This window comes from Solea solea, chromosome 1 (assembly GCF_958295425.1).
Source record: "Solea solea chromosome 1, fSolSol10.1, whole genome shotgun sequence".
NCBI lineage: Eukaryota > Metazoa > Chordata > Actinopteri > Pleuronectiformes > Soleidae > Solea > Solea solea.
In genome coordinates, this window is record NC_081134.1 from 45,953,196 (window position 1) to 46,076,534 (window position 123,339).

The window sequence follows — 123,339 nt, forward strand, 5'->3', positions numbered from 1 at the left end:
ACCATGTATAACATCAGTGTTTATTGGATTAACATGCTAATATTTGTCTATTATGGACGTCTGTTTGCTCGCACTCATGAATATTAACACTAACACTAATGCTGGGGCAGATAGGATCTTCATTAGCTTTGGAGGAATGCCACAGTAAAGGCCAAAGTGGATGGCAAGCAACTACTACCACTAGTGCATGTGATGTGATGTGATGGGATGTGACTTCACATCATATCCAGACTGGTTCAGACACAAACAATGGCAACTGCACAACGGCTCCTTTCAGAGCAGCAATGTGAGCGATAGTGTTGTAGTCAAGACCACCTAAACCGAGACCAAGTCAAGACCAAGACCACAGTGTATCGAGACCGAGACAAGACCAAGACCGAGGCAGAAAAAGTTGGACGTGGTCCCAGCCGTCTCCGTTAGCGTCGCTTTGCAGAATTTACACGTTGCGTTGTGTTTCCTTTTGGAGGTTTTTGTGGTTCAGGTAACCAAATTTTATTATAGATGAGTTGGCTGACATCTTCTCACGGCCTCGAGACCAAGACCGATCTCGAGTACTACAACACTTGTGAGTGATAGAATACAAGTGATGATAAGTTGGACCACTAACACTCGTAAAGACTCAAACTGTGTCCATGTGTCAACGTAAGTGTTAGTTCCTGGAGCAGCAGCCTGCCATTGTTCCTCAGCTATCATCAGTCTATGAACGCTCCTCTCTAGCACCAAGTTGTGGAGGAGTTCAGGCCAGTGTCAGCCAACAGTGAGCAAAGTCAAACGACTTACATGCACTGTTACACAATTTCACATAGATAGAGGAGAAGGGAACAGGGTAAAAACCTAAAACCTGAGGAGGTTTCTGCTGCTATACCACTCTGAACCACCACAGGGGAACTTTTCACTGCTACAGGCCTATAAACAACAAAAGCATTGGACAATGTGATGTGTGATGGTTTAGGTATGAGGATGAGATGGTTATGACCGGCAACTGCAACTTCCCCTAAAATATAAGGCAACTCCCTAACTTCCTCGGTTTATATAATATATAATTGCCTCGTCAGTTGTTGCTAAGGGGAAACTTGGACTGTAAGGTAACATTAGCAATTAAAACTTCTGATATCAATCAAAAACATTTACCTTTCACGTCTTTTAGCAGTGGTTTTAGTTGTTGGCCCTGAGGGATTCAACATGGCCTAAAATGAAAAGGACGTTTCAATTTCAACGTCGTGAGGGGACAAGAAGAGAGCACTGCTACATCTCTCTGTGTACAGCCGAGAAATTCTACAATTATTCACTAAATACTCTGCAGTAACTTCTGCAGACACTGACTGTAGAACATCTCTGCAGCGTTGGCTGATGGCTATTCAAAAATAGTCTGGCTGGTTAATTGAAAACCAAGACATGACTGGATATAAGTAATATAATCTGATTTCTACATAAAATAACATGACATATTTTCATATTTTCCAAAATCATGTGCTATGATATTGCACAGATGCAAAACGCTGTCAGAGCCGTCAGACCCCCGATTAGTTGATTTTTAGTCGAACTTTTTTTAGTCATTTCTAATCATACATGTAAAGCAATTCTCACTTAAAACATTTTAATTTTACCTCGCAGATGTGTCTCCAAACATAGCAAATCAGTAAACATCTCATTCACGCCGTTTGTTTTTGACTTTAAAAAAACACTTTGTCCTTTTCACAAGTCCTTTGGAGTGGAAGAAAAAACAAAAACACACATCAGGATGAAATAAAGTCAGGCCTGGATTGCTTTTAATCTGTCCTTTCCTGTTTTCTGTCTCCACTTAGACTTTTCTAACGCCTCACACATTTAACAGTTGAGCAGTTGAAGGACGTGCAGGACTAACAACAAAGCATAGTGCGATGTGCCAAGATCTGCTGCCAGCAGATAGACGTTCCCTTCGTGGTTTCAGCAGGTAGGCTAACTGAAGCAGAAAGCAGTTGTGCATGGTGTACTCTGCAAATTGCATGCATCTTGTCAAATCTGGTACATCTCTGTTAGAGGGGAAGAAAAGCTGTGTGTCACTGGACGATTTCAGAGGAAGATGTGGCTCGTGTTTGCGATACTGCAGTGAGAGGCAGCTTGTTTTCAGGGAAACTAGCTCTTAGCAGAGAATAATGCTGCTCCACTCTGATTAAAGGCAGACAGCACTGAATCTTTCATTGCAGCTTCAAAATGAACTTGTGTTGCGAGTGGCTTTGATGTAAACTTGCCTTTTTCTTTCCTTTTTTGAAAGGCATCAGTCACACAGATATGAAAACAGCCCAAAGTTGAGAAAGGAGAAATATTCCCCCATCAACAACTCTGGCAGAGTGATAATGATTAGCTCTGGAGAAGAATTCTCCTGAGGCGAGTGATTATGACACACTATGCAAACTATGACACCTCTTACCTGGAGCCCAAACAAAGACAACATCCAAACATATTTGGAGATGGCTGCTAAGACGAGTTTGAGTTGAAATGTTGTTTTTCCCTTCCCTCAGCAAGAGTGTGTGTTTATTATTCAGGTTGGAGACTTTGGGGGAAATTGGTTTTTGCTAATGAAAATGACTTCCTGTGAAAACAAATGAACAGTAAATGCCAGCCGCAGAGAGTTACATAGTTCTTGTTCCTGCTGGTTGCTCAAGTTGGATGAAAGCTTTGTGTATAAATCTTTTTTTGTCCTTTTCCCAGATTGTGAGCAGTGCTAAGCTTCCATGAGAGGAATAACCTGAAATAGAGGAACACTTCAATGTCGCCCTTTCCTCCTTCTCTTCAACGAGTGATTATACAATTGATTTTTTTTTTTTTTTCCCAGCCTTGGTTCCTGCTGTAGGAGCAGTAATAACAATTTATCTTGGCTCCTTGTTCCATTACAACAGAGCTGCAGAGAAACCAGAGGAAACGTGTTGTTTTATGATTTACGGAGGCTATTTGACCCATGCTGATTAGAGGGATCTACTGAATGTGATGATGTCTTTGGAGATAGACTATGAGCTTTGCTCTGTGATGGCGGTGAGAACATGGCTTTTCAGAGATGATGGAACGGGAGTCCCAGCTGATGGAAAAACACACATGACCTGCTCTGAGCGCTGATATACTGTACATCAGCTTTGCTGCAACATTTCAGCACTCGGCTCATTACGGTGTGATTTAACTTAAACTTGGAGGTCAGTGAGATGTAATCTCAGCAGTAATCCGTCATTCCCGAAAGTGCTTAAGAATCTAAGTTTTGCAGCATCACCAGTGAATCATGTAAACAGCCCCAGTCGTGCAGTATATTTGGCATGAATGAGATAAGAAGGGAGTTGCTTATTATCATGTGTCCTTACCCGCTGTAAGTTTTTGTGAGAGTGATGCCTGAAGGAAACTGCTGTGGCTGTTAAGGGGCCCCTGGTTATTTTTGATTGATTGGTGTTTATGGAGCCATTTAAGCATAACGGCAGCCTCTCTGCCTAACTCCACCAAATCCAGGTCCCTCTCCTGTGGCTAGTGATAATATTTAACTGCGGACCTTATCTTCTCTCCTCTACATCACCTCCCCACCAGCAAACGGGGGGGCATGCTAATTTCTGACACCGCTCTGCATGTAGCATGCTAATCCAGCTGTGGCCCAGCTGATTAAAGATGAATATCGATGGGATGGTAAACACAGGCATGCCCCACAGGCAGCTTTACCGATGACTACATCTGCACAGGACCATGTAAACGGTTACACGGCAGAATATAATATTACACATCTTCAGCGACAGGAGAACAAACAACAAGGGTGCCCATTTAACAGCATTTGATTGCAAAGTGTGCTCGGGTTTGGTGATAATATTCACAAAATCAGACAAGATCAATTATGTTCCAACAGTTTGAAATACAGCATGATGTGCAAAGGTATTACACCATCATCACGATTTGTTGTTTTAACAATGCTATAGATTAACAAGGGCTCCATTCTGACTTCACAGCTGCTTTCATATTGTCTCCATTTACTTCCCATTGCAACTTGCACCTACTGTATGTAAATACTGTTTTTTTAGTATTTTTTAGTCTTATAAAAAAAAAAGCCATCGCCTGTAAATGTGCACAACTGCTCTACGTGCCATAAATTGCCCATCGGGGACAAATAAAGTTCTTTGAATTTGTTTCTGTGAACAAAGCGAGTAATGTTGTGGAAACACTCAAAACTATCACTAACAAACGTAAATAGAAGTGTATTTCATGTAGTATTAAAAGTGGGAGGACGACATGAGGAAGTGGCCTCATATGAGGATATTTATAATTTGTTCTGGATGGTCTTAAGGTTTAGTTTCTACAAAATGAAATGAACAGACTGCTTAGTTATATCTGAATCATGAGAAAGCACAGTGCACCCAGGTTCCCTCACACATTAACAAATGTCTTGTTTGGCTGACAAAATATGCCGCCTTCAACTGATCGATAGTGGACCCCCTGCGCTCTCTCTGTAGACGGAGTCGTTACCGTTAAACTGAATGAGGAGCACAAAGATGGAAGAAATGATAACATGGAGGGACACGCTGTAAAATAAGAGCGGAAAAAAAGGGTTGCAATTCTGTGGAAGTGATGGTTGAATTTATTGTATGAATATTATCAGAGGCAAAGATTGTCTCTACAGTGCCTGGAGGGAAAGCCCAGCACTCTGCCCACATCACACCGGTGATACTTCTCTGTGTGGACCAGCCATGGGGGGCTAGACAGGAGAAATACTCAGTCTTACTCAGGTAGACTTAGTAAGACTGTATTTCTTACTAAGGTCCTAATGATTACTTAGACCTAATGAACCTAAATCGTCTGGTTCAAAATCAAACATGGTTCATTCCATTGCTACACTGAGAAACCATTAACAAACATGCATGCAAGTCAAAGTCTAAGAAAAGTCTAAAAACAACCTTTCTGGATCATGCAATCATTAAAGATGATTTCATGTTTAACAAACGCTTATGGCAACATCGTGTGATATACATGCATCTCCAAAAATGCAAGTAGGGGACACAGGTTTGCACTCCTGTGTGTGAGTAGTTTTTGGACAAAACTACCAGAACTCAGTTTGTAAATACTGTTAAGGTCATCAACTACTTGTGCATTAAATGGATAAACAGTCTGACCTCTCATAGCAAGCACCAATTCTGCAGTATAGGAATAATTGTATCAACTAGAATTAACAAATGTAAATGTTCTAGTTTTGATGACAGTGTTACAGTGAGTGTTTGTCATTTACATACATACATATAGCACATGTACTGTACGTAATGCACCTTTTTCTATCACACAACTGGGAAGACAAAGAAAAGAATCAGTCAATAGCAGAAAAAAGGCTTAATCAATATCTGATTACATTTAACTGTGCTTGATTTTAATAAAGCAAACAGTAAATAAGGTGTTTTATTATTTTTAGCATATCTGCATTCTCTTGCCATTTTTCATGAAAATTTCCATCACATCTTGAAGCCAAATCATATTTAATCTTTACAGCTATGACTTTTTTTTCATAATAATATGTAATGAACTCCTGGAATCAAACTCTCTTCAACAGAAGGTATTGACACACACCATACATCATGAACTGAGCACAGCTGGCCCATTTATCAAAGGTTTAGTATTGTTTATCAGCCACAGCATAGATGAAAATAGTCATTTTTCATTTTTGTAGATAGGCAAACATCTGAGAGGGGAGAGGCATGTATTCTACTTTATTGCTATGTCATGGACCCGGCACAGTGATTAACATGAACGTGTGAATAGACCAGAGGTGGCCAATAACTATTCATCTGCATCCTCTACCTAAGGTGAAGTCACTTTTTTCGACATTGTCAAATAAGCTAAATTCATATAACATAACATTTATTGTCGTCCTTCTGTTTACACTCAACATAGAAAACTAAACTTTGTGCTGATGTTAAAAGTGAAACTTTCACTTGTGGACGTGGTAGCTCCCACATTTCAGTTGTTCATGGATAATTAATTTTGGGGGGTTTACAATTTAGAAATGACAATTTGATTGTTCCAACATCTGTGTGGGACACAGCACTGAAACACGTGCTGCAGGGAGCTGTTGGTTTGAGAACCCTCTGTCCATTATTGCATCATGTCATTCATAGAACACGCAGAATGCAGACTTTGACGGACAGATTGTTGCCGAGTGTCTTCAAGGCTGGTCTTTTGAAACACATTAAAACCAGACAGGTAACATTAGTTAGGTATAATGTGTAATGACCAAAGCAAACATTGGCAAGCTACGCTAATGAGCATCCACTTTAAGTGTGTCCTAGAAATGCCAGTGAAGTGCTGTTATTGGGGCTTGAAGCGTGGACACAGTTTCCACAACAAATGGGATTAAATATATAAGTTATGGATAGAGTTGGGAATTGTAAGCGCGATCTTGGATCGATCATCACTACAAACTAACAAACAATCATCAATTATTTGTTGAGGGGAAAAATGTTTTCCAGGAATATAACTCATCTCACACAGTTGTAGCCATTTTGTCACATAAAATAAAGTTAGAACATGTCAGGTTTATACTTCTGCGACGCCTCCTCGCTGTAGCTACGGGAAGTTTCCCACTAGCGCGTCATTTATCAGACCTGTAGCTTTAGCTGTGGAGGCGACTAGGAAGAATAATAATATAAATCAGCTGACGGTCATGGACTCACTGAAAACACATCATTTCACCACAGGGAAAGTGGTCAGGTTTGGAGGTGAGCTCATAGAAGCCATGGCTGCAGGTCTATGTTGTTGTTGTTGTTAACATGAACATTCATGTGCATCATGTGCTGCATGAATCATCATGGTGTTATGGAGTCATGTCACAGATAGTTTGCAAAATAGGCTTGTGTTCGATTATAATTTGGAGTTTATTCTAAGTAAATAACTAACAGTGTAGCAGTGGTTAGAATCTTTTTTCATGGTTTAATCACAGGATTACTGCTCACCTCTCAGCACAAGCTCTTCAGAGGCAGCGACAAAAATGTTATCAATTTATCATTAATGAAGAAAAAAAGGTTGGTGGCAGGTAGGCTACAAAACATCCATATTTAAGACGGTCCCTGAGTTTGGCTTCTTCCTTCTTTATTAGTAAGTGCATGCTAACTTTACTCGCCGGTGTTGCATCAGAACTGAGCAATATTTGTTCAAACTTGAGGTTTGAAAAAAGTACCAGTCCTAGTATGGTCATGTGTGTAAGACATTTACTTTATAATAAAAAAAACTCAAATTTCAATGTAACTTTAAAAACATAAATAAATGTGTTTTCCCAGAACTCATTTGTTTCCTGATGAAGGTGACTTTGTTATTGTGGCTGTTCATTTTTCAGCTTGAACTTACTGTGAGACCATAAAGCTTTACTTTATGCCTCCCTTCTACCAATGTGCTCTCCATTAATCTAAAAGCAGCCACCCTCCAGATACCAGCTGGCATCTGGAACATGCCCTTCTGTTGGTGCTGGCAACTAAATTAGCAGGCTTTTGCTGTTAATTAGCCTCTCCACCACCAGGCCAATAAGCAGCAGCCTTGGCGCAGCATTGACACACTCAGGGCAACAGATCGCACTGGTCCATTTTCATTTTATATTCCACACTCCCACTTGCCGCACACATGCACGTCACGATCACCTGATGCCAAAATCTTTAGCCTCAGTTTGATGGAACAGGAAGGGGAGTGTTCAAAAATGTGTTCATGAATGTTGAAACATAATCCACTAAGCGATTTATTGATTGATTTATTCATTTGTGTTCTCCAGTCATGAACATTTCACAGGATTATACATTTTATAAAGTTAAAGTTTATAATTTTTCTGGTTTCTTTGTGTCATATAATAAAGAAATAACGGATAAGATCATTTTACTTTGTGGACAAAAGAAGACAGAGCATTATCCTTTTGAGGTTTGGGAGACATTTTATGGACCCAATGACTCCATGAAGAAAATAATAATCAGATTTTTAAAGTAATTTGTAGTCCTAACATGGACAGAAAAAAATAAACTGGGAGCAGTGGGATAAAGGAAAACACTGACAGCAGCTCATCCAACAGCTTCCACCACACTGTGACTGTAGTCACGTTGTCCATTTAAATGTTTATTGTACTGCTTATAAAAATGAATTCTGAAACTTCTAACGCTGTAAACTAATGACACCATATCGCGGAGCCCAAGGCCTCATCAAGCATGATCTCTGCATTTACTACCTTCACGTGCCGCCTCGGTGTCTCCTGCATGTCTCAGTGGGGTTGTAGAAAGTTGAGCTTGCGCACGAGCGGAAAACTTACACAGCTCCATTTTCATTAAGTGTCATTAGAAATTCAATTCCGAGTAAATGACTTTTTAGAATTTCACAGCAGTCCCTTAAGATGTTCTTGCATGACCCACTTTTGTCTCCAGCACCGGAGGCTTGTCTTCATCAGTACAGTTCATCAGAGTGTGGATTTCTCAGGCAAGCAAGCAAAGACTGCCGGGTTCACTGCAAGGAAATACGGCCGTTTGGTTTAAAACTCCCACTGTATTACTGTAACAGTATCGCAAGCTATTATTGGTTATAGCAATGCTGACTATTTTCATCTTGTGCAACCTGTGTGGAATATACATCAATGACATAGACAAAACCAGAACATTGAAAATGACACTATAACCCTGAGTAATAGTATACACTTCAGTTTAGTTATTTAAATGTTATTTAAATTATTTAAACGCACTGACAATGATTTTGTGTTTTTCCACTAATCCTGCAACACTGTAGTTGATACAGATTACAATCTATGACATCACGATGCTGATTAACAAACATGCCTCTCTGCTTCTGTTGATTGCTTGCGTCAGGTGTAAACACACCATATCAGCAGCGAAGCACGCAGAGATTACGTCCTGTGATCTGCTTCATCGGTTACTAGGAAGAAGACAAAAACAGCAGATTGGCCCTGATTCGCCTTCAGAAATAGGCAGAAGCAGAAGATTCTTCACTTATCTTTAAGTGTGACAGGAACACACTCACTGTCTGTGTGTCTGTCTGTGCAAACAAGACACGGTGAAGGTGATGGGCTACAAATCTGAGGCTCCACCTTTTTCAATTTTCCACTTCAGTGAGCATCCGATGAGAGCAGGGGACCACCCATTTCTTAGGAAATACCCCAAAGTGACATCACGTTTTGTAATACAACACATACTGTATGGACCGTTCAAAAAGGTGACATCACACAAGGGGATTTGTGACACTGATTAAGTCACATTGCAAAGATGGGGCCATAAACTATATTTAAGGTTGATCAAGGTCAGACGACACCATCTTTCAGCGTGTTACAACGGTCACTATGTCCGTATATATTAGGTGATCACAGAGCCGTAAATTTGTGTCGTGACCGAGAGACATGCCAGACCCATTCCGACATCATTATCAGGACTGATGTTATCATATTAAGGGGAAGAGAAGCTGGACCATGGGGCGGGGCAATCATTGGTTGATGTCACTAATGTGATGGAAAATGTCATAGAAGGCAGAAGAAAAAAATCAAACATGCTATACTTTATGTCAGAAGGTCAGGAGCCATCCCAGATCAGTCATTGATTTTGTTCTGTGAGGCATTACTCGGTTATTTAATTTAAAAAAAAATCAAGGTTGATCAATTTTATCACGTGTAATTCGTTCAAATTATTAATGTTACAATAAATTAAATAGCTATTGGATGGGGCTATAATTACGCTTAAAAGATGTACTGTATGTCTGACCCCAGCATTAGGTTGGACTCAAACGGAATTAAATCAATCATGCCTCCAAAAAAATAGCTCCATTCGAATCAATGACATTTAGAAATGTATTAATCCCAAACTGAGTTTATAAAGTGCACATCCTTGAACTGAAGGCCACTGCCCCTAGGTTGATTATACATCATCAGTTTTAAAGCCTGCTGGCTCCAACAGGTGGTCCTGTGCTGAGGAGCAGGTGACCCCCCACCCTCCTCTCTCTCCATGCTGTCAGTCACAGCAACAAAAGGTGACGTTAGGAGCAGAGCCTGCCATGATAGAAAGGGCATCTGCACAGTATGTACATCTTTTATTGGCTTCTACCCAGATCAGACAGACAGGCAGACACATGCAAATACAGCCCACTCAGTGGACAGTGGACACCTGGTCAAATGCAGGGTTTCTCTCTGGCCTGAAAACACCCAGCAGTCATTTATGAGCACATGGTGTCCTCCTGAGAGAAGAGGACAAATGGTGTGGACCTGAGGAGCAGAAGTGATTAAAGTACAACAGGTGCTAGACACCAGTGTCCTCAAGTCATCTTTGCAGACTTTCCCTATTTTGGATATTCTATCATTTATATCAATAACAGTAATATTAACTATATTAGCACTATGATCAACTTTACATATTAATCCTTAGGTCAATAGAGCAACAGCAGTGTTTCCCATTACCAGACTGTGGGGGCCTGCTATATTCTACTTTGTCCCACCAGTTTAAAAGGAACTGTGTTTTATTTTCTTTTTATTATTATTGTGTTCTCTGTGCTCTGTTGTTGTATTATATAGCTGTGCACATTGCAATCATTGCAATTTGCCCCATGCTCACTGACCCCCTCACATGCACCTTTAAATGTCCACACAGAGAGACAATAAAGCTCTCTTTATCTGGGGTCTGTTGCATGTGTTGTTGAACCCCCACTTCTAAAACTGATGAAACCAAACACTGGGAACAGAGCTGTTTAAGTCTTCATTACCACTTGACGTGCTTTGCACTACAGTTTTGCCATTCACCCTTTCACATGCACATTCATAGAGTGCGTCTGCAAGAAGTTCTACTCACATGCTGTTGGCACAACCACCAGGAGCAATTTGGGGTTAACCGTCTTGCCCAAGGACACAATGAGGCAAATAAATAGTGTGAACATGCTGAATTTCTCACAACCTTTCCCTGAAAATAATGCTGTGCTTCCAGGAAATGTGAAGATAGCCAATGTGTTTGAAAGCTGAAGAAGATGCATTGCTCAGGTCTGCAGAACAAAATAGTCTCCCCTGAGTGACAGTACAGACAACAGCAATCTCTCAGTACTAAAGCTGTAAAGTCCAAGTCGACTGGTCGATTTATGAGTGGATACGTTCTGGCTCGACTCAAATTCTGATTTCATACAGTCTATGGTTCATTTTATTTCATCTGGAGGAATATACCAAGTGCTAATGGAGGTGTTTTCAGAGCACCCGTTTCTTCAGAGAACACCCCCCTTGTTTTCAGTATTTTGGATTAGCCCAACCCACAAGAGACCGGTGGTTTTATTTCATTATAAGCTACAGTCAGTCGTCCTCTAACATCCACGTCAAAGACATCAGCAGTGTGGCAGAATTTTTACAAAAATAGATGGTGGGAAAAACGTTGAATGCAAAGTTTACCAGCAACAGTTTGTATATCACAGCTCGACTACAAACATGGCATATCATAAAAACGCTAAGCTGACTCGTCTGCGTTATGTTGCTCCGTCCATATCAGAATTGGCATATTTCAATGTTTTAGTCTAATAATCGTTGCAGCCGCTCAGTCTCGCTCTGTAATATATTTGTCAAATTATTGCCAATAACATTGTGTCCCAACATATTATATATGTATATATTCATATCGAGCGCGGTGTTGTTACTAAAATGAAGGAGAGCCATGAGAACAATTACGCAAACTCTTCTTGGACCTAAGAGAGAAACAAGAGAGATGTGTCGTCACCCTCCACCTAAGTAAATCCTGCCTAGATTAACCACTAACGGGTTGGGTTAGATGATTTATTGGTGAGATTGAGCTGCCATGGAGAAATATTACCAGCAGAAGGACATAAGATACTGGATTCTCTTAGCAGTTAGTGCTTAGTTCTAGATTTAGCTCAACAAAAGTGACATCATCCCCGCTCTTGTGTTGATCTGTGGCGACAGCATGTCAATCAAAGAATTGTGCGGTGAATCACCTTAATTGACATGTGGAAGCCTTGTGCAGTCGGCCTTTTTGAATAATGGTGACGGAATACATGTATTAACCAACAAATACTAACATTAACCAAACAAATAGGCTGAGTGATGAGCGCCGCAAATATTGACATGTTGGTACGTATTGTTGGTTCTAGTCTTTTCGTTGGATTTGTCAACCACTTAAATCTAGATAATAATGTCAGCTTGATCCTTTGAGCACCAGTGTAGATCAAGTCTTAAGCTCAACTGACTCAGACAACACTGTTTGGAAATGTATATTAAACCATAAAAATAAAGGCTGTGAGAAAACACCCCCATTTCCCCTTTATAGTACTCAGTTCATGTGGATTCAAATGTTCCCTGTGCCAATTTAGTCACAAAGGACAAGCCAAGAATACAAGTAACCCCAAAGACATCTGCACAAACTGGCCTCGTGTTGAAATTGTTATGTGATATATATTGAAACATCATCCATGAATAAGCTACGACATTTCCATATTCCATTCCTAAAGGAGAGAAAAAACACATTTGAATGAGGAAAGGACACATTGGGCATTCAATGTAAAGCAGGGAATGGAATAATCTAAGCTCAGTGACCATACAATCTTTGGGAAATAATAAGGTGACTGGAGTTGTAGGGTTGGCAGGGAAGGAGATTGGCAAGATTTTATCACATGAGAGAAAAGGCATATTAATCATAGTCCAGGCACAGCGGCAAGGAAAGAACTCAGGAAAGGTTAATGTGTGGAAACTTGTGTAATAATGCACACCGTCGGAATACTGAAATGGTATGTTAAATATGCAGCAAAGCAATCACTTCACTTTGTTACGTGTCATTGTGGCTAAGGCGAAGATACGCATATATTACTGGCAAGAAAATATGATGGGAAAACTGTTCACCATCTGCCAAGCAGAATGAATTCAACAATAGAAAGTGAATTGTTTGTATGTGGGAAGCTCAGCTGGTTAAGGCTGTCAGTTTGAATCTGAATCAGTCTCTCCTGCATGTCATCCAATTTCTCTCATTTCCAACTTTGCATAGACAAATATTCTCAAACATCATCTTAATCATCAACAACAGCCGACACTCGAGGCAAATAAAGCAACACAAGCACAGGAGAGACAAAGTGAGAACTATTTTCAAACCCATCTCTGACTCACTTATGAACTTGATAATGACAATAATGAGCCACTGTAGAAGGCACAAAAGAACAGCTGTCACAAAATAAGTTCAAACTTGAGGGATTCAGTTCAGATTTCTTGACAGCCCAGAAGGCTACAGACTTAATATCTCTGTTTTGTCAGCTGACCCTCCCTCATACTCAGAGAGCCACTGTTCACACTAATGACTGCAGATCATAATGAAGAGCAGCAACACAACTGTTCACTCATCAAAATGTACGGTTCTGAAACGGACGAGAAAAACAGCGGGAAGAAAGATCACAGGAAAACAAAATTCTATCAAGATAAACAACATCAACTAATTAACATATGCTTCTATTTTGTATTGTGTCAGACAGACCATAAATGAAATTATAAGGAGAGCGGATAGTTTCCATATCTTGAACAATTCCAGTCATTTTAAAACCAACATAGAAGTTCTGTATCACATGGGTCACAGGGAGCATGTGCAGTCTGTGAATGAAGGTTGACAAATGTTCAACGTGAACAAACTCATTCAGGAAACACCTGGACACCAATTATTATAGACATTGTCAATGCAAATCTGAGCCTCCTGACATCAGCAGAACGATTGTTTTTCTTTTCTGTGGTGAAAAGGTGTCGTAATGAACATTCACAACAACAATCCTCACCTTCATACACAGTGTTGTGCTACATCAATCAGGACTGTGGGCACTAATGGAGCTTCAGTGGCCATCAGAGAAGGGGATTGACAGATGAGAGGAAAACTGTGCAAACAACCCCGTGTGTACACACACAGACACACACAGACACACACAGACACACACTTCCCTCAGTCTGCATGTAAGTAATGATGACGTCTTATGAGAAGCACTGACAATCCACCCACAACACTGAGGCTCACAGATATGAAAAAGATACGAGAAATAAAGTGTGGGAAAGAGGAAATGTTATCTACTTAATGTTTTTTTCAATGAAAACATTACTGGCAATTTTAGGGAGGCAAACTATTTCATTAGATCTCTATTAATCACAGTAATTTGCCATTATGCATCCCAGGAGTGTAAGTAGCCAGTTAACCCTCCATCTCTTTTGCTCCTGCTATCCTGCAAACTACGACTATATTGGTGGGCATCATTTCCAAATCAATCCCGGGAGTTTTCATTGATTCTCAGTGAGGGTTGATTATCCCCAACTGTTCAGAGTACTTTGAACTGGTATCTCATACAAACACACATTTTCATTTTGCCAGTGGCATGAGTGACTATCTGGAGGCTTACACTTGCTGTTCGTAGCCATGTGTCATATTAGGGTTTGTAAAAAGTGACAGAAAACTTTCTGTGGATTTACCATCTTGTTCTTTGTTGTTCGATTAATGCGACATTAAGTCAACGCTTCAGATGGGACGGCACCAGTGCTGCCTTTGTTAGATACTGTGCCTGCTAAAATGATTTTTAAACTGTTCTGAGTACATTTTTGTTTTTTTACATTTATGCGTATTACTGGCTTTTAGGATTCATTTAGGATAAGTCACTCAAGTCAGTCACAAATGAAACATAAATATGATCGATATCAACAACAAAACTTAAATGATACAATTTGAAGACCCCATTTAATTAAACAAATGTATACTTTAATGCCATTATTGACAATCAGCAGGACTCCAACCACCTCAACCTACAATATTTCCTCTGTTGTTTCCAATAAATAATTCCTACAGCCATAAGAGGAATTTGTCTCTTGTATGTAAACACGATTTGGGAATTTGCTCAGACCATTTTTAAAGTCAACATACAGTAAACACAATTATTTGGGCCAAAATATAAAAAAATAATAATAATCTACACAAAGTGATATTTGTGAGTCATCAATTTGTTTTCAAGCAGACGAAGTGTTTGCATCACTGATTCCTGCCCCAATCCACTTCATCATTACACTCCTTTAATTACTTTGGTAAATATTCATGTACGATCACAGCAAGAGCAATCTTCTGATTTACTTGATGCATGATGAGTCAGATGTTGAGTCCCCTGCCACTAAAGCAGCTTAATCAAGTGTTCTAGCTAAGGGTCATAAATGTACTCTGTTTATGTGCCAGGGTGCTTCTCTGCTCCCCTGGGGTATTTACACTGCAGCATCAGAGCAGAAATGACTTTTGAAATTGCCCAATACAACACAGCCTAGACAGTTCGATTGGAATTGAGTTGTAATGCTTTGTTTTGATGCTATACTTTAATGCATTTTTGCTGTGAAAACCTGATATATTCCCATTATAACCATAATGGTTATTATTATGCAGAACACATTACTACTAATGAATCTACAGCACTGTGTTATTTAAAACAGTGTGCACTATAGAGCATGAGCATAGCTGAACTGTATAATAACACTGCATCATTATACACTTGTCTAATGTCTGTATTAAAAAAGGCCTGTCAATCAATTTGAGAGCATCTGGTTAAAGATGTTTTGTGCCGAGAAAAAGACGGATTCCTTTCACCTTATGTGCATATTAGTCACACTTCTCACCACACACACACAAGATGGTGATGAATGTTTCCCAATAAAAATAACATTAACATAAGAACAAAAGCCAGCTATTATAATGTGATGGCTATGTGCAGGGCGCCATATCGACTGCATACATCTATTAATAAACACCTTTTCACCAATTATTTGGTCAGTATTGAGATTGTGGAGAAAATGCTAATTAGACTGCCCTGTAAGACAAAACCTTAGTTTATTAATGATTTTTTTTATGAGGGACAATCCATAAAATACATTTATGGCTGAACGATTTTGATTTTCACATAATAGACGTACAGGTATGATGATATTTCAGTGCATTTTAAAAGTTGTGAAAAAGTTCTTGTTTTGATATGAAACAATATATAGTTCACAATGAATGTATAACATCATATTTGAAGCAAAATTAATCAATCATTTATCATTAATCAATGGGGGGGCCTGCGGGCTGCAAATTTGAGACCTCTGGCTAAGTGGAAACAAGCAACAAACCATCTCTTCTGCAAAAACCATTTACTGAGACTAGTGCATTGACACAGTGGAATTATAATCCAGAGGCTCAAGCAGAAAAGCAGTGTCATCTGACAGAGATTTAAACCTGGCTCAATGACATCTGGCAGCTTACCGTGTCAGCCAATCAAATACATGCAAGACGTGTGCCAGGTAGACTCATCAAAATATTACATCCTAACAAGATTCACACCACAGTATGTTAAAAATCTATATAGGCTCCTGATCTTAGCAGAAACAAGCCAAGAAAACGTGATGAACTGTAAAGCAACAACTCACCACTTTGTGTGTCAAAATCTGTGTTGTGTCTCCCATTATGTGCATATTAGAAGTGATAATAATAATAATAATAATAATAATAAGAAGAAGAAGAATAATGATGATGTGAAGAGGCTTCTGTCTGCACAACAACAATCGTTTACCTCCCTACAGCAACACAATCCTGCCATCTATTAGAGACCCAGGTGTGCAATGAGGCAACAGGGAACCCACACAAAAACATGGCAACTTCTTATGAAGACATATGGCCTGAAAGTCACACAAGTTAGTCTTCATACAACAACAGAACAAAACTGCCAAACCAAAAGAAACCATTTTGAGAAGAGAAGAGAAGCATAAGCTCAGCCAGTGCAGCAAAGCGAATCACAATTAAACACAGATAAAAAAGACAATTTGGCTGATAATAAGCACATAAGCAGAAGACACTCACCTGAGCTCAGCATCAGTTTGGACAGAATCCACACATCTCACAGGCAGCCAGGAGGTTTGAGACAGCAGACATGGCAACATGGCTCTTCCTCCACCAAGTCCTGATCCAGGCACAGTATTAAACTGGGAAATACTATATGTGGAGCAAAATTAGTAAGCTACCATATTTCAATGCAGTTTTTCAAATGTTAACATAAACAAGCTACATAATTATAATAAAGTCCTAATAAGGTCACAGAATTCAACTGTTAGCTTGTTTGAGAAATTTGAGTCACAGAATTAGCCACAAATGTAACAAAAAAGCAAAAAATGAATAAATAAATAAATAAAAGCCACCACATTTCAATGGGTGCATTAATTGCAGTGTTGGGAGGTTAGTTCTTTTATAAATAAGATAAAGATAACTAATTGCACTGATTAGTCACAGCCATGTTAACTCATTAACTGCAGTCTTACAGTGGTGGACAGTAGGCACTTTGTTTAAAGTGGTCACTGCAGTTACTTACCTCTGTAAATCACGACATTTGCACTTTATAAACCGGTGAATCATCAAAGTTCGCTCGGTGGTGACGCAGTTTCAGGTGCTGCTGAACTTTGATTTGATTGACAGGGGAGAGGCGGTGCTTGAAAAAAAAGAAAGAACCAATCCAAGGAGTAGCATCCAGCTGCAGTCCCGGAAATCAACACCCTGGCGTGACGGAAGTTGTTGTTTTTTTAAAAAAAAAACTTTGTTTAAACACCGAAACAGAGAAGAAGAAGAAGAAACAAAGAGAAACCTAGAAACTAGCTTCGTCTAAATAAAGTTATAATAAGCATTATTTATTTATTATACATAAATAAAATCTAAACTTCTGAGGTACCTTCCGTCACACCACAGTACTTCCGTCACGCCAGGGCGTTGTTCTCCGGGGCTGCAGCTGGACAAGGACAAGACAACCGCTGCTTAGCATGAATAGATCCTTTCCGGTCAAAATGATGACAAAATAAAATATGATGCATAAATGTAATGTTCGCAGAGAAGTGACATTATACCTTTGTTTAATTAATTAAATAAATAAATAAATAAATAAATAACAAATAATAAAATAATAGAGCATTCCACATTGTGCAAGGACTTCCTTTAAATATGGATGGCATTGCAGCACAGGTGTGACTGATTACTTTCTCTATGGCTCTGTGAGAGAGTCAGAGATGGACAAAACACAGAGAACGATACAGAGTTAACAGCGAGTTCTCACGTCATGAACTTACCTGTGTAGCACACAAAAGACGCCTGTGAAAGGAGAAATATGGCCTTGTGTCTCAGGAACAGCAAGATTAGTAAATCAGTTGTGTGTGGGCATTACCCAATGTTTAGACAGTAAGTGTTTGAACTAAACTATGCAAAAAATATGAGGAAGAAGTGTTATTTTCCATTACACTAACATTTGCAATAAAACAACTATTTGGTATATTTGGTAGGAAGATAATGTCATTTTTTAATGATTCTTTTTCTTTCCACCCGTGGCTGTAGTCAGTTTAGAGTTTACAATTAACCCAATCAATGGGGAGCAATTGGGACTGGCTACCTTGCTCATAGGTACCCCAGCCCTTGACCTGTCAGGATCCAAACCAGCCAAGTTCTCTTTCCACTAGGCTTTCTTTGAAATAATGAACAGTAAAAAGTTTGAGAAACAATAAATAAACTACAGAAGTTTTTGTCAACACACTTTAAAGCATGATTTTCATCAGCACAGCTAAATGAATTTTCAGATCATCAACAAAAATCTAATCATTTCTTTCTTGGGTCATAAAACATTCCTGGAAAATATCATCAGAATCTATGGTTGACTTTCACAGACAGACAAAAATAAACCTTCTTGTGGTGGTAATAATATTTTTTATTATCAGAACTTTACATTTGAATGTTTGCTTCTGTGGTCTCCGACTCTCAGGCCCCCGAGGCCTGGACCATGTGTATGTATTGATGGTGTCACTGACAAGGCTCGGCTTACTGATACACTTACATAATCATCTCTACAAATGAGCTTTTTATTCCATTCATTTGTTTTGCCAGTGAATCTTATACTTTTTATGGATGCTGCAGTTTCTACTGAGATTGTGTTCACATGCAGGTAATTATTTCTTCCACAGGAAATAAGGACAGACAGCCTTAGGGATGATGCTTGCTCAGCAGTAGAGCATGTCAAAGGTTGTGGGTTTGATTCCCGGCCTTGCTTGTCTACATTCTGGTGTGTCCTTGAGCAAGGCATTTAACCCTGCGTTGCTCCTGATGGCTGTGCTGGCAGCGTGTTGATGGCGCTGAAAGATGTGTGATAGAAAACTGTGCTGCACTTGGAGTGAATGGCTTTAAATGGTCGATATAAAAACAGACCATTTACCAGTTAGTGCCTTCCTGTTGTGTGTTTGGCATAATTGTTAACAACTGTTGTAAATATCAGTCTTTGGACACTTTAATCAGCCAATCAGAGTAACATGCAGTACGTTCAATAAGACGGATTCTTTTTATACAATCACATGATATTAGTGGACAGTTTTTAAGCCTCATTTTCTTTCGTTTAACATCTGTATGGATTAAACACCACTGTTACGGCCTCTGCCGTTAATAACACAACATAATCATTGTCACTCCATCTGATACAGGAGTGAAGGGATCAGCATATGGGGAAGTTGATGTTTCCTCTTTCCTGTCCCTTAAAGTCATTAACGGATGTCATCGCCCTCATAACTTTGAAGAGAGGCTTAGCTCATTATGGTCCATAATCCAATCTAAGCTCCCTGAATTGGCAGCACAATGACATATCAATATTGTCCTTGGTTACACCTCTGCCTGTAAGTGAGCACTAGCGTTGTGTCGTTTTTTCGGTATATTTAATATAACAAATATGAAAGACAAACCATGCTCACCAAAAGCCATGAATGACGGAAATGAGGATGTTTTGTTCAGAATGTGTTTAAATTCACCTATAATTTTTTCTTGGCCCATAATATATGTATTTAACACAATTCTGAGAAATGTCCACCATAAAACGGACAAAGAAATGTAACTCACCACCGCAGCAACAATTACATGGATAATGGATATATATATATATACTGTATATATATATATATATATATATATATATATATATACTTGCCTCCCTCTGTGTAAAATATGACCCCTTTTATGGCTCTGGTCATAGATCCACCACTGAATAAACATAGTTTTTACACCACTGAATATAAGTGAATTTAACGTATTTTATTAGGCCAAAATCATTTAATTACATTCCAGGAAGTCCCATGTGAGTCAAAAAGCAGATATATGCTTGAGAGATTGTTGTTGTTGATGTTTATTCTGCAGGAATCATTCAAAAATGTCAACTTTTTATGAGTATTTACTTGCTAATAGATAGTTTAATTGCTCTAAACAAACGATATCTTTCTGAAACACACTTTGACAGAGCCCAGTGCCTGCATCCTTGAACAATGACGAGATTCCAGAGAGGACAGAATTAAAATTCAAAGGCAAAGCAGTTCATTTTAGTTCCAGGAACCACTGTGTGAAAAACACTTGACTGATTTTAATCACATTTTTTTTTCAGCTTAGAGCACAGGGTGACTTCAGAAAAAGCTGGTGGTGATTTTTCACTGTGTTTTCATAGTGCAACAGCACCATCTAGCAGGTTTGTGTAGGTACTGAAGCCATTGGATATTCACTCTTACAGCACAGGCTTCGCAGCAGTTCTGGAACAGCAAACATTTATTTGCAGAATAGGCTTTTACGAGGAGTATTTATTTCCCTGTCTGTTATAAGCTACACCTCATTCAGTCAGGATTATTGCTGTCGACACATGTCTGCACCACGCTGCTGTAAGGCTGCCAAACCAGGAGGAATGGCCCATGGGATGTGGCAGGCGTTTGGTAAATATAAAAAAATGCTCTCTCGGTGAATCATTGCATTATCCTTGTCCAAAACAAAAACTAGAGTGTAAACAAAATTTGCATTAAAATAAATCTTGGAGAAAGATTTGACCTTGCGTTGAAGTTATAAAGCAATCACATTTATTGCCTACAGCTTTATAATGAACAGATTTAAGTAAACACATAACTATAGAACACAATGACAGGTGTTGTTGCCGGAGACGTGAGCAGTTTTAACTCAACTCGCAGCCTGGAACTCAACTTTCTTTGATGAACTGCATTAATTAGACAGCTGCAAAACATATTGTAGCTCATTTATTACACAGCATGATACTCTGTGAAAGATTCAGGCCTAAACACATAAATCACATGATGTTTGGTGGGTTAACAGCCGGTTTTCCTCTCTAACACAAGCTGCAGGTGAGTAACACTAATGTTACAGACTTGATTCATGCTTTTATTTTTGATGATCAGGTATAATAAGATGCAAAAGGTACATTTACTGAACAAAAGTACATGATTAACGAGCATTTACTACATTTTTGTGTCGGGAGAGTTCAAATTAGAGAGAATTATCTCTGTTTTTCTTGTCAAAACAACAATTTCCATGGTCAGTAACAAAATTTTACAATGAAAAATAAACTTTACTCCTGAGATTCATTGACCGTCCTGCAATAGAAGCTGGGGAACAAAGCGATTGATGCTAACCATAAAGTGAGACACAGGTTTTATTATTCGGAGTCTAGACACATCTGACACGCCTGTGCTTCGTCTCTATTGACGTACATTCCCACTCAGGGGTAAGATGTTGAAATCCAAGTGCTCGTGCTTCGCTGCTTTTTACACAAATAAAAGCAAAGTGGAGACACTGACCCTTACTCCACCATGTCAGTAGCTCTGGGATCTTCCCTCCATCATGTCGCTCTAATGAAGCCATTTATATAAATGACAAATGTGACCATCCTCTCTCTGTCTCCTTCATCAACTCCACACACAGCTGGTATTCAGGGCGTGTGTGTATCTGTGTATCTGTGTGTGTGTGTGTGTGAGTGTGTGTGTGTGTGTGTGTGTGAGAGAGAGAGAGAGCATGATTAAAAATGCATAGCATCTCTGCAAACAGTGTCCTGACAAGCCTCTCCTGCTTCTTGGATATCAGTCATTAAAATTTAGCGGGGAGGGCCTAGCGTGGCCTTGGCCGGTGTCAGGTTCCTCATTCAGGCTGTGAATGAATTTTTCAAAGTCCTGTTACCTCTGCAGTCTCCAGGCCGCTGTCTGTCTCTGCTGTGATGGTAGCTGAGCTGTGACAATAACAACATGAGTCTCAGGGCGGCTGTGCTGGTTCATTTCCTGCTGGTTGTTGACCAGGCTGATTCTACAAAAGGTGAGTTTCCATGTGTTATCTTGATGGAGCAAAGCTTCAACTTTATGTACAGGAACTACATTAAATAGATGCTCGGCCTCACTTGTTCAATGTCAGCTTGTAAAGGACCATTTGTGGAGGTTGTATTAGGTTGTAACAGTCAAATAAAAATAGTAAGCCATGCAAGTGCATTGACTTTCATTTTGAACCTCCACTCTTTGAGGTGTTAAAAGTCTCTCACTCTCTATTTTTGGGTTTAATAAGGTGTCAAGTGTGGAGGAATCCTGGCTGCTCCATCTGGCAATATCTCCAGCCCAAACTTCCCAGGCGTGTATCCCTACAACACTGACTGTTCGTGGCTGATTGTTGTGGCCGAGGGTTCATCCGTCCTCCTCACCTTCCACTTCTTTGAGCTGGAGTACCACGCCAACTGTGCGTACGACTACATCAAGATCTACAACGGCATATCTGAGGATGAGGGAAACCTCCTTGGGACGTTCTGTGGTGACATCTCTCCACCCCAGTTCACGTCCTCTTGGAATGTCATGTCCATCATCTTCCACTCAGACCGCCATGTGGTCTACAGGGGCTTCAGTGTTGGCTACAGAAAAGGTAACTTGTGGTACTATGTGACGCAGATAATGGCTGAAAACTTCATATCATCTTTTCTTCTGGACAAGTGGCAATAACATAGCTTTTTGCTTGTTTTTGCTAAACCTCGACCTTGAACATTAATGTTAATGTTTTTCCATCTGTCATGTTAGCATGCTTCATTAGCACACAGAGTACAAGTGAAGCTAAAGGCTGATGATGGGATTCAACCAAAGGTTGAGACTTCAAAGGTACAAAGAGTTGAGCTCCCAAATCATTAGATTTTATCAGTCAGAGACCTTTGCCCATCACATGGTGGAGAAGTGGCTAACAATGTTGCCTTACAGCAAGAAGGTCACTGGTTCAGATCCCAGTTCAATTGAGGGCCGTTTTGTGTGGGGTTTGCATTTTATCCCAGTGTGTGCGTGGGTTTCATCCAGGTACTGGGTACTTCTGCTTTATGTCAGCTGGGATTGGCTCCAATCCCCCGTGACCCTCATGTGGAGGAGAAAGCAGTCGAAAATGAATGAATGAATGAATGAGACCTTCAATGTTTGTGTTTGTGTTTTCACGTCAACAAAATGTCATGATATCTTGTAAGAGATTAAGTAGTACAGAAGTAGTGGTCATGCTATTACCATTATTTTTCAGAGATAAATTATTATGGTTGCAAAGAGTTCACATTATATACAACAAACATGGAGTGTTGAATGTAAATAGTTATTGCTGAGTTGTACTTGTGTGTACTTGTTGACATCATGTGTAGCATTACACAAACACAGAAGGAGCATCTGAATTTGTCTTCTATTCTCATCAGATATGTGTGGTGGAGTCCTCACGGGCCTCTCAGGTGTCATCTCCAGTCCGGGCTACCCTCAGGAGTACAGCAACAACGCCGACTGTTCGTGGACCGTCCACGTGTCCAACAACAGCGTGGTCACTCTGGTTTTCCTGGACTTCAAACTGGAAAACAACGAAGGATGCAATTTTGACTTTGTCGCCCTGTTTGATGGCCCAACAGTCACCCATCGCCACCTGGGCAAATACTGTGGAGGAGAAACACCTCCCAACATCGTCACCACCTCCAACCAGCTTCTGGTAGTCTTCAAGTCTGACTTCAACATCGGGGGACGAGGGTTCAAGGCCTATTATTACTCAGGTAGACAGGTTTAATTAGTTGTTATTCAAATATTCCAACACTAACGGCTTTCACTGTTTCACCTCGTTGGTTCTCCATCTTTTGGTTTAACCAAAATGACCAAGAGAAAGAACAATGTGACTTATCCAAGAGCACAAAACATCCTTTCAGCTGATGAAACGTAAATTAAACTCCTTTTCTAGCCATTTTTGGCAGCTGAGTTGTCATCACCTGTCGCACGATTCTGACCACAGGTGAGAATGTAGAAGCTCTTGAATAGTCACAATTTAAATCCAGCACAGTGTTTTCCTCAGGCACTGCCAATCTGTGCTAACCTAAACTAATTGGATGGTGGCTGTTACTGCCCCTTTATTATACACAGCCAAAAGAGGTATTGATCTTCTCACCCACATTTTGGCAAGAGAACAAGAAGTGAACAAAGTGTAAAAAGACTATTACAATAAACAGAGTTGGCTAACAAGTCCAAAAAACTGTACTTTAACAGGTGAGTGCCAGCAGACCCTGTTCGCTGTAAGTGGCAACTTCAGCAGCCCACATTACCCCAGCATCTATCCAAACAACATCAACTGCCACTGGAGCATCACTCTCGCAGCTGGATATCGCATCAAACTCTTCTTCCCCATGATGGACCTGGAGGAGCGCAACAGTCTGTCGGGCGAGTGCGACTACGACTCTGTGGCGGTTTATGACGGGGGCAGTCAGACAGACACCCTGCTGGGACGCTGGTGTGGCAGAGAGCAACCGTCCTCCCTCGTCTCAAAGGGCAACAAGCTGCTGGTGGTACTTAACACAGACAGAAATGAAGCTCACAGAGGGTTCAGTGCATCGTATCTTGGAGGTAAATGTCTGATTTATTTCCAAAACTCAGAGACTCAGAGAGCGCAGACCTCCGCCAAGGCTTAAACCCTTTGTATTATTAACATTAATATTAACATTTTCAATCAACTGGATCCAGAAAACTTTATGGATCAGTATAGAACTTTATCTGCTTATACTACCATCTGACATCAGAGACAAACACATCTGAACTTGTTAAATTGGACTGAACCGTGTTAAATTTAAATTGCCTCAAAATCCATTATCTGGTTCAGATTTGGAAGAAATGTATGTCTTGTCCACATGTAGCTGGGCATCATTAAAAGTGAGCTTTTTTAATGCAATTTGGCCTTCCGTTGACATGTAAACGGAATTTTTTATCGTATAAAAATGATGAAAACATCTGTTCTGTCGCTGTTTGACATGCTCATTACAGTGTAACAGGGTTTCCAAGCATTGTCATGTAGATTGAGATATCATTTAAAAACAAAACTGTTAAGTTTTAACTAAAAGGACAGCAAAGAAATACCCACAGTTTTTAGAATGAACCGGCTGCATGTGGACTAGGCATTGGTAGAGTGTCCAAACCTGCATATTCTTACCAAATGTCATTCAAACTTTTGTCAAAGTTTTGACAGAGATATGATTGTTTACGCTTAACCATTATAAGACAGGGATTTCTTTTTCATTTTTGTGATGTCATCAGTGGGTAGATTCTTACCTAATTGAATTGGAACACACCAAAAATGACAACTGTAGACAAGACATTGCTAAACGAAAGACAAACGTCTAGATAACCGCATGCAGATTAAACCACAACCTTCTTGGCAGCGGTAATGAAAGAAAAACATATTTTATACTTTAACACCTCTTTCCTGTGACATTTCTTTACACTGTCAACTGTCTTTTTTACCCTCTGCAAAAGTGGTACCTGTAAACGTTAGCTGTACAAGATCGGAATTCACCATTTTGATAGCCCAGCAGTCCTTACCTCAAATGGACCGTGAGAGCATCTATCTCGGAAACCCAACCTGTGCAGCCCAGTTAACGGCCACCTCGTATAAGATACTTGCTCAGTTTGTCAACTGTGGCACAGCTAGCCAGGTGACGAGCCACAGTTCCTTATTAACAGCATCATATGCAGCGATTGTGTCAGACACTCGCTTGAGTTAATACTGCGATTCCTTACAGAAACATCGGAACATCACCATGCTGGTCAACAAGCTCTACATTGATTTCTCCGACGGGAAGCAGCACAATATACAAGAATATAAGTTGCAGTGCGACGCCCTGAGGAAGGTAGCGTCAGTGTCCCTCATCACTGCCGTGGAGCGTCGCCTGGAGGAGCAGGCCCAGCAAACGGACACTGAAAGTGGCAGCAACACAGTGGAGCAGAGAACTGAGCCTCATGATCTCAGTGATATTGTCTTCATTAGCATCTGTGTTCTGGCTGTTATTCTCATGGTGATAGCTATTGTTTGGCTGGTGTTGTTGTAGCAGAAAGGACTCCGCTGCTCATGTTGTCATATTTGAAATTTTATTTTGTATAAAAAAATGTTTAAAAGCAAACTGTCTATCAATAAAAAGACATGATGACAGCGCAGTTTAAACACCAGTGCAAGGCTGCTGATGTGCCATGACATATTTTGTATCTCCTTTACAGAAAATACAATTAAAAACACCTAAAAGTGTAAACATGAAACAACAATCTTCAGCTATTTCTTGTATTTAGAAACCAGCTGGTTGACTGACATCGTGTTGTCTCTCACTTGACTTCTGATGTCAGGGTTGTGTTTGAAGGCAAACACCAGCGCTCGAACAGTCCGTCTGTATGAACCGCTGACTAACCGGGAGCTCTGGTGAAACACCTCTCTCTCAATGACATCTATGAGACCTGAATCCTCCTGCAAGTCAGAGACATCATACATTACTTTTATATTCATATACATGTTTAAGAACATCTGCCACTGACCAAATAGCAGCAAACACAAGTTTCAAGACATCAAATGCTGTTTAAAAAGAGGGTATATTCATATAGATGTCCACATATTAAGGAATCTCTATTACATGTTTGAAATTTCACAACTAAAGTATGTAAATGAGCAGTCGTATAAAGAGAATGAGGACAGTGCACTTCACTGAGCTCGTCTTTCTCACCTTGACCTCCAGGACCTCAGACATTAGTCTTCTAGCGTTGCTCCTGAGTCCCTCAGATTGTCTGTCGGAGCGCACTTCAATAGACGGCTTATTGGAATTCTCCTCGATGAACGTCCTCCAGTCAGTGTACACCTTTGCAGCCATTGAACTCACCTCCGGGTCCAGATGCTTTCGCATTTTGTTAACAGTGTGACCTTAGAAGAGACAGGTTTTCATTGTGGGCTTAACTGCATAAATATGAACATGGGTCCTGCAAGTATGAGGCAAACACACTTTTCTTTTTAAGCTATAATCATAATCAATACAATAACTGACACATATAATGATTATGTTCTGCTTTTTATGGAAAACTTCTAATAAATGAATTAAGAAAATAAACATGTGATTAATAATGATAATAGTCTTTAGTTACAGCCCTTAAATGTGAATTTACCATTTGTTTTCTACATCGATGATCATTGTGTCAGTAGATGTCAATATAACACTGGTGCAGATATTATAAGATATTAAGAGAAATAATCTGCATTTTCAAGCTGTATTTAAAACTTTAATAAATACTAGGGATGGACAATTCTTGCACAAATGCTATTATGGTATTATTCATGAAATATTCTAAACTCAGTGCACGGGAGCCAGTGAAAGTAGTGTTCAGTGTTCACAGCGTGCTAAAAAGATGCATTCAAATACACAGGTAAATGTAATCACTTCTGCGGGATCTACAGCATGTTGAAATTAGAGGAGCAGCTTCAAGATGCATTCAAACACACATGCAGTTCATGAATTAAATGCTTACTGCTGCTGCCACCTTAGGCATTAGAGTACAAAGATTTATGTCAATCATTGTTGTCATTCAGATTTGTTTTGACATATTACAAATAGTCACAGTAATAGATCAATGTTTTATAATTGAGAATATAAGTACTCGTGCCGCGGTGTCCAAAAAATGTAAATGTAAAAATGTAAAAATCCTTATTCTTATCCTCAAAGATTCTAAATCGATTCAAAACATGTTTTTTCTTAAATAACATGGTCTAAGTTTTGACACGCATATAACCTGTTTGACTTTACCTATGCCCTTACAGCGTAGTAGAAAACGAAAGCTTCAGTTTTATTACAATTGAGCCAGGGTATGTCGTACTCTCACACCACATACTTTATTTACCAAATAAAGTGTTTTTGCAAAACACTTTATTTTGATTTTATGGCAGTCATTAGTAGATCCTCAAATGATCAGTTTTATGTACTGAAACAATGTTGAATCAAACATTATTTTGAAGGATAAACTTGCTTTGAATCTAACATCTATTTTTAATCAAATCATAGCCATGTGACTCTGAAAGATTCACACCTCTACTCATGCCCATCCCTAATAAATAGCTCAATACACATCAATGTTTAAACCTCAGTGAAGACTATTTCTATGTGTATTGACACTTTTGGGGTTTGAATGTTGCTTATTTCGTTTGGCAGACTCAGAATAGCATTTTAAACCATTTAAGAGTAATCTACCTATCTTTGTGGACTTGAGCACCTCCCTGGATGGGATCTTCTTGCTCAGCTCTGACAGGGCCATCAGCATGTTGTCCTTGCTCTGCTCTGGCAGCTCCAGCATGGACTTGTAGCGCATGATGTCCTCAATCACGACCACCCTCTGTAAATACAAACAAACAAACAACATGTTTTACTGAGGAGTAAATAAATGTGTCACATTGTTGCTCTGACTCAGCCATGGATTCATTCATTCATGTAGAAAACTCATAGCTCACCCGCAAAGACTCAATTGTAGTTTGTTTGAGAACCCTTTCTTTGCTTTTCGGTGTTGGATGAGTTTTCAGCTTCGGAACCCGGACCACAAACTTGTCCATCTTCAGCCACAAAAGGGGGAGCTGCTCGGTACTAGCAATTCAGATTAGGTGACAATGCTAACCACTGTTAGCAGTTACCAGGTTTAAAACCTTACATATCATTCTGTCATATCAAATTCAAAATATAAATACGATATCGCAAGAATTTACAAACACATTTCCCCGTAAACCTCCAATAAAAAGTTACTTTTGTAGAGGGAAATGCTAAATTCGTATCTTTGGTGGAGCTAGTAGCAACCGAGAGGCTAGGTAAACAGTAGCGCCCAATGGTGCATTTACGTGCTGTCGGAATTACAGAATGCACTGTGGGCAAATTCACATGACGGCGGAGCACATGGTTAAAAATAAATAAATAAGGATTTTGCAGTAAAATAGACTATATAAAAAACACGTTACAATAGTTTAGATAATTTAAATATTACACCTGACATATATTCAATATAAAATTACGATATCGCAAGCATTTATTTATTTATGTTTATTTCGGTCATGTCAGTTAGATCACACATCATCTTAGTGTAGTTCACACAGTAAAAAGTTATTTCTGTAGAGGGAAATGTTAAATTCGTATCTTTGGTGGAGCTCGTAGCAACCGAGAGGCTAGGTAAACAGTAGAGCCCAATGGTGCATTTACGTGCTGTCGGAATTACAGAATGCACTGTAGGCACTTGATATTTTTATGGCAGAAATGGGGTCAACGGGACAAAAACATACTTCATTTATCCTTGTTGTTCAATTTTAATCATTTCAGCTGAGAAATCATAATAAAAAAAAAACCCTGACAAATTAACTTTACATCATGTTTTATTCAACAAGTCTCAAGAGTGAAAACTCAAACTCAGGTCGGCAGGGACAAAACATTTACCCACAAATGTAACCAGTCACCTCTTACTTTGACATACATGACCGTCAAAGCTGATGATGATGAAGGAGAGATAGAGAGGGCTCGACAGCACTGTTTAAACAACACACACGATTTACATCTTTTTAAACACGTGTGCTCATTTATTTACCATTGAGCTACAACCAGACAATTTGGAACGAATCTGATTGTGAAACCAACTCTGTCCCAACAATATGATGCAGTAAAAAAAATATGCTTTCTCTGCTTTTTATTTACATGTTTACAACCCGTGCTTATTGAAGCATTTGTGATATTTGGGCTGTTTAGATGATATTGGATTTTACATTCTTTTCCCAATATCCAATCAGACTGAGTAGTGTACTGGCTCACTGCTACTTAGAACTAAACCGGATCTAAGAAAACACATTTCAGCCTGAACCTGTGAAGTGACATCTCACAACACCTTCCCATCAGCTACTACACTCCTCTCATTCAACACTAAATCTTGTTAAATCATACAGATACAATTCAAGAGGACAGCAGACAAATCATGAAAACATAATGCAGTATAAATAAGCCCTTTCACAACTCATTCCATTAAAAACAAGTATAATATTGTTATTTTCATGAAACAAACTAATCTTTTGGAATGAGTTGCTTGATGGAGTCAGGTGGTTTTAACCTTATATACACAAACACACACACACACGGTGCCTCGTGTCAGGTGTAGTCCTGGCCCCACCTCATGTAATGTGGAGAGATGTGATCTAGCCTATCGAATGCAATCCTCCATGGCATAAATATTAAAATAGAGAGGCAGTGTCATGGGCTTTCCCTTTGTCGCCTCATGTCAACACGTCTGCGCACACACACACGACACATCCCACTGATAAGAATCCAGAGGCACAGAATGCCAAGTGGCCTGGTGGTCATTCCTTATACTCCAGAAACTGCTGCAGTCTCTTCTGGTGCTCTGTAGACATCTGGACAGCACTGTGGATGAAACATATGCATTTATAATCAGCACTGAACACCTGTGATCAGATTATTTTTGTATATATGAATTAAGGACATTATTAAGACGGGCCTTACTTTAAGTGATCACCAAAAGTGGTTGTTATTCTGTAGATGGCAGTCTTGAGCGTGGCTCTGAGAGCAAATCGCAGTGTTTTGTAAGTGGAGTCACTCATGCTGCTGCTCCACCTGAGGGGTTTACTGGAGGCGTGAGGCAGCTTGAAGTGGCGATCGACAGCCTGAGAATGAAGAGGACATAAATGTGTTCACTCCGTTCAATAAACCACAGAAAGAAGCCACAAAGCCTGGTTTCACACAGCGTCAAAATGAATCAACATCCAGATTTGGATCAGACGACACAGTAACACAGAGCTTTATGGAGGTACAATTAAATGGTTTGTATTCATATAGCACTTTTCTAGTCCTGACCACTCAAAGCTGCTTTACCCTGCAGTTTTTGCAATGGTTTGAATATAGCTGTCACTTGTTTATACTGTATTGTTACACATAACAGTTTTTTAAACTTTTTTATTTACAGATTTGTTAAGTATTCATGGAGTTTTGTTTTTCTTCAGAAATGTAAACCAAACGTAGTTTTGCTTTTCAACAACAGGAGACATGCAGCTATAACAAATGAATGTACATTTGAGTGCAAGACACTAAACTGGTCAATAGGTGTCATCATTGTGCTTTGATTAATTTGTCATATTCAGTAGAAAATGTTCCTCAGTGGACATTTATTTATAATAGACTACTGTTGTTCATGTTGAAGGAACACATCAAAAGCAGGTAGCAGATGCTGGAGCCTCCGTTTTAGTTCAGCTGCTACAACTCACCTCTTGTAGGCCCAGCATACAGCTGAGAATGCTGGGTAATGTAGTCTGTACAACCCCAAATTGGTCTTCTGAGAAGGAGGCCTGAACAAGATAGGACAGTCCTGGAGGAGGATATAGGAGAGATTGATGAACACGTTTGCGATAAAGACACTGTAATGATGAATCGTACGAAAATGAAAACCACGTCCACGTGTCTTCTTACCTTCTAACGCCCAGATGTGAGCCTGGCTGTCAGCAAAGAGAGCCTGACTGGAAGCCTCTGGAAGCTGTAAATCGTTAAGTTAGTTTGTAGCAGAGTGCTTCAATAGCACATTTTAGTGACACTAGACCCCAACACATACAGACACGATTAAAGGAAGATACAGAAATCCAACATGTTTCTACCTAAAGGAAAAAGAGCAGTAAAAAACACTTCAAGTGTCCAACATTTTTGAAATGATCACAAAGACCAGATTTCAAGACATTGGGCTCTCACGATATAACATAGTAGTCAACTAGCATTCAAGACACATGCTAAATAACTGAATTTAAGCTTTTGGCGTGTTTCCACTCGCCTCGGCACGGTACAGTTTTTTTGCATTTCCATTAGTGATAGTACCTGGTGCTTATTTTAATACCCGCTCTGGCGAGGTTCCAAGCAAACTGAGGGGATACTTTGTGTTAGGGCTGTTGGAACAAATTTTGGGAGTCGAATATAATCCGAATATTAAAAAAATCAATGATAATTGAAACCTGTAATTACTATTTGAATGTGTATTCTTAAAACGTGGCGACGGAAGCCCCGCCCTCTTTCCTCTGCCTCTTTCCGTGTGAAAAACGACCCTCGCAGAAGAAAAACATTTTCTGAATCACAACAATCTCACGTTCAGTCAGAAATGGCTGACGGCGATGAAACACCCATGGAGGTCAGGCAAGAATTACGTGTTTTTTGCCTCCCTTCACATCGCGGGGTTCACAGCTGCTCGTCAGAATGCTATTACGGACAAACTGGTACGCTTTATTTGCAAAGACATGACACTGATCAACATCATGCAGGGGTCCGGTCTCAAAGACTTCATCCAAGAACTTGAGCCGGGGTACAGTGTTCTTAGCCGCGCAACCATCGGCGACAGAGTGATAGTCACAGCACATTTCACATACGAGGAATGGGAGCTGAAAGAGATAATTCTCAAAACGACCGAAGCTCAGACAAGCCACACGGCCGAAAACTCTTGTGAGTCAACGTGAGTCAGTGCTCTCCATCACCACCGACAGCGTGGCTAATTATACTAAAGCCGTCGCGAGGAACCTGCAGTACGCCAGTGTCCCTGCATGACCCAGTGGACAGGACGTATAATAACCCCATATTACGTTAAAATGTATTACAATTTTAATTAAAAATTTGAATATTATAAATAATAAGGAATGGATTTCGAATGGGATTATAGGAGGAAAATTGACAGCCCTACTATGCGTGTTGCCGCCAGACTGCCAGCCACTGATTTGTCAGAGTGCCGTCACAGGAAGAGGCATCAACAAGATGTCTGACACAAGAATCAAGCTGAGCAATGCCGAACTGTACACCAATCCTAAACACGTGGGTCAATTCCAGCAATTACCAGTTGATTACCAATTAACAGAGGAGTCTGGTGTATTGAGCGACAGCACTGTTGATCACGATCGGCATCACAGACCCTGCAGCTGTATGTCAGACGGAGTCTGTGCTCCGGTCATGGAGGAAGTACTGAACAAATAGCTTTAATAAATGGATTCTAATGATTCAGTTACACAGTCACTTGTTTGTGTGTGTAATACCAAGTCACAGCGGAATCATGCAGCTGTGCAGTGATGGCGCCGCCCACGTTGAGGAGGTACTATATTGTAATGGAAACACAACCTAAACTGTGCCGAGGCGGGCTGGGACCATAGGTGGAAAAGGGGCTTTAGTAAGGGACAAAAACTATATAGATGGAAAAGAGTTACATTAGTAATTCTTGAACAATTAGGAACAATCACAGAGTAAAATGCCTGAAGGGAGAGTGAGTTCTATTGTGAATCTACTGTGCAAAAACAGCATGCAGAAAGACCATCTAAAAGAGACAGCATGCACATGCAACACAGTCTTACCTTGTTAAACAAATACATTATCAGCACCCGCTTTGCCAAGAAATTTTTAACCTGAATGGGACAATTAAATGTAGAATTGTTTTGGTGTCAAAACTAGAAAATGTCATGGATTTTTCACATTTAAGAACTTGGTAATGAGAAACATACGCCCTGAAAAAAAAAAAAAACAGCAGAGGATACAAATTTTACTTTATAAACACGTTGTGACTTCAATATCTCAAGCTCTACTTTAAATCTAACTTAAATGTATTATTGAAAACTGTTTCAGTTATAGTCTGAAACAAAATGCCATTCTGTCACTAGTGTGATATGAAGTGTGAAAAGACTTATGAAGCATAGAGATTACATAATGATATTGCTTTAAAAGAGGGCTCCAGTACCTGTTCTTTTCTGTTCTGGAGGAACTGAGTGAGGAGACTGGGTTTGGAGGTTTCCTGCTGGGGACTGGGAACTGAGGCAGGGGACGGTGGGCAACTGCCATTAATCTGTGAATCTGCAGCGACACAGGACAAAATCACAACTGGGCACAAAAAAATTTAAATCTTGATCTAACAAGATAAATATCAATCGCTGATGCATAAATTCAAGAAGCTGCAAAACTAAGGCAAGAGCAGAAATTGGCTGACAAGTTAAGGGGAAAATGTATTCAACAAATTATGGACCAAAAACGTCTTGGTATTGATATTTTAACAGTAAATAATCATTTTAGTGAGATAACTTGAGTCCCCACAACACTATCAGCAGAGGCAGCTGTGAGAAATCCATGTAAAAAACAGCCTTTTCTCTCACCTGTGGAGGCGGACCAGAGTTTTGGCGCTCTCCTCATGATATGCGGGCTCTGCACCGTGCCGTACCAAGGTGAGCACTGCTCGAGTGGAGCGGTGAGGCGTCGCAGGGATGGTGAAGTGAAGGGACTGTCGAGCTCTGGAGTGAATGGTGCAGTCAGAGGACTCTGTTGGCCTCTGCCGATGGAGCGGGCAAAGACTGAAGCTGGAGTTTTCATCAGCAGAGTGTGCCTCGGAGACATAAACTCTTCTGTACCTGATGTTACTTGTATGGAAAATAAAGAGGTCATAAACAATTACTCTCGTTATTTAATATTTTCACAGGTTTTTGTGGGTTGAAATGGCCTCCGACAGGTCACACTGAGTAAATTATTGACAGCTTAGTTCCATTTAGCTTCCTCAGTTTCAGGGTGAACACTGACAAACTGTCCTGACTTACATGCACTGAATAGAGCCATTGATAATGTGATCAGTAAAATCTGAGCTTTTCCTGCTAAAAGAAAAACCTGAACAGCTATTACAGTGTGTGTATTGTTACATTACTTCAACATAAAATACAGTATATGTCACGATGTAATATGAAGGCTTTTACAACTGGCTCAAACAAACGTACCTGATGTCTCAGATGAAGATTTCCTTTCACTCCCTGTAGACAGTGATTTGGCCCTGCCATTGGTTGCCACGGTGTCATGATAAGCTACAAGTCTCTGGGTCAGATCAGCCAACAAGGACAGACACTCCCGACTGATGGAGTTCCAGTTATGAGGATGGCCACCTTACAAAGCAATGAAAAATATATTTTGCTTTAGTTGTGAGTTATTATTATTTTACAGAGGAAAACAATTTAAGGCAGCACTGTGTAGATAACATCACAGACCTGGCTGACTCAGACTGAAGACCTCACAGCGTCGCGATGGAGAGTGTTGAGACAGCAGAGCCAGGTCCTGCAGAGCTAGGAACTGAAAATAGAGGAAAGACAAATTCAGTTATGAGTGCACAGACTGTACCTACACAAGAAAGGCTCATACTGTGTGTTTTACCAACCTTTACTATCACTGACTGCTTTTCAGACAGAACTTTAGGAAGACACTGGTGGGCATCTTCGGTAAAGGACGATTGCACAGGAAAACTGTAAACCTGTAGACATAAAATGGGATCAATGATGTGTTACCTTACAGTCAGACATCTCACCTTATCATTTCAGAACAACACGAGGTGTTTACAATAACATACACTAACCCTGCAAAGACTGAAGACTATCAGAACAGTAACATTGCTGCCCCCTGGTGTCTTTACACCAATATAACTCAAATAATGGGTGTATGCACATGATCCTCCTTTAGTGTAATTTGTTTTCTTTATGTTGGAAAGAAAAATTACATACAACAAAAAAGCAGTTCTCAACTTGATGGTGCTCACAGAACATACAGTGCATTTAGTTTAAAAAAAATGCTGATCAACTCAGAAAATAAAACTAAAAGAATTAAAACCAGAACAAAAATGTGCAAAGAAATAAACCATGCCGTGATCAAATGTTAAATAAAAAAAAAAAAAACACAAAAAAAGAAAAACACAAAAAAAACCTACCTCAGTGACAAAGATCCTAAAGAGCAGCAGTGTGATGTACCACGTAAAGAGAAGGAAGGTGGCACTGATCCACATGTGGTAGAGCAGAGAGAGGTCCAGCAGTCCAGCTATGCTGTCAAGAGTGTGGATGGAGCTGCAGGTGGAGATTACATGCAGACACATCCATATAATGATAAGTCCGATGATTGGCCATTGGTATTTAATAAATTGTATATAGTAAAAGAAATATATATATGGCACGTTTCCACCAGCTTGACTCGACACGACATTTCCACAAGCGAGCACCCGGGACTTTTTTTTAGTGCCTACTCTAGCGAGGTTCCAAGCGAGCTTAGGTGTTACTATGCGTGACGTTGCCAGACTGCCAGCCACTGATTGGTCAGTGGCGTCACAGGAAGAAACGTCCGTCACAAGAATCAAGCCAACTCTCCAACAATTACCAGGAAAATATCTAAAATCTCAATATTTAACAGGAGTCTGGTGTATGTAGCTACAACAATGCTCACAAACCCTGCTGCTGTATTTCAGTCCAGTGACTGTGCTCCGGTCATAGAGGAGGTACTGAACAAATATTTTGAATTAACTGATTCTAATGATTCAGTTACAGTCAAAACAACTGCTTTACAAGTCACTAGTAACTTGTTTGTGTGTGTCGTGTTTAAAATGATGTTACGGCAAGTTCATGCAGACATGCGGTGAGGACTCCGCCCACATTGAGTAGGTACTATTTTGTAGTGGAAAACCAACCTAAACCTTGCTGTGGCGAGCCGATGTGAGTCGAGCTGGGACCATAGGTAGAAAAGGGGCTTTACTGACCTGTTCAAATGAAGATTCAGTGTTTTACAGATCCATGCTCTTGGAATGTGTCCTGTTAGTAATTCAAATATTAAAATATTTTATCCATCACAAATTTGAGTAGACAAAAAAAATCAAGGTAAAAAAAACATTCAAGAAAAATTACTTACAGAATTAAAATAACTCTAATCTAATCTTAAAAACTTGCACTTGTTTAGTAATTGCATGTAGGATGTGAAGGTCACTCACCCAAAAAGAAATACACAACAATGTAGTTCCTGATAGAGTATAGTGCTTGTGTGGCACTGCATTTCACCACTAAAGGCAGTGATCCCTTGAAGCGAAGGTATTTGTATTGCTGAAGAGAGAAATGGTAAGCATTAACCACAATAACAAGGTGGAGCTCAAATTAAAACCTATTTCAGGTTAGTTTGGGTTAAGTGTGGACCCGTTTACACTCGGCTGTAAAATGTATGCCAGGTGTAAATGGATGAGATCTTAGATCTAATGTAAATCAGCAGAACTGTGGTATTTAGATGCAGTACAAGTAGAAAAAAGTGCACTTCATTTAGGAAAAAGAAAATACAGCACACCTGAACAGTGGTGAAGGAGACATAGTTCATGTTGTAGATCACACCCAGCAGACTGTGAGAAAATCCAACAAAGACTCCAGCGAGCAGAAGGATGAGGTGATACTCATTCAGACACATCTGAGTTGAACTGTCAGAGTGAAAACAAATCAGAGGCAGTTAGACAGTAGATGATTTATGCAACGCTCAGGCCTGACAGTTTTGTGTTAGCCATCTTACCCATCGCTCTGTGTGCATGTGTAGCCAAGCGTCTCGTATCTGCCCCCGATTGTGACAGCACAACACCAAGCCACAATTATTCCCATGATGCAATGGACCAGGGTGTTGACAAACTGACGAGGGTGCAGCAGTTGTCCAAACATGGCGATTTTTGAGCATGCAATAGTTGGGATGACTGCAGAGAAACAATAAAACAATGATGAAGTTAAAAAGATAAAAGTTGGACAAATATAAACCTGTACTCCATTTTGTCAAGGAAGAAATCTTTCAGACTAGGTAGTAATGTAATAACAATATATACATGATATGATTTGTTTGTATTTAATTAAGAATGTACAACAACCAAATGATTATTAATCGATTACTAAATTAATAAATTGTGTGGGAGTTTTTTCACATCAAAACAAGTTGACGTTCATATAGTAATCAAGGTACACCCTGGACAGTTCGCCAGTCCATCGCAGGGCCAAACATAGAGACAAACAGCCATTCACTCTCACTCTCACACCTATGGTCAATTTAGAGTGTCCAATTTACCTAATCCCCATATTGCATGTCTTTGGACTGTGGGAGGAAGCCGGAGAACCCAGAGAAAACAAGCACGCATGGAGAGAAAATAAAAATAACCATGTTGGATCAAATGAAGTAGTCCTGTGTAACCTGTATAATTTATAGAAGATGCAGTTTCCATTCGTGCTAGCTATTCAGTTACCGGATCCAACAACACATGTTTACACGAGACAAAAATACTAACTAAAGTCCGCTGTTAAATAGCAATGCATCCTTTTCTTCAGTGGCTGATGGCTAGACCCTGCGACTCACCTGTATAATACTCCAGGTTCAGGAAGCCCACCATGATGATCACCCCACACAGCAGGATGAAAGAGAATATGGCACTGGCACTCATTAGCAAGGAGAAGCATTCTGTAAGTATAAGAACAAAAATAAGCCTCATACACAACTTCACATCACAGCGTTTTGTCTCATAGTAAACTTGCTCGACAGACCTGATATGGTATGGATGGGGTGGAGAAGACTGAACCTGCTGAGGATTACAAAAACTGCTGTGATGGGTGGCAACAACAGCACGGCCCACGCAATACTAGCTGCGGCTCTCCAGCAAATCACCTGAACAGAGCAGCGAGTCATTATTATGTGCACAACAGTAAAAAATATGTTTCCTATAACAAGTAAACAAAAAAGTCCTGTGAATTCAGAAATGCAACGACAGCTCTACTGCAAATACAATGATTTAAAGTATATCAAGATGCTCTTTATTTTGATCATTTTCTACAATGTAGATTAATATTATTCTTATAAGACACCAAAACTATGAAGAAACATTTATGGAATTATGTAGTGAACAAGAAAAAGCCTGAATCTGTTCTATAGTTTAGATTATTACTTCACCCCACACAGTGAAGTGTTGTTTCTGGGGGCTGTGCGTGTCTGTGCCCATTTCTCTTTACTAAATTGAGTGTTTTTTGCCTTAATATGGATCGCATCAATAGTGAAATACTGCTATTCACTGTATAGAACTGTGAACCAACAGTACCACTGAATAACACAACTGATGGTCTCCAACACATTAAGAAGGCAAGATATTCCATAAATTTACCCTTGGCAAGGTACACGTCACCTGTAAACAATCCCAAGTGACTGCCTCATGAATCTGATTGAGAGAATGCCAGAAGTGTGCAAAGGTGTCTTTAAAGCGAGTACTCTAAATAACTACTCTAGTAATCTAAAATGTATCCATAAAAACTACTTGTTTACTACATCATTCCATGTGTTCTTTCATAGTATTGTTGTCGTCAGTTTTAATCTACAAAAACAAAGAACTCTGAATTAGCTGTAGTGTACAGACTGTGTTAGAAATTGAAAGGTATAGGATTTTCTTATGCTGATCTTTAAAGATCAGTGTAGCAATGGACGATATGCGATTCTAATTGTTTTGGTGAATATATTTAGGTACACATGAAACACAAAATTACTTAACTTAAAGTAAACTATTGCATTATACTAAAGGTCTGTTTCTCAAAATGTGCATTTTGTGTTGGCACTGCAATATACATTTCCAAATGATATATAATAGAAATACTAAAGACAATGAAAAGGTAAGCAAAAAATACATTTTGCCACAGATTTTTGGATAAAATTCAAGTTTAATTGGCAGAATTTAAAAAAAACGTCCCGATTGTTCGAATAGACTGCGAGGATCGTTCAGATTAATTTGTAATATTTGGGCTAAAGGAAAACAAAACTTCACCTGACGCTTGAAATTATATCTACGGTATATTGTCCTTCACTTTAACAGCATACGATAAATACAAACAGGGTCAGTGTCAAATTAAGTTGAGAAGGCGTACACACAGTCTATGATCATTTGAATACTGTCTTAACAGATGTAATCATTTTAATGCATTTATATGTTTTATTAAGTCTAGAAAAAAACATGAAGCGAAACAGACAAAGCTGTATGCTGACTAAAAGAAAATAAACTATGTATGGGGTGTCAAATTTAAATTAAAACGTGTATTACTGTACAAACCTGTAGGTAAAAACATGTTATTATTATTATTCTGGTTATGATAACGGTACTTTTGTAGCAGCTACATAGAAAGCACGTTAGCTATGCTCACGTAAACTAGCATAAACACACCGGCTACTTGTAGTTAGCTAGCTAGCACAGGCGAAGCATTTGTCACGTTTATGAATGAGGAACTTGTTTCACAAGATTTACTCACCTTGCGGATAAACCAGCAACTTTGCTCTGTTGAAAACATGTTTGGACGAACAGAGACTCAAACCGTGGACAGAATCTCCAGCTCCAGATTCTCACTGCTGTCAAAACTACTTTCCACTCAGTTTCCCATATCGCGCCACATGCACTCACAAGACCTTTGAAAGACCCACGCCAATAGTAGTCCATCTTCTTGCCTGCTATTTCACATCCTCATGGATTTACTAACAATCTCCTTTAAAAAAAAAAAACACATGGATATATCTATATATATATATATATATTTAAGTCAATATAAAAACTGTATAAAAACATTTTGCCATCGCTTAAAATGCGTTATATATATTATACCTTGAATATAACTAACATGTTTGTTACATTTTAATTATACTGTCACAACATTAATATTAATTTACACAAAGCACATAAAATAATTCAAATATTATAAATTAAATGATAACTTTCTGTCCTTTCATTTTCATGAAAATATTAACTTTACAAAAAGACAATGTTATTAGTGTAAATCCTCTGAGTCAAATCAGTTCTGAATTCCATTAGGTTCGTCACGCATTAAAGATTTTTTATCAGGAAGGTAGCCATTCCTATAAGTTGGAAAACTGTGCTTTTCTACAACTGTCCTTCTGTCACTGTCTCGAGACGATGGCTTGTTCTCAAAAGCATTGACTGGGAGCTTCTGTGATGAACTAATGGACATCTCAGTTTGCGCTGCTTGATGGACAAATGGTTTCTGTCCTGGCTTCTGAGGAATTGCAGGCAGGGCGAGCTGTTCCCTCTGGGACTTCTTGTCTTCCCACAACTTCAGCAAACGGCGCTGATTATTGGTCATGTCCTTTAGGTTTTGCTGCAATGACTGAACTTGGTCCTCCAAAAGAGTTTTAGAGGTGACTGTATTTGCCAGCTCTGATGTCAAATCATCAATGGTCAAGCTCAGTTTCCCAGCCTTCTCCACCAACGAACTGCACTCGCGCTCCTTCTCTTGCAAGTCATCGATGATGTCCTTCGTGGTCTTCCCAATGAACTTGGGGCTGCATTCAAGTCCAATCTCAGTGCGAAGTGCCTTCACTTGTTTCCTCAGCTCTTTGTTGTCCATGGTCAAGGATTTCATTTTTTGTTTCAGAGCTTCGGTTGAACGCAACCTTGACTCATACTGTCGGAATTTCTCTCTGAGAATGCTTTCTCTGTGCAGGGCATCATCTCGTTCCTTTCTGCATTTCTCCAGAAGTTTTAAAGTCTCAAATTTGGACACTTTGTCAACCTTTCCATTTGCGGAAGCCATCCTATTAAAAAGGTTTCCAAATCACAATATGAAAAAGGAAAAAAGCATTATTTTAAATAATATATATAGGCATTGCTTAGAGGCAATTGAAATGGTCCTTGAGAACTGGGCTAATAAATCCACAAGCACAAGCAGCAGTCTGCATGCCTGAGACTGAGGCAGGTGACATTCCTCTACGAAGGTTATCTGGTTGACAGTCAGCTCCTGTGTAACTCAAAGCTAGGGCTAGAATGACCATTAATTAGGGCGCCGCCATCCTTCTGACACAGTTTCAAGTGACACAATTTCTCTTTATTTAGTTAATTAAAACCTTTGCAATGATTAATCAAAGAAAATATTAAATGCAGTCTGCAGCCTGGTCCACTTCATGTGAGGTGTTGACTACACAGAGTGAGCCTTTAGAGACAAGCTTTGCATACATAGATAACATTTTCCACTGTGGGTGATCTGCGCATCCAAACAGCAGCATTAGATTCCATCCACATGACCATTAAGACAGACGAGTTAGAAAACAACAGAAGAAAATGCTACTGCTATACTTTAAAATCTAAATGTACTTTGAAATGTGGAATTGATAGCTATTAGAATTTCTCCCTTAAATATTTAAAATGGGCAAGTGTTGAAATGTACTGGCAGCCTTTAACACGATCAGAAGCTCGGCAGGAGAGAGTCAAGTTGCCTTTGCAAGTGTGTGTGTGTGTAAAAACAGGAAACAAATGACTCACTGACATTTCAACCATTTGCATGGACAGTCCTGCTAATTAAAAGACTGTCATATTGTCTTTCGTATCGATTTGTGTAAAAATGTAAGTTTTAAGTTTTGATTGGCATTGTCAGTTACCTTTCATTAGACATGCACTATGAGTGTAGGACAAAACACAGACTTAAATTGTGTCTTACCCTCACATAACTTCTTCAGGCTATACCGCAGATACTTGCAAGTTTAGCTTTTTCTTGAACTGATGTACTGTGTTTTGTAAGGTTTTCATAACCATAACTGGTGCCTATTCAGATTTTTAACATTATATCATAGTTCACTGACTGTGATTTTGACTGGAAGTTATTGCAACACATGGCAGGTATATCACACATTTGTGTCAGGAAGTTCAAGGTTGCATTACTGCAAACAAGACCATCCATCCATCCATTATGCATCCTTTGACGGTTGCAGGGGAGACGGAGCCCAGCTAACACTGGGTGAGAGGCATGGTGCATACTGTATGAGTCTCCAGTGTACATTCATAAACAACCACCCACACTCACATTTACACGTTTGGGCAATTTACAGTCTCCATATTTGTCTTTGAAATGTGGACGGAAAGTGGATTACCTGCAGAAAACCCTCACAGACATGAAAAGAACATGCAAACTCTACAGAACTTTAGTTTGCTTCTTGCTGTGAGGCACCAGTGCTAAGCCCCAGGGGATAAGATGCCTGTCTCTAACCAAGTGGACTAAAACATGCCTCTGAATACCAACTTAACATGTGTTGTTCCTTGTGAGCTGTTCTTATGCTAATCTAGAAAAACCGGCTGCAGCCTCATATTTAGACTAGCAACATGACAATGACGTGATTTTCAGTATTTCCAAAATGTTTAACACAGATAAGGCCAGTTTGTACACATTCATATTGTTATATAGAGAATTATGCTCTAAGTAAACCATAAATAAACCTCTGATATGACACAAATAATCCCATTAATGACAAGTGTGACCAGCAAAGATTATTTTATATTATTTGCAATGAAAGTTTATTTCCATATAATAGATCATAACCTAACCGTCACAATAAAAAAATTAAAAAATATAGTTACACATGTTGTAAATTACTTGGGTCTTTGGTATTAGTTAAGGGCACACATGGTTTTGTCAGTAACAGAAAGAAAAAAACTCTACATGACAAGTCTGACCACTGAAAATCTTACCAACACCTATAATAGTTCATACAAGAAAATCCTGTACAGACACATACCAACTGTTCCCAAAGTAGAAAGTGCATTGCTAAGATACCATGGACATTACTGCACATACTGGTTTATTGAAAATATTTCATCCTTAAAACTTCATCATGTGTGAAGTGTAACCCAATACACCATTAATCTTCAAGGAAATTTAAAACCCATCCCATTAGAAATAACATACGTGGTAGAAGTGTTCATTTTCAGAGGTCACGCAGTTGAACCAGGTACACACACTGGGTTTTTGGGTGTTGAGCCAGAATGTCCAAGTGTAGGTGAAATCCAGACGACCCATGACTTCATCACCCCAGCAACCCGATTCCCTCTAAAAAGGCAACAGGAGAAGCAGCAATTTAAAAAAAGAATAACACTTGCTTTGGGAAGGAGAAATTGTGTAGTGGAAGTCCGGTGTCGGGTGTTCTGTTTTAGCAGGTCAAAATAACACATGCTCAACCCAAAAGCATTACAATGTAGGCCAACTATGTACAGCTTCTACTATGGGAGGCAATTATTCTAGACACTGTTGGGGGTAAATAAGAACAAAGCAGAGAAATATGTCTAGTATGTATCAGGTTACAATAGGCTCATGACTTTTAATATTCTGACTCGTTTACCTTAACACAATGAAAGGTTTTCATGTTGAATTGGTCGCCACTGCTGCGACGGGGCTGTCAAGAGGTTGTACTGGTTCCGGTTTGCTGAAGAAATAGGCCTGGAAAAAAAAGGCATGCCAAGAAGGACAACAGTGTAAAAGAAGCCATTACATAATGGAGAGAAACTTCTTATCAACCAAGAACAGAAGACAGACAGAGTGTCTGAGAGTAAGTGTGTAAGTGTGCAACAAATGTTCAGTGTTTGAGGTGAGAACACAGTAATCCTGCTGCCCATTCATCATCAGCCTTCAGACATGGCTTTCTGTTGTCCACTAATTACTTGAATGTGACCAGACATATGATAGTATGTCTGGTGGACATGAGAGTATTCACATGAATAAGGACACTAAAAGCCTATTGTCACACCAGTTATCAAATGCAGTCACAGTTTCCGATGAAGACAGTCTCACTGGTGTGAGTTCACCCGACACTATCAGGTGCAGTCATTTCCCAGAAACGCTCTGGGAGAGACACGCAAAATTGCCCATGTGCATAGTGATGACTGAGACTGACATTGACACGAGACTTAAGCATAGACACGGTACTGAGATCACTAAGGACAAATGAGAGTGGGTCAGTTGTTGTTATCTACACCAAGATAGACAGGCAGGAATGAAATAAAGTGAATTAGTAGGACAATCAATGTTGTATCTAATTTCTTCAAAACAGATTAATTTTCAACCTCTTGTAATTAATAATACAGGGGGAAAGTTGCCTTTACCTTACAACCAACAGCGAGCAGGATGTTCATCATCACAACAGCAGACATTATTGCGACAATAAATTTGGGGTGGTCATCCCTTACTGCAGGCCAGAGCGTCATCACCAGCACTGAGCCAGAGAGGCACAAAGCTACCCCGATGGAGCACCACCTCAGCCATTCAAATGGGAGGATCCATAGCACCTTATTTAGGAAACAAATGGGCTTCTTTTATAGTTGTGTGATCAGTTATTGTGTGTCATTCATAGATTTTTACAAGAAATCTGGTCTTACCACTGCAGGTATGTAAATAGACAGTGAGTAACCGTACACACAGAATATCTCCATGAAGGAGTAAGACACCAAGTTCATGATCTTGTTGTTTCTCCATAGTAGAAAACCCCAGAGGGCAAGAGGCACCAACCAAGCGTAGCTGAAGATCGCTGTTGCAGCAATTGTCACTGTAAAACACGGCATGTTCAAAATTAAGAGTTTTTATTATGAGAAAGAATTTACAAAAGTGTCTTCTCTTTTTCAAGAAAGTGAGCCAAAAATAACAGTGCTTACCTTTTCGAAACTCTGGGGTATACCTGTAGTTTGGTTTGCCTAAGTGCACCAGAAAGTTGGATATATTTCCACTGATGGCAATGGCAAACACAAGAGTGGTGCAAATCCAGATGGGTCCTGGAAGCACATATTATTATTAGAAGTTCTGTTTGTGAACCCATAAATACACAACCACTGTTTAGGGCATGAAAAAGTGCTCACCATAAAGATCAGGGTTTCTACGAAGGTAGAGCTGAATGAAGTTCTTTCCAGGCCATGGCAGCATTGATCCAATAATTCTTTCCTTCACCTGGAGGAAAAAAGGTTAACAAGTTGCATTTGATCTCATGCAGTTCACATTTCAAAAGGCCACACTGAGGAAAAGGTTTAATTACATGATGGGTTTCGATGTCAAAAAATCTTTGGTAGTACTCAAACGTCCAGAAAGGGACACTTTTCTGTTGCCCAGATAGGAGCTGCAGTAGAAAACAAACAAAAACACATTCAATTATATTAAAAATTGATATTTGATGTAACAACAGTTAAAGCTGAAGGTCCAGTGTGTAACATATAGAAGGATTTGTTGGCAGAAACTGAACAGACTCTGTCTGTCACAGTCACTGAACTGAAATACGACTTTACAGGTTGTGATTCGGCTCACGATTGCCGGCTTTTGGCAGTGCTGTCCCTAAACACCAGACTCCTCTGTTAAATACTGAGATTTTAGACATTTCCTTGCTACATGTTGGAGATGAATGCATGATTCAGGATTTTGTAAGTGTTTTTACAGTTTGGCATTGTTCGGTTTAATTCATGTATCACACGTATTCCAACACTCTCTGCCAATCAGTGGCCAGCAGTCTGTTGATGTCACATTTTAATATCAGCTCAGCTTGCTTGGAACCTCGCCAGAGCAGGTACAAAATAAAAAGCACCAGGTACCAGGTACTATTATCACTAATGGAAAAGCAAAAAACCCAAAAAGACGAGAAAGTTGAGTCGAGCTGAGTAGTGCTAGAACTGTATAATGGAAACGTGCCATTAGACGTAACAAATTACACACTGTTACACACAGGACCTTTAAATGTGTTAGCCTTGTCCTGACCTCTGTCTTGTCATCATTGTCAAATTCATCATCCTCATCAGCAGGATTTAAACCAGCAGCTTTTCTCTGTTTCTCAGGTTTGACAGGTTCAACCTCAATGCTGATGGTTGTTGCATCTCTGTTGGCTTCTAACAGGCTGCCAGCCTCATCAAATTCTAAATTCATGACATGAGAAAAAACAAATCATCACCACATAATCACATCATTTTGAACCACCCACGTACAGAGAGAGCAAGCGAGAGAAAGACAGGAGAAAGAAAAACACAAGTGATAATTAAAAGTGGAAAAAATACCGCGGGGAAACTCACCCTGAAATTGAAATGGATCATTTGCTGACGCCATTTGCACGGATTCACTCTGAAACACAAAGATGCTCGTGTCTCAGAAACGTGTCAGAAAGTTGATGTCGCATGAAGTACAAAACAGAGGAGGTAAGAAACAATAATGTGATCATTAACAGACTCAAACATTGATAACATTGATAAATTCGCTCTAAAAACAAAGGGAAAGGGCGCGTTTTAAGTTAGCTTGGTGTATCTTGATAGCTCAACACATTACCCCATTATGTCAGTTCTGAAATGCAAAACTAAAGTCGCAGAGATAACTTTGGTATTCAACAAAGTCAACATTACGTTTTCGTTAGTTATTTTAAACAAAACATGTGCTCACCAAATGATATTTCAAATCTCAAACAATCATTTCACTTCTCTAAGCTACTGTTTGCTAGCGCTGCCTGCGGGTCAGGATATGTGTCATGTAAACAAGGCTTCTTCCTGTTCCCAGATATTTTCAAAATAACAACATGTTACCTTTTTAAAATTAAATGTACAATAATCAATGGCGTGTCATACTGCTTATCATGTTCACATGGATTATCGATATGAAAACAAAACGAAAAATTGCGACCTTTGGTGTCGTGAAACCCTGACGCAAACGTCTCCTCGTAGTAGACTTTTATTTTGACGTTAACAGGGCAGACGTCAGTAAACAAGGAAGTCTAACAGGAAGTCGTAATCTGTGCAAAAATAAAAACAAATAGAATAATATTACATAATAAAGTCACTCTTAGCGTGGTTTTACCTTAAGTCATGAGCATGAACAGGTTAAGAACATGTAATTGTTTAACTTAAGAATCGTCATTTAATTCATTTTTATTTACGGAACAATGAAGAGTAAAAAAAAGAAAACAGTTCATGAACTTAATGTTTTGTTTTTGTTCTTTACTTGAAGGTTGTGAAGCAAATAATCACTCACTTGAATAACAGGTTTCAAAAGAGTCCTTTTCACTGTGTCAACACAAGACAGCATCCGTGGAAGGGGTGTGACAGCTCATCTAATCTCTCCTGCCTTTTAAACAACACTGTTTCAGGAACTGTGCAATTGTCTTGTGTTGTTTTAAGCCCATGGCTGTGTGCAATATGCTTTATGTGCAATACTTTTTATTAGCAAAGTGGATAGTGTGCACATTTAAATTGATGTGATTGATGCAGCCAGTGTTGTTTTGTTTTTATGTTACTTTTTTACAGTGACTGCAGGAATCATGTAATAATAGGCATCTACAGGTCTAGATGCTAGTGAACCAATGACTTTTGGAGGACTACCACCTCATTAAATGACACATTTAAATAAATTTCAATATGTTACATGGAATCCTTTCCTTGCTTGTTTTTTGTGTGGTACATCTAACCATACATACAGTATATATACTCTACCTCTTGTTTGTTGAAATGCACGTATTGTAAGTCGCTTTGGATAAAAGTGTCTGCTAGATGACATGTAATGCAATACATATATGAAATTAAGTTCTCCCTCAATTAGAAATGCAGATTTGTATTGACTGGCTCCTCTGCCAAATACCTAAAATTGAACAATTACCAATGTATCACATTATTGAAACAGCCATTTTAAATTGATTGAAACAGTTTGAGGGAAAGCAAAGTCTTTACTTGATCTGAATACCCCCAAATAATCAGCTTGACCATATATTATGCATGAAAAGATGTTTAACAGCTTACTATTGTGGCTGTGTAAGACTTTCAGGCAGTGTGTTCACTTTCCTGCTGTATGCATTTATTTTTTCTTGTGCTGAAATTATGTTTTTAAATACCGTTTGAAGCCCTTTACATCAACATTGAGGCGCTGTTTTATTACAATGATTGTTGCTGATAATGATCTGTTTTTATTACAATTTCAGTAAGTAACATAAAATAAAGAGTGATTTCTCCTCATAATCACTTTCGTGGTGTAAACATGTTTTTTTAAACCAACAGTGATCCAAATATGTTTCTGTATCAAAGCCAGCAGTAACACCTTGTAGTCAGAATAAATAAAATTCACATCAAGTCCAACAACTTCTCTCCACTTTAATGTTGATTCAATGTTATGTAGAAAACAGCAAAGTGGGTGGGGAACTACTGCATGTAACCATCACTATTCATTAAGATCAAGAGCATAGAATTTTATTGTAAAATTCATTATAATTTAGAAATCACAGCAGTAGAATCATGAACAGAAATATTAGTACAGCCACCAAAAGTTGAGATTCTGGATGAAGCTACTTTTCACTTCTTCGTTCAAGTCAAGCCGTTCATATAAACATTTAATAAAGTACACGAGTGCTAATGCAAACTGGAGGAAAAATCCCAAACCTATTTGACTTGTATTTCCATTACTATAATGCCTCGATTATACCAATACACAGGGGGAAAAAGCCACACATCACTCCAATTATAAAAGCATCAAAAGCAAGACGAGACATGATATCAGTGATACAAAATGTTTTGCAAGTACTAACTCCTGTTAGGACCACAAGAAGCACAGGTCTCGTGCCAGAGGATTAAAAAAAAAAAAAAAAAGAAAAAGAAAAAAAATCAACTAAAGATAATTTGTAGAGCAAAATGTCCCTTCTGTTTCAGTTTTGGCTTCTAGACGTCAGACTGACCCAAGTTCACTTTGGAGGGGAGTGGCCCAGCCTCTTCTTCTGCCCCTTTGGAAGTGACAATCAGTAAGGAGGATGCTGGATATGGAATCAGTTTCTTTTCCTTCATGTCTCCATCACCATAGATGCTTAATTTCTGAAAGGCAATAATAAAACTGTCAATAAAAAAAAAAAAAGGATGCCAAGGCAGCACCTCAAAAGGGGATAAACCCCACCTTCTCCATGTTAGTCGATGAGCAAACCTAAGTTGTTGTTTAAATAAGTTATGTTAGGAGTTACTTGATGCAATAAAAATAGGGTTAATGGTCATGACCGACGCAGAAACCAACTCAAGACTCATGTTTGGTGGAGTTGGTTTTGTACAATCAAACATGCACTTCCCCTGGCATGTGCTAGAGCTCCTCCCAGGTGTTTGTCGACATTCTTGCTCCGCATACGCATACAGGATCATTGGTCTGATAGGTTGCCAACACCAGACTGCATCGCAATCACACCAAAAAAGACGACGGGGTGGACAAATCGCAAGCACCCTGAATCTCCATATAAACATTTCCGTACCAAGATTAAACTTGTATCACAGGCAGTGTAGCACTTACCTCAGCTGGTACATACTGGTCTACAGCAGTTGCCACAGTGGCACAGCAGATCCAGATCAGGACCAACACGGACAGGATCAGAGTTGTGCTCAGGATCCATCCTGGTAGCCAAGGGTTCCTATAAAGACAATGCAAATATTCATCCTGTGCAGCTCCATTGCAATTAGAAATTCCCTGCTGGTAATAATGTGACAAACATCCGTATGAACATCCGTCTCAGTTAAGTTTAATTAAGATGTGAACACACCCGATATTCATCAGCTGACCTCCTCTACTTCAGTATTTCATATTAACAGACTTTTATAGGATTTTTGCACAGCCACAACTCATCAATCCATATGATGCGATGACAGACAGACAGACAGACAGACAGACAGACAGGACAAAAAGAACTGACAAACAAAACGGCCGTCTTCATCGATCACTCGATAATACTGTTACTACCTGCTCTGAATAGGGTGTAGGCTGAGGGTGCGCGATAACCAACTGACCTTGAAAGACATCCAAACAGGCCATATTCATCGTCCCCGGTCAAGTCTCGGTCCCTCTCCTGAATAAAAGAGCGTTGGTATTCTTTGTAAACTGGTCTGCTCAGCTCAGGGACTAGAAAATGAGAAATAAGAGGTGAAATATTCATATTTATTATAGAAGAACTAATAGATGACCTCAATGCAAGTGCTTTTAAGAACACATGCCATTTAATATTTGTCCTGTCAATAACAATATCTAAAACTAAAACGTTACTTTCTCAGTTCTTTCTTTTGTATCTTTGACAACTAAAGATATCAAACAGCTGCCATTTCTCCCCAGTTTGACAAAACAAATATAATCAAGGATGTATCATTAGTGGAGGGTGTTTTTTCAACCTGTAGAATAGGACACGACTACTGATTTGCACCAGTAAGTAAGATTCAACATTTTATGGTAAAAGGGTTACTGTTACAGCAACACAATGGATGTCTGTGGCACAGAAGAATGTTCTTTTACATTCTGCCTATATTCCACAGGGTCTGATAATAAGATACTACACTGAATTTGTTTATTTAGAAGATTGCCTAAAAACAAAAGAGAAGCATTACTAGCTATACCCCAACATGAAAGCAGAGTGTAAGAATATTGTGTGGAAGACTTACAGCTTTTTTCTTGCTCCACATTGTCGTCGTTTTCAATCTCAAACAGGGAGAAAAACTTGACTTCTGGCACAGACTGTTGAAAGACAGAACAAGGTTGTCAAGTATTCCAACGGAGTGTATTTTTCAAACGGGAGTAAGTTTAAAAGACCAAGTTTTGTTTTTTCTTTCTCTCAGATCAATACCTGGAAAATGACAACTTTGCCATCATCAGCCTGTAGGTAGAATGTCCATGTGGAAGTGATGAAGCTGTGAGCCTGATTCATCATATCATCCCAGAGTCCTCTGACAAGAGTCAGGGGGTAGAGCATGTGAATCCTGGGCATCATGGCTTCCAACTGCAGAAATAAGCAGTGCTGAGTACACTCTTACGTAGTGGGATACTCATACAGACAAGTGTGTGACTATTGCATATGCATACCTGCTCCTGTCTCTGCTCAGCAAATGGAAGCTGATTCTGACAGCCCAGGTTGCATGCATACTGCTCATCAGACTGTGTGTAGGCTTCATGACAGGCTGTGGAAGTATGGAGGTTACAAGCAGATGTAAAACAGGATTAGAGTCAAAAAGACAAAGTGGTATTGAAACTAGGTGTGAACACACTGGCCCAATTCTACACTACTGTATGTATGCTGAGCACTTGTATATCGCTAGACACAGGACGATAAACATTCCCTTTAACAATTATCCTGACCACAATAAATGTGAAAAGTGGAAGGGTTTTCGGTCCGTTCTCTACCAGGATATTACTTTAGCGAACAGTCTTAAGTGAAAGTAAACCTTTCAGGTCCAGTGAAAAGTTGTAGAGGGTTTATGGGCAACAATTTAAACCAACTCTGATAAATGTGCTTTAAAATGGTTTTCATAGCATTAAGTGTGGCTGCAATGATCAATTATTAACCAACTACTCAAGTAATTGTCAACTATTTTGATAATTGATTAAGGATTCTTTGCTCCATAGAATAAATAAAAACTGTATCATTTTTATTTATGTACGAAAAAAGACATTTGTGAACATGGGAAACAGACATTTCGTATGAAAATGACCATTAGTTGCATCTGTAGCAATACACTTCTTATATGTACACCTTCTTACATGGTGTTAATATTTTACTTTTCATACTTGGATATTTATAAACACTCCCTTCTGCATTTGTATATTTCATATCCTAGTGTAGTACTGTCTGTTGTGCTCCAGACCCAGCAAGTTCATTTCCCCAGCGTGGGATCAATGAAGTCAAATCTAATGTAACGTGGCCACGTTTCTAAAGCAGCTCAAACAGGCATGTGTTTTGCATATGACACAGAGGCTGACTTCTCAAACAAAGGACAGTTTCATGCCACACATGAACCCAATACATAAACCAACAAGGCAATCAGAGATGGGTTAGTGTTAGGGTTAGGGTTCACCCCATTCACACAACAAGCCTCTGTTGGTTGTTGCTAGTATGTTGGTCATATTAGCAAGGGCGGAAACACAAACAGACAGACAGACAGACAGACAGACAGACAGAGCCACTAAAAACAACAAATAAGGAGGAGGAAACAGCAGAAAGACTAGGAGTGTTCAAATTATTTCTGGTATGCAAGGCAACTGTGTCCCTGACGAACATAAGGCAAGGAGATTACGATGTGTGAGCAAATAATCCATAGTTTGCATTTTACAGTCTTCTTTCACACTGGGTCTTAAAGTAATAATAATTAAATCATGAGATGCCAAATGTTTGAAGAGCTGTGGGCGAGTGAGACAGCATTTTCTTCAAGTCACAGACAGTATAGTTCTATTAACTGTCCCATTCATATCCATAGCTCTAGTTTAGGTGTATAATGATATAAAGAGGTGATAAAAGGGACAAATGGAAAACTCACTGGATTCGCACGATGATTTGGTTTTATTCAGGTCGTCGCCGTCACGAACAAACTGACAAATGGAGAAGAGACGGCAGCCTCTCTGACACGCGTAGAGTTCCTCTTCCTGCAAAAACAAACCACAGGACGGTTAACAACAAAGTCGACGCACTTTCAGCGTTTGAGTTGTGTCCAAACACCACGTCGGAGACAGCATTTAATTCCACGGAGTGTTTGTAAACAGCGTGGGAGAAATGAAGCCTGCTTTAACTTCGCCTAGTTACCACACGGTGACAAGCTAACGCTATCGGACGTTACGATGAGCACTCACCCGCGGATAAGTGTGCAAACTGTAGGTCATTTCACATGATTTGTGGCAAGAGACGGTGCTTCCCAACACACTGTCGAACACTTCTGAGGACGCCGATGAGCGCGACAGCGCCACGAAGAGTACCAACAAGCAGACGGAGCCGGAGTGAGTCCCCATTTTGTCCTCGGAAATCTAAACAAACACACAGCGCTTCTCTTCCTCCTCTTTAAGCAGTCCGTAATCTCGCGAGATTACCCATGTGTCTTGTGATGTGTTCAGGTGTTCCTTGTAAAGTCATGCACCAGCTCTTCCTTCTCAATTCTTTTTCTTCTTTCCACTTGTATTATTGTTTAATAGAGTGTTCTGCATTACATGTTATGTCATGCGCTTTATTTCTGTTATTAGGCCCTAATTGTCTACTCTGATTATATTTTTTTACTAAAATATAAAAAAATAAAAAATGAATTATTGATTATACAAATGATCTACTATGACTTTAAATATGTAAATACAAATGTGTAACAGTATTTTGCCTGAGTCATGTGGTGGGCTGTTTATTTCTTCTTTACTGTATGGGAGAATAATATTTGTTACAGTCATTTCTTAGCTGGTGTGACCCCGCCTATCGTCCTGTCAGCTGAGACTGGCACAGCACCCCCCCCACGACAAATGCAAATAAAAAAGCGGTGGTTCACAAACGTTTTATAACAAGTACCTAAGAAAATATTGAGCTCTCAAAGTAACCCCATCATCACCAACGCTAAAAAACAGTGGTGTAGCTCTCTCATCATCCTCCTCTTCCTCACATATGCTACATTTGGTTAAAATAGAGCGAGAGATAAGGCGACATTAACTGTTATTTCATATATATTTTTTAAGTTGTTTAATTTTCTACTCTCTGATCACATCAACAGTAGTGATTTCCCTCCACGTACCACTGGCACGACACGTACCACAGTTTGAGAACCATGACAGTAAAGAATATAAAGCGTTGTGACCAGCTGAGCACAGAAGGATGAGACCAGCAAACATCATCAACATCAGAAGCACTGTCTTTTTGTTTATTGCACAAATTGTACACATTTCCAACTCAACTGGTAGAATACAATTTTAGGCAGTGGTGGAAAGATTTTTCCATCAAAAGCTTCAGTATGTATAGAAGATGCCAAAAATAGCAGTGGGAAAAATTCTGAATATCACTGTCTCTATCGATGGATTGAAGTATAGAAAGAAAATACTGTTTTTTTTCCTCATGAGAAAGAATCTAAACTTCAATCAACACCTGAAAGGACAGTGTTTCTGGTCATTACAGAGGGATGTCATTCATAAAAGGAAACATGGAGCCTCAAGTCTTTTTTTTTTCCTCTTGAATTTAAAAGTACTTTGTTCTCATATAGAATATAAACCTCTGCATCAATTACCAATCAATGTTTCAATCTGTTTTTCTTCTTTGAAGTCAAACAGCATTTGCTAAAGTTTTTTTTTTTTACAGTTTTAATATATATTTATATATGTACATATAAATTCAACTAACTAGGGTTCTCATAGAAAATGAGAAAAAGCTGGACTTTATCGCTCTCACACAACAAATGACTGGCAAGCATATTGACCCCTGCCGACCCCCGTCGTCCTCTCTGCGCCCGTGTTGACACGGCATGAGACAGAAGAGACATCCAACCTGCCTCAAATGTGACTTAGCATCGCACACATTATTTATTTTAACAGAACTGCAAGAACAAGTGGAGTCCATGATCATTCCAGTCTCAACTGTATCACAGGACGTGTTTCAGTTGATCCAGGTCAGCTCTGCTCTCAAAAAGAAGAAGAAAACTAAAATCAAGTCTGTATTTTCTTATGCACATGCTGAAAACCATTTCTTCCTTGAAGTCAAGATTCTCTGTTCATCAGGATTGAGAGTTGGTGGGTGGACACGAGGAAGGAGGACGAGGAGGAGGAGGAGAGGCTGGTGGAAGCAAAAATTAAACCTGTTTCGTACTCAAGAAATACCATAGTGCAAAAAACAAAAAAATCCCCCTCCCTATAAAAATGCAAGAAAAACTCCATTGTGGATTTTCTAAAGCGAGACAAAAGCTCTTTGCCCCTCAAAAACAAACAAATGACAGGCTTTAGTGCATGTTTTTGTCTGGATCTCAAACCAAAGCGTCCCTGATTCAAAGTGCACTCAGTAGTGGGGGGGCGGGGGCGCTGAGTTTTAGTCGTCCTCTAATGGAACTCACTGGCTCAAGCTCCAAGGTCAAGAATCAATATGGCGGATGGCTGAGACGGGGTGGGGGGGGGGGGGGGGAGGGTGTTTTCTCAGAGTTCAAACATTAAAGTCACATTTCGGGGATGAGGGTGAGATTCTACGTCCTTCCTCACTGATGAACCTCGTTGGTGTGTAGCTTAGAGAGGAGGGGCCGTGTGCTGGTGATGTGTAACACAGACTGAACAGAAAAAATGGATGTAACCTCCCGTTTAGAAGCCTCCACATTTGTGAATTAACCGTGAATTGTTTTTGTTTTTTTTGTAATGTACCTGGAAGTTCACAGGCTCTTAATCAGACGATACCAGCTATCAATCACACTGGTGTCTGCTCATATGTGCTGTGCTTCATCAAGTATTTCCCTCTACACGGGAACATCATTTACAAAACTAACATCATGTGCTAATAAAGACCGGAAACTGAGATCCAGTGGAGTCGCCCCCTGGTGGCAAACTGTAACTTCGGAAGATTGCGTCCAGTTTTTCTAAGCAGTCCGTGTGAGTAGCTTACTACAGGGTGAGTAAAGTTGGAGGTGGAGTTGCTGCTCTACACCCTCAGTATACACTGGAGTAGTGGGACAAGGATAAGGACAAACTGGAGCCTCCGAGTGGTTTACAGGGACGTAAACACTCACTGAACCTAAAAAACATTACCTCTGGAAGTGTGTGTGTGTGTGTGTGTGTGTACACACACCTGTGTAATTTTGCTTCAACAGCAGATTTAGGTAAATGCATGTTTGTCTGTATGAGACTCTATTTTGTAAGAAAGAAAAAAAACAACAACAAAAAACACCCAAAGTCTGTGGCTCATCAGTGTTTGAGTGTGCCAGTGTGTCAATAGTGCTTGCCTATGTGCATCAATTCAAGGGCAATAAAGTGTGTGTGTGTGTGTGTGTGTGTGTGTGTGTGTGCGTGTGTGCATCAGGGCTGTCACTTTTCACAAAAATCTGGATTTAACAAATATTATATTACACAACACGGAGAACCCACCCCTGTGAGGCTGAACTTGTCTGGGATGGCTCCTCCTCCTCTGCTGATTCGGTTAGCGCTAGCTGCTAAGCTAACAGCTGAGTCCATGGATTTGCATGTTACTTCGGTTTAGCTCACTGGTGTGTCCTCCATTTTCACGGCAGAACAACACAACATCACCGTCTTACTTATGGGCAAGATGTGTTCACAGCGCCTTCTGCTGGATGACACAGAAATTACTCCAGACAGTCAGAGCGTCAGGTTTGAACTGTCCCTCCCAAGTTTGACCAGATTTCTGATATTCATGTAAAAAAGCAACAGCCCTAGTGCTTGTGTGTGTGTGTGTGTGTATATGTCTGGCTCAGGAGGACATGCACTGGACGTGGTCTGGACCTCCTTCCTCTTCGTCAGAAGAATCTGGAGAGCTCCAGGACTCATCCGAGTCCGGGTCTGCACCCTCACGACGAGCCTACATTAAAGAAAAGAGAGAAGAAAACAGACTAAATCACAATTAAGACCATTTAATAATATGCAACTATAGCCACACTCCTCCTAACAAACTGTATGCAAAAATGTTTTCTGTTCATGCATATAAATGTCTTAAATCATAGTAGTTCACAGTGTTTACACTTATAGATGTAATGCTGAATGTTTCCTTTGTGTCAAACACACATTAATGATGTGGTTTTACATTTAAACACCAGTTATTATAAATTTCAGCACTAACATGTAAATATGTGTTTTTTTGTGACATGTAAATGTGACTGACAGCCCTAACTTTATTTTTAAGTATAATATATAATATATAATATATAATAAAGAAGGATGGAAAATGCTCAATCTTTCATTTCCCATGATGCAAAGGTGACCTGATTAACCTATTTGGAAATATGAATTAAAGTTTGGGGAGTGTGTGAGCTCACCCTCATGGGCCGCCTGTTCCTCATGTGTCTCATTAGGAACCACAACAGCTGAGTGTCGTACTGGTCGCCGTGGCGCACGCTGTCCTCATCGCGCTCTCGCTTGTTTTTTTTCATCACCTTGGTAAAGAAAGAGATAACACACATCCTCGATTAGAGGTAAGAATGTGGCTAAACATGATCCTACACGTTCATGTCTCTGAAACCACGTGACACTGCTGTGCAGTTAACACAAATATTACAAAACCCTTTATTTAAACACAAACTAGTGCATAAAAGTCTGTGTGATGATGTTACTGACACCCCTGCAGCCAGAGGTGGGTACAATGCTATAATAAACAATAATAGAACCATTGAATTAAGTAGAATACCTCTTTAAGCCCCTTGAGTCCTGTGGGACTTTCAGCAGTGGGGGCCCACAGCTTGATGTCATGGTCCAGTCCACTGGTGGCCATACCAGGCAGATGAGGATGAGGCTCCAGACAGTTCACCTGTGGAGACAGACACGATTGAAACAATGGCTACCTAGTGTGGCGATGTGTTACATTAAAGATACATTTACAGATCATATAATTCATGAAAATTAAACCAATATGTTCAATTTCCTTAAATGTATATATAACATGGACATTTCTGCATTATATTGCATTTAGACTAATGTCAGGGAGAATGTTAACTGGTGACAACTATATACTTCAGCCAACTATTGGTGTTCATTTTGAGTTGTGGAGGAAAATCATAGCATCCACCGTGGATGGTCATAATAGTAAACCCCGCTTCTGAACAGAAACATGAGGTCGCTCGCTCTACTTAGGATCACTTTTTTATTATACTTGTTCTACATCTATCAAATTTTCAAGTAATTAAAAAAAAAAGACATTTAAAATTGCCTTTATTTTACTTTATTTCAATAAAAATAATTTAAAATGAAAAATCAATTAGCATGACCAAGGTAATGGATTTACAACAATCATTTCTAGATGTTTGTCCGATTAAAAAGACACCAAAACAAATGTGTGTTTGTGGGAGTGATGACATTTGCTACTCTAAGCTCAACACTGAATATCTCACAGAAGTGAAGAAATTTACCAGGGTCTTTAAACGCGTCTTGTTAATTGTATTACTTTAACCAGCTCTCACGTGCTAGAGTTTAGAATATTTGAAAAATACAATAGAATATTTGAATAGAATTGTTTGCTACTCTCTGGTATCTAACACACACACACACACACACACATCTCAGTTCTCATGGACAGTTCTCCCTCTACTCACCACTCCTCCTCTGTCTCCCTCCATAAACTGAACGATACGTGCAGAATTCTTGTCCCACAGGTAGATGTGTCCGCAGTCGCTGCCACTGACCACAAATTCACTGCATGGTCCATAGAAGTTCACTCCCTTCACTGTAAGAGACAGTCATGGAAGGAGAGGATGACACAGGAGGAATAACACAGGTCACTGTCATGCTGTAACAAGAATATGGATTGAATACCTGTGGCATTGTTGCGGTGTCCCTTATATCTCTTGCGATAGTCAGCTCCATCGCTGTGGTTGGAGTCAAAAAGGTAGATGTCCTCGTCGTTATAACTGGCCAGGAGCTCTAGACTCACAGAGAGACTTTATTCAGTTTCTTTTGATGCCATAAAGGCAGCAGATGGGAGGGTTTGACCCATAAAAACATTAGACATCATAGAAAAAGGTTTGATGTCAACAAAATAAAGTAATCATCTGTGAACCTGACTTTTCTGGTGATCTGTACAAATAAGGTGAGTTCAAGAGTTTGGACCTGCAGTATTTGCAGGTTATTGATATTCAATGATTTGATTGAGAAAGGAGACATTTGGCATTTTGAAGCGATGACCACTGCCACATCTCTTTGCTGCCTCCATTGTTTGCAATACATCAGTGACTTCTTCTTCTTTTAAAACCCATTTTTATAGACTGGCATTCTTGTGACCTCGACTTCATATATACTTATTCACTTATTTGTTTTTATACTTCTCCATCTTACCCTTATCCTGACCTTTGATGCTGACAGTTATTATTGGCCTTTAAACCTTTGCCTCTCAAATGCTTATTAACTTTAAACTTTTATTACTGTTATATTTTACTTTTCATTCCTTGTTACTTTAGTTGGTTTCTTGTTTGTCTTCTTCTTTGGCTTTCATTAATGTGTCCTGTGAAAGCACTTTCTAAACGGTGCTATAGGAATAAAGTTATAGATTTACAGTAAAGTTGGTGGACGTCTGAGACAAGGGCGAGCATAGAAACCACTGACTCTCAGTGAAGGGCCAGATTATGTTTGTTTATACCACATGTTATCACAGTGAGATGAAGTATTCAACATTGTTTTATTGAAATAAGAACTAGATGCATGTTCAATAGTCTGGCTTTGGCAGATGCACGTGTCACAGAGAGCTGCTCTACTTCAAGCAGGCTTTGTTATTTTCAAGAATTCTTTCTAAGACAGTCATTATAACATAATTAGCACATTTTAAACAAGTGTTTTCATGGTGCAGGGGATTTACCTGTGCCATCATGACTATACACAAGGCAGGTTATGTTGGTTTTGGACTCGCTGGACACCAGATGTGACGGGCAGAACTTTTTTAAAACACCATTGTTGTCATTCTCATTGATCTTCCTCTGGTCATAGATCCTAAGAGAGTGAGAAGAGAAAGTAAAAGGAACAGAAAGTGAAAGAGAAATGACAGTTTGAGCTGCATTCCACTTTGATTTTTATTCAAATAAAGACTGGTTCCTACCTCACATACTGATCTCTCCCACCCACAGCAAAGTGGTGTGTCTTTGCTGGGTTGACATAGATGGTGTACAGTCCAACCTTTTTATCGCCCTCCTTCACAACCACCAGTTTACTGCCACGCAAATGCAATGAGACACAAAAGAGGAAAAACTATAATGAGCCGCGGCAAACCAACAAAGTGTCACAAAGTCCAACAACAAAGTTGTGTCAGAAAACCACCACTGTCTCATGGTTAATCATTTATCATCTTATACAGAGCAAACACTGCAGAACATGAAATCATGGAGAGCAGTGGGCCGGGATTGACTCCAGCTCCACCTGCGACCCTCAAGTAGAGAATCAAACGGTACAAAACAGATGGATGGACATTATCACATCATCCTTCTTTCACCATGTTTGTTGATATGAGCCATTTTTGACTGTGTGCTGCTCTCTATTGGATGTATGAATTAACAATCCCAATGGGACAGGCACATGACAGTACATGGACAGTGACAGTTATATCTATCATGAAGGAAGGACAAATAAGCCTTTAATTTAAACTTGCTAAACTTAAAAGAACATATCTCTCACTTTGCGGGGCGGTCCAGGCGCAAGTCAATTCCAAACACCACGGCGTCTTCTCCAGCAGACAGGAAGGAGCAGGGAGAATCTGGCTCGAGGGCCAGCTGAAGTACAAACATACACACACAGATTAGACTGTAGTGCACTAACACAATCTTACATACACTGTGTCTACCAGCACAAACACATAACTTTGCACAGTGCAAAGAGTCACCTTGTGTGCTGCCCCTTTATGTTGTGCTACCCGCTTGGTGTTCTTGCAGCGCTGCGTGGCAGAAAGCTCGGCCACTCTGATCTGACCATCTCGAGCACACATGGCCAAGGTGGAGTCTCCACTGTGGGGCAGGAACTTTGCCTGGGTACAATAACAGCAGCAAGAAGAATACACTTTGATTAGACATTTATCCTCCATGCTTTATAATTTAGTGTTGACAAAATGAATGAAATCAATCCAGTCTCTGCATTGTAATCTTCACGTACATATCAGCCACTGTCTGTCAAGGCTTTCTTGATTTTCTCTCTTACACAACAGTGTAAATTTCTGACATGGCTATTGTTGCCCCTCACCTGAAAGACATTGCTCTTGTGGCCGCTGTCAAACTCCAGCTCAGCACGTCGGACAGCCCAGTCCCAGATCACAACTCTCAGGTCGTCACTGCCTGAAGCCAGACGTGTGCCCGAGGGGTTGAAGTGCAATGTGTTGACGCAGCCAGTGTGCTTCTCCAGGCGGCCCTGGAGCTCCAGCCTCTGCACGAGGCCCCGGGCTCCACACACCTGCTTCACAAACTGGTGCGATTCCTTGCCGATCTCCCTGGAGCGCAGTGAAGGTACCGCCCGCCATACAGGCCCGCGGAGATCACAGAGCTCCGCCCCCAGCCATGCTTCCATAGCCTCATCATCATCATCATCATCATCATCATCATCTTCATCCTCTTTCTGTTCATCATCTTCATCCTCATCGTCATCCTCGTCTGAGCTGGAGGAGTGGTTTGTGCCACCGCCGGGTCTATTTCTCTTTCTCGCTGCCCTTTTGCTGCCATCTGTGTCCTTTACCTTCACTCTCCTGCCTCCCTCACTTTCTCTTTCACCATCTTCAGTTAGGGAGTAGAGGCCACTGCCATCCATGCTGTCTGTGTCTTCCTCTTCTTCTTCCTCCTCCTCCTCTTCCTCCCCTGCCTCTCTTTTTGTGCACATCTCCCCTTCTGCGTCTGGCATAGGCTTGTCTCCAGATGCCTCCCCTGTTTCTTTGGGAGCTACAGAAAAAAAGGGAAACCCCGACCCAAGAAAGAAATAAGTTTAAGACAACTTTGGCCAAGTTCAGAGCTACTATCATCATGAGTCCTGAGAGACCTGAGAGATCCCAGATGTTACATACTGGAGAAATGATTCAACATACAAAAAGCAAAACAATGTGACTCCACAAAACAGGAACTACTTTGTCAGAAGAGCAGATTTACCATCTTGAGAAGACTGTGTTTCTGCTTCTTTGCTGCCAGAGGCATCTACGTCCTTGTCCTGATCTTCTCCTGGCTCCTTTTCATCAGATCCACCTGGAAACACCAAACAATACTCAGTCAGTGGGAAAGCACAGTTATGACATGTTACTAAAGGCACTGATCATTCACCGTTAAGCGCAGTCAATTTGCCGTCAGCCTCTGCCATTCTGTCCCCTTTGTCCTCCGTCGACCCGAGGAAGAGCCTGTGGAGCGTCACACACGCAACATTAGGATATTTTGGTAATATTTAGAATGACTGACGTCACCACCATGTACTCACTAAACTGCTGTCAACAACCAACGTCACTCAGTGTGCACAGGTTACCTGTTAGATCGGTGGCTTTCTAACTATAACGCAGGATAACGTTATTTTCTGTGCATAACAATGTAAACAAACTAAGTCGTAGCCGCTAGCTGCCCCGCAGGCCCGGCTGACTTTTGTAATGTTAAAGAGTTATAGAATCTCCTCTTCAATGCAACAAGCATCCTTATTAAGTGACACTGTTCTTCGCGCCTGCTAATGCTAACTAGCATCCCTGAGGCTAATAAATACCGAACCTAAAATAGTGCAGCTAAGCTGCGCTTGTAACTAAACAGCTGGTTGTCCCAAAACAGGCGAGACAGTAGCTAACAGTGTTAGTCGTGGCTAACTAGCCGCACAGCTAGCGTTACCTCTATTCGAAGGCCCGACGAGGCGTACGTCTTCTTAGTTTAGTCCTAATCTTTGCTGCAGATTTATTTGCGCTGCTTCGCTGCTTAGCAGTTGAGCTAAGTGTCTATACTGGGCTTTCTCTGACTGGAAACACACAACATTGGGAATGCGTGCATGAATATTTCTGTATAATGGCGATGAGACGATGAGCTAACAGCGTCCACACAAGGTTGACTGCTCTGTTTATGTTTTGACGGTTCAGCTTCTTTATTTCGGATTCTATTTCCGGTGTCGTGCTCGCTTGTTTTTTTGTTGTTTTTTTTGTTTGTTTTTTTAACTCTGGACGTTTGCAGATAATAAACGCTTACGCAACAGTATCATACTACGATTCTTACCACAACAACTACTACGAGTATTTGCAATAGTACTTGTACGACTTGTAAGATAAAAGGCGCCTGAGTGCGCATCACTCAATGTTATTTTATTAATAATAACAATGATAATCCCTAGTTGATCTTCATGGGGGATATGCGAGCGTTAATATAAGTGAAAATAGGTTAAAAAAAAAAAAAATTAAGACATACAACATATATAAATAGCCTACTAATATATGTATAGTATTCAGTGGCACCACTTTGGAGTCACCTGTGCTTGACTACTGCTGTGCTTTACATTAATTATAGTTGTGTTATTTACACCAAACCAGTTCACTCTTGTTTTTTATTATCTTGAATTAAAAAATAAAATACAGCAAAAAGTTTTTAAAACTTGAACAGATGTGCAAATGTGCAATTTTCCACTACAAAATAAAACCAAATAATAAACACTATTAATAAACACTATTTAGATGTGAACATACTTAAAGATGAATCAAGATTTTAATATGCAATAATATAGCATACACAATATAACAATATCCTATTATGTAATACAGAACAATAATAAAAAATCAACAAACAAACATTGTGGATAATTTTAATGGCATGTTGTTAACAATAATAAAGTTGTGGTAATTAAGTACCACTAATTATTACATAATAATCATAATAATTTATGACCCCGCTCCTTCCACTGTGTGTGTGATGTCAAACCAAAACAGTGAACTGAATGATGCTGAAATAATAATAATAAAGAATAAATTGTTGATTGTTGATTAAAAAGCAGCCGATTTATCTATTGATCTGTTAATTTGAAAGTATGGACTACACTGTCCCGGTGTCTGTATGTGTGCCATCGTTCTCACAAGACTTAAACAATTAAAAAACAATAAAAACTTTTATTTCTATTTTTTTTAATATTATTTTTGATGAAAGCCTTATATTTTGTTTTTCTTCACAAAATGAGTCGTCTATATTTTATTATCTTTTAATCTTTAATTTTTACACTGAGAGGTGGAATGCTGCCCTCCACAGTTATATTTTACAATCACAAATTATTACACCCTCATAATCAAAATAACTTTGGCGCCCCCCAGTGGCCCCCCAGTTGTCATGTTTTCTTCAAAATTGATTTTATTTCAGCTGGACTTAAAAAAACCAACTATTTTTCAGTCCGGTTTCCTCCCACTGTCCAAAAACATGCAATATGAACACTCTAAATTGACCATAGGTGTGATTGTGAGAGTGACTTGTTGTTTGTCTGTGTGTCCCTATGGACTGGGGAACTGTCCAGACTGTACCCTGCTTATCGCCCTATGTCAGCTGAGATGGCACAGCACCCCCCGTGACCCTCATGTGGAGGATAAAGTGGTAGAAGATGAATAGATGGATGGATGGATTTTCCAGTCAATTCTTTCCACCTTCCACTAAATTCCCTGCAGGTCTGGGTTTGATTATGATTATGATTATGATTATCATAAGTAAGAACAGACAATCTTCCAAGTCAACCCATTAACCCCGTTGAAGTCCTGTTCACTGCTGGAAACATCTGGATCTCTCACTGAGACTAAAACATGACGTGGTCCCTCAGCTTCCTTCCTGTGTTTATGTCATGGGCCGGCGGACAGTGGACCACAGTTAATCCCATGGCAGGAAGATGTCCTTCTCTCCCTCCCTCTGTCCCTCCCCCACCCCCCCTCTCTCTCTGCCTCTTGTTCATCCTTTTTCTACTTATGCAAGTGATGATACTGAAATCACATCTCATATCTGCCCCCCCCACCAAACTCAGTCAAAGCTGCATATAATCCACATGGAATGTCAGCTGAGTGGGAGAGTGTGGGGGTGAAGGATTACCCACATGTAATTCCTCATATGCACCATTCATACTTCATATAGCACCAGCAAGTGCTGACATTTTTAGTGATTATCTCCTGAATGGAAAACATGCAGTTAAATATGTTAAATGGTTGATAAACATTCAACAAAATGGGACAAAATATTAACACTTTTACAGTTTCTGTGCCCAGGCTGATTTAGCATAGCACCTTTTGGGATTTACTAACACAGCGGTTCCCAAAGTCTGGGTCGGGACCCACAGATGGGTCATGGCAGAGTTTTAAACTAACCTCTTAGTTCAGATTTATGTGTAATTGCATAAAATGAAGTTGTGATTCATTTGTTTACCAGATTAAAATGATATTAGTTGTTACAGGTATTATGGTTATAAATGAGTTTGTTTATTATGCACACATTTGCTCTTGGCATGATTTATACTGTGAATCAGAATCATTAAGACTGATATGAATTTTGTTTGCCATCTCATTTATTATTAGGTTCAATATTCCTTCTGTATGTATTTATTGTTATAAAATTATATATAAAAAATTATATATTATTTACAAAATAAAAATAGTTGACGGTTTTATTTATATCAAAAACATTTATCTGTGTTAAATCTATGAGGTTAACAAACCGCAGTAGCAGCCGTGTGTCAGTAATTGCAGTGGGATTCTGCAGGTGTGACTGAACTGCACTCATCGCAGTAGTGCGGGGGACATTTGCACCTTTAAAGTGAGTCATGAGGGCAGCGACCACCTCAGAGGAAATGTCACTTCCAGAAGGAGGAAGGGGAAGTTGAGTGAGACAGTCAGAGGGGGTTTCACGGTGCTGCGCGCATTCGCTGCTGCGCTCAAAGTCAGTGTCTTATGCTGGAGCGCAGAGCCACGAGCGCACGGGACAGAACGGAACGGAACGGAACGCTGCTCCTTTACTCCAAAACATGCACGTGTTTGAAACAGGAAGTCTGAACTAAGGTCTACATTCGGCATTAACCCGCTGTTTCCTGCGACATTTATAATGGAGTATTGGAGACAATGTGCAGTGTGGCTGATCAGCTGCAAAGTGCTGCCGGTGAACCACCGGGTGACTGCGGACACGGCGCAGGTGTTCGACTTAGCGCAGACCCTGCGGGACGGGGTGCTGCTGTGTCAGCTGCTCAACAACCTGAGACCTCACACCATCAACCTGAAGGAGATAAACCTCCGGCCACAGATGTCACAGGTACACATCCTGTTTGAACATGTTCACCTAAATACAAGGTCTGTACACATCTGTGTTATATTTTAAATTTCCTCTATTTATATATTTTATGCCTCACTGTAAACGACTTTAGTGAGTGCATGAATCAAAGCAGCTGCTTTTTTGAGAAAAATCAAAACACAACAAAAACATCACAGCCACCCATAAAGTTGTTTACTATTATTATTTTGTCATGCATAAAAAATAAATCGAATCGAGCTCAAATGGGCTGACGAGACACCATTATTTAAATATACAGAGCAGCAACAAACCACAGTAGAACACAAATCACAGACTACACTGTGTTTTACAAACAAAGGTGCACCAACTTTTATAGATTTAACTTAAACACCCATTCCATTCTGTCTTCATCAGTGAGTTTGAGAATACATATCATTCAGTAAAGGTGTTCTTACGTCATCACAGTGAGGACAGAGGAAAGTGTGACTCTCTATTTCACCCAATCTGCATAATTCATGAACATTTTTAAATCAGCATCGGTCTATGGGAAGGATTCCTCTTCTTAATCGAGCGACTTCTTGATAAATTTACTTTGACATCAGGTTCAACACAATAATTATGCTTGATTTGAACATATGTGTTCTTAATTTGGCAGTTTCACAAAATGTAGCCAGTAATTTTCTTCAAATTGTGTTTGTGCGGCAAGTTATTGCGGTAAATGTCTTCAATCAATATCCTATAAAATACTTTCAATCTCTTTAGTCCATGATTTACTGGAAAGGGAAATCCTCTCATTCACCCTGTTGTCTGGTTTTACAAATGATTCCATATTATTACACATCACCCTGAACAGCCAGAATAGGAAGCTAATTTGGGACCTGCACAATTGGCCCACTGTGTACCCAGGTAGCCTGGAAAGGGTACTAAGTGGGCTTGAATTGGACAAACACGAGTGGGGCCATGGAAACCACGGACAAACCCGCTTGGGACCCGTATTTTCCCAAGCCCATATTGGCTGGGAATGTTCAAATAAAGGTCTTAAACACACGACCACAGAAAGAAATGTTGAAATCAGATGCATGCGTGCAGTATCTAGGTTATTTCAAAAGAGGAAAATGTCAAGATTTGCATCTTAAATTGAGCTTTTGAACCATCTGTCCAAAGTTTGGGAAACTGTAAGCCTCCTTTCTTTCCCTTCTTTTTTCCTTGGCACACTTTCAAACTGTCATATCTGTCACTGTAAACACAGAGGCCACAGAGTGACCTCAGTCAGACTCTGGGGATTATACTGTGTGATGTGGACCTGTCTGTACCCATCTATTTCTTCTCAATAACATAATTAACCCCAACAGACGTGTTGCCTGCTGTTTGTAATGACTACTCTGACATAAGTGACACAGAGCTAAACGTCCTTTAGCCTGTAAAACCTAAATGAATGGTCCGAGGTTTGACGGAGCTCTCTTCTCTCATCATTCCTCCTGCCTGATAAAATCCTGGCTTTGATCCACCCCTTGGTTGGAACTCTGACTATTTGTGTAAAGGCTTGTGGTTAGTCATTTTTCAAGAATGTTTCTTTTTTTCTTCTCACTATCATGGACACCGGATGTCCTTGCTATAGATATTATTAAACAAGTCCGTTTATTTAAAATGACGTAGAATAAAATACAATTTAATAACTTAATTTTGTGAAAAACCATGTCACAGATGTTTAAAGCAAGAAACAACACATATTGTATATCCTGTATGTCCCTCCTCATTATTAGTCTTCATGCATGTTTGTGATATTTCTTGATAAGAGCGAGACTTCCTGTGCATCGACCTAATTCAAGCAAGCATTAGAAACTGTTTCATTGATTCCAAGAACTCACATCTCACTTTTGCCATTTTAATCTAAACTTGAAGGATCACTCTGGCAATTTATTACTGGCTTCAAGCTTTAATCAGATATTTTTTTACTCATCTATACTCTTTATTTAGCCAAAAAAATCAAATGCTCGGATAATAAATGTCAGTGTTCTATAGCTGGGTGTTTGGTCGTGCTCCGTCTTCTACAATGGCAGTGTTCTGTAGCTGTATGCTCTGTCAGTGCACGTCCACTTGCCTTTCATCATCTTCACAGATGCTGAAAGCAAACACAGGGTGCTGAACAATGGATAGTCACAGCCTGCAGCTGTAGGTCATTTGACTATTGCTGAAAAATGCATGTGTGCCAGATTTGAAATGGCCCTCTTATTGTGCGAGGCTGACCTCTGATCTTGGAAGTGGAAACAAGGACACGGAAGTAATAGACTTGACGGTAAGAGAGCAGTGTAGAGGGATACAAAAGTTACTATTTTTATTATACTGTATGTAAGGCCTTGAACATGACATCTGAAATGTCTTATGTGTGTGGATCATGCATGAATAAGTACTTGTCTTATGTCTTATTTACTTACATATTTACTGTAAATAAATTAAGATAATAAATAATCATTAAAAAAGTGCTTTACATGCTCGGTTTTGCTCTCAAAGTCGGTGAAGAGCTGGACTATGACTGTACTCTGGGTTATGAAGCTGGCAGTGGTGCAATGCCATCATGTTAATGCCCTTCCTCTGCAGACAGACAGGACCCCAGAGGGCGGTGGAGTAATTACAGGCGCCTCCACGATGGACTGATAAAAATGGGTCCATCTGTTCCCAAGGATTTCTCTAAATGATCACATATTTACATTCTTGTTTAGTCATCACTTAATAATGAACTGAAATGGCAAAAAGACTTTTTTTAGTTCAACTGGACCAACCTATATAATCAGACCTCCAAATCCAAACCTATAACCATAATTCATTGTCTGCACTTTTCCCACAGAAACCCTGATCCTAACAGGAAGTGACACAAAGCAAGCACATTGTCAGCGGTTTGATGTTGCACGACGAAACCTTTTTCACTTTGTGTTTGCACTGTGTGGTTCACTTTCACTTTTGTGAAGTTGTTGTGAAACACAACAGGTTTCTGGTTATAAAGTCACTGCACGACCATTTAGAACAGTTAATTAAATCAGACACGGTGTCTGCAAACAAATGTTATTTTCCTTTTATGTAAGTTTTTATAGATACGAGCACTGGAACTTTCAGACAACTGGTTCTGATCAAACATTAACCACATTTGGGTGAGAAAAATCTTTATAGAAATCCATGTTAGTATCTTCACTGGAGACATTAAAATCTGTAGTGTGCAACAGGGGTGGGTATTACAAGTTACTGTACCTTATGATGCACACATGGCACACATATACATGGTCCATGATACCAATAATATCACGGTACGATTCTGTGATAATCAATATATCGCAAGGCAATCATATCAATAATCATCAAGATATCTGTCTATCAACTCAAAAAAACAAAACGTTCATTCAAAGTTAAAAGTGCAAGATTTCTCTATTTATTCACGGGAACAAAGTGTATAAAGTCGCTTAACGTCGCCATGACGACACATGAAGTACGTAGTGACGCCAGGCGAGTGAAACTGGCAGGGACTGTTTATTATTTATTATTTATTCATTAAAATATCAATATTTGCCCTGGCATATCGATTATCGTATTGCATGAAGGAAGACGATATATCAACAAATCAATATGTCTCACTGACCACCTCACACAGCTCTAACTTGGTTTCAGATTACTAGACTACTAGACCACGCTGCCTGTAATGCTCCCCACTCTCCCTCATTCGGCTCTCAGCCCACTTCTTGGCATTTTTTAAAATCAGGCAGAGTTAGCTTCAGAAGAGGAGGATTAGTTACCGCTTAAAGTGTTCTTTCAAGGAACTGTCCGTCAATCAAGTTTGACAGAAAGTGGTTCTGTAGTTTTTTTGTATAATCTTGTAGACAAATAAACCAAACAACACAGAAACAGCAGAAAACATAACAATGTACAACTGTCCTGTGTTGCTCCATGCAGTTCCTGTGCTTGAAGAACATCCGCACGTTCCTGACATCTTGCTGTGACGTGTTTGGGATGAAGAAAAGTGACTTATTTGAAGCGTTTGATCTCTTTGACGTCCGGGACTTCGTCAAGGTAACACCGCCGTCCATCGTGATGTTTTTTTTTTGTCACTTCCCTATTCTTCATCTCCTTTAGTCACGATGAGCTCCTCTATAGACCACATAGACCGCAGATGAGCGATTATGAGGATTGGTTGTTTCCCCTATATACTGTAACTCTGTTAGCACCATTAGATGTGTTGTTTGGGAAAATATGTCAAATTCTGAGAATGTGTGATTATATACGTGAGCAGAGAATGATGATTGTAAAAGGTTAGTTTAGTTACTGTGAATATTTGTAACATATTGAAAAAATATCAAACAACTATTGCATTTATAAAAAGAAATCTTTCTACTCCAATGACCCAATCCTAGATTGTGGCTTATCCATTTCTAATAATGTGTTTGCAGAAGTGATGAAAGTGATGAAGGTTTCTTGAATGCATCTTGAAGCTGCTCTTCTAAGCGCACTACACTATAGATTCAGCAGAAGTGATGGAATTAACCAGGGTCAGGGAATGCATCTCATTAGCTGCTCAATATGCTGTGAACCCTGCATTACTTTCACTAGCTCTCATGCACTGCAGTTTAGAATATCCAAATAGTGTTTTTGCTAGAAATGTCCATCCTTACCAAGCTCAGGACTGAGTTTAAAGAAAATAAGTTTAATCAATAAAATCAGTCTTCGGTTGATTGACCCAATATCACTTTATAAAATGATAAGATCAATGTCCTTTAATATATGCCTGTCCTTATATGCAACACTGTTAATTTGGAGAGCTCTAGTTATGTAGGCTTATAGTGGACCTGATCTCAGGGGCAGATGCTACAGAGATCTGGTTTCATTTTGGATTTTTAACTAAAATGTACCGAAATTAAATGATTTTGAATTAAATTGAGGTCTCGTTAATCTCAACGGAGAAGTGATTGGAGTAAACTTTAAATTGTTCAAAGTAAATTCTAACATACTGTATATGAGACCGTCATACATGATATAGTGTAAATCGAGATATGATGTGTTTCCCTTCCCTATTGTGTGTGTGTGTGTGTTTGTGTTTATTTAGAAGCATCTGTAATTTGGCCTGGTATCGCCCCTGTGCACGTCTGAAGGGTTGGAGGATTGCTGTGTTATTGTGTGAGCGACACAGCGTTATCAGTGGGTCAGTGGGTTTGTAGTGCACTCCTCTCAGCTACTACAGTGGACTCACTCTTAGCACAGAAGCCTAAATGAACTCAGATGAAGAAAGAACACACACTCCCACAGTTCTGTTGTTTGGTACATGTGAGGCTCATATTCTGTAATCATTTAAAGTCGTCAATCCACGTACTACTAATATATCTAACTAAGTATGATGTATTTGTTGTTTCAAATATTTTTATTGTGCAATAATTTCATCGAACATGAACAGTTATATCAGTGCTTGTTCTTGCAATTAGAGGGGAAAGGACGCACACACACACACACACACACACACACACACACATGAATATTTTTAATATTACAATATAATATCTCGATTAAACTCTGTGTACTTTTTAGAGATTTTCAGGGATGCGTGCTTCTCGGGTATTTATGTCTTAGCTTTCCAGGCTCCTTTAGACACAGCACAGGGAAAGGTTCATTAATTGTTTTCATTTAGGCGTATTACACATGATTACAGTGTTTAACTCAAATCCCTGCAGGGAATACTAAGTGGCCTTTAGTATTAGGGAACTGATTAATGCAGTACAATGTTGAGCCTTGCATGCAGTTTCCTCACACAGTCCATTTTCTTTCAGTTCAGTGTAATACATTCTAAAGAAGCTTGCAGTTAATCTGGCCACTATAATCCCACAGGGGAGGGAGGAGGTGCCTGCAAATATGTACAGTACATCAATCCCAGGCTGTGCAATCTCAGTCATGTCCAAGAGTTGTCCATTAAACAAGCAAGCCTCCGGAGAAGGAGAAGGAGAGTTCACTGCATCATTTTTACAAATGTTGGTTTAGCGATTGGACTGGACGAGCTTCAGGTCTGAACATCTAAAGAGAACATCTCAAATCTCAGCCAGTCTAATCCACTCGGGTTGAGTTGTGCCAACTGGGCCTGTAGACTGAACATTAGTCCACTGAATATCTAATAAGAGCCTTGTAACCTACATTCTTGTGCGTCACCCCTGGGCAGCATGTACACTCACCACATGCAGCAGCCTGCAGGTCTGACAGAGTATTTACTGCCTTAGCCTGAAATAATTCTACCATTTTAACAGCAAAAATGTTTTGTTCCTCATACTGTATGTATCCTGGTCACTTAAATGTATATATTGTAAATTCATAGATGTGAAAATGCATGTATATTATTTACCTTTACGGTCTTTACTGCAGTGGCAACGTAACCTTGTCCATTGTGGGACTAATAAAGGATTGTCTTACATCTTATCTTTTTTAAATTGTGCTAAATTCAAGGTGACACTTCTGTTGCGTAGAGTTAAATGAGAAGATTTATGTCTCAGGCTTGTGTCTGTGTGGTGAACATGAAGCTGCTGCTGCTGAAGCCAGAAGTTGAGCAGTTGCACAGTTCTACCCTGATGTGTAGCAGAGATATGGCTGTGTGTGTCCTCGTCAGCTGTCTGGTTCATCACTATCATCACTGCACTCATTGATAAGCACCTTATGAAATTCTTATGGTTTTAGACATTTATCTAATTATCAACAACTTATAGCTGCTTATTAAAACTATAGTAAGTAAGTAAACATACAGTTAGTTCAGTGCCATAGTTTAATATTCTGTATAAGCCAGTCAGTCAGATCAGCATTACTCTTGAACATGAATTTCATGATTCTGGTAGATTGAGTCACCTTTACACCTGGCATTAGAATGTGTTTCCTGTGATCAGAAAGCGCTTCACCACATGCTTTTACATGTGGTTTTATCACGCGTCTCTGGTGTCAACATCAAGTTCCGATTGCTGTCCGATCACAGTCATTTCACTTTTTCTGCAAAGATGTCCAGCAGCAGACTACAGTGTCACGTCCTGTGCGCTGCAACAACAATCTTATCGTATGGATTTTGCTTTCTGAAGCAGGTCAGAAAGTCTTCTTCCCAGACTGGATAACAATCCGTCCTCGGGATATTTATTTGATACCATTACAATCCGATCACAGAAAACACATTTTAATGGAAGGTGTATAGGGGAGCTATCCATCATTAATACCCCATTCTCACTTTCTCACAACCATTTAATCCCACGTTTAGATGTTTCTCAGCAGCTTCAGCTTCAGTTGGCATCAATAAGATGCCAACTTTTCTTTTTGCACCATTTCCAAAGCAGAGCTACATGCTTTTCCAGCCATCAACGTAGCTGTTACCATAGCCACTAATATTAATGTTTGTAGTGATCCTTGGTGAGGTGGCATAGAGTTGGAAATCCGAGTTCAGGGAAAGAGGCACTTTTCTCTCTGTTATGAGCCTGTGAGCCTTCACAGTGTGTTTCTAGCTGTTGTTTTAAGACTTAAAAATGTGCATGGTGTTGCTTTAAGACAGCTTAGAATGATCTGTGGTAAATGGTCGTGCATGGAGACGTACAGTTACTATGGGTTGTATACAGGAATTGAAATTGTAGTTACCTTACATAACCCCAATCTCACTCCATCTGTGGGCCACAACCCTAATCTCACAAATACTTATGCCTAGTTGAGTTGAAAAATACCGGTGTGCTTTTTTTTTTTCTGTTATTTACTATTTTATTATTAATGACTATTCATATTATTAGCTACTTTATGCTGCTGGTCCAGAGCACACAATGTGCAGACATGTAAATGACAATAAAGGAACCTTGAACCTTGAACCTTGATAAGGCTGACATAATAACAAGAAAACGATGCAATCTGTGTTTTTGTGTCATTATAAACATATAAAATGTAATGATTTCAGTCACTTTATTCTATCAAGTCAACTGCAGCACAAATATTTAGCTTCACAGACACTGTGGAGAAGATAGTTGGTGGCTTAGATATCTACCTGTTTAGTTGCACTCTTCCTGTGTGAATGCTGTGGCTTTGCGAAACACAGGTCTCATGTGACATAAAATAGAATTCTGTTTGTAGTGTGATAGAGTAGCTTTAAAACCGCAAGTACAACCGTTAGATGGTTAATCCTGATACTAGAAGACATTTAATGACAGGAATTTACTTATCAGTTGTGTAATGATAAGGCAACTGAAATGGGCCCAAACAGGTCATGTAGTAAACAGTGAATTTAAAGTGTAATTAGGAAAAAAAACCAAACAAATCAAGTAAATTAAAATAGTTTATCTCAACAAAATTACATTTCTCACTCTATAATTAGAGATTTGATCATTGTGGTATATATAAACATCGTACAACATAGTCATTTGTGTATATGTGTCACAAATGTCATGCTGATAGATAGAAAATGTACTTTCAGAGAAGAAGTCCTGAATCCATGTCCAGATTACCAATAATAATTTCTTCTCAGAAGGTGTAATCAAATATTTCCTTGTATTTTTAAATGCTGCTCACAGACAGACAGGTAGGCAGACAAAGCCAAACACATGAACTCCTTGGTGTAGGTACTGTATATATGCTATAAAACTAAAAACATTCGCTCACTTTGCACAATGAAGGTCAAATCAGGCAAGTTATTCTCACACTTTCCTAGACTGACATTCAGGTGAAACCACATGACTTGAGAAGGTAAAAAAAAAGGATTCTGACTCCACAGAGGATGAATACATAAAACAAAATAAAAATAATCAGATGTTCATGTGCTTGATTCTGTTTTGTTCACCAAAATCACATTTAACACATTTAGGTTTCCAAACTTGATCAAGTGTCATGATAATGTTCAGCTTCCATCAGCAAATAACTTTCACTCACTTTGTTTGCTGCTGGAAGTAGATGTTTACAAGTCTATGTTGTTGCTTGTTTCGTATACATTAGCTGTTATTAGCATTTGCTACCACTTTGCATTTTCTTTTTTGTTTAATTATTTTCTGGGCATTTTATGACATAAGAGAAGAATGAGAGGAAAAACCCTGGTGGTTTTGAGGTTGGTATGTCAGCCACCGAGGTATGAGGATGTCAAACTCAATACTGAGCTAGTTGTGTAGCAGGTCTTTTGTATGCTACTTTCTAATGTGTTTCTCATTTAGCTTCTTGCTAAAAAAAAGGCGTACATGCTCTAGTTGCCTTTTGGTAAATGGTTGCCACACAGTAACTAGTTGGTTGCTTTTTTAAGGCTGTAAATAACCAGTTAAAGTTGTTTTTGTTTTTTACAGTAGAAGCATTTTCAAATGGTTCAAAGACAAGATTCAACCAATACTTTGCACAAACTGCATACCTGTAGTTTTTACTCATGTTCCATTCTAATATATTCATTTAGAACTTTGCACAAAATGGCTTAGTCGCACTAATTATTCATTGTGGTTTATTTGGTTTGTTTTTCTGGTTAGATACAGAAGTACAGCTGCAGACGATGCCCTCACACTTGACACTTTATTATAATATTTATTCTCTAACATCTTGTTTTCCTAACATGTATATTTTGCTTTTATCTCATAGTTTTCTGTGTCTTATATTTAAGAGTTGTAAAATCCCTGAAACAATGCTGCTGTTACACAATCATTTGTTTTTAGATTTTTTTTGGATTAATGTCTGTCTAATGTGAGGCATCCATCTTATTTTCATACAATTTTGTTTTTATCCCACTTGCAAGAACAACCTTGAAAGTTGATGTAGTGACAAATTTAACAGCATAGCAACAATCTTTCTCTGTCTTTCTTACATTCTCCTTTATTTATTTATTTATTTATTTATTTCTCTAAGACCTTCCCTTTGATTCATTCAGACATGAGAACTGAGACACCTTTGTTTCACCAGGTTATGGACACACTATCGAAGCTGTCGTACACAACCATTGCACAGCAAGCAGGATTCAAGTAAGTCACTGAACGTTACAGCATTTTTACCAAATAATTGATAATAAACGTCCTACTTATTATGATATACTGATATCCTACTGATTATTTTGCAGATTTTCCAGATTTTCCAGTATTTTTCATTATCTAAAATTGAGAAACAAACCCAACAAAATAGAGAATATAGTCCCAAGATACCATGTTTTTGTATTCATGCTTATGTTTTATTGTGACCTCAAAAATCATTAAATGCAAACCATTGATCTTTCTTGATAATGGGTTAAGGTTAAGGTTGTTTTTAAAGTTTCCTGAACACGTACATTTTTCTTTGGTACTTATTTATTTAGTTCTTGTGTATTTGACAGAGGTTAATGTTTTATTGTATATAATCTTTATTCTTTTTCTACATTTTCTTAGGTTATCGTACCTTAGTTAATATCTTAGTATAGGCTGTGAATCAATACATTCTGATAGCTGTTAAAGAAAGAACAGCAAGTTGTGGCAAAGTAATTAAGTTTAAAAAAGGGAATTATTATGAATAATTATATCAAAAATAATTATTGTGTGTGTTCAAAACTGAAACTCATGCTGTTTTCACTGTCCTTTCTAGACCATTCCCAACAGAAGAGAGCCTAAAGGACGAGGACATTTACAATAATCTGGAAGACTTGATTGAGTATGTATGAAGCGTCACTCTGTGGGCCCATTACTGATGTTGATAGAACATGATTCTTTTGCTCAGTGGCAGAACCAGCACACTCTGCTCATCATCCATGCTCTCCAGGGGTCTGGACACCCACATGTTTTGACTTGGCTCCGTTTCTCTGTTACTGTCAGAGGAAATGAATGAGTAATTCTGCATGTTTTTGCTGAGTGCTTGCACACCACCCACATCAAGACTCTGTTGACTATTTGATTTATATATTAAAGAGGAAAAAATGGAAATCAATTATGTATAGTTTGAGATCATATTTTCTCTTAATCTATTTAATGACGGATTAACAACCACGATCGAGAACACAGCCACGTCTACATTTTTCATGTACTGTTGTGCGACTTCATTATTTGTCATGGATTTAAAACTATTTAAACTATTTATAATCATGCAGATTGTTTACATGTCTCAGCGCTAAATGCTGAAAACACACAAACGGGAGCTGTTTAAACACAACTGCTATTATTGTTTCATTATCCACAAGAAATCATTTATGACTGATCAACACAGAAGTGTTAATGTGTGTGTGTGTGTGTGTGTACTGTGCACATGTGTTATAGTGAGAATGTGCTTGAGGATGAGGACGACTTGTACACAGCAGTCTATGGTCTGGAAGAGGACGACACAGGTGGAGAGATCTATGAAGATCTCATGAGGACTGAGCAGCAGCCCCCACAGGTACCACTTTGCGTATTTCTTTCACACACACAGACGCACAACTTTTTTTTGTAGAAGTGTTATATAAATAAATAAATAAAATAAGTATCATTAACCCTTTGAAGTTATGAGAAAATGTCCTCACAAACATTGGTTTGAATCAAAAATTACACACAGACATGAACACACGGCTAGTATACTGTCATTTTATGTAGTTCCATATATTATACAGCAGCGATTCCCAATATTCAAAGCTTTGAGGGGCCCTCACAATTTTGCCAAAACTCCTGAGGTCCACAACCAGAGTTTGTACACATTAAAGTTACATATTCTGTCTGTGAATATTAATCATAAATGATCACATTTAATTCACTCTGCCATTTTTCTACATTGTATAATACTTTTCCAATGTATTATCTTAAATTTTATGGAAAAATAAATGTGATTATCACTTTGGCTATTATGAGATAGCCAGAAAAACCATACCATATATAATATTTATACCATATGTTTAATACTTTTTAAGTAATTTAGACTTTTCTTTCCTGGAACAAAAAAATTAAATGTGAACTAATTTGTTCAATCTCTCTGAAGCCCATCTGTATTACCTTCAAGGCCCATTAGTGGGCCGCAGCCCACCCTTTGGGAAACTGTAGTTTTGTTGATAACTGTCATTAATGTAAAATCAGCAAAATCAATTAAAATGGTAAATTTTGTCCAATTCAAATAGAAGTATATGCTTGGGTAGCTTAATATATAATCATGTCTCAGCTTGTATGATACATGCAAGTCTATTTATATATTAAAATAGAAACTAATCACATATGTGCAATTTGATAACTTCACTTTAATGATCCAGTATATCAATTTATATGACCGCAATAAAAATGTTTTACTCCTCTTATTTATGCTTGTAAACATTAAATGTAATTATATATATGTATATATACATATATATATGTATATAAACTAAATCTAAGTTTTTTGTTTTTCTAGAAGCAGGTGGAGTTAGACGTACGAAGCTGCTGCCTCGCAGAGATCAAACAGACGGAGGAGAAATACACGGACACTCTTGAGTCCATCGAGAAGGTATGAAACTTGCCTCGATAATCTTCTCTGCATTGACTGATCGTCAAATTCTGCTGTCTTCATATGAGGAAAACAACATTTCTGTTCTTACGTAGCATGGTGAGTTTATATAGTTGGTGAAAATGAAAAAATAACTTTTTTGTTTTTCTGTCACTAGTATTTTTTAAATCCGCTGAAGAATTTCTGCTCTGCTGCTGAAATTGACCAAATCTTTCTCAACATTCCCGTAAGTCCTACAACTATCTGCTCCTTGTCTACTAAAAATGTGTTTGACTAGACATTGATGGCTTTCCCTTCCATTGCAGGACCTGGTTAAAGTTCACAAGAGCCTAATGGTTGATGTGCAGGACTCCATCTTGAACAAAAACGCTTCAAACCTCTATCAGATATTCATCGGTTACAAAGAGAGGTACATACTGACGAACCACACTGATGTGTGTGTGTGTGTGTGTGAAGTTTAAAAAGCAGGCGTCAATGAAAGTATGTCATTGGCTTATAGTTACAGTTCATAGAACAGCTTTACTGGTACAGATGCTTTCATTCTATGTTTACTACACCATGCTGTACTTTCCCTTTCAGTTGCAGGTTGCTGTGAGCAAACATTTAAACATTTAAACTGTGCAATGACATTTTAAATTGCTAAAGACACTATTTGACATGAACTTTGTCTCATTTGTGTATAACATGTTTGTATGTTTCCAGCTGCTTTAGACAATATATACTATATATACTTTTATATACTATTGTACAAACCCCATTTCTTAAAAAATGCAATGAAAACTAAAATCTGTCATTTTCAAAAACCTAAACCGTTATTTAGCAGAATTACATGACACTAAGGTAGAAAGAAAATATTGTCAGTATTTTCACTGATAAAGCTAATTATGGTTTTAAGGTTATGTTTTTGTCAATGGGGTTTATTTGTAAGATTGTCTACAGTTTTTGATTGTTTTTGACAATCTGTATTTTTTTTGTGATGGGTGGTCACCCCATGGCCAAGTGGAAAGGGAACTTGGCTTGTTGTAACCAGAGGGTTGCCGGTTTGGAGCTGGGGTAAAGGGCTGGGGTACCCCTCAGCAAGGTACCCAACCCCCATTGCTCCCTGGGCACTGCTCATTTCTAGGAAGGGTCCCAGTAGAGGATGGATTAAGTGCAGAGAAAGGATTAATAAAGTATATAAAACATCTTTTCTTCATTCTTTTGCCTGTGTTATGAAAAGATAATCTCTTAAATGCAACATAACATGAGTTACATTATGATACCCATTTATATTCCATGCAAGTAAAGCATTGTGTTTGATGTCATCCCAGTCTGACTGTCTCTCCTCTTAACTATAGATTGCTCATCTATGGGATATACTGCAGCCGTGTGGAGATCGCCATCGCTGTTTTAGACCTTGTTTGCAAAGAGAAAGAGGATGTCCGACTTAAATTGGAGGTTAGACACCTAAACCCCCCCCCCCACGCACACACACACAGTTTATCAGTCACTTCTAATCTATATGTTGTGCTCTACAGCTCTTCAGCGTCATGTCGTAGCTTGTTGATAAAAAGGCTTTAGAAATCTCTGATCTCTGTACAAGAGAGGTCTCAAACAGTCTATCTCATGTGGCCAACACCTAATATCAAGTTAATATTTATGTTTGTGATATTTATACAATCATACATAACTTTTGTTTGGAAGATTCTGTCAAATACTGTCATTAATATTGTTTATTGTTACTCTCATATCACACACCCACCACAACAGTGGCCCCCAGGTCACTTGAGTTTGAGAGCCGTGCTGTACGGGCTCTGAGAGAAGACCTGACAACTCCTTCAGTCGGGTTTTTTGACTGAACATTTTCTGTTGGTTTTGGGCCTGAAAGAGAAGTTAAATTTCATAAAATATGAAAGAAAGAAACTGACATAAATATTCCTCTTGCATTTATTTCAGGAGTGCTCCAAGAGGGCCAACAATGGGAAGTTCACATTGAGCGACCTGCTGGTCGTCCCAATGCAGAGAGTCCTCAAGTATCATCTGCTTCTTCAGGTAGAGAGACGCACAGAGATGCCAGATAATGTTCTGTTTTCATTCTTTGATATTTTTTTGTTATCTTAAAATCAGCAAAGTGAACTTGCAGGCTTTCCTACCCAAGCATTTTAAAATCCACTAGATGGCGACATTTTCCACATGTTTGCTTTACTCCACAATGTCTGAGCAGATCCAGACTTCAAAAAACACATCTATTGTATTTAGTCAAGTCCCTGACAGTGACAGTCTTCCATCCATCATCTACTGCGTGCTGTGCCAATCTCAGCTGACATAGGGCGATAGGCGGGGTACGCCTTGGACAGTTCACCAGTCCATCGCAGGGCCACACACACACACATAGAGAGTGAAACAACAACTCACTCACTTCATATTGCATGTATTTGGACTGTGGGAGGAAGCCGGAGAACCTGGATAAAACATGCAAACTCCATGCAGAAAGGCCCTTGTTCCAACCTGTGCTTGAACCCGGGTCTCAGTGACAGTCTTGATGGTTTAAATTAGTCAAGACAAATACAAGATTTTTTTCAGTCTTTCGTCCGATTCAATGTATTTAAAAATGTAACATTAGATTTTAGACCTGTTTTTGTATAGCACGGTGTAAAATGATCACTTCCCCCTCTCGATCCTCAGAGTTTTGGGACAGGGTCTCCCTCGGTCCGTATGAATGACGGGTCAGAGTGGAGCTGGCAGGGCAGAGCAGGACAATGACTAGAGACTGGTTTGAGACTGTAGTGGAAGGGAAATGGTCTGTGTGGTGGTGATCCTGACTGAGCTTAGCCACTTCACCTCCCTTCCTCCCTGAGGAGACGCTTGAGTGGCAAAAAAGAGAGGAAAGGGAAAGAGGTAGAGGTGAAGTGGAAGTTAAGTGAGAGTGGCTGTGGCTTTCAGCACATAGACAGATGTTATTAAAACCTAAATCATTGATATTAGACAGCTGTATTAAAGAGACTACATGTCATCGTAACTATGATTACATGACACTGCAGTAGTAATTAAATAGTCTAAATGACTCAAATTTGTATATTTTTGTCTCCTTTACTGAGACTTTACTGTTGTTTTACGTTTGGTCATAGCAACACTGAAGGACAGGATGATGCTTCAATAAATGAACCAAAAGAGTCAAAACAGGTGGATGCAAGCAGAAAGCTTAACATGCAAAAAAAAGAAAACATCAACAAGAAGTGTTCACCCAGTTCTGAATGTTATTCATTTTATTTTATTTTATATTCGTTAGATTTTTTTGTACACACCAATAGCGTGAAACTCAGAAGGAAAAGGAATAGTAAAACATGTCAGGAGACATCAAGACGCCACAGACGAAAAGAAAGAAAGGAAAAGGAAAAGGAAAAAAAATAAAACAAATTAATCAAAAGTAAAAACAAATGATTATTATTATTATTATTATAATTGTTATTATTTAAACATTTCTAACAATGATAATCTCTTGGCTACTTGAACTTTAGAGTATTGTCAATGTGTGTCGTCTGTCCTCGTCCACCAGGAGCTGGTCAAACACACTCACGATGCTGTTGAAATAAGTAACCTGAAGATCGCTCTGGATGCCATGAAGGTAAGTGCAGCAGTGCTTATGGTAAATGCTCTGTAATCGCTGCCATTTCAGCTCGTTACTGGTGGAAGGCTAATTTATGCTCTGCCACGAGCAACTTCCATCACACATGGGAAAGAAATCATTCATGTTTCACCACTACAGATCAAAACGTTATTTAAACCTTATTTTCATCACCGACTGCTGAATGTGACAGGAATACAGGAAATGCATAGACTGTGGCTGTAATATTTAAACGACAGGAGCACAGAAAATATACAAGACAGAAATTTTAAAAAGGTGACAGAAATGTTTAGGAATTTGTGTCGATGATGAAGCGATGATTCATACCAACACTGGTGAGATGACCCAGTTAAACCAACATCACGTCACTTTCATGCAGCTGTGCTATGAGGTTCTATGAAGCCGTGGAAATCAACGTCCCTGATACCAAACTGTGTAGAATAGAGCCGAGTAGTGCTAGGACTGTATAATGGAAAAGCGTCATTAAGTGTGTTGAAGTTTAATTTACAGCAGTAGTTTATATAGAAGCACTCAATAAACAGTGTGTGTGTGTGTGTGTGTGTGTGTGCCCAGGACTTGGCTCAGTATGTCAACGAGGTGAAGCGAGATAATGAGACACTGAGGGAGATCGACCAGTACCAGAGGTCTATCGAAAACTTGGTAAGTCATAAAAATCTTTCTTTAACACTAACAAAGACTGTTACTGTACAAACATCAGGAAACATCATGTTGTTTTTCTGGAGTAATTCATCAGTTGCCATTGTAACCCATTGACTCTTTGCACTCTTGCATATGTTTCCTTCTCCCTTTTTTTTTAAAAAAAGAACAAGAAATTTCTTGAATATGATCATAAACATAAAGTTAAACCTGAGCTTTAGAAACTCTGCTGACATGAAATTAATCTTGTTGATGATTAATCATTTAACAGCTGTTTAGGTGATAAATGAACCATTTTAGTAAAAGGACCAAACTTCCACTTGCACATTTCTTGCCTTTCTTTGTCATAAATTGAAACTGTTTGACTTTTTGAAAAGTGGGGACAAAACAAACTTTTTGCACTGTGAGAGTTGAATGGACATTTTCCAAATTCCAAACATTATATGGAACATCTAACTGAACAGTAACATCTGGCTACAGCAGATCCAGTCTAATAAATGAACTCTTGCTTCATTAAAACACCATATTCAGCATGTGCCTCTGACAGTGTCGCTGTAGCACAGAATCCTCCTCCAAAAAACATGTGATACATGCATCATGCAACATATGGCAAAGTTTGATGAGATAAGGTTGATCATTTAATAGCAACAGAAGCAGAATATGGGCAATATGAGAGCTTCTCAGGCCATAAGGATTCCCTCCTGCTCTTGATTGAATAAGATTGGTGACAGGTGAATATCATTTGTGATAACAAGGTACAACGAGCCACTCACGCAGCAGTTGACAGAGGAGGTAACGCCTATTTTGCTCACAACTGAATTTAATTGTTCTGATTGGGACTTGTATAGTTTCATTTTGGACAATTTTCATATTTTTTTTTATTTTTCACCTGTAAACATATTTCACGGTATTCACCATGGGTTGTACAAATAAAAGGGAAACACAACATCAGTTCATCTTTGGTTACATTGAGGAGTTGCAGCAGAACCCCGTGACAATCACACTCACGTTTACATCTACAGTCAATTTAGAGAGGAGAACATTCTGGAGCTACACCAAAAGGCTCTCGCTGAGTCACGATTGAAGGCGGGAGATGTCTTGCTCTGTGAGGCACCAGTGCCAATCTCTCATTTCATGTCAATAAAGAAGCAAAAAATACTTTTCAACTATCAAGACTAACACTGGGAGAAGGTCTAGATATCAAAAATTTGACATGAAAAAATACAATATGTTGCACATCAGCTTTTGTGGTGTCCATATTTTATTTTAAAACCGTTTATTTTGTGTTTTTTGCAGAATCAACCTCTCATCAGCTTTGGGCGTCCAAAAGGAGACGGAGAGGTGCGCTTGTTCTCCAGCATTGACAGGAGGAAACTAGACAGGTGGCTCTGCTTCACTTTCATTGTCCTTAAAGGAACATTTGAATTACAGGGAGAAAAACAGTGCAAATAGAATGTTAAATCAATAAAATATCTTATTAAGTCACCGTTACTATATCATTATTCAGGCCAGATATAGGGGATTATTTAAATGAAAAGGTTCACTTTTACATTCACAACACATTAAATGACATTATTTACTGTACATTAAAGTATAACTTCTTTGACTGTGCAGACACATCTTTTTATTTGATGTGGCTGTCATCATTTGCAAGAGACGAGGAGACAACTATGAGATGAAGGACGTCCTCGACCTCAACTTCTTCAGGGTCACAGACAACCCCACCTCTGACAGAGAGAGTAAAAAGGTCAGTGAGCATTTTCATTATTTTTGTTTTAATTACTGTAAAAACAAGGAAATACCACAATGGACATGTTCCCATGTAATATTGTACATCATTTAATTGGCTACACTGCAAAAAACTGCCCAACTAGAAATAAGGCAAATATTCTTACATTCTTTCTTTTTTTGGCTAGAATACGTAAAACTAGCCTGTGACTCTAGCCGTTTTCAGACTGTAACGTTCCATAAAATATTAACAAGAAAACTGGTCAAAACCTAAGATTTGGACATTTCTTACATGACCGAATTTCTTTGCTTGTGATAAATTATTAGAATGTCTTATATTAGCACTCAATCCTTTATTGCAAACCATTGTTTTAGCTTGTTACTGGTACGTGATGGTTGGTTGGTTTCGCTGGTTTCGCTTTGTTGAAAATGAGTTTTTGTGGTGTAATAAAGAATAATCAAAGTTTATATCTTGCAGTTTGTTGGTGCAGGGACAGTGGGGGTTTCTCCTTTGTGGAACATCCAGATTTAGAACCCTACATGGATCTGTTTTGACACCTCATACAGTTTGTACCACATACTATTTTTCACCTTGTGTGGAACGTTTGCGGGCTATACCACGGTGAAGGGGGCTTGTTGATGTGTGCTCACAGATGGTGTCTTCTCACTCTAGTGTTGATTGCTAACCTCAAAGTGACAGCTTGCCATAATGGGGTGGTTCTGTGTATGTTTCTTTTTTTTCTTCATTCTATTATTCTATTATCATCTGTAATGACTATATTGTTGTCATGGTGTATGTCTGTTTAATATTGTCATTGCAGAGAGTTGAGTTTGTGACGTTATGGGCTTGATAACGTCACGTCTGGTTGTGTCTTATAAATCAACAATATTGTACTAAACATGCAATGACATAAATAGCGCTTGGAGGTGTCATTACCCTTTTATTTTTATCCCGTCCATCTTCCAATGAACAGCTTCATCAATCACCAGCCACACAAAAAGGACAAAGACACATGTACGAGGACTTCTTATATAATATCAGAAAAAGACAGATATACACAAACATGCACACTCTGTGTATAACTACAGTATTTCCACTTTACCACACACACACACACACACACACACAAGCGGCCGGACAGAGATGCTAATATCAGGTGATGAATGTGTGCAGTCCTTCAAGGCTGCTTATAGCCATATATCATTTTGGGCTAAATGACACTTCATTGTGTGTGAATGTGGTGTCACTGTGCACCCACACAGTCATCAGTGATTGAACACACATCAGCAGAGCCCTAAAACACTCATGACTTTGCAGGCCTGGCCAATCATGCCCATTGGCAAGGCACTTCACCTGTGAGGACTGCAGGTGGCACTATACCTGAATGTGTTTCACAAGAGAAGACATACATTTTATTCTAACAGATATGCATGCATATATGGGACATTTTGCTTTAGTAGTTATTGTAATATTAGTAAAAGAGGGCCTATTTTTGGATAATAAGGAGTTCATATTTTGTGTTGGTATCACAATCACGTCAATCAATCAATTTTTTAAACCACTGTAAGGCTCGAAACATAACGTCTGTGATAGTGAGGAGAGACTTTCTACAGACAAACCAAAGCATCCATTACTTTACCCTAAGTTATCGTCCTGCGACGCGATCTTCAAAGTCTGTAACAGTCGATTACAGTGGTTTTAAAAATAGCGTTCTGTCTCTTTTAATCGCATCTGCCAAACAAAAACCATCCGAGTGACGTGACTGTGATACCAGCACAAATTATGACCTTGTTAAAATAGACCTAGAATGTCTGTAACTCCAGATTTCTCCTTTAATTGTCTTGCCACATTTTTACACTAAGTGAAGCTCTGACATCATATTTTCATGTTTCGTCCACTTATTGTGACTTTTTATAGCTTCTAAAAAGAATTTCAATAGAGACTAATAACACAAGTGCCCATTAGACTGTTTGCCATGTAGTGATTTCCTGGAGTGTGTGTGAGTGTAATAACTGCAAGGTTGCCCAGCAACTCTGCTCTCAATCTTAATGTTGGGCTTTACTGAGCAGCTCATGTCTGTTGCTTTAGGTTGTCTTTCTAGGTATGAGAGTGCAAGACATTGAAATATGTGTTTCTCAAAATCTAGGAATATTCCTTTAGTATTAAGAGTGCCAGTTGGGTTGAATTAAGTATTTTCCATTGCAATTGACAGGAAGGTTCTCAGTCTTCCAGGTAATAGTAGTCATTTACAGTAAGTGCAAAAAACGAAGGCAACTGTTGGGTTAAAATGATTGTTTTCAGCACTTAAAGGTTTGTATTTTTAGCCACACCTCTAGTTCCATTTTTCCATTTTTCGAAGCAGAGTGTTTCTTCTTTCTTCTTTGTCATCTTAGCAACCCTGCATGGGTTATTGATCTGCAACAGAGATGAAAACAAACACAAACATGCAAATTCACAAAGGTTGATGCACTTTAAACTCTGAGATTGCACTCGCTGAATGTTTATGTTCTGCAAGATGATCGTTGCAGTGTGAATCTATCCACGTGGCATTTCATATGTTCTGATGATTGCATGAGAAAATACATTTGTTTTGATGGCTGTCTCCTTCTTGACCCAAACAGTGGTGCTATGGGTTCTATGTGACTCACCAGCAGGGCTACACAGGCTATGAGCTCTTTTTCAAGACCAGAGAGCTGATGAAGAAGTGGCTGGATCAGTTTGAAATGGCCATGTAAGTACAAACAAGACTTTAAACACCACAGTCCAGGCAGATTGTGATCAACACATTAGACCAATGTGTTTGTGACAGGAAGAAGAAAATGTGTGTAGTTTTCATTTGTCTCTGTTTGCATGCATGTTGTTTCAAGGCCGAGGGAAGTGTTGACTCTGTCATGTGCTGTGTTTGATCAGGTCTTTGCTGTAACCAAGCACACACTGATGACGACAGTACGACAACACACACACACACACACACACACACACACACACCAACATACACAAAATACAAAGGAATCACTTTTCCTCAGTGGTTCTTTAAATATAGATGCATTTTGTAACAGTAGGATTTATTTATTTTTTGCATTTTGTAAGCAGATATGTATGATTGTCACTGTGATTGACTGAATGTTGTATGTGGGGATGAACAAACCGGCACAATTTGACATGTCATGTGTTCTTTTAGAGGAAACATGCTTATTTTCCCACTGTAGGCTCTTGACACCTGATCCAAACCTCAAAAAGAGAACATGGTTTCCCACGGTTTGAAGAAAAGTAAAACAGCAGGGTTTTACTTTTCTTTAAACCATGGGAAATTCAGGATTTGTACATTTTGTAAAAACAATGTTTTTATTAATATTTCTCTATATTGTTTCATACAAGTCATGTAACCTTTGGTAATATATATACATATAATATATAATTATGTGTTTAAGTATTATTGATTTAGAAAAAGTTTTCAAAACTAAAAATGGTTAATTTCTAATAATTGTGGCTGATTAGTAATTAATAATCGACTCATTCTAAATATTAAACAATAACAAATATTGCTCTGTACCTCTGTTGTCAAGGATTTCAGACCTCAGTCTTTAAACTGTTTTTCCAGTGTGTGTGTGAGAATTGTACCTATGTGGAGGGCTGGGTTCCTGATAAATGACTCATTCATGGGAGCACTCAGTTGAAGTTTTCAACCATAAAAATGTTTTTGTGTCAGAGGCCTATTACCGCCACACACGTCTGCCGCCTCTTGGATTTGAACATATGGAGTTAAAAATGAGATTTTTCTGTGCAGATACAAGCCTTTTGATTTTACACATATGCTCATGCTGGGGATAAAATAGCTTTTATTTCATTCAGGTGGAGGAATAACCTACATGATGAAAATTAGAATAGAATAGAATAGAATAGAATTGAAATTCTTTATTCATCCCCAAGGGGAAATTGTTTCAACCCCTTGGGGATGAATAAAGTATTAAATTAAATAAATAATTTTTTCTCACAAAATTACACATTTTGTGAGAACTGAAAGAAAGGTTTTCCCACTTAAATTTAATTGCCACAATTAAGAGAACAGTGAGAACAGCATGGTTGTAGAAATAGCAACGACAGAGTTGATTGATTGGTCCACCTCTTTGGTTCAGACTGAAATTTCTCAACAAGTTTTAATAATGAACACCCACACAGTTATAATGGAAACAGGCCCATTTTAGCAATTGACATCAACAATATTTTTTATAATTATAAAATATGAGGTTTAGCACATGATTAAATAAATGACATTAAACATCCTAATGATGAACTGTTGGACCAGCTCCCTCCGGAGAAGACGAGAAGTCTGAGTTTGAGGCCCTGGCTTCAGTTGACTGTGTTGTTTGCATTGAACTCAGTGTATATTTTTTCCCTGCCTCTGTGTCTCAGATCAAATATCCGACCAGAAAAAGCCAACCACAACTCGCACCAGTTCAAGATGCACACGTTTGAAAGGATCACGTCCTGTAGCTTTTGTCAACTCTTGCTCAGGTATGATTCCAGCGTTGTGTATTTCTCTTTGATAGAAATGATGACGTTGCAGTGGAGTAAAAATGTTGCTATGTGGGACTTGATGCCTCGTTGTCTTTCACCTGGAAGGTTGTGGGTTAGATCCCCAGCTCTGATATGGCACTTTTCCATGATACAGTTATAGAACTTGACTCCTCTGAAATTTCCTTGCTAAATGATGGAGAACTCATCTGCAGTTTGGCATTATTCGGTTTGATTCTTGTGTCAGACATTGCGCTCATCACTCTCTGACCAATCAGTGGCCGGCAGTCTGTTGACGTCAAGCATAAAACCCCCCAGAGTAGAATCAAGTCAAGTTGCATAGTGCTAGTCTACATGCCAATGGGCAGGACACTTACTTCTCCAGTTCGCCCCTGACAGTCAACAGTGTATGAATGTAATGATAGATGATTGATAGAAGAAGTGCTGTATTATGACTCTCTTTGTTGTTTTTGTGTTTTATTATAAGCCTACTGTCTACTGCAGATCACAAGCCCTATGGCATAATAATATTAAAAGTTGAAAGTTTTTCCTCAAACTCCACTTCAAATCTTTTATTCAAACTTAAGGCACAGAAGGGACACTGTGACCTTTTAGTTTGCAGTTAAATTTCCCCAAGGTGTTGAATGAAAATGAAGATGAAAATCCCATATTAACACTACATTTTAATTGAAACAAAGACTTAGAATTGTACAATATAGACGGCTAACATCTTAGTTTTATGGCTCCAGAAAGCTGAAGGACATTTCCTGTGTCTACCCTGAGAATGACATGAGCCTGAAAATCCAAAATGTCAAAGTATTTCTCTTTAGGAGTCTGTTGTACATGACATGTATCCATTGTTTCATTGTTACAGGGGCATCTTTAATCAGGGTTATCTCTGTGGGAAATGTGGTATGGGGGCTCACAAGGAGTGTTTGGGTCGACTGGGAGTGTGTGGCAGAACAGGTAAGATGGAGATTTATTACTTGTTATTGTTATTATTGTTATTTCTTTGTTCAACACATGCTGCTTTAAAAGCTGCTTCCTTCCTTTGAATGTTTTTTTGTTAGTATGTCATTTTAAAGCAATGTTTACCAAATGTTTTATATGTGGACCCACTTTTTAAAATGATTATTGTTATTTATAGTATGAATCACAACAAGGGCAAATTTTTTCATGATATAACATTTCTTTTACAAGAGATGTAATGTAGAGTTACTTTGATGAGGATGTGACACCATCAGTGCAATGCCTTCATTTATTCACACACATCCACGACACATTCATGGAGGATCACCCAGGTCATTTAAGTTTTGTGCCACTCTCATGCCTGATTACCAACCTTGAACTTAAGATGTTTAAGTTCTGTGGATTGTTTTTGGATAAATATTTGCTGTGTCCTAAAAAGACTCAATGATTCATTATTCCCTCTTAAAGAAAATGTGTTAGATGATTAGAAAACCCTTCCCCTTGTCAGGACTCTGATGCTGTACCAGACAACTAAAGGCAGCTCTGGCCTTCATATTTCACATATTTCAGTTGCAGATACCTGTGGCTAAATAGTAAACTTGGGCATGATATTGTTGAAATTGCACTTCTCTCAAGAAATGTCGGGTTGTTCATAATGTGTTTTATAAAAAGAAAAAAGTATACAAAACTAAATGTAAAACAAAGGGAAACATTTTTTGGAGTGCTTGTTGTTTGTAGGTTATTTTGCTATATTTGACTGGTTTGGCCCACTCGGGATCTAATTGTTCTGTATTTGGCCCCTGAACGAAAATGCGTTTGACACCACTGCTCCACACTCTGAGGACCAGATGATGTTTGTACGTCACAGCGCCACCACACACTTGTTTTGTCTCAGTCGTTCACACTGTGTCTGTTTCTCCCCTGACTGCAGATTCTGCCAGGTCAAGAACAAAGGTAAGACCTGGACTGTGACTCCTCTTTCCCAAGCCAATATTATATATATATTATAATATTATTAAGACTGATGTCTTGTCTAATGCAGCAGATATGACAATATTGGGCTGTCAAACAATGAAGACTGTGTGCAGTTATAGTTCATTAATGCATGTATATGTTTTTGAAGCTATTTAACTAACAGGAAGGCATTGATTCAGTAAATGTTGAATAAAATAATGCATTTACATGTAAATCTAAAAAAAAAATAAAATAAATCATAAACATTATATTAAAATAATGGTAAAAAAAAAAATGCCTGTTTAATGTGCCCAGTTTATTGCATTCATTTTGAAGACAGTTCTATTAAAACTTGCAAACCCACTGTTACTTAAAAAGTCCTTCACACTGCAGAGGCTTTGTTTTACCAGACCCATAGCTCCTGCTATTGAATTGATTTATCATTCATTCATTCATTCATTCATTCATTGTCTACCACTTTACCCTCCACATGTGACCCAGATGACATAGGCTGAAATGTGAAAGGGTTGCCGGGCCATCACAGGGCCAACACACAGATTACAGGATAAAAAAGCGATGCAAAGACCACTGTTCCTTGCAGTTTAGCATGCATGTTGCACCAGATCAATGTCAGTAAATGATCATGTCTGTATTAACTGATTACAAGGAGAACAGTCTTATAACATAAAGGATTTATCAAATGATACAAGTGCAGAAGAAGAGAAGCTATAGCTCTGAGTCATTCGGAGCCCTTTTGCAGCTCATTTGGAACAGTCCATTACAGAAATGCCAGACTAATATGAACCCTAGTCTTATCTCTATCCTTGTCTGACACCATTTAAGCCAAAGAATGAGCTTTCTGTGGATGTAAATCCTGAAAGCTGCTTTCAACTCGATACTTTCAACTAATTTCCGCCATTGTGAAGCGTGTTACTTCCCGTGTACACTGTTGTTACAGCATGCACATTGTATTCAGGGCATCTGGACCGCTGAGCTTTCATTAAGTTAAGAAACTTCGTGTTAAGAGTTCATGAATATGATAAGGGAGTGTTAAGAATGGCTGGTCTCGTGAACACAGATCTGAGGCAGAATTTTGCATGTTGGCCCTTTAAGGCTCTTCATAATTCACCATATGAGCACACGTTTAAACCGTGTCCTTCCACTTTGCTGTAAATTTAATTTGTGGCAGATAATCCATAATTAGTCAACACTATATGATACCCTGAATGGCTATGATGATAAAAAGTCTGGGAACATTTCTGTACTTTTTAATTTTTTTGACCAAATAAAGCAAAAATCCACAGTCACAGACACTCATAAATTGTACTTTGATATCTGTATAACCTTCACAGATGACAGTTTTAAGAGTATGACTCATTCCTCGGGTCAGGCTGAACTTAGACAGGGTTTCTGTGTATATATATCATTCCCAATACCATTGTCCATTATTTATTTATTGCTCTAATTTTTAATGTGTTTCCTTTATCATTCTTTGTGCCTTCTCTCTCTCTGTTAACAGGAAAACACCACACCACCAGACCCAGGTCAGTTGGCCTGATCACATGATAACTTCTGTGAAACTGTTGAGCAGTGATTCCCAAAGTCTGGCTCGGGGTCCACAGATGGGTAGCGGGAGATTTTTTTGGGGGCTCCAAACAAATGTGCTTAAGATTTAAATGTTTATGTTAAAAAATGATCAAATGAAGTTGCAATGAATTGCAATAAGTGAATAAGCGTCTTTGTTCTGTTAAAAAAAGGAGACGGTTGGTTGTTGCCAGAGTGAAACTTGGAGAACATAGGTGGAAGTTTAAAGGGTTTAAAGCTAATCTTTTGTTGTTTTTATAACCATCTCACATTCCGGATCAAATATTATACAACTTTTTCCCCTTTAGCCACAAAAACCCTGAAGATGAAATGCTCACAGACATGAATTTATCCACGTTCAAAGCAGGAAATGAGTTTCCTCTTGGCAAATGTAAGAAAAGAAGCAAAAAGGAAACCATCAACCAAAGCAACCTTTCCTCACCACGTGCTGTGACGCCTAAGCCCTCGACGGCATTGAGATGAATTGGAGTAGGTGGAATCATTATTAGAACAACGGCAGGAGAAATACTGGCAGAAAAGCACTTCCAGCAGTCTATATGCCTCAGTCTCAACTGCTGAGCTGTGCCTTCATGATAAATCAATTTCCATAGGGGGCTTTATGAGAAAGACAGCTGTGCTTATTGTTCTCATTAAAAACATGAATGTGAGATATTCCATTCAGTGGAGGTCACCATAATAGTTTCCTCCGGCTGATTTGCAGGGGAGCTGCGTCTGAGTGGGGGCTAAATGTGTGAGTCTGGGGAGAGTAAGTGGCTGTGTCTTTTAAGTTGGCAGCAGTGTTTAGTCTTAGCCATAGCTTGATGCTTGTGGCTGTATTTGTCTGCACATGCTCAGGAGTCGCGCTGTGCCGTTCACCAATCAAACAAATGAACTCTGTGGTTTTCAGAACTGTGTCATTTTAATGGTTTAAACTTCACTCAAAAGACTCAAAGTCACATCCACTGGTTTATGTGCATTGATCAACGTGTTCGACAGTAACAGTGAAGCAGTCTAATGTGTGCACGTTTTTTTATCATGAGATGCATAATATTATTGGCCTAGTATTGATATCGGCCAATATTGTCTTTTAAATAGTATTATCAGATACCGGCAAACATCACGTGTGACATGAGTATGACAAATATTATGTTCATTTCACTAAATGCCCTCTGTAGTTGGGTTGTGTTACATCGGCATGTCCGACATCTCCAAGTGGTTTTGTTTGCTTTTTTTATGACTGCCTTGGAGATCACCTCAGTATTTTACATTTATGATTTAGAATGTTGTCTATGATGGTTAAAGCATTGAAAACCAATGGTTTAGCTGCAAAACTCACCAGCATTTATTCACCTCGCCATATTTGAATTTTCTGAATAAGAATTTTTGGTACTTTATTTATTCCCGTAAGGAAATTCCTCCCTGCGTTTAAATCATATAAAATATATAGTTTTATATTAGTTTGTTATGGACCAAATGTCAACATTCAGCTCTACACATCAAGCAATAAAGGTATAATATCTGCCTGAGAAGTATTATTTTTCCTCAGCTTTCCCAATTTGACCAAACTCATATTAAAGAAGTATGTTGATATGTTTTTGACAGGTGGATAAACGTGTAAAGGTTTGATTCTAAATATATTTGCATTCCCTTTGTGCTAGGTTTACCCAGGATGGTTGTGATCAGAGACTACATTGGTGTCCCCCACCCAGAGAACGGGCCCCCACTCAGCATTCATGTGGGGGACGTCATCATAGTGATGTTTGCAGACCTGCACAGCTCCTGGTGGCAGGTGCGTGTCACTCAGCCCGTTCTCCTTTTATCGCAGCATCTGTGACACCATGAAAAAACAACATGCCAGGTTGACTCGGAGCATGCAATGTCTTTGCGGTGTCATGAGCTTAAATCAGTGCCGTGTGTCATCTCTTCTTTCCAATGCTGGACGCCCAGAAAGCAGCGATAAGACTTGACAGAAGCATTAATGGGGTGATGCCCTTAATTTATCTCCCAATGGACATTATTGTCATAAATCATTCATTGCATTGGTGAGTTTTTGTCACATTCTGCATCCTGACAACCATAAATATGACTTTATGATGAGGTCAGCGTCATTTAGAAATCTTAAGATGAAGATCTACTGTATTTGAACTCCACTGAACCTCAGTTACATTGCAGACAGAGTCGTTTGTTCACTCATCAGACTGAATCCCAGCTTACATCAGATGAGCTAACCAATTAGTGGCTTCACTTGATTAATCGAGTGTCGCATAAAAACAATAAAATAGCAGGAAGTTGAGTCCCTGGAAGATGTTTTAATGGTGGTGCACAACCTCATGTACAAGCACACTTAGCAACCACCTCACGAGGTCAGCCAATGGTTGAGAGTGTCTGACCTTATCTATTTTTGAAAGGATGGCGATTTATCAGGGGTCTTGCGGCAGCCTCCCTCGCTGTTCTTCACTCTGCTTTACAGCAGTATTAAAGCCTCCTCCTCCTCCTCTTCCTCCTGATGCTGCTCCAATCACACTGCAGTCTTAGCCAACGGCACAGCTAGGAGTGGGCAGTTAGCCCGATTCCCTGAGCTCCATGTTTCTACCGCTGTGACTGGGCACAAGGTGGAGGGTGAGGACATGGACGCTAGGAGACTCTGCATAAGCCGGTAGAGAGGCGAGTAGGATGTCATGCCACAGACTTTGCCACTGCTGCCATGGTTACCACACATGCTGGGGAGGCGTTCAATGATAATGCACTTTCATGTTTTCTTGTCTTGTGAATAATTACACTGTAACAAGGTGACTTAAAGCTGCCTTGTGTTGGTTTTGACCACTTGTGGTGCTATAGAGCAACATTCTCACCACCAGGCTAACACACTGTGACTGATCTGTTTTCTGTCAGTGCACAAACACTAAGAGGCAGTGACATCGGTGGAAGTGATTGTATGTCAACAACAACAACAACAATAATAATGCTGTCTTTACATTTCCTCCAGTACATGGAGAAATTCAGTATTTGTGTATTTTTTACTGTAGGATTTTATATGTATTGTACATTTGGGCAGCCAGGTCAAGGGCTGGGTTCCCACTGAGCAAGTTTTCCTGATTCCCTTTGCTCATTGTTATTTTGTCAATCCTAAATTGATGACATACACGGGGGCACCTCCAGTGTACACCTCGTGCCAGTCCTAAGCCTGGATGAATGGGAGGGTTGCGTCAGGAAGGACATCCGGCATAAAAATCTCTGACAAATTAACTCTGCGGGACATCCCTTGTGGCGACTGCTAGAGAAGGAGAAGCTGAAAGAAAAAACAAAGTGTTTAACATCTGCATGTAGTAATAAAAGGGAAAAAAAACATTAGAAAGACTACAATCTAATGAATTCATTATAATAACATTTAAAAGGACACAAAAGTATTACCAACAAGTTTGTCAGGTCTTGTGGTCACACATTGTGTTTTGGTAAGAAACACGAATTCTAAAGAAAGTGTGTTTGTTTACAATGAAAGCTCCACAGGGCACCTTTAATCTTCAGTGTCCCCAGTGGCGCCAGAGGATGGAATTACAGAACATTGAGAATTCATATCCCCTGTTACCCAGAAGGCAATTATCCCCCATCCCACTGGCAGAACAATACAATCAATCACTGTAATTTCATTTGATCCTTTGGCTGCTGCCTATTTATGCCAACAGAGTAATAAGTTTAATCTTTATCATACGCTTATTGAAGGCATAACAAATAGAGAGGGGCTCTCAAAAACCTTTTTGATGAAATGTTATTACACAGAATGAATCACGGAGATGGGTAAAAGATTCGCTTTCCAATCTAGTTAGTGCCGAGACTTGCACGGCCCCCAAACGCATTTCTTACTCTAATAAAGAGGAGTGAGGAGAAAAACATCAACAGGGCAGGAAGCTCAATGAAGAGGATCCACATGCACTCAACAGTCATTGTCTTCTCAGATTGACTCAATGGACTTCAAATTGACCTTGAGCTCAGAACTTGATACTTGGTTTATCTCAAGCTCGATGTTGATCTATCACCATTTACAAGGTCATGTGCACAATAGAGAATTAAGGTTATAAGCGGAAGTACCCATGAAGGAATGAAGAAGCAAGTGGATGTGTGTATATATATACTGTATGTATACACACATATATATATATATATATATGTATATGTAAATTCGTACCAAGAGATTGTCAGTAGGCAAAAAATAAGAACAATGTCCCAGAAACGTACAGGCTTATTTTACTTTCTTGAAAATCTGTTTTTTGCAGTGTATGTGTGTATAAAACTCAAATAAAATATGACCCAATTGGTTTATTTGATTAAAATAGTCTTTCTACACTATTTTTTGTTTTGATTCAGTTGAAAGAATTACGATTTTCATATCAAACTACTTGTGTTTGCTTGAGGCAGTTTAACTAAAATGCAACAGCGAGGCTTTAACGTGAACCTGAGGGCATATGGTGTTTGGATATTCAAAGAACAGATTAAGATCCATTATTTAGTGTTAAACAGGCTCTTGTTTTGATGCAGCCCAAATCTTCCTGCTGGCAGAGTTTGAAACATAATTAACTTGGGCTGCAAATTAGATGCACTGCTTGTTGTGTGTTAATTGCTGAGGATTTATTAAAGCTACTGTGAGGGGAGGAGAAGAAGAAGAAGAACAAGAGGGAGGTGGTACTTGCTCCTGGACAAATATAATGCGATTAACAAGCCAGTTTGGCATTGCAGGGCAAAATTCTGGGGACAAGCAAGATTGGCTTCTTTCCAAGTGACGCTGTGAGGCCCTGCCCATGTGTAAGTGTGTGTTTTTTTTCTTTTCATCAATAAGACACATTGTGTGTGCAATAACAATGCATTCAGTACATAATGGCTACTATTGATGTCTCAGCAAAGGAATATGGTGCTTTTTCAATTTCAGTTCTTTTCCTGCTTTTCTGTAGAAGACTGATTCTAGTCATTAGAAGTGGCTTGAATATCACCTGACCACAAATGACCTCTACCCCCTCTGCATCGACTCCATTAAAACACATAATAACCACAATTCTTTCCCATGTCAGGTTCCAAAACCTGTGGATTACTCTGCCCAGCTCTGGTAAGTGACGGAAACAAATCACTCTAGATTACTAACAATATCCGCAAGTCATTTGTACTGTATTTTATTGCCTCATATCAGCTGTTCTTATCCTAATAGTCAGGAAGAGTGATAGCAGTGTAAAGTGCAGTGGTTGTTTATGCGTGTTTCAGGTTTGCTGGACCGATGGAAAGATACCAGGCTGAGGTGGAGCTTCTGGACCGAGAAAACAGCACCTATCTAGTTCGACACAGAAGTAAAGAGAGCACGGAGTATGCCATAAGTATAAAGTAAGTGATACGGAGGCTTCAAGCTCCAAATCCACCATTTTTATTCATCAGTTTATCCCGAACTGTGAAATAAACAAAGCACATACACCCCACAGCAGCTGCGCACAAAACACCTTTGTTGTGAGAAACAGGTCTAATAAGAAGAACAAGAGTTTTAAAAAGAAAGAATTTGACACCTGCAGAACATCATGTTGAGATTTTACTGTACGGCAAAGATGTCAGCAAAGAACAGGAAGTTGTTATGACTTTAAATCATAATTAGTCTGCAAATGAAGATTGAGAAATGTTTGATGTTGGTAATGTAACTGGTGGAGGACAGACTTTAAACTACTACTTTAAAGGGCGAATTTAAACATATCACCAAGAAATAATAGCCGAGTGGCTGACAATGGTGATACTATTTCTTTCTGGGTTTTTAAAGATATCTTTCTCAATCTTGTTTCAGAAAAAAACAATATTCCCAGTCCTGTTAGATGTTTCAAAAGCATTAAAACAGGCGGCTGAGGTAATCCAATAAACAACTAGTCACACTGTGTAAATAAACTGCACATATTGAGAACGTACAAGACTTGGTGTTAAATTAATAAACATCAAAGATATTTATGGACATCTGCAGATAAATAACTTGGAGTCTAAGGTTTTATACTTTTATACATGTTTTTGTTTAAAGGTAACCACTGACCATTTTGTGAAAATAATTACCTTTATATAGTTGTACAGATCAAATGTGCTCTTTGATGTTAATGGTCAAGAAATGTGTGGCTAAACGGCTGTTTAGCCGTTTAGATAAAGCCAATATCCCAATTTACACCAATAAACAAATGGTAGCTACTTCACTGTGTGCTGTGTAAGGTAACTAGCTGAACCAACATTTGTGATGATGACACATTTTGGCAAATTAAAAATGAGTCAGAGTGCTAAAATGAACTTTTAACGGCACAATGACAACATGATTAACGTAGGATTTTATTCATAAGTTGTCAGACACTGTCTTGAATGAGATGACGCTTAAAAACTTTGAAAAAAGGCCAAATAAATGTTCCAGAAACACAATCACAGACTCTTGGTTTTATCAGAAGTTTCAGGCAAATATGTGTTACTGTTTTATACAAACATTGGAAGCATGAGCATCACATTTGTTCAGTTACCTCAGAACAGGAGATACTTTAGATTTTTATTTACCCTCGATAACTGGATTTAGCTTTTAACTACTTAGAAGTCCCCCCGAGCAGTTCCTGTGTGGTGATTAAGCTGTTGTTGTGTTCAGTCATATTTAACACTCCTGTGTGTGTATATACTGTACGGTGAATGCAGTTCTTTGCAGCATTTGTAATGCAGAATAATTTAGTTCCATCCATTCATTTTCTAGCGCTTTACGCTCCACATGAGGGTCTCAGAGGCTGGATCAAATCCCAACTGACACTGGGTGCATCCTTGACAGGTCACCAGTCCATCACAGTTCCAAAACACATAGACAAACAACCATTCACTCTCACAATCACATCTCACCTTCAATTAACCTAATCCCAGATTTTGCATGTTATCTTCGGCCTGTTGGATGAAGCCAGAGAACAAGCAGAGAACCCACACACACACACACACACACACACACACTGGGAGAACATGCAAACGGAGCTTGGTCAAATCAGGATTCAAACTGGTGACCTTTGTTGTGAGGCAACAATTCTAGCACAAATACTATTGTGTGCAAACACCATGTAGTTCTTTGTTTTTCTGCAAAAATCCAGTTCCATTCGGCTTGAAAATGACAAACCTTTTAGTTTCTTTAAAAATGTTTGTGGCACTTAAAGTTCCAGGCACCTTGCAGTGGAAACACAGCTTCAAAGAACTACCATTTAATCCCTGATCGCTGTGGTGAAAACTCTCATAGTTCCAGGTTAAGTCACCTGTTTCTAGGCAGTTTCTCCATCATAACAAGATTACAGGAAATGATCTATTTCAGCTTTAACATCAATAAAATGTTGGCGATTAAAACTGCAGGACAGAAAGATTGGGAAAGCCTGCATTTCATTTAAATTTCCTCTGATGGCCTCACTCAGTCCATGATTATTTCAACTGGATGCATCGTGGGGGATCTTGCAGCATCTTAGTATTCTGCTTAGGCATATGTTCAAACGTATTTGCTTCCATCGGTGCAAAAAAAACCCAACAAAAACAATCATTCCCTTTAGACCTGAGTAAATGTCTGCTTTATCTGGAAGCTGAGTGCTCTGTGTCCCTTTTTCATAACACAATTCATGCCATTCATTTCACTTGTTAATATCTTTCAGGCTACATCAGAGTACAAAAAAAAAAGAAAGGGCTACTGAGTCGTTCTGACCAGGCTTGATGGCTCCAGAAGATTAGAATGATTAAGTGCACACTCCGAAATGGTGTTTGGACAGTATGACTATGAAGACAGTGACACACCATTCCAGCCCCTTTGGTTTAGTGGACTCACACCATCCCTCGTTCAAAGCGTTGATGTACGGGGCCACTTTCTGAAGACAACCAATCCTAATTGCCTGTCTCACTGCTTAAGATCATTATCAGGACAGGCATTTGAGATAATGGAGCTTCATAACAGCGAGCTCCCGCTAATCAACTGCAACCGTCTGATGTCAAATGCTACGAGTGGTCACATTGCGTGTGTGCTGGATGATGTTTGTGCGTGTGCAATCTTGGGAGCCTGTAGCAGGAAAGACAGACTGAAGCCTGCACCTGTCTTCATGTGTTATGCATCATATAAATTCAACACAAATCAATAATGTATTAGTCCCCATATATTCATAATGTATCAGTGAATTTGCAACATGACCCTATTCTCCTCATCCGTTATATATCACACTGGGAGATTTACCGTGCAGATCTATCTCCAGTGTATCTCGCACATCACCATATGGAACACATGCAATGTACAGTTCCTGTGCTTGCACATCAGTGTACATGTATTCTCAATGTCGGCCTGCGCTACTTTTCATCAAAGTACTTAGCCTGATCTGTTCTCTAGTGCCATATGTTTATTTAATCCCTTAATTATTTAATCAGGTCTTCAGGATACACTCAATTGTACAGTGTCTTTTGATATGTGGATCTGATGTTTTTCTGTGTTGGGTTAAGTGAGCACACTAAGTGCTGTATTTCTGCCAAGAGTTTGGTCTGGAAAATGTCTTGCATGAAAAGAAATATTCAAAAAGAGAAAGAAACTCCTCAGAATCAACAGTAACAAAGCATGTACCTCATGTCCATAGTCAGATGTGGATTCATAAAAATGCCAGAAAGGTTCAAAATGATATGGATTATTATATGGTATATATATAATGTGGTATATTTGATAAATTAATCTTAAATTATTAAATTATTAATTATTATCTGATGCAAGCAGGAAATAGCCCAAGGTTTACAAAGTTGCTTGAATCAGCAGCAGTAACTGACAGTCGGCACATACAGACCTTCGTGACGATTCACTGTAGAGACTGGATTGATGTGGAACCATGTATACTTGATTAGCAGCCCATGTCTTATTCATCCTCCACAGGTTCAACGATAAAATCAGGCACATTAAGATTCAGACCAAGGATGGCTGCTTTTACATCGCTGAGAGTCGGCTGTTCAAGACGCTGCTGGTAAAGCCTTTAACTTTGTATGGATTTTTGTGCCCCATAAACTGCTGTTGCATTAATGAGTATAATCATTTTGACATCACACTACTTACAGAGCACTCTCTTGAGCACAGCATGCAAGTCAACATATAGCGTTTGTTTTGTAAACTTGTATTTTTATTAAAATACCATTTGTCAAAGCAAATGTTGCAAAGTGCTTAACAACACATAATAAACAGCTGATTAAATAAACGTGGAGACAGTAAGAATAACTGTAATAACCGTCAAGAAGAAACACAACTGCAAGATTTTGGTAACAAGGTCACATCAACACATCAACACATGTATGATAATAGTCAAATCCAGAAAATACACACTGATACTGGTACATTACACGATTTCCTGCCTCAACATATGATTCCCATTGTCACAGAATTGGACCTGGAAGGAAACAACAAGCTGTAACTGATCACATTCAGGCTCAGAAAAAGTTAGATCCGTTATGTATTATGGGGTCAGTCAAGTTGAACTTTAAAAGTAATGCAATTTTAAATGGAACTCCCTAATGTAAGAAGACCCACTGCAATGATGATAAAACATGTGTAATGTGGTCCTTAATCATAATACCCATATAAAAGCCTGGGCACTGAATTCTGAATCAGTTGTAGACATGACAGTCTCTGTGAATAATGGCAGGAGTAATAGCGATGTAAGAGTCGAGTCAGGAAAAGATGAAAACATAAATGGCCTCCGAGTAAGTGAATAGGACATTTTGCATGTGGAGAAATATGCATCATTTTGAGTGATAGGGTTGTACAACATACCTGGGTATCGTCTGCGTCAGAGACACATTATGTCTTTACTTTAGGCGACACAATGGGACATTATAGTGAAAAAATAAGTGGACTCAGAATAAAACCTTGTGGCACTCCAAAAGTACTGAGTGCAGAGGATAAAGAGGATCCACTATGCAGAAGATAGCTTTTAAAGCCCCAGTTCAGAACCTCTTGACTGTATCGAGGAAACAGACGTATAGAAAATACACAAGCACATTGGCAAATAGTCAGACAGCTCTTCAGGGAGTGCTTGATTGCTGTTTGCATATTTTGAATATCGATCAATCATGTTTGTAAGAAACTAGAATCACATTTGTGATAAAAAAGCGACTGTAAAATCCTTATGAACATCTTTAGTTTCTCTTTAGTAGTAGAATCCACTTCTTAAACATGATGTGTGCTTCTTGATGTTGTCAGCCATAGCACTGCTGTATGAAGTTGTTTCACTTTACTCGCACTTTGTGCTTCTTCTGCCTCGTCTGCTCAGTCATCATGTAAAATGTGTCGTAAAAAAAACTCTGTGAGAGCTGTGGAGCTTAATTAGCTTTGTGTGAATGAAACAGATACTAACCACTTTCTCACATGGTAATGATGAGTAGAGGCTTAAATCTATTGTTTTAAAAACAGCATTGACGTCAGGAATAAGTGGAATTGAGCATAGCCCTGTAATATAGTCAGGATTTATTTTTACATTTGCATTTACTGTCACAAAGTCACAGTGACATGTTGTTCTTTTATTTTATGACATTAACATGAGTCTGTTTCTATTTAGTACAACTAAAATGAACTGATAGAATGTTCTCTTACCTAGTGCTGACGACTTTTGTGTTGTTAACCATTTCAACGATACATTTTCTCACAATGCCATAAAGTATGACACTTTACTTTTTGACTCCTGTGCTTGTTTTACACAGGACTTGGTGGAGTATTACAAGCAGCACTCACTGAAGGAAGGTTTCAGCAGTCTTGACACCACTCTCCAGGTCCCCTACAGGGAACTGACCAATGGAACCATGCCAATGGCCATTACCAAAGCTGGCAGTGGTGAGTCTGCACAATTATTCAGCTTCTCTCCCGGAGACAGTTTGTCAGGCCAAAATGCAACCAGTGCAGATCTCATCTTTGAATCCAGTTATAAATCATGGTTGAGTATTTATTTTGACCTGTTTGGAGAGGAGTGTGTTTTTCAGACAAAATAAGGAGCATTTTGTCTTGGGAACATTAGACAGGCTTGTCTTCACATAACCAGAACAGTCGATGGAGATGTAAATTTCTCAGGTTACCACAGAGATTCAGTAAATTATTATCTCACTTCCACAATTCTGTTATAATCACACCAGCTATTCCATTGTACCCGATCCTTAAAATGCCATCGTTAATGTTCCAGTATCATGCCAATGCAAAAAATAGCTTGGATGTTAAAACTGTGTCTTAGTGCAGCATAATAACCTATCATCATTTTCTGTGGAACATCACAGGGTGGAAAACAGCAGCAGTTACGCTGAGATACTCTTAATACAATTTTCCCACACATAATAAAGGGAAATTGAACTTTCTAGCACATAATGACATTCAGAATGACATAAGCTACATATAAATAAGATGAAAAGTAATATATAATTATCATTATGGACATAAAATAATTATCGAGAAAATATTGAGTTTGGTTTTCATGTGAATTAAACACAATATTTGCATTGTTTCAGTGCTAGTAGGTACATTTAGACAGAATCAGACGTGTGAAGCTTAGGTACCCTTCACAAAAACATATTCATCTCACAGATGTTTAAATATGTCAATCATTCCTTAATCTGGGCACCAAAGGTCACTTTCATATGTGATCTGAACGCATTCAAGACTGCAATGCATTTTTTAATGTCTAGAAAAGATATTATGTGTACATATAGCATAGTCATATCAGGTATTAAAGAAAGAGACACACACTATAAAGGAAAAATATGGGGTAAGAGACATAAAGGGAGAGTACAGGACAAAAGACAGAGACAGTGAATGAAAGAAAAAAGAAGGAGCTGTGGCATCTCGCCAGGCTTGGCAGAGAGGTCTCCGTTAGGGCCCAGTGCCCCAGGCAAGCACCAGGAGCCCGCTGCTCCAAAACGTCACACTCAGCACGCTGCTCCGCTTCGAGATGGCTTCACAATTTACCTGACAGGACACAACATTTCACTTGAGCTGGCAGTGGGGAAAACTGTGTGACAGCCGCCTGCTGACACACACCTGAGGGACACCGCTGGTCCAACAGAGGGACGGCGCCGGTTTTCACAAAACTGGGAAAAGTTTGCAAATATGATTCGACATAAAAGAGCAAGAAGCAGCTGGAGGTAAAGTGTCTTAACTGAAAGAGAGGTGTAGGTGTAAACAACCACAGCCGCCATAGCAGCAGCCGAACGCTGGAACAAAGTCAAAGTTAGCCCTTTGTGTCTGTTTGGATGTGAGATTCTGCTGCCTCCTTGTCCCCCTGCCTCTTTTGGCAGCATCAGTCTCCCCAGCACATCAGGCTTCAAAGCTCTGCAAGAGGTATGCTTGTGCATCTCTGCCATTCATCGCACTTCCTTCTGTGAGAAAGCCTTGACAGAGCCGCCGCTGCTGCTGCCTCAGTGCATTCTGGGATAGATTATTATTGCCTTAAGTAGTCCACCCCCATAGAACGACTTAGTGTGGGCACCTCATTCTCTGCCTGGTAAACAGCCTCTGCTTAAGGACAGATGTCATTCCAAAACAATAAAAGCAACACAAACGCAGGCACGCACACACACACACACAATGTGTTGAATCTCAAAACTAAATCTCTACTAAAGAAAACACACAATGGAAGACTGAGCAGACAATTTAAACAAAAACACACACACCAAAAACTCTGGAGTCATTTGTTTGGGGGAAAAAAACTCATCCAGCATCTTTAATTAAGTCTGACTGAGAGAAATACGTCTGTGTGCGATGTAAAATTGGAGCTGCGAGATAATTTAAGAGATTGTTCATTGTCTGTCAGGGGAATGATGTTTGTGGCTGAGCTTTGATGCAGCAGGATATATTATCCTGTTTTCCTAAATTGATTGTGGTTACTATAAATGGAGAGTTTTCAAATGCAATCTGAAAAATATTAGTCAATTTATCAGACAGATATGGAAAAATGTACTGGCTGTTTCACAATACTCAGTGTAATCCTGTGTGTGTGTATACAGTATATGTTTGTGTGTATAGTGTCTGAGTTTCCTGTGACAAGGCGAATAGTTATTTATCTTTTTCAGACACACACTGACCTGTATATACGTATCCCTGCGGGTAGAGGAAGGAGGTATGGAACCATACTGTTGTGTTTACAGGAGCTGCTTTCCTCAGTATGTGTTGCCTGCTGCCTCAGATGCTTTTTCACATGGGAACAGAAATCATTGTCTCTGCAGCACGATATCCAAGCTTCTGCATTTTAAAGGCATGATGCTGTGCATGGACGTTTCACTTGGGCACTTATCGCTGCTTCATCTCACCTGGTCTGAGGCCTGAAAGCTTATCATGTGATATTAGTAATGTAGTCATATTAGTAATGTAGTCAGAAAGTTACACTCGCTGCCCCATGTTGGAAATTGTAAAAGTTGGAGGGATTTGCTTCATTTCAATTCAATTCAATTCAATTCAATTCCAAAAACTAAAGACACACAGCACAGTTATGCATAACAACACACAGATGAGTTAAATATAAATATAAATATAGTGGAAAAAAGAGAGAAATAGTATATACATGAAAGATAATGAGTGTTGGAATGGAGGATGCAAAGAGTCAATGAGTCAATCTGTATGAGGTCGAGTGGTTCATGTCCATCATAGTGTGTGTGTGTGTGTGTGTGTGTGTGTGTACAGTCTATGTGTAAGATAAAATGATTAATCATCAGATTAATTCACTGTTGCTCCCTCTGACTTTTCTTTCCCATCTGTCTTCGCTTTCGCTCTCTTTCTTTGACTTTGCCAACTTTTCCTCACTTTTGCTCTGTCTCTCTCTAAAACTCTCTTTCTGTCAAACTTGTGTTTACTTATGTTCTCTCTCTCTCTCTCTCTCTGTCTCTCTCTGTCTCTCTCTCTGTCTCTCTCTCTGCTCCCACTACGGCCTGAACCCCCCTCCCATTACACGCTTGGTTTCTCTGTAGTTCCTCCTGGCAGCTGCAGCTTTGTTCCTCCCTCCTCCTCGCCTTTCTGGTCAGGTACAGGTAGAGCTTTTCTACTCTCTTTGCTGTGTGTGTGATCACATTTTCGAGGTTTGTTATTTTTTTGTCTCTGTAAAACAAACCTACTTTAATGTTACTGCTTTATGTAATATCTGTCACTTGCAATATTAAAACACAGGAATTAATGAGCACAATAATAATATTTAAAGTGAGGCCTTTTATCCCTTCTATAAGTTGTGACTGTGGCACAAACATACATAGACATAGAGCAGTGTAATCATCTACATGTTGTTTATGTCGTCCTCTGTCTGCACACGTGTGTGTATGTGTTATATATATATATATATATATATATATATATATATATATATATATATATATATATATATATATATATATATATATATATATACTGAACATGCATGTATCTGTGAAGGTGGGACGTGCCTGTGCGTGCATGAGGGAGCTGAGGATTCAGTGTCTATGATCCAGCTTGAAATTTCCACAGATGTGGCAGAAATAAAAAAAAAAAATGAAATGTATGCACACCAGTGTTCACATGTTACCAGCCCTGACTTGCATGTGCAGCGATGACCTTGTTATACAAGGTTATTCCTGATAAGTGCCCAAGCAGTTTCAAACAAGTTCATGACCGCACCAGCTCTCTCTGTGTCATCTTTCCTTTTAGACCTGACTCATATTTTGCCCGTGTTTGTCTGTTTGTCTGTGAGCAGCATCGCTCAAAAAGAAAAGAAATGGATTTGATGACATTTTCTGTGGCTGTATAGGTTATGGCTGCTGGAAGAAATGATTAGATTTAGGTGCTGATGTAGGGTAGGTTGGTAGGTATAGGTACATTAGCATAGAGCATCAGACACGGTACAAACATAAGAAGAAGAAGGAAAACATCATCAAATCAGAATTAAAGCATCATACAAATGAATAGAATAAAAACCAATAAAGTAAATACACAAATAAAAAGAGCAGTCACTTTAAATGCCATCTTCATGTCAGTATCGCTGCTTCTTTTAAGCTACTGTTAAGAGCTGTGATACACTTTGCAACAACTGAGTAATTAAAGTGATTATTGACAGTGCCAAATATGGGAGGGGTTACAGAGGATTCTCTGGGCAACTGGTCAAAGATCTTATTTTCAAAGATCTTATTGCATTTCTAATTCAAACAACATCAACGTTGGTGTTGCACACACTGGTGCCCTTAGTGAGTCACCTGTAAAGTTTGACAGTTATTAATTAGAGATTAACAGTCAGACAGACAGACGTTCCTTTCATTTTCACATTATGTCTGTTAGAGATTGATTTTTACACCTTTGGAAACTCAGTACAATCAACACAAATCCAAATATTGATAATAATACACCTATAACAGTATATCAAACTTGACTTGATCTTAACTCAGATATTACTGGGCAGTTCAGTGACAGTAAAGTGCCCTTTACCTCCACATCCTGAGTGAGATATGAGTTCTTCTCCCATCTCGAGTGACTGGAACAACTTCACTAAACAACTCTTTACCTCTGACAACTTTCCTGGAATATTTGTGATATTAAGTTTAGACGGCCCCCTCAATAAAAGAGCTCTCTGTGTCTCAGTGTTTTCCCCCAGGCTGGTGGGTGTTGCAGTGGCGCGCTATGACTTCTGCTCCAGAGACACTCGAGAGCTCTCGCTGCTGCAGGGAGACGTTATCAAGATCTACACCAAGTTGTCCAGTGGGTGGTGGAAGGGAGAGGTCGGCGGCAAGGTGGGTTCTGTCATTTAGTCACACTTTTATTTCATTATTATCTTGGTGATTGGGTGTCATCTGCAGTGGCAGAATTTCTTTATCTATTCTAATATGTCAATACAGCTCTTGTATATCATGCATTAAAAAAGTCTAATCTGCTGCTGTTAGTTGGTGAACCTCATCAGTTTCTAGCTCTTTAGTTTAAGTACCCTTCCATGTCACAACAGAACCAGGACTCAGACCCAAGTGCACGACTCAGGAGACAAAGTAAAAAATAAACAATCTTTTATTTTGAAAGTGTAACAAAAAAAACACTCATAAGAATAAAAACAGGAAACCACAAGACAACATGAAACAGTACTACAGGTATAGTATGTTTACGACATACAGTATGAAGTACGTATAAAAAGCTGATTCTAACCAAAGTAGAAGTACAAACAACATATAAACATACTGATGGGTAGTATATTTTAGTATATATAAAGCCTCCGACATATTACACACTGGACCTGTGAAAGGATGTAATAATTTCATTCTCTTTAAGAGAGAACATTCCCCCCGGGGTTTTACTTGTCTGTTTAATTGTGTCTGTGCACTAAACTCTGCAAATACAATATAAATTAATCTAAAAGTGATTATTGGAATAAAAAAGTGTCAGGGACCAAATAATGGACGGATGAATGTGTCAAACCTAACCGACCAGTTCATGTTGGCATGTTGGTGAACGGACTTTGTCACTGATTCAGCTGTGTACACGGTGGATGAGCGGTTTGACAGCATGCACTCTTCTCTCTGTGATTATTATATAAACATAAAGCAGATGAGTTCATAAGTTCACCATGTTTGCACATTGAAAGAGAGCAGAAAGGGTCTAGATAGCTACTGTTTCTGACTCCTGGGAGCTCGTCATTAAACTTGCAAGAGATTGTTTGTGGTCGTCTGACTCTTCAACTACACACACACACACACACACACATCATTGTTACACTCAGCATGTGAAGACTGGGGAAGATCTATCTTCATCTTTATTAGACTTTACTTTTTTCCCTCTATGTAATACTTTACAATAAGGGGACATTCATTACTAATGCTACGATAAACAATTAGTAACTCATGGCCCTTATTGTAAAGTGGGTCATGCATCACTTAACAAAGACTTACATGACCACAATTAACTAGTTATCACTTATATTTTCTGGATGTTTTGCTCCAAATGAGGACAGAAGAGTTCTGTGTTAACAGAGTTGTTGCCGTAGTTACGTTCTTATGATTCAATTCAATTTTATTTGTAATATTTCAAGGCACTGTACATAGTAAGGCAGAAACCTTTACAATATTATAGAGAGAAGAGAAACCCAACAATTCACACAATGAACAAGCACTAGACAACGGTGGAGAGAAGAAACTCCCTTTGAACACGAAGAAATTGTGTACCCTTATATTTAAGTGTTACCTCTATATCTAACATACACTATATAGACACAAGTATTCTGACGCCTGACCATTAAACCAACAGTACTTTAATATGGTAATATAATATATACCTCTTTTGCAGCTGTAACAGCTTCCGATCTTCTTGCAAGACTTTCCTCAAGATTTTGAAGTGTTTCTATGTGAATCTGTGTCCATTCATGCTGTCGAGCATTTATGAGGTCATGCACTGATGCTGTTCCAGTTCATCCCAACGGTGCTCAATGGGGTTGAGGTCAGGGTTCTGTGAGGGCCAGTCAACTTCTCCAAGTCTAACCATGTCTTCAGAGTCCTTGCTTTATGCACCTCGGCTCCATCATGTTGGAAAAAGGTCTTTGAAGCATTAAGTTTGTCCTTCGTTGGAGATAAAGCCTGAAACACTTGAATTTAATATTATATATTAATTATAATATAACAGGTGTGGCCAAATACCTTTGTCCATATAGTGTAGATCTTCAACTCTACCTCGACTAAGACTATGACAACTAGCACTTTATAGTTTGACTTACTTACTTTCTTCTAGCTCTTGTTTGTACCCAAATGTTGAAATGCACCTAATGTAATGTAATGTAATGTAGAGCCACTGCTGCAGAGGTAATTGTGTTGCATGCTTTGTGTCTTCTCAGGTAGGCTGGTTTCCCTCCACCTATGTGGAAGAAGAGGACTGACTTTTCTTGCTCAGAGACTTATTTTCAGCATGTCACTCAGAGTTGACCACCTCCACTGAGCGCCACGCTGCTCATCCACTCCCTGTGCCCCACCAGTCAGATCTCTTCAGTAAAACCCGGAGTCTCTGACTTGAGAGAAAGAGGCAGTGACCTCAAAAAAGCCCTCTGCTGCCCTCTGACAGACTCTCACACAGAGCCAGACGTCAAAATCACGGATTCCACAAGCGTCACACCGTATCTGGCATCTCTGTGGTGTCTGCCCCCGTGGTCCACTGGGGAAGTGAATGTGCTGCACAGAGATAACCCTTCCTTCCCTCCATCCATTCACCTTGTCTTATTATTGATGACTCCATTGGCTTGGTCACTGTCATCATGTTTTTGATAGCAGGCTGGAACACAGATCCTGCTGACAGTGCGTGCGACGGCCAGGTACTCTGAAGAGCTCTGACGTTAGTGTTCCACTTTCTATCAAAGACATTTCAAATGACTACGCTGATGCACACAAGGTGTTTATTTCAATGGAATTGCTGGACTGTGATCTGACATCGTTGATTGAAAGATTTCAGCACAGCAGCGTGAAGGATTCATCTGTCTTTTTGCAAACGTGATGATTATAATGACTATTATCAGAGCAGAGGCTTTTCATTCTATATCCTATTGTAATTGCATTTGCATTCATTTAAATCCCCGCACCCTCCTGAGCCATGAGAGTGGTGTAAAAAGCATAAGCACGTTTGCCATATGCTAAGATAATCAGTCGACTACTGTTTATGTAAAGATTGCCGGTGCAGCTTCACTTCCTCTCAAAATATCCTATATGTGGGTTATGACAGGTCAGAGGTCAGTCTCAGCTGTCAATCATGACATTTCACTTTGTTTTTATAGCATCAAATCCAAACATTAAAACTTGAACATTTACTGTAAGAGTGTTGCACTTTGATGGCTTTTTTAAAATGTTTTGACCATGTGACTTCCATAAACATGAAGTGGGTGGAGTCTATGACATGATGCTCAGGGGTGAACCATATAGTTTGGCTCACTTTTTGGCTTCATCTTCATGAACAATTTAGGAAAAAGGGAAAAAAAAAGGTGTTTGAATTTTGAATTCTCAGCAAAAACTAAGAGAATATTACTTAAAACATGGTTCCCGGTCCTTGAAATCCTTGAAAGTTTGTGAATTTGCCTGATGTACGTAGACTAGGCCTACGCAGAACAACGTTGAGTCATCATTACTAGCCCTGTTGCAGACACTGTCCACTGTCTCTCTGCTGTTGACGTGAGATTCTGTGCAGAACGATGAGCGAGTAACATTCAGCAAGAGAGCGCAGCAAGATGACGTGATGAAGACTGACTTTGACCAAGATCCCGGGAACAATCACTTCCTGTGTCAAGATCAACGCCAGAACCAAAAAAAAAATATCTTGACTTACTTCCCTAGAAAGATTTATTTAACATTTGAGTTATTCTGCTCACAATGACTTTCCTCACACGACTAAATGATTAATATTGTACGTTAGACTGGAGACGTCACAACATGCGTGTGGGCCTGATTGTTAAACAGGAGTAGGTCTCCACGACGCTGTGTGATCCTTCACTGTTGAAACCAGAGAGCCAGTTACACTCCACACATTTTGTGTTTATCACAATAAATGATTCAAGGGTGATGTAACAGCTGTTCAGTGTAGTGCAAGGTAACACAAGGGCATCGAGAGATTCTGTTTTCCATCGACAACACGCTCATCACGTGTGTTTAATAAAAGAATTTAGAATTTTTCAAACGTAATTGGCTTATTTGTGCACTTTCATATAGAGGTTACATCACAGGAGCAAAGGCAGCGTCTCAGTGCGGTGGAGCTTAAATCACAGTCACATCAACAGAAGCGAGAGAACATGTTGAGCATAATGAACATTTGAAGTAAGCAGGATTTGATCTTGGGTCCCTCTATAGTTGGTAAACTGGTATTGTTTGTGTCGTAAAATGTTCTAAGGAAAAGTGCTATAAAAATACAGTTTTTTATTATTATTATTATTATTATTATTATTATTATATCATTTCCTGATGTTCATTTTAAAGTATTTCCAAAATGAATGGAACTTTTGTTGGATTGTAACTCGTGATGCTAAAACCACAACAATAAACCACTATTTTCATTTTCAGTTTTCCTCTAGGTTATGAGTTTCCTGTTGTTTGACTTTAATTAAAAAACTAATTAATTTTTCACTTCTTATTAACTTCTCTCGGATTATGCAAATAGTTCCTATCATATTTTTTCTTTCACTGGTTTCTGTCACCAGTTATGCTCATTCTATTGATTTAAACTTATTTATTTAGTGATTTTTGCAATGAGTGGACTTTGACGTATAGAACTGAACTTGAATGCATTTTGAAATATGAGGATGTTTTTTTTTCTTTTCTGGACACCAGAGTTTCACAGATCAGTATTCTTGTAATGTAAACACTCCCCCAGGCTTACTCCCCCCTCCCTCCCCGCTGCTCTGCAGACTTTCTAACAACCAAACTCAGCAGAGGGAGGGCTCTGCTCTGCTCTGCCAGCCCCCGCGTCACACACAGGCACAAAGAATAGCTCCCCCTAATACTCTTCCTCTCCTTAATCTGCCTGTTCCTGTCTCAGCCAGAGAGAATGAAGGGGGATGAAAGGAGATGACAGAGAAGTTGGACAGCAGCCGGTTAGAGAGAGAGAGAGAGAGAGAGAGAGAGAGAGAGAGAGAGAGAGACAGAGAGAGAGACAGAGAGACAGAGAGAGAGACAGAGAGAGAGAGAGAGAGAGAGAGAGAGAGAGCGAGAGAGAGAGAGAGAGAGAGAGAACAGAGTAGATGACGCACAGTGAGAAATAGTATGGGTATGTGGTGATGTGTGTGTGTGTGTGCACGTGAGACACACACGCACACACACACACACACACACACACACATAAAGCTGACAGATTGAGAGAGAGAGAGAAAGAGAGGAGGAAGCCATGCATTACCTTCATCTGTCTGAATGAGCTCTTTAACCCCTGGAGCTTGTGTATGAAGGGTTAAACACGGCTTTAAGAAGAAAACTCAAGCAGCCCTTTAATGCTGTGAGCTCTCAGTTTCTCTCAAAGGAACTTAAGTCTGTGAAAGAGTTTATCTGTAAGATTTCTATTCAGCGTCTGCCCGGTGACCATTCACAACCACAGCTGCAGAGATCTACATCCACTGTGGCACATGAAAGGCTGCACTGCAAAGGAGGTTTTAGTTTCACTGGAGAATGTCTGAAATGTACTAATTATCCACATGCACATGTGATCAATGGTCACTCAGAGAGCACAGACCTCTGCCTAAGCTTAAAGAGAAGCTTAAACACTTTGTCACCTGTGTTTTGTCCACTGGATCGATACAACGTTACCTGCTGTTACCATCTTACAGAAGTAGGATCTGTTCAGATGTCGCTAACCTGGTGTTGGAGTGTCTGATCCTGCATACACAGACCACATTGTGTTCATATGTGAGGAGTTATGAGTGAGATATGATTCTTTATTTTTACGCACCTTTTCTGGTACGTGAAGGCCACCGTAGTTCCCTGACATGCCTGGGAAAAGGAAGGGTGAGTGGAGGAGTTCTTTATTTCACCATTAGGTGTCACTCATTCTTACACACTGGACCTTTAAGAAGAGAAGGACGGACGTGAGCGGTGGTGTTTCTAAGACTCTGTGAGGACTCTGTCAGTGCGACCCAGCAATTAAAATCTCCCAGATCAAAGCAGCGTAAATGAACTAATCCTCAGAGAAGCGCTGCTCTCTCCTCCCCTGTCTGTCTCTCTCTTCCCTCTCTATCCCTCCATCACCCTCGTTACTTCCTCTTGACTCATGGCTCCATGTGCCGGCTGGGCTTTGATGTCTGACAGCGGTGGGTCCCCTAAATGTAAAATGGTGAATAAATGTGCATTAATGGGTAACACTTTCATATCCTTAATGCCAATTTGCCCTGGCTGGGGAGCGTATTTTAAAAAGGTCTTAAGACATCATTTGTGATCATGAATGTGTCTGACGCGCACACACACGCACACACACACACAGTGTAGCTAAGACACAAGAGCACACCAACAGAGACAACAAGCCATATTAATACATCTAGACCTGCATTAAAACCCACGGTGCAACAAACAACGTCTGAGTGCGGCGAGTCGGAACTGGCACTGGTGTGCAGGCAAGTGAAAGCTCTGAGGTCAATAGTTGTTCAAAGAAGCGTGACGCTGCAGCTACTTAGCAGGTCAGTCATTATCCTGAAGAAAAAAGCCCAGCATCTGCCTGTGACTCCCAGGGACAGGTTTAACCAGGTGGGACCGCTTTGCTAAGACCTGTCTGTCTCTCACCACTTCTGCCCCTTCTTTCTCACACTGTCTTCTTCTTCTTTTTTTTATTACCAGTCCCTCCGTCCATGTCTGCCAAAACAGGTTGATGTTTACTGGTGCTTCGCTCCTTCAGGGAACCATGTCAGGCTTTAGTGTTGAAAGCTTCCCTCGTCGAGTTCTCCTCACTGCACTTTCTCTTTTGTCCTTGCCCGTCTGTCTCTCTGACTGTCTGTGTGTCTGTTTACTCTCTAATTGCTTCTTGTTCTTGGATCTTGGGCCCCCACGGCCACCTGTGCCTCTCTTTCTTTTTTTGTCCAGTTTGAGATGACATGCCCGAGATTGGTTAACAACTGCTGCAACTTTTTATTTGAACATGTATCTGGTTTAAAGATGCAGTGTGTAACTTTTAGGAGAGTATACTGATAGAAATGAAGTACAGTGTGTATCATACTGTGAGTACTAATGTGCAGACAGTGTAAAATAATACAATACATTTGTACCAAATGCTGTCGTTAACGCAACTAAAAGAATGTTCTACTAAATGTTGTGACAAAAGTAATGTTAGGAGAACGTTTCCATGACAACCACAGGACTACTGAGTGTAAACTTTCACGGGATGTTCCCACAACTAAAAGTGAATGTTCTGCAAACCAGAAATAATGACTTCACTGAAGAAAAGGGAGATAGAACAAGAATCATACTCGATGTCTAACATGACACAGTAATGACAGCACACATACAGTTGAATTTGTTTGTATTAAATGAACAGAATTATTCCTGTTGTCATGTAAAAAAAACTAACTCAGCATTTAAACTGATGCAACATTTGTTGCCCTATGTTTTCTCACTAAGTATGAGTAAGTGAATAGCGTAGACGTAACATTAATATGAAATCATGGTGACAGGGTTACTGTTGCCGACTGTAAATGAGATGCAAGAAAAGAGTCATTGTTAAAAAACATGACTGTGTGATTTCTATGGGACACATTCTATCCAGAAAAAGGCAGAATGGAGATAATGTTGTACACATTCTACAGGTGTGTTATTTTTCTTCTTTCTGATGAAACTGTGGGGATCAGCATCGATGAGACTATAAACCATTTTCTTCCAAGCTCACCACAACTCTGGCACAGACCGTGAATCTTTTATTTATGGAAGGCGTCGGTTTGATACATAAATAATTTCTTCAATGGGGCGGCGGGGGGGGGGGCTCGCAGTGCCAATCCCAGCCAAGCTGAGGCTGATTTGCAATTTAGGTGTGGTACTGAAGGCCAGAAGTGCTGGATTTGGCATTGAGAAAAAAAAATAGAGAAGGGTTGTGATCGTGTGCGACAGTGAAGAGGATTACCATCTGTAGCTGAGGGGCCGATTGCTGCCCTAGATTGTATTGAAATGAGGGGCATCAGATTGGTTTGTGGCCGTGACAAGAAAGCAGATTCTTTTATGGCCGGAATACATTAACTCCTCTGCTTCAAGCATCTGCAGCTGCATTTAAAACATATGTGTTTTAATTCTCAGATATTATAGTTGATATGTGGACGTTTGATTCCCTGTGGTCACAGATGGAAAAGGTGACTTGTACCTTATGACCGCAACATTTTGTCTTGGGCTAACAGACGCGGGCAGAGAGGAAACAACAACGATCCTGAAAGGTATTTCCAGGCAGTTTAACTTCCCCTTTGTTCTGTCTATTGATTCTAGTGTACGCTGACTCAATGTGCCAAGCCAGTGATCCACCCACCAGCTGTCCTTGCGCTGTCAGGGATGTGAATGGGAGTTTGATAAAGCCACAGATGGCATGCGTCTGCCTGCCCCTGCGTAAGTGCCATTCCTGATGTGTCGCCAAATAAATGGGAGTCGATACAATTTCTACTGTTGGAGATGAAACATTGATTAGGGTGGAGAGAGCACAAAGTCCTAGATGTCGGCGAGTTATTGTGTGTCCACGGCTGCATATGTATCATACACATAAAGGCACATAGAGTGAAACGTGTGTGTGTGTGTGTGTGTGTGTGTGTGTGCTTGCTCCTCCAAAGAAGACTTCTGACATCTTTTAAAAGTTAAGTAAGAATTCTCTGTCAAAGGTTACATGAATGTAGAGCTGCAACAACTAATCGATTAAAATCGATTATTAAATTGTCGGCAACTAATTTAATAATCAATTCGTTGGGTCTACCCCGTGTGGGGCAGTGAGCCAACCAAAGCCGTGGCAGTGAGTGTCATTAAGCTGGATGCAGACCGCCGTAAAAGAAGAAGAAGAAGAAGAAGAAGAAAAGAACCAACGTGACGTGATTGTAGAAGAAGCGTTTGAAAAATGGCAACATTAGCAGCCATTGGCAACAATAACAACATTAGCAGAGAGAAAAATGTTCGACCCAAGTCGTGAAAAGTATGAGAGCGCTTTACAAGAACGCCTCAGAGAACAGTGTTAGGTGCAAAATTAGAAACATATCACATTTCACAGTATTTTCATTTTTAGTTTCTATCTGTGTTTGCGCTGCGTTATTTGTATTTTATTGCTTATATTTAAATAGATACACATTATTACCAGATTTTATTGTAAGTAAACATGTTCACTCTCGAGGCAGCAAGCTTTTCCAGGACATTTCAAATGTTCTCTCATTTTCCATGTGTTTTCCATGACTGGTAAATTGGCCAGTCATTTTCCAGGTTTTCCAGGTGTTCCAGGACACGTGGGAACCTGAAGAAATATGAACCCAATTTTTATGTCAGCAAAAAGGATTATTAATTGATAAAATTGTTCAGAAAAGAACTTAACACTGCACACAGTCAGGTTGTGCTCTCATTTCCAAAGAATGTCACTGATGAAGCCAAACATAGACACTGCATTGGACTGTTAATATGCCGCGTCTTATATTATGCAACTTTCTGTTGGTGTCATTAGTGCTGACGGAGGTAAAAGGGCTGCGTGTGTCTAAAAATGTCCTGTGTGCTGCCATGTGTGATTGGGCTTGATCATTCTCAAATGTTGGTGGTGGTAAAATTCAGATGTCACTCTTTAGAAGTCAGTTGTGTTGGGTTCAAAAATATTGATCATTTTAAAGTTCCGATATCAGTTCATAAAATCCTTGGATGGGTTTGTGAACACACGTCAGCGTCTGTACTTTTGTTTTGTTGCGTTTGGTTTTCTATGGTGAAGAACCAGAGATGCTCTCAGCTGCTGTACTGTCATGATTGGACTTTGTTTATGTCCGTCTCGTCACCACAAAATCACATCACTGTTGCTTTCTTCTGATGAGTAATGAAGGCTCACAGTGCCCTCTGCTGGAAAACATGGAAATTACTTCAAACTGTCTGATGCGCATCTAGGCTGTATTTTTTCAACTCTTTTTTTGAATCATTACTTATAAAGGTACTATAGAGCTGCACAGTGTGATTGTTCTATTCAATAAAAATGTAACTACTTTGGAGTCAAATGTAACACATTAATATTTTTAGGTTAGGGAGATCCAAATGATTAAAACGCTCCAATGAGCTCATCGAGGCTGAGCAGTATTTAACCTCGGTTTAACACTCTGCTCGTTGCTGACTTGGTCAGCGTAGCATGTGGCATTGACATGCAATGGGTTTGTATTTATCTTTTGAGCCTTCTTTTTGAAATTTTAACTGCGATAATCCAGTATTTTTTTTTACTCTGTGCCCAAGGTCCACCTCTCTGAAGCCTTATAACCTTTCCTTTGCCTCTAGTTTTCTTTTCAAGTTCATTAGATTTCAAACTCTAAACAGAGCCTCTGATTCCAGCTTGTGGGTCCTACATTGGGACCTTGGGAATCAGAATTTAATAATTTCAGGAACTCAGTAATGATAACCAGCCTTATAAACCACGGCAACCAATGAGTGATATTTATTTTGTTTGGCCAAATGATGAAACTTCACTATTTAAAATAACAAATGATACATACAACTGTGCATCCTAATTAAACATTTATTCTCCAATCGACTCTTTGTGTCTGCACTGTGAGGAGTTTTAAATATAAATAATTCACAACATAACAGTAAATCAAGCAACTCAATGTTGTCAAAGTTTTAGCAGCATTTATCTGAGAACAAAAATCTTTAAATAAATAAATAAATGAATAATAATTATTTAGCCATTAGTTGAACCTCCCTGCATTTGCAAACTTTCCATACTCTTCTTCGACTTTTTTTTGTTTTACCCTCAAAACTTTTTGGACTAATTGCAAAAATACAGCACAAAGTGCAGAACGAGTGTCATAAAAAAACAAAACACTTTTATTGCACTCCGTATTTTATTGCTACATGTCATAAAGGTAATTGTCCTTCACAAATGCTCACTCTATAGCCCAACACACTGCTATAAAACTTCTTTTCTAACAACTGTCCTGGGCAACACAGTCTCAGGTGTCCCACTTAACATTCTGCAGAGCTTGTTCACAGAGACAAACCTTGAACAAAAGTGTTAAATCACAGTAGGTGGTTTCACTGTGTTGCTGGATAAATACAATCCTGTTCTTTTATTTGGGGTAAGAGTGCACTGATGTGTCACTTTATGTCACATCTGTTAGCTTGAAACCATTCTTGACCTTCCACTGTGGCACCGTCTGCCACTGCTGAGAAGGTGATAATAATGACTGGGACAGAATTAGCGGTGCAAGTCTTTCTAAACACTGACTCTTTGATATCAGACAGAAATACAGTATGTGACTCACAATTTGTATCTGTGTTTCAATACATGGATTTTTTTAGAACACTAACGTCGGGTGATTTTCACACACACAATTATGAATATGTGATTTTAATTATGTTTCTGTTGTCTGAGTTGCATGGGTCCTTGGTTACCTTGTGTAACCAAGAATGGCATGTGTTTGGGTGATTTTTTCAGGTGGGTTTTATCTGAGGTTAGGCTCATTTCCCCCCCAATGATGCCTTTTTTGTTTTATAAGATGTTTGTTTGGAAATAAAATAAATTTCAATTTACCTTGTATTGATTTACAGCAGCAGCAGACAGTGTATTTACTGACGGCATGGTCACCTGGGTGAAGGTGGTCATTCCAAGCAAAATAAAGCATAAATATCCTGATCCAAGGATCATCGTTTTAAATTATAGTTAAAAATAAAGTAACCCCCTCAAAAAAGTAAAGTAACATAGTGGTATACAGTCTGAAATATATGAAATAACATTCAGAGGCTTTACTTGCAATCAAAAAGTTAGTTCATTTGTGTTGATTGGTTGCCATGGTTTCAGTTCCGGTAATCATTGCGGGAGCTATCGCCGGTTCCATTGTCGCCTGTGTCACTTCCCGGTTAGAGGTCGCGTCACCGACAGGTATGTCCGCACGTTGGTTCACTTCGCTGGTCGTTTAGTTTAGTTTAGTTTAGTTTAGTTTAGTTTAGTTTAGTTTAGTTTAGTTTAGTCTAGTCATGATGCTCAAGGCCTTGGTGTTGTGTTGTCGGGCGCCTGGTTGTGTGCGGCTCCGTGCTGCGTCTCTCTCTGGTCGCTGGTTGGTGCTAGGTGGCTAATGCTAGTGTGGATGTAACGGGTTAGTTACTACAGTATAGTTGTCAGGTTCATATTAGTTTATTTATATCCATATCTTATGCCTTGTTTCCACTGCTGTATTTCTATTTCACTTTGCATGGATTAATAAAGTATTGTGATAAGTTGTCATGTGGAACCTTTGTGATTTTCTGTCCCCCACGTTCACTTTTGGGGTGCCCACCTGGTATTTAAGGGTGTGTCTGTCCTCACCTGTCCTCTCCTGCTGCTGCTGCATGTTGCATGTTGTGGGAGAGGAACGTGCTTGTGTTGTTGTCTTGTTGTTGTTTATCATTGTCATTATGGAGATTATCATGCTACATTTGACACATGTTAGTTTTATAGAAGGCACATTTCCCTGTGTTTCACACGCTGATGGGAGTTTTCGTTTACTTGCCTTGTGTCAGAAGTAAACCAGACTACCTGGGTTAGGGTTAGGGTTAGAGTTAGGGATATTCATCATACAGTGAATTCTTCACAACACAGACCACTAAACTACACTGGTGACATGGACTCAGGTAAACGCCCTTTTTCTCTTCCTCCTCTCGTGAGTGTGAGTGTCTGTTGCTGCTAAAAAAAATAAAATAAAGAAGGAATGCAACTGCATTAATTGTAACGTACTTGGCAGTTTCTAATGTTCTTCTTGATTAGGTGTTATTGTTAAGCACCTCTTTGGGCTGCTGCTGCTTTGTGTTCACTGTGTTTGCTGCTGCTGCTGCTGCTGCTTTGTGTTCACTGTGTTTGCTGCTGCTGCTGCTGCTGCTTCTTTGTGTTCTGCTGCTGCTGCTGCTGCTGCGTGCCTGCACGGTGTTATCCAGTGGTCGTCGGATGCTTCACAGCTGACTTCCATCCCAAATACATGCTGCACAGGACGATTGTTCGTCCGCAGGGGCCACGACTGTTTGACTGTGGACTGTTCCCCTTATATGGAGTGACTGTGTGAAAGTGTTCATTATTTTTGGGTAATGCGTCTGGGTTAAACGGGAATTTGCTCATGTCATTTTATAAGATGTTGTTTTGTAATTTAGGTAATTGTGTTTGTTTTGGTTTTCTTTCATTTTCAGTGGTTGATATCTGGTTTATTTAGGCCTGTGACCTGCCCATGTTTATAGTTCAGTTAGGCTTGGAGTCGTCTTTTTCTTCTGTTTTGAATGTAACGCCACTAATTTGTTTATCCTCCCCTTCTCAGTTGCTGTAGGCCTGTGGTGCTGGTGATCTGGTGGTGGCATCCTCCCGTCTTGTCTTGCTGTGTCGCTGGGAGCGGGTTTTTCATCACTGCGAGTGTCTGCCACGTGTGCTCTGTGATTTTGTGGTGATTTCTTTGGTGGATCTCTCCCCTGCCCTGATTAGGTTTTCCCCATTTTTTTGTTGGTATGAATGAGTTTTATTGAGATTTTAGAATTAATGTTTAATAAACATTTCATGTTAACTTGGAACCACGTCTCCTGCCCCCTGAGTGACCTGAACCTGTGTGCCTTGTGTCCAACAGTAATTCCCTGGGTGAAATTCAAGCTTTCAATATTAGTTTCCGACCTTATCACCTCCTACGCTATGTAGGAGGTGATAATCTGTAGGATAATCTGTTAACAGTAGTTACAGTATGAAATTGAAGAATCAGAACATTAAACCTAAAGCCGATTGAGTCATAAATGTACTTACTACTGATAAAATAAAACTTCATTCTACCAAATAGAAGATATGAACAGTTCAAAGTTCTCAATGGTTATCTAAAATGTGTCACAAACATCAGAGACATCCTATGTTCAGCTGTGTGGTGTCTTTGGTCTTCAGTGGACACAAGTGTCTTTGGTCTTCAGTGGACACAAGTGTCGTTGGTCTTCAGTAGATTGTGGACACAAGCGTCTTCGGTCTCAGGTCTTGTAGTTCTGGATGTAGTGGTGTAGTTTTCTTCTCATTCACGTCTGTGACACAATAACATCAGATTTCTTGTTGAAGTAACTTTGGTATCTTGAATAGAAATATGTCATTTTATTAGAGGACAATTCAATGACATTGAAACAACTTTTTAGTGAAAAACAGTGTTTGTTTAGTGCAGTCAATACTATTATAGCCTACTAAATGTTTATCTGATGTTAGAGATCACCTTACTAACTAAAAACCAGCAGCTATTTAGGAAAATAATATAAAAAATAACCTGAATTACAGCCAAACTCAAGTGAGTGAAACAACTGAAGACATAACAAGCTGGTGTTACATCAGCAAATGTGACCATCAGAATATCCACCTCCTAAACCTAGAATAAAGTCTAGTCTCAAATTTCATTCCAAAAGTAGTGACGGCAGGATTATATTTTACAGTAATTACAAAACCGTAAAGAAGTGTAAATGGCACCAGAAGTGTTTACCGAGTTACAGTTTCTTGCCTGAACCAAAACAAAGCAGCGGTCAGCTCTGATGCAACACCGGCTACTAAAGTTAACACGTACTTAATAATCCAGGAGGAAGAAGTCAAACTGTGCGACCATCTTGAAGCACATGTCGTCGTCGTCCACTGAAAACCTTCCCAAGGTTAACTCTCGTTTTGTCTCTTGCTCGGTCAAACTGTCTTTTTCATTTTTTGGCTTTTTTTTTGGCTTCTCCACTTTGCTTTCATTGGCTTTACCACGATCTCTGCCTAAGGCGTGTTTTAACACGCTGTGTACTGTAAAGCACAACGTTGTGCATGCATACTTGGACCTAACTGATGCTGAGGAGACAAAGAAGGAGTAATACTTACGTTGTGGAAATGATAGAGCCATCATTTATCATATCTCATCAATAGAACTGTTGCTCTGTGTTACTTTAATGCTGTTAATTAATGTAGATGCAACAAAATCACATCCATGTGTATGGAGTCATTTTTCTGTGCGTTCACCCACTTCACAAACCTCCCGA

At 39.3% G+C, this 123,339-nt stretch overlaps 8 protein-coding genes across 8 annotated transcripts; 2 read left to right on the forward strand and 6 right to left on the reverse strand.

The window, feature by feature from the left end:
* The first annotated feature begins 21,881 nt into the window (after positions 1-21,881).
* Positions 21,882-26,161, forward strand: cdcp2 (CUB domain containing protein 2). Its single transcript, XM_058650842.1, has 6 exons — positions 21,882-22,112; positions 22,356-22,703; positions 23,500-23,841; positions 24,326-24,679; positions 25,583-25,761; positions 25,849-26,161. The coding sequence occupies exons 1-6, from the start codon at positions 22,046-22,048 to the stop codon at positions 26,152-26,154; spliced, it is 1,596 nt and encodes a 531-aa protein (XP_058506825.1). The 5' UTR covers positions 21,882-22,045; the 3' UTR covers positions 26,155-26,161.
* An 11-nt stretch (positions 26,162-26,172) lies between these two features.
* Positions 26,173-28,953, reverse strand: tceanc2 (transcription elongation factor A (SII) N-terminal and central domain containing 2). Its single transcript, XM_058650718.1, has 4 exons — positions 28,581-28,953; positions 28,324-28,465; positions 26,815-27,008; positions 26,173-26,561 (listed from the first exon to the last, which is right to left on the reverse strand). Exons 1-4 carry the CDS (start codon positions 28,677-28,679, stop codon positions 26,373-26,375), a joined length of 624 nt encoding a protein of 207 aa, XP_058506701.1. The 5' UTR covers positions 28,680-28,953; the 3' UTR covers positions 26,173-26,372.
* A 512-nt stretch (positions 28,954-29,465) lies between these two features.
* Positions 29,466-40,366, reverse strand: ndc1 (NDC1 transmembrane nucleoporin). The gene is made up of 18 exons (XM_058647861.1): positions 40,203-40,366; positions 38,463-38,583; positions 38,278-38,379; positions 37,456-37,630; positions 37,240-37,366; positions 36,896-37,004; positions 36,668-36,719; positions 35,852-35,984; positions 35,309-35,401; positions 35,142-35,223; positions 34,878-35,039; positions 34,269-34,529; positions 33,860-33,972; positions 33,480-33,530; positions 31,576-31,639; positions 31,374-31,474; positions 30,616-30,776; positions 29,466-30,516 (listed from the first exon to the last, which is right to left on the reverse strand). Exons 1-18 carry the CDS (start codon positions 40,239-40,241, stop codon positions 30,453-30,455), a joined length of 2,010 nt encoding a protein of 669 aa, XP_058503844.1. The 5' UTR covers positions 40,242-40,366; the 3' UTR covers positions 29,466-30,452.
* A 238-nt stretch (positions 40,367-40,604) lies between these two features.
* Positions 40,605-41,593, reverse strand: zgc:113691 (uncharacterized protein LOC503529 homolog). Its single transcript, XM_058644680.1, has one exon. The coding sequence runs from the start codon at positions 41,493-41,495 to the stop codon at positions 40,737-40,739; it is 759 nt and encodes a 252-aa protein (XP_058500663.1). The 5' UTR covers positions 41,496-41,593; the 3' UTR covers positions 40,605-40,736.
* Positions 41,594-43,219: 1,626 nt separating this feature from the next.
* Positions 43,220-47,242, reverse strand: yipf1 (Yip1 domain family, member 1). The gene is made up of 10 exons (XM_058630340.1): positions 47,127-47,242; positions 46,766-46,814; positions 46,458-46,612; positions 45,748-45,828; positions 45,575-45,662; positions 45,374-45,490; positions 45,101-45,267; positions 44,828-45,010; positions 44,068-44,165; positions 43,220-43,778 (listed from the first exon to the last, which is right to left on the reverse strand). Exons 2-9 carry the CDS (start codon positions 46,797-46,799, stop codon positions 44,088-44,090), a joined length of 903 nt encoding a protein of 300 aa, XP_058486323.1. The 5' UTR covers positions 46,800-46,814; positions 47,127-47,242; the 3' UTR covers positions 43,220-43,778; positions 44,068-44,087.
* Positions 47,243-48,795: 1,553 nt separating this feature from the next.
* Positions 48,796-53,494, reverse strand: tmem59 (transmembrane protein 59). The gene is made up of 8 exons (XM_058650886.1): positions 53,301-53,494; positions 52,991-53,096; positions 51,543-51,637; positions 51,307-51,459; positions 51,125-51,197; positions 50,483-50,594; positions 49,992-50,109; positions 48,796-49,531 (listed from the first exon to the last, which is right to left on the reverse strand). Exons 1-8 carry the CDS (start codon positions 53,454-53,456, stop codon positions 49,382-49,384), a joined length of 963 nt encoding a protein of 320 aa, XP_058506869.1. The 5' UTR covers positions 53,457-53,494; the 3' UTR covers positions 48,796-49,381.
* An 819-nt stretch (positions 53,495-54,313) lies between these two features.
* Positions 54,314-63,170, reverse strand: dcaf8 (DDB1 and CUL4 associated factor 8). Its single transcript, XM_058639856.1, has 13 exons — positions 62,927-63,170; positions 62,384-62,457; positions 62,216-62,308; positions 61,326-62,011; positions 60,973-61,113; positions 60,768-60,862; positions 60,196-60,306; positions 59,959-60,089; positions 58,923-59,030; positions 58,703-58,833; positions 57,802-57,921; positions 57,434-57,550; positions 54,314-56,979 (listed from the first exon to the last, which is right to left on the reverse strand). The coding sequence occupies exons 2-13, from the start codon at positions 62,418-62,420 to the stop codon at positions 56,872-56,874; spliced, it is 1,878 nt and encodes a 625-aa protein (XP_058495839.1). The 5' UTR covers positions 62,421-62,457; positions 62,927-63,170; the 3' UTR covers positions 54,314-56,871.
* A 2,819-nt stretch (positions 63,171-65,989) lies between these two features.
* LOC131471824 (guanine nucleotide exchange factor VAV3-like) lies at positions 65,990-111,989 on the forward strand. Its single transcript, XM_058648629.1, has 28 exons — positions 65,990-66,343; positions 70,262-70,378; positions 76,223-76,281; positions 76,871-76,936; positions 77,536-77,653; positions 78,629-78,721; positions 78,879-78,947; positions 79,027-79,130; positions 80,059-80,158; positions 80,657-80,752; positions 82,257-82,325; positions 82,899-82,985; positions 84,279-84,364; positions 84,597-84,729; positions 87,333-87,442; positions 89,125-89,226; positions 90,101-90,192; positions 91,127-91,149; positions 92,669-92,693; positions 94,392-94,522; positions 97,465-97,530; positions 97,794-97,828; positions 97,981-98,097; positions 101,636-101,723; positions 103,450-103,579; positions 106,693-106,746; positions 108,323-108,471; positions 110,550-111,989. The coding sequence occupies exons 1-28, from the start codon at positions 66,140-66,142 to the stop codon at positions 110,589-110,591; spliced, it is 2,565 nt and encodes an 854-aa protein (XP_058504612.1). The 5' UTR covers positions 65,990-66,139; the 3' UTR covers positions 110,592-111,989.
* The last annotated feature ends 11,350 nt before the right edge of the window (positions 111,990-123,339 follow it).

Coding starts and splice junctions, on each gene's coding strand:
- cdcp2 (XM_058650842.1), top strand. CDS start 22,046: ATGAGTCTCAGGGCGGCTGTGCTGGTTCATTTCCTGCTGGTTGTTGAC. Junction 22,704..23,499: donor CAGTGTTGGCTACAGAAAAG/GTAACTTGTGGT, acceptor TATTCTCATCAG/ATATGTGTGGTGGAGTCCTC. Junction 24,680..25,582: donor CAGTGCATCGTATCTTGGAG/GTAAATGTCTGA, acceptor CCTCTGCAAAAG/TGGTACCTGTAAACGTTAGC.
- tceanc2 (XM_058650718.1), bottom strand. CDS start 28,679: ATGGACAAGTTTGTGGTCCGGGTTCCGAAGCTGAAAACTCATCCAACA. Junction 28,466..28,580: donor CTACAATTGAGTCTTTGCGG/GTGAGCTATGAG, acceptor TTGTATTTACAG/AGGGTGGTCGTGATTGAGGA. Junction 27,009..28,323: donor GCTCAAGTCCACAAAGATAG/GTAGATTACTCT, acceptor GTCTCTTCTAAG/GTCACACTGTTAACAAAATG.
- ndc1 (XM_058647861.1), bottom strand. CDS start 40,241: ATGTTTTCAACAGAGCAAAGTTGCTGGTTTATCCGCAAG. Junction 33,973..34,268: donor ACTCTGGTCCGCCTCCACAG/GTGAGAGAAAAG, acceptor GTGTCGCTGCAG/ATTCACAGATTAATGGCAGT. Junction 30,517..30,615: donor ACTTTTGGTGATCACTTAAA/GTAAGGCCCGTC, acceptor TTTCATCCACAG/TGCTGTCCAGATGTCTACAG.
- zgc:113691 (XM_058644680.1), bottom strand. CDS start 41,495: ATGGCTTCCGCAAATGGAAAGGTTGACAAAGTGTCCAAATTTGAGACT.
- yipf1 (XM_058630340.1), bottom strand. CDS start 46,799: ATGGCGTCAGCAAATGATCCATTTCAATTTCAGG. Junction 45,829..46,457: donor ACAATGATGACAAGACAGAG/GTCAGGACAAGG, acceptor TTTCTACTGCAG/CTCCTATCTGGGCAACAGAA. Junction 45,011..45,100: donor CTATTTACATACCTGCAGTG/GTAAGACCAGAT, acceptor TTCCTAAATAAG/GTGCTATGGATCCTCCCATT.
- tmem59 (XM_058650886.1), bottom strand. CDS start 53,456: ATGGGGACTCACTCCGGCTCCGTCTGCTTGTTGGTACTCTTCGTGGCG. Junction 51,460..51,542: donor CTGAGCAGAGACAGGAGCAG/GTATGCATATGC, acceptor TTATTTCTGCAG/TTGGAAGCCATGATGCCCAG. Junction 49,532..49,991: donor ACCAGTATGTACCAGCTGAG/GTAAGTGCTACA, acceptor ATTGCCTTTCAG/AAATTAAGCATCTATGGTGA.
- dcaf8 (XM_058639856.1), bottom strand. CDS start 62,420: ATGGCAGAGGCTGACGGCAAATTGACTGCGCTTAACG. Junction 61,114..61,325: donor ACAAGAGCAATGTCTTTCAG/GTGAGGGGCAAC, acceptor TATTGTACCCAG/GCAAAGTTCCTGCCCCACAG. Junction 58,834..58,922: donor ACACCGCAACAATGCCACAG/GTATTCAATCCA, acceptor TGTCTCTTACAG/TGAAGGGAGTGAACTTCTAT.
- LOC131471824 (XM_058648629.1), top strand. CDS start 66,140: ATGGAGTATTGGAGACAATGTGCAGTGTGGCTGATCAGCTGCAAAGTG. Junction 78,722..78,878: donor CTCTTGAGTCCATCGAGAAG/GTATGAAACTTG, acceptor TTCTGTCACTAG/TATTTTTTAAATCCGCTGAA. Junction 79,131..80,058: donor TTCATCGGTTACAAAGAGAG/GTACATACTGAC, acceptor TCTTAACTATAG/ATTGCTCATCTATGGGATAT.